Genomic DNA, 144,179 nt, shown 5'->3' on the forward strand with positions numbered 1-144,179 from the left:
TAAAATCTAATCAATGACTTTTTTACTTTATTGGAGTGAATGTTTTTGACTAAGTAGCGAGCACAGAATGCGAAGTGAAAAGGAACTTTGAAAAGAAGTCACTTCTCCATCTACTTCTTTTGTGAATTGAACTGCAGAATATAGCAGCATGACAAACTTCTTTGATTGACTTTAATAATTCATACACCTTATCTAGTTTTAACTTTTGTCGTGTTTCCTTAAATATATACCAGTAATTATGATATCCCTCATTTATTATGGAACATTGCTACACGCTGTTCATAAGCTATATTCTGATCTAAGATATTTTGAATAAAAGAGTTTGGTTGTAAATGTCATTGTGTTCTTGTTGTTGTTTTCAATCACATTCCAACTTTGTCATATTCCATCCAAACACATGTAATGACTACACAACTTTGAATCTGATGGAGATGATCGACTTCATAAAAAATTATTATAATAATGTGAACCTGTTTGTCATTTTCAATAGATTCTGGAGTCTACAGATGTGAGTACTGTGGATCGCTCTATGCCATTCCTCTCATCTTAGCAAGACATCTCAAGTGGAAACATGGACACAATGGTATTGTCCCACAGGCAGGTGCATCAAAGGAAGACATTCTACAGTTCATCAAAGGAGAAATTAAAAAACCAATCAGCAAAACAAATGGGCTTTCATTTAGTAAATCAAAAATTATGAAGACAGATGGAAACAAAGAAAATATAATACTGGAAAGCAAAGCGTGCAGTTATAATCTTACAAGACATAAAGGCATCCATAAAGGTGAGAAGCCCTATATATGTGATCAATGTGGTAAGGCATTTAATCAAGAACCTCATCTCACAAGACATAAACGCATCCATACAGGTGAGAAGCCCTATGTATGTGATCAATGTGGTAAGGCATTTAATCAAGAACCTCATCTCACAAGACATAAACGCATCCATACAGGTGAGAAGCCCTATGTATGTAATCAATGTGGTAAGGCATTTAATCAAGAACCTCATCTCACAACACATAAACAAATCCATACAGGTGAGAAGCCCTATGTATGTGATCAATGTGGTAAGGCATTTAATCGTGAAAATAATCTCACAACACATAAACGCATCCATACAGGTGAGAAGCCCTTTGTATGTAATCAATGTGGTAAGGCATTTAGTGATTCATCAGCGTTACATCAACATGAACAGAAATGTAAAGGACCATTCTCTTAGTGCAATACAAATCTTGAACAAAAATCAAAGTATAACGATAAAGCAAATCAAGAAAAAATGGTGCTCGATGTTCATCAAATGGGAAGGCTCCCGTTGAAGAATAAAAAGGACAAAAGGATTCTGATTAAAATGGTACAAAAATAAATAATGAAATTAGAAAAAGTAATTTGCAATACATTTTTTAAAAATAATTTTGGTTATGAAATGACCTGACTAAAAACAAAATGAAATGAAAAATGAAACTTATTGCATCATTTGTACTGAATAGATTAATATAACTTTATTTAAATTATATGAATAGCCCAGTTGTTTATGTGTATACTTATTGTACTAATCTTTATCTAAGGGGTTCCTTCTTTCACTTGTTATTTTGTCAATTGTCACATTTAATCACTAAAGATGTTGAAACAATGTTGCCCACTTCAGTCTGTATTGTATCAAAATGCAATATTCATTATAATGCTACTCTACATACACGGCCTACTATATGCACTATTTTTCATCAAGAAATTCCAATCTGAAATGTTTATTAAAATGTGTGTATGGACAATCTAATGAAGTACAGTGCAAATATGACTGAAAGTGGTTGGTATGTTAATATGTTGTATATTACAGCTCCACATTTTGATCATTCTAACAAGAAACCAACAAGCTTGTTGATATCTTAATTGATTTCTTTGTTATGATCCAGGATGATGTAAATAGTTAGCATTGTGACAAGGTGAATTTCATTTCTAACTTTGTCTTCATATATAAGTGCTTTTTTTGTGTGGAACGCTGATTAGGTGCATTATACTGCTAATATTGAAATGATGATCGGTACTACGTTGAAAAGAGCCATAACTAAAGCTTGTGGACTTGCACTCATCAGAGTAAAATACTGCTGATATTGTAAAATTGTGTATGTTAAATTGTGGTCAACTGTTCATTGATGGTAGCTAGGCCTACAGTGTATTGTCATTTTATTGAATAAATATATAAATGTAGCTCTGTGTAAATTCAACATTTGCCAATAGGTTCATCCCAGCAGAGCAACATCCCACGTGACCAAGATTACAAAGAAATGCCTAACAATATATAGGAAAAAAAAGGAAATTTCAAAGGGTTTACAAGACTGAAAGGCCGACCGCCTATGATCCTAACAAAACAAATAATTACATAAGTAAGATAGAAATGTTGGTCTCGTGGGCCGTCGATCTAGTAACCTTCTAAAATGCTTTAGTTTACTGTTTGATCTCTTTGAATTGAATTGTTCAAAGAAGATTATTGCAATTATCTGAAGATGAGACATGAAATTTGTAATGAAATTGATATTTATACTGTATCTACAACATTATCGAAGTTTAAAAATTGAACTAAAATGAAGCACAATTCAGGTTGTCAATGCTTTTTATGCCTCCGCCACCGAAGGTGGTGCCGGAGGCATCATGTTTTCGGGTTGTCCGTCCCGTTTGACCCTTATCACAATATCTCAAGAACCATTTAAGATTTAAACTTGAGACTCGGGAATAGTATTTATCACCATAGGAAGACGATCTGATTAGATTTTGGAGTACGTAGGTCAAAGGTCACAGGTCACAGAGGTCAACTTATGAAATTCCTTGTATTGAGTTTGTTAGCGCGATATCTCAAGAACCATTTGAGATTTAAACTTCAAACTTAAGGATAGTATGTATCACCATAGGAAGACGATCTGATTAGATTTTGGAGCACGTATGTCAAGGGTCAAGGGTCACAGAGGTCAACTTATGAAATTCCATACATTGAGATTGTTATCATGATATCTCAAGAACCACTGGAGATTTAAACTTCAAACTTAGTGATAGTGTGTATCACTATAGGAAAACAATCTGATTACATTTTGGAGCACGTAGGTCAAAGGTCAAGGGTCATAGAGGTCAACTTATGAAATTCCGTACATTGAGATTGTTATCATGATATCTCAAGAACCACTGGAGATGTAAAAACTTCAAACTTAAGGATAGTATGTATCACCATAGGAAGACGATCTGATTAGATTTTGGAGCACGTAGCTCAAAGGTCAAGGGTCACAGAGGCCAACTTATGAAATTCCATACATTGAGATTGTTATCATAATATCTCAAGAACCACTGGAGATTTAAACTTCAAACTTAATAGTGTGTATCACCATAGGAAGACAATCTGATTAGATTTTGGAGCACGTAGGTCAAAGGTCAAGGGTCACAGAGGTCAACTTATGAAATTCCATACATTGAGATCGTTATCGCGATATCTCAAGAACCACTGGAGAATTTTCACTTCAAACTTAATGATAGTATGTATCACCATATCATAATATCTCAAGAACCACTGGAGATTTAAACTTCAAACTTAATGATAGTGTGTATCACCATAGGAAGACAATCTGATTAGATTTTGGAGCACGTAGGTCAAAGGTCAAGGGTCACAGAGGTCAACTTATGAAATTCCATACATTGAGATTGTTATCATGATATCTCAAGAACCACTGGAGATTTAAACTTCAAACTTAGTGATAGTGTGTATCACTATAGGAAAACAATCTGATTACATTTTGGAGCACGTAGGTCAAAGGTCAAGGGTCATAGAGGTCAACTTATGAAATTCCATACATTGAGATTGTTATCATGATATCTCAAGAACCACTGGAGATGTAAAAACTTCAAACTTAAGGATAGTATGTATCACCATAGGAAGACGATCTGATTAGATTTTGGAGCACGTAGCTCAAAGGTCAAGGGTCACAGAGGTCAACTTATGAAATTCCATACATTGAGATTGTTATCATAATATCTCAAGAACCACTGGAGATTTAAACTTCAAACTTAATGATAGTGTGTATCACCATAGGAAGACAATCTGATTAGATTTTGGAGCACGTAGGTCAAAGGTCAAGGGTCACAGAGGTCAACTTATGAAATTCCATACATTGAGATCGTTATCGCGATATCTCAAGAACCACTGGAGAATTTTCACTTCAAACTTAATGATAGTATGTATCACCATATCATAATATCTCAAGAACCACTGGAGATTTAAACTTCAAACTTAATGATAGTGTGTATCACCATAGGAAGACAATCTGATTAGATTTTGGAGCACGTAGGTCAAAGGTCAAGGGTCACAGAGGTCAACTTATGAAATTCCATACATTGATACTGTTATCATGATATCTCAAGAACCACTGGAGATTTAAACTCCAAACTTGTTTAATTTTAACCAATCTTTATATTGTAAATAATGGTGAATTAAGAATAGCAATTATGCTTGGTTTTCTCTTGAAGCCGTTTGTCTGTTTTTCGGATATGTAGGTCCAATTATAATGATATGAAAAGAAACGTATTTCTATGTGCATTTTCATTTGCAAGCAACTATTAATCGACGTTTATTACTTTAGATAAATATAGTCTTTAAAATCCTACGAATAAAATTGCCTATATATCCATTCCTGCTATTTGGCAATGTTATGCAACTGTTTCAAACTAAAGATTTTGAGGCTACAGCTAGCCGATCTCTCTCATAGCTAGGTCATTAGGCCAAATTAAAAATAAAACATGTTTAGCGTCCTGTATTTTATAAAAAAAAATAGGAAGGAGGAGGCCCCCTTTATTTTTTCTTTCAAAATGGCCGCTCAAAATGGCCGCTCGGCACATTTTCCCTAACAGTCGGGCTATTTTTCAAAATGGCCACCGACAATGTTTTCATTTTTTTTAAAAAAATCAGAAATAGATCCATTTTGGCAGTGTAATCAAATTTTTTTTTTTAATTTAAAAAAAAAAAAAAAAAATAGGAGGCGGCCCCCAAAAAGGAAGCGGGCGGGGACGCTAAACATGTATATTTTTTTTTACATGGCCTTATAACAGATATCAAAAATCAATTCATGAAGCTCAATAGAGTATCGAGGGAGATGACATGCATGTCCAAAACGATATTATGTATTTTCTGATATTTTCGAGTTTTTCGTATTGTGGTGTATGAATAGAATTTATAATATTCAGTATTGATGAACAAATATTGAAATTAATGTTTCTCTTACTAATGGTCAAACATTTTTCTTTTCCCCGAAATAAGACGATGTCTACGTGAAATTAAATTACCTCAGTGAAAAATGTTATGATATATTTCATATTTTAATTGTTGTTCGAATGTTGGTTGTTGTTTATAGAAATGTTTATTGTATCTAAAATGTTTAACTTATGGACAGGTAGTGAAGTTTGTTATGTGCTGTTTTTTCATATTGAAGATTTCATAAGATTTTCACGAGTTGTTTATGTAGACGACTTAAATTCATTAAATTTGATTAACATAAAGTTCATTTATTTGCTTGTATATTGTCATTGGAACAAAGGCTTGAATGGTTATATACTTATATTACATTATGAATATGACGGACAAAGAAAGAGGACAAAATATACAGTTCCTCATTCTACCCTCAACAATTGCTGTGGTAGACAATTACATCCCTTCACTGCTATTATGTAAAAATGTGTAGAGCAGGTGTCACATGCATATTCACCTGTTCTACACATTTTTACATAATAGCAGTGAAGGAAAATGTTCCTTTGTCTACCACATCAATCGTTGAGGGTAGAATGAGGAACTGTATATTTTGTCTTCTTTCTTTGTCCGTTCATAGTGATAGTACGTTCCCGGAAATGAAACAAAAAGAGAAGCGACATTGCAGAACAATTAGACTAGTGACCGAGAGTAGAGACGCACATAAGTAGCAGAGTAGGAGGGGTGAAGGAGAGAGAGAATTAAGGGAGAGATCGCATATGACCATGACCACAACTGTCTTTATCTTTAAAAAGTACCAAGAGAAGAAGAGGGTACAATTAATAGGGTAAAAAAAAAAAAGAGGGTAAAAATAATTGGCTGACACTATTAAAGTAAAATGAACATTAATATCAAGAGAGACAGATGGGAGAGAGAGAGAGAGAGAGAGAAAGAGAGAGAGAGAGAGAGATGGGAAGGGAAGGAGAGAAAGCGGGATAGCCTCCCGGGATAGCCTTCGAGGAGTTTGAGAAAGTGTTGCTGATGAACTACTTGCATCTTGTCCGGCATCTTTGTACGTACAATAATGCATTTGTATGTTTTTTTTCCTGGAGAATAATAAAACAAGGGGCTTGATTTAACTTCTAAGGCCTCCTATATTAATAAAAAAAAATGAAGCGAAACATCCCAGGTAATGAAAAATATTGTATAAACGGTCTGACAATACAGCCTTCAGGGGCGGTATTCTGAACCCTGTGTTATCTCTAATATTGTTGTATCTTTGGAGATAAGATAAAGTTGGTATTCTGAACACTGTTGTAAGTGAGCCGTATCGCTCTTGGAAGTGTAAAATGGCCGCCGCGCGTGTGAGCCCACTTCAAGCGATGATCCGTCCAGGTGGTAGAGGTCAGTGGATAGAAAGCTAGATTTTTACGCAATCGAAACCGGGCTGATTAAACATATTAAAAAGCAGAGATACGAAGCTGTAAATCTTCTAGTATGTCCTAATAAATTGCGATACTGGTGAATTAATTATAATATTTAAAAATATATATTTTTAGTTTTTTTTACTGACAACTAAATTTTCTTATACAAGTGATCTGAAAATATCGCAAATATATTTAGTATGCTGGGCAGCGTTTCTCGAAACCGTCATAACTACAAGTTCACTGACATCCCATTGAAACGCGTGTTAAACTTAATACACGCGTGTCAATGAGATGTCAGTGAACTCGTACTTATGACGGTTTCGAGAAACGCTGCCCAGCTCGTATGTGCCATGTGAACGCACGCCATAAAACTCCTACAGGAACAACAACAGTGACATTGCATTGGGCGAGAGGTAGCTGCATGCTGTGTATAGGCCTAAAGCCGAGAGATCTCGAAGGATTTTCATCGGGCCGCGGCCGGGTACGTACGCAGAGCTGAGCTGGAGCTCTGCTGCATGCTATCTTGTTATTTTAGCTGCATGCAGCCTCTGCTAAAAAGTAAAATGTTCGAGAGAAGCCAGAAAAAGCACAAATTATGCACGGAAATTTCAGGTATGTTCGAATGGAGTCGGGCTAACTCGGACCAGGGGACAACTCGGCCCAGGTACAATTTATGGCGCTAGTGTAGCAAGGTATCCAAAATATAGCCTAGATCTACTAAAACAGACCTCAAATTTTAGACCCCAAATTTCGTGTTTATCATTATCTCTAGGGTTAGGGTTAGGGTTAAAGTTAGGGTTAGAGTTAGGGTAAAATGACGAAAAATGACCGTTTTTGCAGCTGGGCCGAATTTGTCCCCTGGTCCGGATCCGTTCAAATTATCACCGTTAACACCCACACATCCTATTTTACATCATTGAAAGCTGAAACCTCCCATTTTATAGTCAGTCTAACTCAGTGGCAAAATGAGCAAAAATATGGCCATCAATGGCCATGGGGTTAGCAAGGGAATACGTATAGGCCTAGTTGGCTTCCGTCTCTAAAGAGAGAGTCGACCCTACCCAAATATGAGGCTTAACAAACGAAAGAGATGGAAAATTCAGTCTAGGGGTGGGTCTGGGTGTGCCGGCCCCCTCCCAGAGTAAGAAGCATTTGCAATTTTAGAACCAAATTAGACGCATTTTCAGGCACTTCCTGGAGTAATATGACGTGAAATTGCTTTCTCCTACTCCTTCCAAGAGTAGGGATCTTATGCAATTTGAGAACCAAATTTGGCGCATAATGTCCACCAGCACGTCTTCCTGGAAAAAACGAGGCCTTCTTATTGGTTAGAAGTTAGAGAAAAGTGATCTGTCAAGTCATGAGACGTATATGCTTTGATGCCGCACAATGCACACAGACGGTGGTCCGGTACTTCATCAGTAGTACTTGCAAAAATTATCTGGAGTGTAACAACTGTGTCGTTATCAGGGGCGTCGCTAGACAGCAATAACCATCTGATTTGGGTCATTTCTTTAATAAAACTGACATTTGTTGTCATTCCCCAATACAGATGGCAACCCAGAGATCTCGTACCGTGGGGCAGGCTATGTACATATTTTCGTCCACGACATTTTCTCCCCGATTTTCTTTATTTAGATCTAATTTCCTGATTTCTAAATCAGATGTAAATTAGGTCGGTATGTCATTTGTCCTAATTACAGTTATCAAAATTTGATAACTCAATATTAAATGGATAAATTACGGACTTACTTATATGAATTATCCAATTTGTATCTCCGAACGTTCATGCACTCAGAACATAGGGCTATATGACCCGGCGGCCAAAATATTTCCGGGTCAACCTACCAAAACATAGCCAAATGGCCAATCAGAGCACTCGTTTCATGGGAGTTCGTTGGTCAAGCTGGGCTTACTCGTACGTAGCTACGGTAGCTATTGGACGTTCGAAAAGAAAAAATGAATATTCATCAACTAACACCAAGACGGATAATGTTGACGACGAGACTTTCTCGGATTAATCATTAATTTAGGATCTAAATGAGCAAGCTATCGTAAGTCAAATAAGCTATATATATGTTATTTTTAATTTGTGTTATAATTGCAGCAGTTATGAGGATGTAAAGAGTGAAAATCTTGTTGCATATCTCATTCATCGCGGTCCGGTCGAACCGAACCATTTGTTCCGTACAGTGCCTCACAGAAAGAGGTCCCCAGACTTCAGTCTCTATAATCGGAGGTGTAGTGGAGCCAGACGTAGTCTCAGTGGAACAACCAACGATTAGAGAGACTGAAGCTTTCGGTCTAGGGCGTCGCTAGATCTTTTTCAGTGGGGGAGTGGGGAGGGTGTAGAGTCCACCGATTACCGACAAATATATTAATTCCAATGTCCAAATGTCTACAAATTTAACCCTATAAACCCGGGGCCAGGAACTAAGTTGTTTTTCAGTTTCCCCCCTCCCGCTTGAAGTGCGAAAACTTTGACACTTCATTAAATTATTATTCAACCGTCCGGTATCCGACCGCCCATGGTGGATTCCGTTTTCAATTGGACGGTGTCGTTTTCCCGTTTTTTTTTTTTTTTTTTTTTTTTTTTTTTAAATTTATGCCCATCCACCTGGCACTATGCCTGGCGATGTCTCCCAGCTCAGTAATCTGTGTGTTGACTCACCACTCCAAAACTAGAACAACACTCCAATTTGTCTGTCATCTTGGTTTGAAAGTAATCTTTGTAATAGATCTCAATATGTAGTTTATAATAATAATTCATCCAAGTTTTACACAAGGCGTACCACAAGGTTCTATCCTAGATCGTCTACTGTTTTTAATTTACATTAATGATCTTACACATTTTTCTAAAAATGACATTGTTATTATTATTTGTGACAAGTTCACAAGCACAAATCGGCGCCTTCAAATGCAACTCGCAGCTAAATGAAAGTCCTTCCTGCTTTTTCACACGGACCTGGCTTGATTGAGATAATCTACATGTACTCCCCTGAAAGCAAGATATAGAATGCAAAATAATATTCTACTTCACATGTTATGAAGTCGGATCAAGAACACAAATAAATACGAAGAAAACGAAAAAAATTGTGGTAAATTTATGTACAAAAGGCATGGAGAGTTGTCCACAGATGATGTCATCAAATCGAATACCGCCCTCTAGTGACTAATCATTTAAAAAAAGCTCTAACTTCCTTATTCCTTGCCCGATTTTGTTCAAATTTTCACTGATTTTATTCAAATCTTTTAAACTTTACAATAACAGTAACTTAGTATGAAGGTTTTGGTTCCCTTTAAGGTTGTAAGATGTGTGCCGGAGTTGGCTTGTACTGGTTGTTGTAGACCTAGTTGTATTACTATTGATAATTGCTTATATATATATGTATATATATATTAAAGGTAATACAAAGTTTTGGTATCGGGTCATGAATTTGGTTCAAATGAACACATTGGAAGCATATATATGCGATCCTACAATATTCAGTGATCGTTGTCCATCGAGTCCAAAGTTATGAAATTTTAAGTATTACACTCTTTCTGTTGTACAGCTCCCTCTCGAGGTCAAGATATTAATTAAGCTATAAAACAATGTTTCTTGACTAAACTTGACCCATTAGCTATTACCGTTTGGAAATTTTATATCACAACTACATATTCTGAGATTTTCATGGTCGCAGCTACCATTGTACGGCCGTAGGCGCTATTTGAAATTTAACAAAATTTACCGGGAGCACCGGTATATTTTTACATTCAATTTGTCTCGAAAGCAGAAGTGTTTCTAAGTGATAAACTTTCTAGTTCTTATAATGCATCCATAGGGTATCCAAATATATCAAAATTGTAAAGAATTACTATCTGCCCAATTTTCAAGATTTCCCAAAACTTTGTATTACCTTAATACCTTTAAACCACTCCAGCAAAGCATAGAGTCTTCTTCTTCATTAAAAGTGCAGGCTTCATGAAATTAAGATTAACGCTATGTCAATGCTATTATTATGCTAATGCGTATTGACCTTTTTTTTTCTTCAATTTTCCATGTTTGATTGTTTTTCACCATCATGGTTGGAACTTGGATAATTGAAAAAATCAAATACTCAAAAGAACACATTTTAAATTTCAAGGCTCACCAATGTTTCTATCAAAAGATACAGCCCCCCAAAATCTAGGCAATATTTGGGCTAGTTCAGAAGTCTATCCAAAATTTGACCAGTAACACTGGCGTGGAGATACCCTACTAAAACATACCCAAAATAAAGTAAATATTCATCAAATGTCCAAATAAAGGTCATGATTTAAAAGTCGATATGTTTGTTACCTGTTTCGTGTCAATTTTCTTATCTTTTTCTGAGTATTTTTCCTAAAAACAAAGACTTATAATATACACTTTCTCATGGGATTCACGGCAAACTGAAGCAAAATACAATACAATACATACTGTCCCGACGGTCGGGTGCGGGAGCGTGCGTGTGTTAAGTTAGTGACTGTAATCTTAGTTTAGACGAAATAATATGGGAAGTTATAGGACAGACGGATTCATGACAACAACAACAACAAAATAAACTGTAAGATGAAAGTCTAAATCATTTTGAAAAGGATATATTGGGAATAAACTAAATCAATTTGTGCATATTTTTATTTCAGACAGGAGAAAGGAGAAACCCCAACCATCAGTGAGCTGCAAGTCCTACAAAGAAGAACATGTTCTTGATGGTTAGCATACAGCTCTGTAACAAATATTCTAATGAACTATGTAACCAGGGGCGTCGCTAGACCTTTTTCAGTTGGGGGGGGGGGGGGGTGTAGAGGCCACCGATTACAGACAAACCTCTACCAATTTACCGGTAACCGTATAAACCCGGGGCTGGGGGCTAATTTTTCCTACAAACTGTCTATGAACCTTACTACCTGTGCATGCGCACATGGTAATTTTGCTTGACTTCAAACATATATGGGTTAATTTTGTCAAGACTACCGTATTTGCCAGCGTAATGGCCGCAGTATTTTTGGAAGAGAAATGTCAAAAAGTCGAGGTGCTGCCTTTACGGCGAAAGAGTAAAAAAAAAAAAAAAATCAAGTCAAAACCAGCACGAATTTGCACGTACATGCATGGGACTACTAACGGTACAATAACTATACCACTATGGTAAAGGACAATTCAACTCATCTTACCGACAATATTATCTTGCATTGTTGACATGAATACGAAAATAAATTGCTAAACCTACATTTGCCGATAGATCTTGATCTAAGTTTGTGCCAATGCATTGCAAAAGTAAAGGAAGGGACCATTCAACGAAGGTGCCGCGAAGCATCCATCCGAAGTCGCCATTTGTTTTTTCATTTCATGCAGTTTCGCATTACACCGTACATTGTGGTAGGGGTATATCGGACACCAAATCTGCCCACGACCACTTTTTGAGCTAAACTTCCGGTAAATTATATGAATATTGATGAATTTGGTATCAGTTAGTAAAAAAAAATAGTGTTTTACGAGAAAATTATGATTATTTTGTTTTGTCCGTTGTTTTTTGTTTTTTTTTTCCTCTTTGAAATGTCAAAGTTGGGGTGCGGCCTATGCGGCGGTGTGGCCTTATCGCCGGTAAAACGGTAGTCAGCCTCGTAGCTATATAAAAAATGTGCTTTCATTGTGCGCAACTATTCGGTGTGGTGTATTCAGAAAGAGCAATGCGTTTGTACACAAATCTCCTGGGTTCGAAGCCTTTTTTTTATTGGTTTCTCTAATTTTTCTGCTTCTATTGTAAGTAAGTTATTATTGTAGTGGACTTGCCCTTTAAAGGGATCGTTTAACAGTGGTAAATCTGAGATACACGGCCCTACGTGTTATCAGTGTCTGTGATATGGTGAAATATTGAAGCCCTAAAAAAATTGCGCTTCAAAATGATCAGGAAGTGCCTCAAAAAAGTAAAAATCTTTGAGTGACCGGTTTTACCATACTCGTTTTCCCCAATAGACTGTAGTGTTATGAAAACCGTCAGGCGAACGGTTTTCAAAATTTGTAATTCTAATCATAAATATCTTGATAATCAGACAGGCGATTGGCTTGTAAAAGTCATGGGGTACCTGACTGACCTAAAGGTTTATAATTATTATTGCATCATGAGCTAAATCCAGAATTTTATTTCAGAATCTGAGACAAAGTTACCGGCTCCCTTTAATGATTGCTGGTGAAACTTCAAGAAAATACAAGTGTTATAGATGTACCGGTATTCTCCCTCAAAGTCGTCATAGCGGATAATAAGTCCAGTTGTTAAGGAAGAAAAAAATTTGCAGGCCAACCGACATTATACATCTACACCAACATCTACACCAACAGTCCTTTTCAGGACTACACACCCTCAAGAAAGATTACCGAGAGTCCTTTTGAGGACTCCTCAATCCTCCCTCTCTCTCACATGGTGCACCCGCAAGCCTACTGTATATTATCTGTATCTCGCCGAGTTTAAACAGTACCCAAGGATCGAGCTACAATACTGACACAGCAACATATCTATATAATCTATGCGTATCTTTCTTGCTCCCTTGACGAGATTACTTCACCCAGCAACGCCCCCCCCTCCCTTACTCTCACCCCACCTCTCTCATGCTCTTACCCCCCCCCCCCTTCTCTTTCATCCCCCCATTTCTTTTTGTCTCTTTTTCTTTTTTTCCCCTTTTTTTTTTCCTTTTCTCCTTTCCTTTCTTTTCTTTCTTTTCATTTTTTCCCTCCTTACTCTTTTTCTTTTTTCTTTTTTCTCTTTCTTCTCCTTCCTTTCTCTTCCTTTCTTTTCCTTTTCCTTTCTTTTTTCTCTTTCTTTCTTCTCTTCTCTTTCCTTTCTTTTCCTCTCATTTTTTCCCTCCCCCTTTTCTCATTTTACCTGACGGCAGCACAATTTTACCAACAAATGCCTGATGGGAGGGGGGGGGGGGGGGTGTTGCAACCCCGACACCTCCCTCTAGTGACGCCCCTGCATGTAACAGCAATCAAATAACAATCCCTTTTTGTTTTTGTTAAATTTGAATAATATTTTGCCTTTTGTGACGTTTCATGAAATCAGTAAACATAACATTTAATGTTTTTATTGTGAGAAGTTGACAATATTTATGCACAGTCAATGTGATGTAAAATATTCTAAATAAAAGAGTTCTTGTTGTTGTTTTCAACCTCATTCAAAACAAATTACTGTATATTCCATCCGATCACATGTAATGAATATTGTCTGCATAACTTTGAATCTGATGGAGATGACTTCATTAAAATGATTATAACAATGTGAACCTGTTTGTCATTCTCAATAGATTCTGGACTCTATAGATGTGGGGACTGTGGATCACTCTATGCCATTCCTCTTGTTTTAGCGAGGCATCTCAAGTACAAACATGGACACTATGGTATCGTCCCACCAGCAGGTGCATCAAAGGAAGACATTCTACAGTTCATCAAAGGAGAAATCAGAAGTACTAAAAAAAACTATGTATGTAATCACTGTGGCAAGGCATTTGATCTAATAAATAATCTCACAAAACATAAACAAATCCATACAGGTGAGAAGCCCTATGTTTGTTATCAATGTGGTAAGGCATTTAATCAAGCTGGTGATCTCACAAAACATAAACAAATCCATACAGACAAGATGTCCTATGAATGTGATCAATGTGGTAAGGCATTTAATCAAGAACATAATCTCACGAGACATGAACGCATCAATACAGGAGAGAAGTTGTATGTATGTGATCAATGTGGTAAGGCATGTAATCAAGCTGGTGATCTCAAGAAACATAAGCGCATCCATATAGGTGAGAAGCCCTATGCATGTGATCAATGTGGTAAGGATTTTAATAAAGCAAGTAATCTCAGAACACATAAACGCATCCATACAGGAGAGAAGCCCTTTGTATGTGATCAGTGTGGTAAGGCATTTAATCGTGAAGATGGTCTCACAACACATAAACGCATCCATACAGGTGAGAAGCCCTATGCATGTGATCAATGTGGTAAGGCATTTAATAGTGCAGGTAATCTCAGAACACATAAACGCATCCATACAGGAGAGAAGCCGTATGTATGTGATAAATGTGGCAAGGCATTTAATCGTGAAGATGTTCTCACAAGACATAAACGCATCCATACAGACGAGATGTCCTATGTATGTGATCAATGTGGTAAGGCATTTAATCAAGAACATAATCTCACAAGACATAAACGCATCCATACAGGTGAGAAGCCATATGTATGTGATCAATGTGGTAAGGCATTTAATCAAATGAATAGTCTCACAGCACATAAACGTATCCATACAGGTGAGAAGCCCTTTGTATGTGATCAGTGTGGTAAGGCATTTAATCGTGAAGATGCTCTCGCAACACATAAACGCATCCATACAGGTGAGAAGCCCTATGCATGTGATCAATGTGGTAAGGCATTTAATGATGCAGGTAATCTCACAAAACATAAACGCATCCATACAGGAGAGAAGCCGTATGTATGTGATCAATGTGGCAAGGCATTTAATCGTGAAGATGGTCTCACAAGACATAAACGCATCCATACAGACGAGATGTCCTATGTATGTGATCAATGTGGTAAGGCATTTAATCAAGAACATAAACTCACAAGACATAAACGTATCCATACAGGTGAGAAGCCATATGTATGTGATCAATGTGGTAAGGCATTTAATCAAGAACATAAACTCACAAGACATAAACGTATCCATACAGGTGAGAAGCCCTTTGTATGTGATCAATGTGGTAAGGCATGTAATCAAGCTAGTGATCTCAAGAAACATAAGCGCATCCATACAGGTGAAAAGCCTTATGTATGTGATCAATGTGGTAAGGCATGTAATCAAGCAGGTAATCTCAGAAAACATAAATGCATCCATACAGGAGAGAAGCCCTATGTATGTGATCAATGTGGTGAGGCATTTAGTCATCCATCATCAGCGTTACGTCAACATAAAAAGGACTGTAAAGGAACATTCTCTCGGTGCATTAATATTCTTACACAAACGTCAATGTACAATGATAATGCAAATGAAATGCAGAATCAAATATTCATCAAATGTGAAGGCTTCTGTTGAAGAAGAAAACGGACAAAAGGATACTGATTAAAATTTTTGTCACCTTTCTTGTATAAAAGAATTATTTTTGCCTCTTTCCAAGTGGCTGAAATCTGTTGTTTTTCCAATATCTGGTTGAATAGTTTCAGTAACTGTGTAATTGTCTCCTCCCCTTCTTGTTTGATAATATCACTTGTTATTACGTCATTTCCCGGTGCCTTGTTGTCCTTCATACTGCTTACAGCTTCCTCAACTTCTCTCTGTAGTATTGGCGGTATGTCTGAGTTTCTGGATGAGATATCTATATGATCCTTCTGTTGTTTTTTCGTTGAACCATATAGTTCCTGGTAGAAATCAGTGCATATTTCTAGTACGGTAGTTCCAATCTCTCAGAAGGTATATTTCCATCTTTTTGCTTCAATTTGCTCATTCTTGACTTTTTGCATTCCATCTTTTGTGTCTAATCAATATTTATGAAGAAAAATGTAATAAAAGAAAACTAACAAGGTATTAAAGAAAAGAAGAAAAAGTTGACATGTGGTCAACTGTTCTTTATTGTATCTTATATTGGTATATTGCCACATTTGCCTATATGGTCATCCCATACCAGAGCAATATCCCACGTGACCAAGAATACAAAGAATGCATAACTACATGTATATATAGAAAAAGGGATATTTCAAAAGGTTCACAAGACCGACAGCCTATGATCCCTACAAAACAAAGAATTACATAAAGGAAGATAGACATGTCATGGGGTGTGTTGGTCTCACGGGTCATTGTCTAGATGAACCTTCTGAAAAGTGTCTTTGTGTCGGTCTCGTGAGCTGATGGTCTAGTGAACTCTCAGAATAGTTGACAAAAGGATTGCGAGACCGACTATGTCAGTCTAATTGGCTGTCATTCTGTGAAGGCTGTAGCTAGCAATAATAAATAGATACATAATAGATGCATCCTTTATAACTGATTAATTAATTAAAGCCTGTTTATATTAACTTTCATCAAGCTTTAGTTTACTGTTTGATACTCTTGGAATTGAATTGTTCAGAGAAGATTATTGTAAATGTCTGAAGATGAGGCATGAAATTTGTAATGAAATTAATACCTATTCTCTATTTACAACAATATATCAAAGTTTAAAAGAAAGATGTTAAATTTTACATGTTAAATGGTAATTCATCATTGAGATATTTCCATTAATCTAAATCAGACTAAACCAAAGTGAAGCATAATAATGATGTCAGTGCCTTTTAACCAATCTTTATATCGTAAATAATGGTGATTTAAGAATAGCAGTTTTACGCTTGGTATTCTCTTGTGTGCTTTTTCAAGCATTGGCATGTAGATCCTATGTATACTAGAAATTTCTCATTTTTGTTCATGATTTCAGTTCAATGATATGAGAAGATGAATAAGTTTTATGTTCATGTAAATTTGCAAGTAACTATTAATAAACTTTTTTTCCTTTAGATAAATATAGTTTTTAAAACCCTGTGAATATATAGGACAAAGTTGCCTATATATCAATTCCTGCTATTTGGCAATATTATGCAACAGTTTCAAACTAAAAATGTTGAGGCTACACGCAATCTCTCTCATAGCGTATTGATAGAGATAGTTTTGACATTCACGTTCAAAGGTCAATAAACAAATATCCATAGCGTGTGAGGGAGATAGTTTTGACTTTCACGTTCAAAGGTCAATAAACAAATATCCATAGTGTCATTAGCGTGTGAGGGAGATAGTTTTGACTTTCACGTTCAAAGATCAATTCATGAAGCTCCATAGCGTATCGAGGAAGATATTATGTATTTTCTGATATTTTAGAATTATTCGTATTGTGGTGTATGAATAGAATTTATAATATTCAGTATTGTTGCACGAAATTGTAATTAATGTTTCTCTTACTATAATCGTTGAACATGTTTTCTAATTTCTTTTCCTCGGAAACAGACGATGTCCAAGTGAAATTGAAATTACCGCAGTGAAAAGTGTTATTGATATATTTCATATTTGAATTGTTCAAATGTTGGTTGTTTTTTTATTAAAATGTTTATTGCATCTAAAATGTTTGTTATATGTACTGTTTCTTCATATTGAAGATGTTATTGGATTTTCACGAGTTGTTTTTGTAGACGACTTTTATTAAATTTGATGAACATCAAGTTCAATTATGTGCTTGTATTGTCATTGGAACAAAGGTCAAATGGTTCTAAAGGTACTTTCCCGGAAGCGTAATTTTTTTCCCACTTGAGCTCGGGACCCCCAGTATGAACTCATTTGCATACAGCCAATCAGAGCTCATCTTGTCAATAACAAGCTTTACGCGTGCTAAAGATGCTAAATTCGAAATGGTGCAAAGCTCTGGGCTATTGGCTGTATGCAAATACTGGGGGTCCATAGGTCAAGTGGGAAAAAAAATTACGCTTCCCGGAAATGAAAAAAAAAGAGAAGCGACATATTGTAGAACAAGACAGTGACTGAGAGTAAAGAGATATGCGCACATGAGTTTGACGGGTGCAGAAGAGAGAGAGAGAGAGACGCACACAATGAGTAGGAAAGGGAGAGAGAGAGAGAAACACACACATTGATATATGAGTAGGAAGGTGAAGGAGAGAGAGAGATAGGGGGATACAATTTGTAAGACTGATCGGGCGGGAGAGAAAGAGGGAGTTTGGTTGGAGTCAGCGAGAGAGAGAGAGAGAGAGATTACTTATTTTTTATTTTTTTTTTTTTGGGGGGGGGGGGAGGCACAAGGATTATGGACACAAGCAGCTTAGAACAGCAGATATTAAGATTGTGGGAAAAGGGAGAGAGGGGGGGGGGGATATGTGAAGTTGTGAATCAAGGCTCAAAATACCTTTATAAATATATTTATTGGAATAAAAATGTTTTATAAAAAATAGGTATTTAACGTAAATGAATTAAGTGCAATATGCGACTTTTAAATCTTCCTTGCTGAAATAACACACTATATAGGTCTATATAATATACATAGGCGTCGTATCGGGGGGAGGGGGGGGGCAGGAGGGGCGGGAGCCAAAACAAATAGTGCTCACTACCCCCCCCCCCCCCCCCCCGGTGAATTATTTATTATTATTTATATTATTTAAAACAAAATATTTCCAGTCTTCTTTACTGATAATTGAATTTTCGCGTGCCGACCGTGACCCCCCCCCCCCCCCCCCCCCCCCCCCCCCCCCCCCCCCCCCCAGAACGGTCCTTGATGAACAAGCTCAAAGATCGGATCGTCGTGGGAAGTCTCAAGTTTGGACGATCAAATGATCACTGATCTCTACGGGATTTTTCCGTAGAGATCAGTGGTTGTGATAGAATAACTAGAAGGCTAGATTTCTATGCAATCGAAACCGGGCTGACAAGATTAAACATATTAAAAAGCAGAGGTACGAAGTTGTAAATCATCTAGAATGTCCTAATAAATTGCGATACTGGTGAATTATTTATATTATTTAAAACAAAATATTTCCAGTTTTCTTTACTGATAACTGAATTTTCTTATACAACTAAAGATATGGCAAATATATTTAGTATGCAGCTCGTATATGTGCCATGTGAACGCACGCCATAAAACTCCTAGGAACAGCAACATGCACAGTGATGTTGCATTGGGCGAGAGGTAGCTGCATGCTGTGTATAAAGCCAAGGGACCTCGAAGGATTTTCATCGGGCCGCGGCCGGGTACGTAGAGCTCTGCTGTATGCTATCGTGTTTTAGCTGCAGCCTCTGCTAAAATGTTCGAGAGAAGCCAGAAAAAACACAAATTACGCACGAAAATTTCAGGTATGTTCAAATTATCACCGTTAACAACCACACATCATATTTTACATCATTGAAGGCCGAAACCTCCCATTTTATAGTCGGTCTAAGCACTCCACCACACCACAATATCCTCGTTTAGATTTCTAGTTGCTGAAAAGGCTTTTGACGAGTACCAGCATAGAAGTAGACGTCCAGCAAAGCATTTGGAGAGTCAATGCTAATGCGTATTGACCTCTAGCACTGCACTACTGTTAATAGGCAGCATTTGAATACATGAATACTCAATACACTCGCAACACAGAAATGCACACAATCATGCCGATGCAGCTGACCGGGAAGTTTGACAGTAGACCCTAGTCTAGATCTTTTTTAATTATTCTTTCTAACATCGGTAAAGTTAAAATATTGTATTTTACTGTTATTTAGGTGTCATCAATTGTCACTAAAGTACTGATTTTGAGTGAAATCATTTGAGTTTTGTACAGTTGTGTGTGAAATGTTGAGAACCAATACAATTGCACAGCTTTTAATACAGCCAGGATGTGTGACTGTCACTGTGTGTGACCGATTCAAGACTTGCCGCTGACAAAATGACGAGCGACTGCATTAATTTGATCCGATTTCGCGCAGAATTTAAATGTCAAAATCAGGCTTTTTAGACTCTTTCCCAGTGCAAAGCCACACCCACTCTCTCGGGCCTGTCTAGTTCAGAGCTACCAGGCCAAGTGTCACGCATTAGGCGTGACATCACGCATTTCAAGGGTCTGAAAATACTCTTACGCATGATGCGCGCGCTAGAGTTTGAAAAAACGCTTTTTTTTATACGTGTGTTATACCCTCGCGCGCCGAATCATGAAATTGTCACGCATTGCCGATCTTTGAACTTTGCGTCTCTGCAGCCACTCTCTCTCGGGCCTGTCTAGTCATATGAACGTCATGCTTGACCATGAAATTCAACTGTTTCAAGGTTTTTCAAAGCTTATCTTACGATTGTTAGTCTAGATCTAGTATTCTAGTGTAGAATGAATCCCAAACCTTATTTTTGGTCTGGACAAGCTCTGGAGCAAAATAGCAAATCTCCTTTTTTTATGATACTTAAGTTTGGAAGATGTGTGAGTTGGCTTGTACTGGTTGTTGTAGTTGTATTACTATTACTATTGATAATTACTTATATATTAAACCACTCCAGCAAAGCATAGAGTCTTCTTCTTCTTCCTGAAAAGTGCAGGCTTCATGAAATGAAGATTAACGCACTATTATGCTAACCTCTAGCGCTGAACAGGTTTTCAATTTTCCCTTTTGGATTGTCTTTCACCGTCATGGTTGGATAATTAAAAAAAATCAACTAGACCTACTCAGAAGAACACATTTCAAATTACAAGGCTCACTGATGTTTCAAAAGATACAGCCCCCCCCCCCCAAAAAAAAAAATCTAGGCAATATTCTTCTTCTTCCTTTTTTAGTACAGACCTCTTTACAGAGTATTATCGTACTATACTGGGGGTGTGTGCAGGTGGACCACTACACCGGGGTTTCCCCCTACTCTTATACGAATAGTGCAGTGGGTTCTTAATGTGCAAAGGTAGTGAAACTTCTCTACACAGGGCCTCCATTTAACGTCCTATCCGAGGGACGGAGTGTTTTCCACTTGGCATATCCTGCATCTATGAACAAGGGAAGGGGCATGTTAACACACCACGCAGGCTTCAGTCATCAGCCTGGGTGGAAGTCGAACACGGGATCTTTGGTTCGACAGACGGACGCTTTACCGACTGAGCCAACTCGACTCCTTAAGTTCAGTTCAGAAGTCTATCCAAAATTTGACCCGAAACCTTACTATAACATACCCAAAATGAAATTAATATTCATCAAGATCATGATTTAAAAGTCGATATGTTTTTACCTGTTTCGTGTCAATTTTCTTATGTTTTTCAGAGTATTTTCCTAAAAACAAAGACTTATAATATGCACTTTCTCTTGGGATTCACGGCAAACTGAAGCAAAATACAATACATACTGTCCCGACGTTCGGGTGCGGGAGCGTGCATGTGTTAAGTTAGAGACTGTAATCTTAGTTAAGACAAAATAATATGAGAAGTTATAGGACAGACGGATTCATGCCAGGGTTGGCTGTTAACAGCAACAATTAAACTATAAGATGAAAATCTCGATCATTTTGATAAGGATAAGTTGGGAATAAACTAAATCAATTTGTGCATATTTTTATTTCAGACAGGAGAAAGGAGAAACCCCAACCAGCCACTAGACAGTCTAGATACCCGAAGAGAGCAGTGAGCCGCAAGTCCTACAACAAAGAACATGTTCCCGATGGTTAGCATACAGCTTTGTAATAAATTTGTATTCTAATGAACCATGTAACCAGGGGCGTCGCTAGAACTTTTTCAGTGGGGGGGGGGGGCTGTAGAGGCCATCAATTACCGACAGAACTAGCCACCAATTTCCAACAAATACTTGAATGCCAATGTCTACAAATTTAACCCTATAAACCCGGGGCTGGGGGCTTATTTTCCTATGAACTGTCTATACCTGCGCATGTGCACATGGTAACTTTGCTTGACCTCATAAATATTGGTTGATTTTGTCAGGACTAGTCAGCATCGTAGCTATATAAAAAATGTGCTACCATTGTGTGCAACTATTTGATGCGTCGTGAATGCAAAGAGCGATGCATTTGTACACAAATCTCCTGGGTTTGAAGCTCGATGGGGTAATTTTTGAATCCCTTTTTTCTTTGCTCAAACTTTTTTTGATTGGTTTTTCTAATTTTTCTACTTCTATTGAAAGTAAATTATTATTGTAGTGGACTTGCCCTTTAATGATTGCTGGTGAAACTTCGAGAAAATACAAGTATTAAAGTTGTACCGGTAGTCTCCCTCAAAGTCTTCACAGCAGATAAAAAGTCATAGTTCTTGAGGAGAAAAAATTTTGCAGGCCTACCGACATTATACATCTCGCAGAGTTCAAACTTCTGCATTCATTAGATATATTACACCAGGATCGAGCGAGAATACTGACACAGCTGACCCGACACAGCAACATATTTATGCGTATCTTTCTTGCTCCCTCGACAAAATTATTCCGTCCAACAACCCCCCCCCTTCCTACTCCCACCCCTCCTCTCTCATGCTCTTACCCCCCCCCCCTTCTCTCCCCTCTCTTTCATCCCCCATTTCTTTTTTCTCATTTTCTCTTTTTTCCCCTTTTTTTCCTTTTCTCCTTTCCTTTTTTCCTTTCCTTTCTTTTCTCCTTTCCTTTCTTTTCTTTCATATCATTTTTTCCCCTCCTTTCTCTTTTTCTTTTTTCTCTTTCTTCTCCTTCCTTTCTTTTCCTTTCTTTCTTTTCCTTTCTTTCTTTTCCTTCCTTTCTTTTCCTTTCCTTTTCCTTTCCTTTTTTTCTTTCTTGTTCATTCCCTCTCATTTTTTCCCTCCCCCTTTTCTCATTTTACCCGACGGCAGCGCAATTTTACCATCAAATGCCCGATGGGATGGGGAGGGGTTGGGGAGGGGGGTTTGTTGCATTCCCGACACCCCTTCTAGTGATGCCCCTGCATGTTAAATCAATCAAATACAAATACCTTTTTGTTTTTGTTAAATTTGAATAATATTTTGCTATTTGCGACGTTTCATGAAATCAGTAAACATAACATTTAATGTTTTTATTGTGAGAAGTTGACAATATTTATGCACAGTCAATGTGATGTAAAATATTCTAAATAAAAGCGTTCTTGTTGTTGTTTTCAACCTCATTCGAAACAAATTACTGCATTTTCCATCCGAACACATATAATGATTATTGTCTGCATAACTTTGAATCTGATGGAGTTGACTTCATTAAAATATTTATAACAATTTAAACCTGTTTGTCATTCTCGATAGATTCTGGAGTCTATAGATGTGAGTACTGTGGATCACTCTATGCCATTCCTCTTGTTTTAGCGAAGCATCTCAAGTACAAACATGGACACTATGGTATCATCCCACAGGCAGGTGCACCAAAGAAAGATGTTCTACAGTTCATCAAAGGAGAAATCAGAAGTACTAAAATAACCTATGTATGTGATCAATGTGGCAAAGCATTTAATCAAGCTGGTGATCTCACAAAACATGAACGCATCCATACAGGTGAGAAGCCCTATGTATGTGATCAATGTGGTAAGGCATTTAATCATGAACCTAGTCTCACAACACATAGACGCATCCATACAGGTGAGAAGCCCCATGTATGTGATCAATGTGGAAAGGCATTTAATCGTGAAGATGTTCTCACAAGACATAAACGCATCCATACAGACGAGATGTCCTATGTATGTCATCAATGTGGCAAGGCATTTAATCAAGAACATAATCTCACAAGACATAAACGCATCCATACAGGTGAGAAGCCCTATGCATGTGATCAATGTGGTAAGGCATTTAATCGTGAATATCGTCTCAAAACACATAAACGAATTCATACAGGTGAGAAGCCCTATGTATGTGATCAATGTGGCAAGGCATTTAATGAAGAAAATAATCTCACAAGACATAAACGCATCCATACAGGTGAGAAGCCCTTTGTATGTGATCAATGTGGCAAGGCATTTAATCTTGAAAATAGTCTCACAAGACATAAGCGCATCCATACAGGTGAGAAGCCCTATGTATGTGATCAATGTGGCAAGGCATTTAATCTTGCAAATAATCTCACAAGACATAAGCTCATCCATACGGGTGAGAAGCCCTATGTATGTGATCAATGTGGTAAGGCATTTAATCGTGTGGGTGATCTCACAAGACATAAACGCATCCATACAGGTATGAAGCCTTATGTAGTATGTAGGTATGTGATCAATGTCGTATAGCATTTAATCAAGCCGGAATCTAACAACACATGTACGCATCCATACAGGTGAGAAGCCCTTTGTATGTGATCAGTGTGGTAAGGCATTTAATTGTGTGATATGTGTAATGATACTCTACGTATAGGGCTTTAAAAGATAAAGACCAGTTATGGTCATGCGATTGCATTGTGAAAGAAACGTTGTGGAATCGATCAGAAAAGGTTGATCATCTTTAAAGATAAACTTGAGTTTTGGTAAAAAAAGAAAATGAATTCTCACAGAATCTAACGAAACTTACACTGAATGTTCAAGATTACAAATAAATGTCATGTGCCAAACAATTTTGGAAGAAAATGTATACTGGCTGAGTAATGAGCATAGAAAGATAAGGAAATCAGGGTAGTACTAGCCCCGACATCATGTGTGTTGTCCCATATACATCTATCTGTTTAAATGATTGTTACTTTACCAAGACTCTGCCAAATTATGATGATTTTGATGACTCTAGAACCTTGCATTACACACCATTACTTACATGCTATATGATCAACTTTTCGGATCCATTCCACACCTTTTCTTTCACAATGCAATCACATTACCAGTACTCAAGTTTATCTTTAAGTATTGGTGTGAACTGCAAGGTTCTGGAATCATCAAAATGATAAGAAATTTGGCCCAGTCTTGGTAAAGTTACGAGCACTGTCGCAGAAAGATGTATATGGGACTACGCAACACGTCCACGATAACTATCAGGTCCAAATAGATATAATAATTTACCAAATACATCAATTAGCAGGCGGTTTCTCAGCAAAATTTGTATCATCACGTATTAGTCAAAACATTCTTTCACATGATGTGATTGGTAATTAAGAGCTTCCATTTCCTTTTTTGAGAGGCGTTTCCAAAACTGGTCTTTACCTTTAATACTATGCACTCAGGAAATTCCAATCTAAAATACTAATTTAAATGTGTATGGACAATCTAATAAAATGCAATGCATAACATTGTACTAGATGACTGAAAGTGGTTGGTATGTTAATAATATATTAACAGCAACACATTCTGATCATTCTAATAAGAAACATACACTCTTGTTGATATTTCAATTAATTTCTTTGTTATGATCCAGGCTATATTAATAGTTAGCATCGTAGGAAGGTGAATTTCATTTCTTACTTTGTCTTCATAAAAATTGCTTTGTGTAGAAAGCTGATTATGTAGTACATGTACGTGTATTAATTACTGCTATTATTTGAAAATTTTGTATGTGACATTTTTTATTTGATTTGATTTGAATTTATTTCCATATTTCACAAATATATTTGAACAAGTGATTATACAATAACAAACAAACAATACATTCAAAAACGAAATACAATTAAGTGAATAAATTGAAGACTTAAGTACAATAAAATATTAAATAATCAACGATTCGTTTGTAATTAACATAACATGTAGTATGGGGAACCAAAAAGAAGCAATTGTTGTAAAAATATTTGGTTCCCAGGGGTAATTGTGTCTAATCAATATTAATCAAGAACTAGACTTGAATTCGTCACGAAGACGAATAAGGTGGTCTGTCTAAGTCTTATGATAGATTTGAGAATGGGAGAAGTTATATAGACATGTAAACAATGATGATGATGATGGTGAAATTGATGATGATGATGATAATGATGATGATAATATTGATGACGATGATGATGACGATGATGAGTATGAGCATGATCCTGACATCTGATTGAAAAAATGAGGGAGATGTAGATAGCATATAGTCTCAGCTACATTATACTCAAAAATCAACAAAAAACAAGCGGAAATAACGGCGATATTGCTCGCAAAAGACAGGAAAGTAGAATCCAGATTTAAGAAAAAGTCATCTCCCATAAGTATTACAAGCAAAAAGTAATGGATCAAGTGATAATAGGGTAATAATAAATTAAATATAGTTGTTTATTACATTATTTGCGATTCTACGTGTTTTAATATTCAAATGAGATGGTACAGTGAAAGGTCAAAAAGAAAAAAAAGTGAAGAAAAAAAATTGTTGGAGACGCCCGGACTCGAACCAGGGACCTCGAGGTCGGAAGTCAAGTGCGTTACCGATATACCAAAAAATTTCACATAGAGATTACACGTAAACGGAAAATGAAATTCTCAAATCCCACTTTGTAAGTGAAATATGAGCATGATCCCGGCATCTGATCGAAAAATAAAGGCCACACTTGTGATAGCTTATTGTCTCAGCTACAACATACTCTAAGCTCAGCGTAAACAAAGATAAAACGACGGAGATATTGCTCGCGAAAGACGAGAATGTAGAATCCAGTTTTGAGAAAAAGTCATGTCCCATAGAGAATACACGCAAAATGTGAAAAATTGACATGCCTCCTTTAATCTTAAAAATACGCCATGATGCCTTTGTCAAAATGAAATATCGTGGTTACTGCATTTGTAGAGAATATCCTCAGGTAGAACATATCAAAATTTGAAAGAAAATTGATCAACATTTACAGAGATACAATCAATTTTCAAAAAATCTGCTGACGTCATAATATGAAAATTGAAATTATGAGTTCGGAGGCCATTATGATGACGTCATGAGTTAATTGAGGGTCAAATGACACATGAAATCATATCTCCAACTCATGTTTTTTCTAACCATGATATAAAAGTTGGGGTCAATTGACTCTCTGAAGAGCTATTTTGATTTTTAAAATGGGATGTTTTTGATCAAATTTGCATTATATTGCCCATAGCAGCCCGCGCGGATTTTGAACTTTGACGCGCGCTCACGGCCTTATAAAAGGTCAAGAGTGACTGAAATTAATGTAAATTGTCATTTATGGTTAGAGGAATCCAAATCATGTAAAAAAAAATGAAGTTGACCTTTTCCGCGCGTTGTGAGCGCGCGCAACGCGCGCGTGGACACGTACGGACGGAAAATTTTGAAATGCTTAAAATGACCTAATTCGTACTCTCCTTTAATAGTAAAGTGATTTTGAGCATTTTCAAATTTTGACGCGCACGTACGCGCGCGTCATGACCTTTATGTGACCTTTGATGACATGACCTTTTGACCCTTTACCTGAAATATATGTGATATGGATATGAATGACCTTTGCTTATGCATCATGAAGATATGATGGATAACGTGATTTCACAAAATGGCGCCTGGATGACGTCACGATGACGTGATGACCTTGAAAATGTTCCTGTCACGTCTCATGACAATGACCTATGACTGTGCCAAAATTGAATGAAATTGACGAAACCGAACTTGAGTTATCCTAGGCACAAAAAAGTGTAGGAAATAAATAAAAATAAAGAATAATAATAAAGAAAGAAAATTCTGACGAAAACAATAGGTGATCTGTCGTTGACAGACCACCTAAAAATGTAATGAAAGAAAACGAAACACAGTAAGAAAGAAGAAAAAAAATTGACATTGTGGTCAACTGTTCTTTAACGATAGGGCCTATTATACAGTGTGAGTCAAAAAAAAGTTTACACCTAGAAAGTTGCTAATTATTTTTAAAATCGTCTATGAACAGTGATTTATTATACATTTATTATACATCTTATGAAAGAGGGTTTGATCCCAAGTCATTTGGTATCTTTTTTGTATGGTATGTAAACTATGTATCCACGTGGATGAACAGGAGTGCAAAAATCGACTTGCGCCAAAGTTGCTTATGTGATGTTTGGATAAAACAATTGGGATTTGGGTATTAATTTGGTCTTTGCAGATCCAAATAACATTCCTAACAAAATTTATCATGCCACACATATATCAAATATCAATGTCAACGAACATTCGTGCACGTGTGTGTGTGTGTACTTTGCTCCTACAAAAAGCATATGCAAAGCATTTCATTTGATACATTCAATTCATTCTCTCACGCCGCTAATCCCAACATAATACATACTGTAGGCATCACTTTGGCGCAAGTCGATTTTTGCACTTTCGCAAACAATGATATGATATGTTTCATACTTGAATTGTTGTTCGAATGTTGGTTGTTGTTCATGGAAATGTATAGATATGATGTTTGTTATGTGCTGTTTTGTCATATTTAAGATTTTATTGGATTTTCACGACTTTTTTTTGTAGATGACTTTTATTAAATTGGATGTATTGCTTGTATTGCCATATTAGAACAAAGGCTTGAATGGTTATGATAGTACGTTCCCGTAGACTATATAATAGTGACCGAGGGTAGAGAGAGATATATGCACATAAATTACGAGAAGGAAGAGTGAAGGAGACGGAGGAGGGAGTGAGATTGGGGGATATAATTTGTAAGAGATCGGACGGGAGAGAGGGAGTTTGGATGGAGTCGGCGAGAGAGAGTATGGGGGGGGGGGGGGGGGGGGTCGGAGGCGCGAGGATTATGAATTCAAACAGCTTAGAATATCGGAGATCAAGATTGTGGGGAAAAAGCGAGAGAGTGAACCAAGGAAGTAACTTTATTAATAAAATATGAATTAGCTAGTGCAATAATTAAGCGTCTTTTAAATCTTCCTTGCTGAAATAACGCATTTATCATTTTACATAGGCGCCAGAAGCGGGGGGGGGGGGGGGGGGGGGGGGGCAGAAGCTACAAGGGACATCCGGCCCCCACCGTAAATGAAAGGGGGGGGGGGGGACAAAACGAGTACCCCCCCCCCTTCGAAAAAAAGCAATAAGGACTAAAAATTGTTTATATTTGTTAACCAAAAAGAATATAATTATGAAACCTGAACCGAATCATATACAAATGATGAGTTAACAGGAATTCAATTTCTAATTCCGAATTCCGATTCCGCATGCCCATATAGTTCTCAAAGGAGGATTTTGTGTTGGCGATTCGGCAGTAATGTGTGGAAATAATGTGAGCCTGGCCTATATACTGAGTCAGCACATGTGCCTCCGAACTCCTCATCCCCCCCCCCCCCCCCCCCCCCAGGACCAAAATCCAATTGAAACCAGTTGAAATCTCCAACTGGTTTCAATTGGTTTCAACTGGTTTCAATTGGTTTCAATTGGAATATAAAATTTCCAGTTGAAACCAATTGCAGAACTGGAAAATATTGTTATGGGTACTCATTTCCAGTTCAAACCAATAAGAAGTGCAACTGGAACCAGTAAGGTAATTTTTCCAGTTACTCAATTGGTTCCAGTTAGAAGTCATTTCCAGCTACCCAACTGGTTCCAGTTAGAAGTTCAATTGGAAACAGTAAGATGATTTTCCTGTTACTCAATTGGTTCCAGTTAGAATTCATTTCCAGTTACCCAACTGGTTCCAGTTAGCATTCATTTCCAGTTAGAAGCCATTTCCAGTTACCCAACTGGTTCCAGTTAGAAGTCATTTCCAGTTACCCAACTGGTTCCAGTTAGCATTCATTTCCAGTTAGAATTCATTTCCAGTTACCCAACTGGTTCCAGTTAGAATTCATTTCCAGTAACCCAACTGGTTCCAGTTAAAATTCATTTCCAGTTACCCAACTGGTTCCAGTTAGCATTCATTTCCAGTTAGAAGTCATTTCCAGTTATAGAAGTCATTTCCAGTTACCCAACTGGTTCCAGTTAGAATTTATTTCCAGTTACCCAACTGGTTCCAGTTAGCATTCATTTCCAGTTAGAAGTAATTTCCAGTTACCCAACTGGTTCCAGTTAGAATCCATTTCCAGTTACCAAATTGGTTCCAGTTAGCATTCATTTCCAGGTAGAAGTAATTTCCAGTTACCCAACTGGTTCCAGTTAGAATTCATTTCCAGTTACACAATTGGTTCCAATTGGAAATATTTCCAGTTACCCAACTGGATCCAATTGAAACCAGTTAATTTGCATATTATCTGCTTGTGTGCAGATCAATGTTTTATGTAATTTATTTTGATTTACAATGTACTTATTAATTAATTTTCGTTTGCAAGTAATGCATTTGTTTTAGATAAATATAAAGATTAATTAGCAATGATAAGCATGTTCATTAGTAACATATTTTTGTAATTACACAGATTAAAAGTTGATTAGTAAAACACTAACCATGTACAAAATACATCAAATACAAACATATATAATGGCAATGCCTTCCTTGTTTAGTATATTATATGATCTGCATATTATAATGCCCTATGTATAGACACATATCACAATGCTTCTGTGTTGACATGAGCGATAATTAGTGCAAGAGCTAATTAACTTATAACTAATTAAGTTTATGCCAACTGTAAGTTTCAATTGGATCCAATTGAAACCAATTGAAACCAGTTGAAACCAATTGAAACCAGTTGAAACCAATTGAAACCAATTGAAGCCAACTGGTTTCAATAGGGAAATTGGAACAACTGGTTCCAGTTGAAACCAATTAGGCAACTGGAACCAGTTGGCAATTGGTTTCAACTGGTTTCAATTGGAACCAGTTGGCAATTGGTTTCAACTGGTTTCAATTGGAACCAGTTGTTCCAATTTGCTCCAATTGGTTTCAACTGGATTTTGGTCCGGCCCCCATCCTCTTTGAGGTGATGACCCTTTAGTGGAAGCGTTTAATTGACAGCATCTCTGTAAGGAAATTATGTCGTGCCCCACCCCCCCCCCCTATACAAAATTAAAGAAAACAATATAAAAAATAATAAAAGGAAAAACATAACCAAAACATCAAAATAAACAATATTAAAACGTTGATAAGGAAGAAAAGAAAAGAATTTGACATCGACAAAATATTCATCATTTATAAGTTGCTTAGCTAAACGGTTTGATCTGCCTTACTTATTCTTGAGATTATAGTTGGGAGGTTATAGATCTAGGCCTATTCCAAATAATCAATCGTCCTTTGTTTAAAAAAAAAAAAAAAAATGAATTCTGAGTTAAGTTGATATAGGTGGTTGATATAGAGGTGGATATATTTTGAGCAATTATTGTAGTATTGTAATACGAATGGAACAATTCAAAGTAATATAATCATCGTAAATCTTATGAAGAAGTTTATTAGACAAGACATCATAAACAAGCTCGTATCAGATTGTTGTGTGATATGTCTCAGTTCAGTTGGGCTCAAATTTGGCGTGTAAGGGATTGGCGTCGGAGCTTCATTCAAAAGCAGAGATACGAAGTTGTAAATCTTTTAGTAAGTCCTAATAAATAGCGATACTGGTGAATTAATTAGATTATTTAAACAAATATATTTTTAGTTTTCTTTACTGACAACTAAATTTTCTTATACAAGTGATGGCAACAATATTTAGTATATGCAGCTCGTATGTGCCATGTGAACGCACGCCATAAAACTCCTAGGAACAGCAACATGCACAGTGATGTTGCATTGGGCGAGAGGTAGCTGCATGCTGTGTATAAAGCCAAGGGACCTCGAAGGATTTTCATCGGGCCGTGCCCGGGTACGTAGAGCTCTGCTGTATGCTATCGTGTTTTAGCTGCAGCCTCTGCTAAAATGTTCGAGAGAAGCCAGAAAAAAACACAAATTATGCACGAAAATTTCAGGTATGTTCAAATTATCACCGTTAACAACCACACATCATATTTTACATCATTGAAAGCCGAAAACTCCCATTTTATAGTCAGTCTAAGCACTCCAGCGCCAGCAAAGCATTTGGAGAGTCAATGCTAATGCGTATTGACCTTTATAAGGCTTTAGCACTGCACTACGTGTAAATAGGCAGCATTTGAATACATGAATACATGAATAGTCAATACACTCACAACACAGAAATGCACACAATAATGCCGATGCGGCTGATCGTGAAGTTTGACAGTAGATCTAGACTCACAATTTGAATTTTTTAATTATTCTTTCTAACATCGGTAAAGTTAAAATATTGTATTTTACTGCTATTTAGGTGTCATCAATTGTCACTCGACTGATTTCGAGTGAAATCAGTTGAGTCTTGTACAATGTCAATGGTGTGTGAAATGTTGAGAATCGACAATAGCACAGCTTTTAATACACAGCCAGGATGTGTGACTGTCACTGTGTGCAACCGATTCAAGACTTGCCGCTGACAAAATGATGAGCGCTTGTTATTTGATCCGATTTCGCGCAGAATTTAAATGTCAAAATCTGGCTTTTTAGACTTTTTCCCAGTGCAAAGCCACACACTCTCGAGCTCTCGGGCCTGTCTAGTTATGAACGTCATGCAATGCATGACCATGAAATTGAACTGTTTCAAGGTTTTTCAAAGCTAATCTTACGATTGTTAGTCTAGTACTAGTGTAGAATGAATCTCCAAGTCCAACTTTATCTTTGGTCTGGAGCAAATCTCCTGTTTTTATGTTAAGGTTGGAAGATGTGTGAGTTGGCTTGTACTGGTTGTTGTAATTGTATTACTATCACTATTGATAATTGCTTGTATATTAAACCACTCCAGCAAAGCATAGAGTCTTCTTCCTGAAAAGTGCAGGCTTCATGAAATGAAGATTAACGCACTGTCGATGCTATTATTATGCTAATGCGTATTGACCTCTAGCGCTGAATGATTTTTCGATTTTCCCTTTTGGATTGTCTTTCACCATCATGGTTGGATAATTTAAAAAAATCAACGAGACCTACTCAGAAGAGCACATTTCAAATTTCAAGGCTCACCGATGTTTAAAAAGATACTCCTTTTTGAGTACAGACCTCTTTACAGAGTATTATCGTACTATACTGGGGGTGTGTGCAGGTGGACCACTACACTGGGGTTTCCCCCTTCTCTTATACGAATAGTGCAGTGGGTTCTTAATGTGCAAAGGTAGTGAATCTTCTCTACACAGGGCCTCCAATTAACGTCCTATCCGAGGGAGGGACGGAGTGTTTTCCACTTGACATAACCTGCGTCTATGAACAAGGGAAGGGGCACGTTAACACACAACGCAGGCTTCAGTCATCCGCCTGGGTGGGAGTCGAACCCGGGATCTTTGGTTCGACAGACGGACGCTTAACCGACTGAGCCAACTCGCCGCCTTAAGTTCAGTTCAGAAGTCTATCCAAAATTTGACCCGAAACTCCGGCATGGAGATACCCTACTCCAACATACCCAAAATGAAATTAATATTCATCAAGATCATGATTTAAAAGTCGATATGTTTTTACCTGTTTCGTGTCAATTTTCTTATCTTTTTCAGAGTATTTTCCTAAAAACAAAGACTTATAATATGCACTTTCTCTTGGGATTCACGGCAAACTGAAGCACAATACTGTCCCGACGGTCGGTGCGTGCACGTGCATGTGTTAAGTTAGCGACTGTAATCTTAGTTAAGACAAATTAATATGTGAAGTTATAGGACAGACGGATTCATGCCAGGGTTGGCTGTTAACAACAACAAATAAACTATAAGATGAAAATCTCGATCATTTTGATAAGGATAAGTTGGGAATAAACTAAATCAATTTGTGCATATTTTTATTTCAGACAGGAATAAGGAGAAACCCCAACCAGCCACTAGACAGTCTAGATACCCGAAGAGAGCAGTGAGCCGCAAGTCCTACAACAAAGAACATGTTCCTGATGGTTAGCATACAGCTTTGTAATAAATTTGTATTCTAATGAACCATGTAACCAGGGGCGTCGCTAGAACTTTTCAGTTGGGGGCAGGGGGGGGGGGGGGGGCTTATGCCAATGTCCACACATTTAACCCTATGGGGGCTTATTTTCCTATGAACTGTCTATACCTGCGCATACGCACATGGTAACTTTGCTTGACCTCATAAATATGGGTTTATTTCGTCAGGACTAGTCAGCATCGTAGCTATATAAAAAATTTGCTACCATTGTGTGCAACTATTTGATGCCTCATTGCATCATGAATGCAAAGAGCGATGCATTTGTACACAAATCTCCTGGGTTCGAAGCTCGATGGGGTAATTTTTGAACCCCTTTTTTCTTTTCTGACATCCCTTCTAGTGACGCCCTGCATGTTAAATCAATCAAATACAAATACCTTTTTGTTTTTGTTAAATTTGAATAATATTTTGCTATTTGCGACGTTTCATGAAATCAGTAAACATAACATTTAATGTTTTTATTGTGAGAAGTTGACAATATTTATGCACAGTCAATGTGATGTAAAATATTCTAAATAAAAGAGTTCTTGTTGTAGTTTTCAACCTCATTCAAAACAACTTTCTGTGTATTCCATCCGAACACATATAATGATTATTGTCTGCATAACTTTGAATCTGATGGAGATGACTTCATTAAAATATTTATAACAATTTGAACCTGTTTGTCATTCTCAATAGATTCTGAACTCTATAGATGTGAGTACTGTGGATCACTCTATGCCATTCCTCTTGTTTTAGCGAAGCATCTCAAGTACAAACATGGACACTATGGTATCCTCCCACCAGCAGGTGCACCAAAGGAAGACATTCTACAGTTCATCAAAGGAGAAATCAGAAGTACTAAAAAAAACTATGTATTTGATCAATGCGGCAAGGCATTTGATCAAATAAATAATCTCACAAAACATAAACGCATCCATACAGGTAAGAAACCCTATGAACCCATTCAATGTGGTATTAAGGCATTAAATCAACTTCAAGCTGGTGATCTCAGAACACGTAAACGCATCTATACAGGTGAGAAGCTTTATGCATGTGATCACTGTGGTAAGGCATTTAACGATGCAGGTAATCTTACAAGACATGTACGCATCCATACAGGTGAAAGGCCCTATGCATGTGATCAATGTGGTATGGCATTTAATCAAGCTGGTGATCTCACAAGACATGAACGCATCCATACAGGTGAGAAGCCCTATGCATGTGATCGATGTGATAAGGCATTTAACAATGCAGGTAATCTTACAAGACATGTACGCATCCATACAGGTGAGAAGCCCTTTGTATGTGATCAATGTGGTAAGGCATTTAATCAAGAACATGGTCTCACAAGACATGTACGCATCCATACAGGTGAGAAGCCCTATGTATGTGATCAATGTGGTAAGGCATTTAATCAAATGAATAGTCTCACAGCACATAAACGTATCCATACAGGTGAGAAGCCATTTATATGTGATCAATGTGGCAAGGCATTTGATCAAACGAATAATCTCACAAAACATAAACGAATCCATACAGGTGAGAAACCTTATGCATGTGATCAATGCAGTAAGGTTTTTAGTTATAAAAGTAATCTCATAACACATAAACGCATCCATACGGGTGAAAAGCCTTATGTATGTGATCAATGTGGTAAGGCATGTAATCAAGCTGGTGATCTCAAGAAACATAAACGCATCCATACAGGTGAGAGGCCCTATGTATGTGATCAATGTGGTAAGGCATGTAATCAAGCTGGTGATCTCACGAAACATAAACGCAGGCATACGGGTGAGAAGCCATTTATATGTGATCAATGTGGTAAGGCATATGGGGATTCATCAACGTTAAGAAGACACAAAAAGAAATGTAAATGAAATACAGAATCAATGAAGGAAAATGGTGCTCAATGTTCATCAAATGGGAAGGCTTCCCTTGTGGCAGTGTTACGCTGGGTTTTCTTTAGTAGCAGTTTTACACTGGGTTTTTTCGGTTTAAATTTTGTTTTCTCTTGTAGCAGTTTTAAGTTTGGTTTTCTCTTCTGGCAATTTTACGCTTGGTTTTTGCTTGTAGACATTTTACGTTTTGATTATCTCTTGTTTCCGTTTTACGGGTTTTTTTCTCTTGTAGCAGTATTACGTTAGGTTTTTTCTTGTAGCAGTTTGTCTGTTTCTCAGATATGTAGATATAATTATAATGGAAATTATCAGTTTTTCATGATTTCTGTTCAATGGTATATGAAGTAACGTGTTTCTATGTATGTGTACATTTCCAAGTAACTATTAATCAACTTTTATTACTTCAGGGGGGTGTTTCACAAAGATCCTAAGTTGAACTTAATTTTAAGTTGGACTTAAAAATTATGGACAGCCATTGGAGTCGTAAAATGAAATATATTCAAAAGCAGAAATTCAAGTATTTTAGACTTTTTATAAATTCCACATCCAGAACATGAAATCTCCTTGATGATAGAAAATATGAATGATTTGAATAAACAATTAATGCCTTCCAAAATAACGTTAACGACATATTTTCAAAGATGCTAATGGCTTTCCATAATTTTTCAGTCCAACTTCGAGATAAGTTCAACTTGGGATCTTTGTGAAACACCCCCCTGATGAATATAGTCTTAACATTTTGCAAACATATAGGACAATATTTTTCTATGTATTCCTGCTATGTGGCAATATTATGCAACTGTTTCAAAGTAAAGATTTGGAGGCTATCCAGTCAAATGAGTCAATCGTAGCGTATTGAGAGATATAGTTTTGACATTCATGCTCAAAGGTCAAACAGATATCCATAGCGTATTGAGAGATATAGTTTTGACATTCACGTTCAAAGGTCAATAAACAGATACCCATAGTGTTTGAGGGAGATAGTTTTGACATTCACGTTCAAAGGTCATTAAACAGACATCCATAGCGTTTGAGGGAGATAGTTTTGACATTCACATTCGAAGGTCAATAAACAGACATCCATAGCGTTTGAGGGAGATAGTTTTGACATTCACATTCGAAGGTCAATAAACAGACATCCATAGCGTTTGAGGGAGATAGTTTTGACATTCACGTTCAAAGGTCATTTAACAGATATCCATAGTGTTTGAGGGAGATAGTTTTGACATTCACATTCGAAGGTCAATAAACAGACATCCATAGCGTTTGAGGGAGATAGTTTTGACATTCACGTTCAAAGGTCATTAAACAGATATCCATAGTGTTTTATGGGAGATAGTTTTGACATTCACGTTCAAAGGTCATTAAACAGACATCCATAGCGTTTGAGGGAGATAGTTTTGACATTCACGTTCAAAGGTCATTAAACAGATATCCATAGTGTTTGAGGGAGATAGTTATGACATTCACGTTCAAAGGTCAATAAACAGATATCCATAGTGTTTGAGGGAGATAGTTTTGACATTCACGTTCAAAGGTCAATAAACAGATATCCATAGTGTTTGAGGGAGATAGTTTTGACATTCACGTTCAAAGGTCAATAAACAGATATCCATAGCGTTTGAGGGAGATAGTTTTGACATTCACATTCGAAGGTCAATAAACAGACATCCATAGCGTTTGAGGGAGATAGATTTGACATTCACGTTCAAAGGTCAATAAACAGATATCCATAGCGTTTGAGGGAGATAGTTTTGACATTCACGTTCAAAGGTCATTAAACAGATATCCATAGTGTTTGAGGGAGATAGTTTTGACATTCACGTTCAAAGGTGAATAAACAGATATCCATAGTGTTTGAGGGAGATAGTTTTGACATTCACGTTCAAAGGTCATTTAACAGATATCCATAGTGTTTGAGGGAGATAGTTTTGACATTCACGTTCAAAGGTCAATAAACAGATACCCATAGTGTTTGAGGGAGATAGTTTTGACATTCACGTTCAAAGGTCATTAAACAGACATCCATAGCGTTTGAGGGAGATAGTTTTGACATTCACATTTGAAGGTCAATAAACAGACATCCATAGCGTTTGAGGGAGATAGTTTTGACATTCACATTCGAAGGTCAATAAACAGACATCCATAGCGTTTGAGGGAGATAGTTTTGACATTCACGTTCAAAGGTCATTTAACAGATATCCATAGTGTTTGAGGGAGATAGTTTTGACATTCACATTCGAAGGTCAATAAACAGACATCCATAGCGTTTGAGGGAGATAGTTTTGACATTCACGTTCAAAGGTCATTAAACAGATATCCATAGTGTTTTATGGGAGATAGTTTTGACATTCACGTTCAAAGGTCATTAAACAGACATCCATAGCGTTTGAGGGAGATAGTTTTGACATTCACGTTCAAAGGTCATTAAACAGATATCCATAGTGTTTGAGGGAGATAGTTATGACATTCACGTTCAAAGGTCAATAAACAGATATCCATAGTGTTTGAGGGAGATAGTTTTGACATTCACGTTCAAAGGTCAATAAACAGATATCCATAGTGTTTGAGGGAGATAGTTTTGACATTCACGTTCAAAGGTCAATAAACAGATATCCATAGCGTTTGAGGGAGATAGTTTTGACATTCACATTCGAAGGTCAATAAACAGACATCCATAGCGTTTGAGGGAGATAGATTTGACATTCACGTTCAAAGGTCAATAAACAGATATCCATAGCGTTTGAGGGAGATAGTTTTGACATTCACGTTCAAAGGTCATTAAACAGATATCCATAGTGTTTGAGGGAGATAGTTTTGACATTCACGTTCAAAGGTGAATAAACAGATATCCATAGTGTTTGAGGGAGATAGTTTTGACATTCACGTTCAAAGGTCATTTAACAGATATCCATAGTGTTTGAGGGAGATAGTTTTGACATTCACGTTCAAAGGTCATTTAACAGATATCCATAGTGTTTGAGGGAGATAGTTTTGACATTCACGTCCAAAGGTCATTTAACAGATATCCATAGTGTTTGAGGGAGATAGTTTTGACATTCACGTTCAAAGGTCATTAAACAGATATCCATAGTGTTTGAGGGAGATAGATTTGACATTCACGTTCAAAGGTCAATAAACAGATATCCATAGTGTTTGAGGGAGATAGTTTTGACATTCACGTTCAAAGGTCATTAAACAGATATCCATAGTGTTTGAGGGAGATAGTTTTGACATTCACGTTCAAAGGTGAATAAACAGATATCCATAGTGTTTGAGGGAGATAGTTTTGACATTCACGTTCAAAGGTCATTTAACAGATATCCATAGTGTTTGAGGGAGATAGTTTTGACATTCACGTTCAAAGGTCATTTAACAGATATCCATAGTGTTTGAGGGAGATAGTTTTGACATTCACGTTCAAAGGTCATTTAACAGATATCCATAGTGTTTGAGGGAGATAGTTTTGACATTCACGTTCAAAGGTCAATAAACAGATATCCATAGTGTTTGAGGGAGATAGTTTTGACATTCACGTTCAAAGGTCATTAAACAGATATCCATAGTGTTTGAGGGAGATAGTTTTGACATTCACGTTCAAAGGTCATTTAACAGATATCCATAGTGTTTGAGGGAGATAGTTTTGACATTCACGTTCAAAGGTCAATAAACAGATATCCATAGTGTTTGAGGGAGATAGTTTTGACATTCACGTTCAAAGGTCAATAAACAGATATCCATAGTGTTTGAGGGAGATAGTTTTGACATTCACGTTCAAAGGTCAATAAACAGATATCCATAGTGTTTGAGGGAGATAGTTTTGACATTCACGTTCAAAGGTCAATAAACAGATATCCATAGTGTTTGAGGGAGATAGTTTTGACATTCACGTTCAAAGGTGAATAAACAGATATCCATAGTGTTTGAGGGAGATAGTTTTGACATTCACGTTCAAAGGTCATTTAACAGATATCCATAGTGTTTGAGGGAGATAGTTTTGACATTCACGTTCAAAGGTCATTTAACAGATATCCATAGTGTTTGAGGGAGATAGTTTTGACATTCACGTTCAAAGGTCATTTAACAGATATCCATAGTGTTTGAGGGAGATAGTTTTGACATTCACATCCAAATGTCAATAAACAGATATCCTTAGTGTTTGAGGGAGATAATAATAATAATAAACAATATTTATAAGGCGCTTAATACTGGTGTCTCTAAGCGCACCATATTCTGACTTAACAATTATTTACCAAAACGTATAATAAACACACAACTTATACATCTGTTCTTTATTCAATAAATCATGCATATATAATAATTAAAAATAAGATAAGAGTGAGATCAAACATACATACAAGAGGTCAAACATAGGATCAAACATAGGATCAAACATAGGATCGAACAAACAAAAAATAAGACGGTGTGCACCTCCTTTGACCGACTCACAACTGCAGAATATTATTTATGAATTGAAAAGGTGCGTTTTCAGCAAGGACTTGAATTGGTCGAGAGAATGAATATTATGAATGAAGATAGTTTTGACATTCACGTTCAAAGGTCAATAAAGATATCCATAGTATGTGAGAGAGTTATGACAAAGAAAATATTTAACTCGTCGCCCGGCTGGCAGAAGGACGTTAGCGCGCAAGCAATCGACTCGAAAACTACTTTTCGAATTATTCGCATTTAAAGATTTTTATTTTATTTCAACTGCTTTCCGTCCTGAAAATCTGTTTAAAACTTAAAGGGGAAGTCCACCCTGAAATTAAGTTAGTTTTAATAGGAGTAGAAAAATGAGAGAAACAAGTCAGTGAAAGTTTGAGCAAATTCCGATTAAAAATAAGGAAGTTAGGATTTTTGAAGTTGTGATCAATCAAACACAAATTGGCAACTCTATGACGTATCATGCGAGCTCAACTTCCATTTGCTCAGTACTAAAAAAATCTAAAATTTTCATTTTCCCTCAAGAAAAATTTCAACCATACATGCACCCTTAATATAATAATTGCAAATATGTTTCTATACTCCCCCTGCAAGGAACAAATATATATTCCGTCATCAATAACGAAGAAAACATGATTTTATGGAATATTATGCACAAAGCAAATGAAGGAGAGCTCGTATAATAAGTCACAGAGTTGCCAATTTGTATTTGATTGATCACAACTTCAATAATTCATAACTATCTTATTTTCATTCAGAATTTGCTCAAACTTTCACTCACCTGATTTTCTTATTATTCTGCCTCTATTGAAACAAACTTATTTTGGGGGTGGACTTTCCCTTTAAAAGACTAATAGAAAATAAGGTTATAGTAGAACACGGCCACACATTTGTGTAGGTTATTGAAATGTTTAAACTTATGGACAGATTAATATGATATTTGTTATTTGCTGTTTTTCATATTGAAGATTATTGAATCTTCAGCATTGGTTTTTGAAGACGACTTGTATTAAATTTGAGGAACATCAAGTTAACATGATTGCTTGTTTTGTCATTGGAACAAAGGCTCAATTATTATAACGTTCCCGGAAGCGTTATTTTCTTCAGCGGCATAGATTGGGGCTTTTTTTTTAAAAAAAGGTCTTGATTTAACCCTTACCCTTAACCTAACCCTAAACTTTCCCATAGGCTCAACACGCATCTAACCCCAATCTGTGCCGCCGAAAAAAATAAATCTTCCCGGAAATGAAAAAGAGAAGCGACTTTTTAGAACATGACTTGTGACCATGAGTAGAGAAGGAAGGGTGAAGGAGAGGAAGGGAGGGAGAGAGGTACATAAGGGTAGGAAGGGTGAGGAAGCAGGGGGGTGGGGTAGGGGTTTAACCCCCCCCCCCCCCTTTGACTGCCAAGTAAAAATGTGATGTGCATAGAAAAGTGCCATCATGTGTCCAAATCCAACATTAGATGCCAGGAAACCATCACTTAAGGGGCTTCAAAATAGGAACAACAAAAAAATTGCTACGCTGCTCGTGGACGATGCTCCACATCGTATTTGGGTTAAAGTTAACCCCCCCCCCCCTTTAGCAAAAAGCTAGATCCGCCCCTGGGAGGGAGTGGGAGAGAGAGAGACGCACATAATGAGTAGGAATGAGAGGGAGAGAGAGAAAAAAGGAGATATGGGCGGGAGAGAGGGAGTTTGGATGGAGTAGGAGAGAGTATTGGGGGGGGGCACTAGGATTATAAATACAAAAAGCTTAGAATAGCGGAAATTAAGATTGTGGGAAAGATAGATAGAGGAGAGGGGTATGTGAACCAAGGAAAATATCTTTATTGTATTGGAAGAAGAAAAAAGTATATAACGTGTTTGAATGAGTGCAATAAGCGACTGATAATCCTTGCTGAAATATCGCATCATTATTATATATATATATATTTTATTTCTACATAACACATAATTATATATAAACCACTACCCTGTGTATCTTAAAATTAAAATTCTGTTTTTACAAAACGTATTTTGAATAATATTCTGACGGCGGACCATTTTATATTTTTCTTTTTTCAAAGTCATCGACATCTATCAAACTAAAATTACTTTACCTCGAATCATTAAAAAAAAAGGTTGTTTTGGAATATTTTGTTATTTCTTTCAATTCAATACTTTCAATATACTGTTCTGGCATGGTGAGGGCCCCGTCGGCCGTCTTACAAAGATATGATCGCAACTTATTTGATTATTTTATCGATGATCGCAATTCGCAAATCTGTAGATAGAGACTCGGTGCAAACTTGATTGGAGGACTTGCGATTGGTTTGGATCAATCGCGATTAACACTTTGTAATCCGGGTCCATGCAGCTATAGGCCTATCAGCTATGGACGGGGCTGGGCGGGGGTCGGAGAGGGGCTCCCGCCCCCACCCCCTTTATAAAGAAAATTTCATGCATCACATTTTAAACACAGAAGAAGAAAAAAAAATCGCTCAAATCGAAAACGCATATTGGGATGGATAAAGTGATGGGGGGGGGGGGGGGGGGCTTCATAACGATGATAGATAAGAGATATATAGATCTAGGAGAAAGGGGTACGAATTAGTGATTAGAATTAGGTGCCTATTCATGCAGTGGGAGAAAGGGGATGCATATTCCATCACTTTGCCACCAAAATCATGCATTCTAAACCCCTAACAACTGGATGATGTTGTTATGAGATAAATACCGACCTCACAACAAACGATAATTAAATGGCTATTAATTATTCACATATCACAGCCCTCGATCGCACATCTTTGGTCGACCTTTGACCTGAACCCTGGGCTCTCGTCGTAAACAGCATGCCACGCGCGCGACGAGCAGACTACTCAGGTGTACGTGTACTGCTAATCTCCACACTGCACTGCCACACCGTTCATCATCACTTCAAATATCTATTATTTCTTCATTCAGGTGAGTTAACTCGAAGATCTGAATTCTGTAACTGTAAGCATGATTTAATCCTAAGATTCGTACTATGCAGACTTGCACTTGTACAACTAAATTATCTAAAAATCTGCATGACACCTAGACTAGAATAGATCTAGCGGAGCGCTGCAAACAAATGCACACACGAATAGTCAATACATAGGTCTACACAAAACACAGATGCACGCTAAAACAATGAACACGATGTGGCTGATCGGCAAGTTTGACAGAGTCTAGACTTACAATTTTAATGTTTAAATTATTCTTTTTAACATCGGTAAGTTATTTTTTTTTTGTATTTTACTGTAATTTAGGTGTCACTAAAGAGCACAGTGCCTATTTTTAGTGAAATTAGTTGAGTTTTGTACAGTTGTGTTTGAATTAGCCTAGAATAATGTTGAGAATTTTTTAATACACAGCCAGGATAGTAAGTAGTAGGCCTACTATGAAGGGGTGACCAAAGTTCGCGGACATTTTAGAACATATTACAAAATGTGATATTCGAACTACGATTTCTCATATTCTACACAAATTTATTGATTTCAATTATAACCAAAGGGACGGCGAAGTTTTTAACTACAGATTAGTTCAACTAGAAAATTTTATCGTCGAAGGATTTCGGAGATATCGCGATCTAAAAATTCGATGTCCGATCGTTCGTGCACGCTGCATCTAAAAAAGTCATAAAAACAACGAGACCTAACTTCACGCACGAAGGTTTACAGTTGATTTATCAAAAAGTGTGATCCATCAAAAATAAGGTAATATCATAATTTGCAAGGCAAGATATCATACAATCAGTTAGTACCACTCTTTACTTACAATTTTGAGGAAATCTGCTCTCAAATTGAAGATTTTCAGACCCTTATCGGTAAGTTGATCATTTTTCGGAACGGACGCAAAATATTGCAAAATTTGCCGATCTTTTGTCAATATTTTCACAATTTCGTACCCAATTCCAAAGAAAATTTCACTTCTGGGTAATTTTATGTTCCTCTTTCCATTGGTGATATCAGATTTTCGTAATCTTACTGATTTTTTGAGATAGCGAACTTAGGTCACGCGCGAACTTTGGTCACACCACCATACCTAATGCAGAGCTGCCAAGTCTCCCGGATCCTGCGGGAGACTCCCGGATTTTGACCCAATATCCCGTTTTCCCGACCCCATGCAAAAATCTCCCGGATTTCCAGATTTTAAGTTGTATTATTTTCATAAACGACTGTTTCACAAGACTAGCATGTTGAGTTCGTACGTACGTATACAAACACACGGCAATTCTGTAATATGAATTTTCCTGTTATCCAGTCGTCGAATATAAATTTACCGTGATATCGTACTTTATTTAACAGCGTAATAAATGAGAGTTACGCCGAACGACTGGCGGGCTAATCTAACAAACCATTGGGAACATGTGATAATGTGAGTGGTGTTTGTGTGATAGCAATTCGCCTGCTTGCTCTGCCGGGCGGCTTCCTCGCCGGCCCCCGTAGCGTCCCGGTACGTTGGTGCCGGTTTCCGATCGGTCGCGTCAGAGCAGCCAGAAGTTGCACTGATACAACAAGCAGACTTTGTCTGCTGCGATCGGCCCAAAAAACTGCACATTTCAACATCAGTTTTTGGATGGATTTGGGGACTTTTGCGATGTGATTTTTAAGTGGATTATCATTTGATACCAACATGGCAGTGTTACTGCAGAGTGGATTTTGAAGCCGACTTTTTTTTTCTGATCTCCTTTGCCGTTGGGAACGCATCGATATAACTTGCATCTTCCGAAGGCGTAAGTCAACTTTGTCCAAAACAAGGCTGTATTTTGCTCTCTGTTTGAGTATTAAAATATCATCCAGGACAATGTCGAAGTCGAAATATTATCAGAAATATAAAGATGACTACCACTTGGAATGGCCTTGTGTTGGGAAATCTACGAAAGGCGAATACTACGCATTTTGTACAGTTTGCGGCGCAGATATCTCCATCAAGAGTGGGGGAAGAAATGATGTATTTCGCCACATCACATCTGACAAACACAAGCAAACCGCGAAAGCAAGGGGCAATACAAAAGGAATACAGAGCTTTTTCAGGTTAGTATGAACAGTTCTTAGATTTGTAAAATCGAGAAATAGTCTACCCCTCTATACCATAGACCTGAGTTCATTTCGTCAGTAGTTGGGGACCTCATTAATCTCCCTAAAACTTAGACTTACTCATAAACACGTGTGCGGGACTTGAAGGGTGGATTTTCTCACGATTTTATGTTTTTATTTGAAATACTAATCTGCACGTTGACTGTTTTATGCCAGTATCATGAACTTTAATAGTTTGTTAGGTTACACACATTGCAAGACAATAGCATCATTTTTATGAATTACTTCCTCAAATACAGTAACAAGATCTTTGATGACATCAACCTACTCCTACAGAGAGAAGAACCCTGCATTCACATTCTTAATAAGCAGCTTAATAAAACCTTCCAAGATATGCTTGTTAGATTCGTGCAGCCAACAGTGATTGTTGAATGTTCTGATGTCAAGAAAGTGCAGTATGGTAAGAGAGATTGCCAGAAGTCAGATAAAGATCTAATGATTGGAAAAGATGCCAAGGAATACCTGGAGAGTACAACAAGCCCAGAAGATGATTCTCCCCTTCGTCTTACAGATGCTGATTTGACATACTTCTACTTGTCGGTGAGGAAGTATTATGAATCAGCATGTGACTATGCCTTGAAAACCTGGCCACTAGATGTTAAGTTCCTTAAGGAGGCTGAAGTGATTGATGTCAGTTCCAGAAGAGATGTGTCATTTTCATCTGTGCAATACTTTGTTGAAAAGTACCCTTGCATTTTGAACAGACAATCAGAGAATGGAGACCTGGACAAGCTTGAGCTGGAATTTGCACAATACCAGGTTGAAGACTTTTCAGGGGAACCAGAGATCCTGAACAAAAACTTGAGAATAGACAAGAAATGGTCTGCAATTTCAAAGATGGAGGATGGCAATGGCTCAAAGAAATACACACTTCTGAGCAAAGTGATGAAATCTTTGCTTGTGATACCACATTCCAATGCTTCATGTGAAAGAGTTTTTAGCATTGTTAGGAAGAACAAAACTGATTTCAGGGGATCAATGAATTTGAAAACACTTCAAGCACTCCTAACAGAGAAAATTGCCAACACAGATGTCCCATGCTACCAAAGGGAGTATAGCAAGGACCTCCTTAGCAAACTCAAGCAAGCAACCTACCAGTCACTTCAAGGAAAACCCTCAAGCACACCCCAGTCCTTGCCTTCCACAAGTACATCCCCCATTTCACAATAGAGGTAACAGGAGTTCATAGTCTGAAATATGATGTGAAGTTCATATGTTATCAATTGTATGCAAATAAAATGTGCCATATCAAAGCCTTCCATTTTGAGAAATCATTGAAAAAATGTGTTCTAAAAGGGTTTCAAAGAGGCTTAAAACCAAGAGCTTTTGGGGGCCTGCCCCCTGCCCCCCCCCCCCCCACCAGGGGCACTAAAAGGCCATTCTTGGTTCCCGCCAACAATGAAGTCGTTCGATGCTGCTCTCTCAGAAATCTCCCTGATTACCCAAATCAAATGTTGGCAGCTCTGCTAATGCAGCGCGCAGCTATGTGTGCACGACATACATTGGATATAGGCCTAGGTCTACTGCACACGAGGCCTACAGCAAAGCATAGAGTCATAAAGGTAACCCGACACATGCTCCGGCGACAATTGCTCCGCAACAGTTGTTCCGCCGACATCCCGCCGACAGTTGCTCCACCTACAAATAATTGCTCCGCCGACACTTGCTTTGCCGACAATTTGCTCCGCCGACAATATTTCTTTCATGGGTTATTTTTTGTTTTTGTTTTATTGTTGTTATTCAGGGACATAGCCAGCATTTTGAGGAGAGAGAATGGGAGATGCGTTTTAATTCCCCGATCAGTAGACACTGATGGAAGAAAAAGAAGTGATTAACCTTTGCGAAAGACGCAATCCTTTTTTGGGGGGGGGGGGGGAAGGGAGCAGGTGCAGAAGCTTTTAAGTAATATATAAACTTTTCACAATAATGAGTATCTAACAGAGTTTTCTTGCTGCGGGACGTGTCGGGCACATTCATAGTTAAGGCGATGTCAATTTCATTTTTAGCGAGCGGGCGGTTTTAAGCTTATTTTACATTGAATAGCATCTACCTGCCTTCGACCCTTCTTCGTCTGACTTACTGGTACAAATGAAGGTCAGAAATCTACAGAATTTACATTTTTGGATATCATTGTTGAAGCAAAAATTATTATCTAAAGATCATAATGGTGAGAGCAACCAGTGGCATGAATGACCTGCCATTGTTAAGTCCAACTTAAATTTGATCTTAGAATTAGTCTTTGTGAAACACCCCCCTGGGTCCTGTTTCACAAAGCCTTTTTTCAATGACAAATGACTAAAATCAGTGACAAATCTGATAACCAATCAGAAGCGAAGATTTCAAAAGCTTAAATAACAAAAACTGTCATTTGTCACTGATGACAAGTTTTGTGAGACACCCCCCTGGTCTAACTCAAAAGACTATTATTAGACTCCTTTTCCGCCTTTTCCTCCCCACAGGTAACGCCCTATTGCCACCATGCCTCTACCAGCAAATGATGATTATTCAGCCGTCCAGGCTTACTTCACAGCTAAGGAATGGGCAGAGACGAGCGACTATGAGAAACTTCGTCTCAAGAACATCAAAGAAAACTATGAGATGTTGCTTGAAGTTGGTATGTAGTCATCCATCGGAAACAAGATCACAAGGATCTAAAGCCTTTTCGACCAATATTCTAGTAATTCCTTTTTTGTTGTTGATTTGATTTGATTTGAATCGATATAGTTCGATTTTACTTCATAATTCTCGTTCGAGAATATATGAGAGCCCGCCCGCGCATGCGCAATCATTATCGTTCCGCATATTTTACTAGTGCGTTCACTAGTATTTTCGTAGCGCAAATCCTTCGAAATCTTCGCAATCGCAAAGTTATTCGGATTTTTTTGGACATTTATACTTCCATTCATAAATGCTCCAAGATACTTTATTTTTTATTTCTTTTATAAAATAACTATTGATTTGAACTTTACATCAAATCATCTTGATGGTGAGAGAACATTTTAAGAATATATCAAATTTAAAACTTAGATTTCTTGAATATTGAACCCTTTGCGGCTTTTTATCTAGAATAGCTAAATTGTATATGGTGATTGAAATTCATAATACTTGTTTCCATAATTATCAGTCTATATTTTTGCTCTTGCTTTGTTTTATTTTGTATTGTACTTTTTATTGTTTATCCAGTTGCCCATTTTTTCACAATGTATAAAAAAAATAGAATAAATAATAAATAAAATGTGTTTTATATGCAGGACTACAGGTCGACAGTCCCCCGGATTTCATGCGACCTCGTCGTGGAAGAAAGAAACAGATCGTAGAGGAGAGTGATAGCAAGGATGAGGAGTGGAAGCAGAAGAAGGCCAAGAAAAAGTCAATAGGTTGGTCTAAGTTTCTCTGTCTAAATTTTACATGTAACACCATAGCAAACACATTTTAAACAAGCAAGCGTAGTGAGCGAGCTTTGGGGGACATTGCTCTTAGTCACTTGAAATTAGGGGCACGTTTAATGATGAGAGGAAAAGAGGACACTTATCGAAAGGGTAAAGACACTTATTTGAAAATGAGGCATTTTTAAAAGGTGGAAACGGGAAGGGGCACTTGTCAAAGTAAAAGGGGCACTTTTGGGGTACTTGAAAAAGTGGGGGAGTCACTGTGCCCCCACCCTCCCCCCCCCCCCAGAGCGCCGCCTCTGAGGCATTGATCCACATTTCTAGTCCCTCGGAGAGGAGTTAAAGCCGTCGGTCAATGGTTGTTTACTTACAAGCATATACATGATTTCGTAGCAGTCAGGTCAAACAATCGTTGATTATCACTTTATATTGAATCTTAATAATACATAAGATTTGTAAGGCGCCAAGTCCACTTGAAAATCAAATGCTCAAGGCCTCTTGATGAATTTAGAGAACATTTCAAGAACATACCAAATTTCAAACATATCTTCAGACCTGCCAACCTCTGGAGTTCAAAAACTGTATTCTTTAGTGTTAAAAGTTGTATTTTACTGACAAAAGTTGTATTCTTGAAAATAAACACGGATTGTTACGCGGATCAATGCCTCTTACAGTTTCTACCTACAGGAAGAATTTTTTTTATTGATCATTGGTTGAATATGCATTATTTTGTCATGACTGGTGTGTTCGATGAACCAATAAACATCCCCAAATTGCCTATGTAAGATGCTTGTAGGATACTTTACAGGACAGAATGGACGTTTTGCCATTGAAAATGGCAGACGCACACACAAAATATTAATATTAAAAAAAAAAAATAATAAAAAATTGTTTTTTTTTTTTTTTTTTTTTTTTAAATCGTATTTTATTAAGGAAAATCGTACTGTCGTATTTGCTTCTAAAAATCGTACTGGTTGGCAGGTCTGTATCTTTTCAACGCAGGCATACAGGTCAGTCCCTCAGAGTTCATGCGTCCTCGTCATGGAAGAAAGAAACAGATCGTAGAGGAGAGTGATAGTGAGAATGAGGAGTGCAAGCAGAAGAAGGCCAAGAAAAGATCAAGAGGTTGGTCTAAGTTTCCCTGTCTAAATTTTAACACCGTAGCAAACACATTTTAAACAGAGTGAAATTGCTTTGTATAAAACTAATTGATTGACATAGAAATTCTTTATCAAATTATGTATAATGTACATTCAGCATTGCATTCATAAATCAGGAGAAAAATAGAGAGAAAGAGGAAAGTCACCTAAAACTATAAACAAGACCAAATAACCATTGTTTTATCTCTTTATAGGGTTAATGATATTTCCACATGTTTTGTACAAAAATCACTAAAAATTAGCAATGTTGGAGCTGACAAGACAAAAGATTACATGACTTTGTAACGGTAGGTCAGTTTTAAAAAAAAATTGATTTAAAGGATGTGCAAGACTCAAAATAAAAATAGTCACCAACTGACGGGGCATCATGCATCCTTACGCGTTCCCCAACAATCGGGAAAATGGCAGAGGTTGCCGGGTGGGCCATAATGGATCTGGACAGAGGGGGCCGGGTGGGCCATAATGGATCTGGATATAGGGGGCCGGGTAGGCCATAATGGATCTGGACAGAGGGACCGGGTGGGTCATAATGGATCTGGATAAAGGGGGCTGGGTGGGCCATAATGGATCTGGATACAGGGGGCTGGGTGGTCCATAATGGATCTGGATAGAGGGGGCTGGGTGGTCCATAATGGATCTGGATAGAGAGGGACCGGGTGGGCAATAATGGATCTGAATAGAGGGGGCCGGGTGGGCCATAATGGATCTGGATAGAGGGGGCTGGGTGGTCCATAATGGATCTGGATAAAGGGGGCTGGGTGGTCCATAAAGGATCTGGATAGAGGGGGCCGGGTGGGCCATAAAGGATCTGGATAGAGAGGGCTGGGTGGGCCATAATTGATCTGGATAGAGGGGGCCGGGTGGGCCATAATGGATCTGGATAGAGGGACCGGGTGGGCCATAATGGATCTGGATAAAGGGGGCTGGGTGGGCCATAATGGATCTGGATACAGGGGGCTGGGTGGTCCATAATGGATCTGGATAGAGGGGGCTGGGTGGTCCATAATGGATCTGGATAGAGAGGGACCGGGTGGGCAATAATGGATCTGAATAGAGGGGGCCGGGTGGGCCATAATGGATCTGGATAGAGGGGGCTGGGTGGTCCATAATGGATCTGGATAAAGGGGGCTGGGTGGTCCATAAAGGATCTGGATAGAGGGGGCCGGGTGGGCCATAAAGGATCTGGATAGAGGGGGCTGGGTGGGCCATAATGGATCTGGATAGAGGGGGCCGAGTGGGCCATAAAGGATCTGGATAGAGGGGGCCGGGTGGGCCATAATGGATCTGGATAGAGGGGGCTGGGTGGTCCATAATGGATCTGGATAGAGGGGGCCGAGTGGGCCATAAAGGATCTGGATAGAGAGGGACCGGGTGGGCCATAAAGGATCTGGATAGAGGGGGCCGGGTGGGCCATAAAGGATCTGGATAGAGGGGGCTGGGTGGACCATAATGGATCTGGATAGAGGGGGCCGAGTGGGCCATAAAGTATCTGGATAGAGGGGGCCGGGTGGTCCATAATGAATCTGGATAGAGGGGGCCGGGTGGGCCATAAATGATCTGGATAGAGGGAGCCGGGTGGGCCATAATGGATCTGGATAGAGGGGGCCGGGTGGGCCATAATGGATCTGGATAGAAGGGGCTGGGTGGGCCATAATGGATCTGGATAGAGGGGGCCGGGTTGGCCATAATGGATCTGGATAGAGGGGGCTGGGTGGGCCATAATGGATCTGGATAGAGGGGGCTGGGTGGGCCATAATGGATCTGGATAGAGGGGGCCGGGTTGGCCATAATGGATCTGGATAGAGGGGGCCGGGTGGTCCATAATGGATCTGGATAAAGGGGGCTGGGTGGGCCATAATGGATCTGGATAGAGGGGGCCGGGTTGGCCATAATGGATCTGGATAGACATTAACTGTTTCTTGTATTGTGTCTTACTAGTTACAACTTCCCCAACCAAAGCACTGACAGTATTAACTGAAATGGCATGAACAGATAAACTTAAGGGAAACAACTGAAAAAAACTTGACATATTGTGTAGTCATTGTCAGGCTATCCCACAATAACTGAAGTGTATTATTGTGTTATTTGTTTGTAATGGGATTCAAGAGGGATGACAGACAAAAAAATATGTGAAGTTATAGGACAGACGGATTCATGCCAGGGCTGGCAGTTAACAACAACAAAATAAAACTAGAAATTTAATTCGTCATGGGGACGAATTAGGTGGTCTGTCTTCACTTCTTATGATAGATTTCAGAATGGGAGAAGTTATATAGACATGTAAACAATGATGATGATCATGTTGATAATGGTCATGATGATGGTGATGATGATAATGGCGATGATGACGATGATAATGATGATTATGATGATGATGATCATCATCATGATGATGTTGATGAGGATGATTATCATCATTATGATAATGATGATGATCATAATCATGAGCGTGATTCTGACTTCTTATCGGAAAAGTGAGGGGTGATTTAGATAACATATAGTCTCAGCGACAACATAATAAAATTTGGGAGAAAAACTGTTGAATAACAACCGAGATACTGGTCAAAACACATTGTCATGCAGAATCAAGTTTTGAAAAAATTGACCTTCCATAGACATAACACGCAAATATGACAAATTATGCATTGTCGCCTTTAATCGAATATTTCACTGTGATGACGTCATCCAAATGAAAAATAAATGACATATTTCTAGTAGGAAATTATCTCAGCTACAACATAATCAAAATCCGGAAGAAAATCGATCACCGATAAGCGAGATAATCTCAATTAAACAAAGATAAAAATGACGTCATCAACAAAATACATTTTTTAAGTTTAGATGCCAATATGAAGACTTTGTTTCACTTTGTACGAGTCAGGGTGGTATTAGGAACTTTTAGATTTGCGTGGACTGATACGTGTGACGTCCATTCAAGGCAGTGTTTTAAAAGGATGTCGATCGTAGCAATCCACGTAGTCGTCGTGCAAATTTAAAAGTCCCTATTAAATCATATCTCCAACTCATGCTTTTTCCAACCATGATATAGAAATTGGGGGTCGACGGACTATCTGAAGAGCTATTTCGATTTTTAAAATGGCATGTTTTTGATCAAATGTACATTATATTGCCCATAGCAGCACGCGCGGATTTTGAACTTTGACGCGCGCTCACGGCCTTATGAAAGGTCAAGAGTGACTGAAATTCATGTAAATTGTCAATTACGGTAAGAGGAATCCAAATCATGTAAAAAAAGAATGAATTTGACCTTTTCCGCGCGCTGTAAGCGCGCACAGCGCGCGCAGGGACACGTACACACAGAAAATTTTGAAATGCTTAAAATGATCTGATTCGTACTCTTGTTTAACAGTTAAGTGATTTTGAGCAATTTTAAATTTTGACGCACGCGTTTGCGCGCATCATGACCTTTGTTTGATGAGAATCGGGACTGAGTGCGTAACAGCAGCTCTCATCCCCTCTCAAGTGCTATCTCTTTTATATTGAACCTACTGCATGTTATCCAATTATCCTGGAACTACATCTTTTATTTAACTCAAGAATTCTACAGGACCGTTTTGGGGAAAGAATTCACCCTTGTTTTAGCAACAGATATGGAACTTTGAAAATGGGATCTGCCATGTTGAGTATGTGAAAGCTGTAGCCATTTTCTACCCAGGAAGTTATTGATCACTCAAGCGGACCCTGCTAGCCAGACTGATAATGCCAGGATCAAACTTCACAATGAAGGCTTTGTGTTTTTTGTGTGTTGTTCTTTTGACAGCCACCAACCTATTCATTGGTGGGGTACATGAGAACTTGCTTCTAAGAAGCCCTGTTGTTAGGAAGCCATATGCTATCGATGTTAATACCAAATCCAAGAGCATCTTCTGTTGTAGAAGAATTGCATACTACAGCAACAGTGACTGCACATTTAGGTTAGAACTTTTGAAATCAGGCGATATTCAATCTAACCCTGGTCCTGATGCTGGAAAGGAAATATCAGCAAATTATTCTTGTGCTATAGCCCCTCGAACATCACCACACCAGTGTTCTCCTAACTCAGGACCTTATAAACGTCAAACCCTTTTGGATATTCAAAGCCATGTTAATTATCGGTTAGAAAACAAAGTTTGGGCAAATATCAAATCTATTGAAATAAATGCAAGACCGAAAATTAAACGAGGTCACAAAGGAGGCAGGAATAGACGCACAAAATGTGTAACTGTAGAACGCCCCTTCGACAAGTAGTGGTTTACAGGCCGCAGAGAACTCAGAACCATCAACAGACAGCGTCTTTATTCATTCATGAGTTTTCATCATATTTGGAGCTCCTTGTGTCTGATCCAAGTAGACTTTTAATCACTGGCGATTTCAATTTTCATGTGGATGATGAGCAGAATAGGGAGGCCTAAGCATTCATGGAGCTGATCAGTTCTTTCGACTTAGTACAACATGTCGCAGGTTCTACTCACGAACGGGGGCATACACTAGACTTGGTCTTGTCACGTGCTTCGGATGACCTTGTCAGCAATGTAGCAACCACAGAATACTTACCATCCGATCATGCTGCTGTCACCTGTTCACTGAGCACGAGAAAACCAGATCCTGTCAAGCTACGAATTACCACACGTAAAATAGATGCGATTGATGTTGACACATTTTGTAGGGACATTCTTGAGTCAGAATTGTATACTCATCCTTCTTCTGACTTAAACACTCTAGTAAATCAGCATGATCATGTTCTTAGAGATCTTTTGGATAAGCATGCTCCCCTCCTGTCGAAGGAAATAACCTGTCGACCTAATGCACCTTGGTATAATGATGAACTACGAAAAGCTAAACAAAACCTGAGACGTTTAGAACATAAAAAACGATCTTCTGGGCTTGAGGTTGATAATCAGAACTTTAAGTTTTTTAGTAGCCAGTACTGTCTGTACGAGAAGCTAAGAAAAACTTTCACGTCAGCAAGTTCAGAGATTGTGATTACCGTGATCTTTTCAAGAAAGTTCAGAAATTATGTGATGCTAATCAAACCATGGTGCTCCCTTCCACTGATTCCGATGAGTTGCTTGCTGAGCGTTTCTCCAAATTTTTCAAAGAGAAGATAAGCCGCATCATTGATAAATTGCATACAGCTTCATCAGCCTCTGCAGACTCACCTTCAGATGACCAACATGCTGACCAACGATCTAGTGTTGCATTTGTGAAGTTCACTCCAATTTCAGTGCAGCAGGCAATTAAACTCGTTGCTGATTCTCCGTCATCTACTTGTGTACTTGATCCAATCTCCACTCATCTTCTAAAACGGTGCAAGAGTGTGATCGGTCCAATTATTGCACAGATCATCAATCTATCGTTTGATCAGGGACTGTTTCCTGATTCCTTGAAACATTCCCAAGTCAAGCCACTTTTGAAGAATAGTAAATTGGATGCTGATGACCTGAATTGTTATAGACCGATTGCTAATTTGAAATTCATCTCTAAAGCTCTTGAACGTGCAGCAGCCTCACAGATACAGTGTTATCTGGCAGCGAAAAACTTGAATTCTATCATGCAGTCCGCATATTGGAAAAATCACAGTTGTGAGACAGTTTTGCTGAAGGTTTGCAATGATCTCCTCCTTGCCTTGGACTGTGGTCAAGAAGCAGTTCCGCTGATGTTAGACTATTCAGCAGCCTTTGACACGTTGTCCCATAGCATCTTACTCCTTCGGCTGCGGAACAGATTTGGATTCAGTAGTGCTGCTTTTGATTGGATTGAATCATATATTAAGGGTCGTTCTCATTTTTTCGTCATTAGAGGGAAGATGTTGGCTAATCAAGAACTGCTACGTGGAGTGCCACAGGGCTCGGTGTTGGGCCCTATTCTTTTTACTTTGTACTCCTCTCCCCTTGAAGATATCATTAAGGCACATGGATTTGGTCACGCTATCTATGCTGATGACACCCAGGTGTATGCTATAGTGAATCGTGATGACTGGCCTAACGTGATTCCCAGATTAGAGGCGTGCCTGCAGGAGATATTATCATGTTCATCGGAAAATGGCCTGTCAATTAATGAGGGGAAAACAGAATTAATACACTTGGCTTCTCGACATCGAACAAGAAGTTTGCTCCCTCCTCTCATTTTCAGCCAGCAAGGTGTGCTCGGAACCTTGGGGTTGTGATAGATAATCAATTAGCAATGTCAATTCACATTAGCAAAATATGCCGTAATGCTGCTTATGGACTATATAAGATAGGAAAAATAAGGCCTTACCTTGATCAGGATACAACAGAAAGACTTGTCCATGATTTTGTAATTAGCCATATTGATAGCTGTAATGGTTTATTGTACGGTCTTCCTGATACACTGATTTGTAGACTGCAGCGAATACAAAATTCTGCTGCCAGGCTCATTACTAGAACACATTCACGAGAATCAGTTTCCCTCATACTTCGTAATTTACATTGGCTTCCAGTTAAATATAGATTAATATTTAAACTTCTTGTAATAGCATTCAAATGTCAGCATAAATTGGCTCCTCTCTACTTACAACAGCTTCTCAATGAGTATCATCCAATTAGGCAGTTTTGTTCTAGTTCAAGACGGTTGTTTGTCCCCCTTACCGTATACAATATCATATGGGCATAGAGCATTTCAATATGCAGTCCTTCAACTATGGAACAAACTTCCTATTAATATCAAAGAATGTTCTTTTGATATATTCAAGCCTCTGTTAAAGTCTTACCTTTTTCAAATGTAATTTTGTACCATTCTTTATACAATATAATGTATTATACATGTACATGTAGTTTCAGTTTGGATATTCATCATGCTATTATGTTCTTATCATTTCATTTCTTCTGTACTCACTTCTTGAATTGTTTCTATTTTCACAGCGCTTAGAGAGTTCATTGTAATTTGCGCTATATAAAAACTGAGTAGTATTATTGTTATTATTATTTGTTTAACCTTTGATGACACGACCTGTTGACCCTTGACCTGAAGTATATGTGATATAAATATGAATGAACTTTGAGTACGCATCATGAAGATATGATGGATAATGTGATTTCACAAAATGGCGCCTGAATGACGTCACAATAATTTGATGACCTTGAAAATGTTCCTGTCACGTCTCGTGACAATGACCTATGATTGTGCTAAAATTGAAAGAAAGTAACACAACCGATCGTTATCCTCGGAACAAGAAAAGGGGAGAAATAAAAATAAAGAATAACTAGAAATTTAATTCGTCAGGGGGACGAATTAGGTGGTCTGTCTTCACTTTTTATGATAGATTTGAGAATGGGAGAAATTATATAGACATATAAGAGACATATAAGCAATGATGATGATGATGATCATGATAGTAATGGTGATGATGATGATGATGATAGTGTTAATGATGTTGATTATAATCTTATCGTTAAAATGAGGGATAATTTAGATAACATATAGGGTGCGTTTATCAAGGCTTGCCACTAGATATGTACATATCGTACCCCACTATCATACCCCACTATACGATCGTGATTTGCGGGATGTCGCGTTTATCGTCCCTTCATGATTCAAAATAAAGGCCTTGTGTCTGCCCAACTGTTTTGACCAGGGTAGCAGACAGTTTCTCGGAGGTCAACTTCACACACATGCTTGTACACAACACCTGGGTGGTCCTATTTGTATGTGAGGTTCAAAACAACTTTACGTTTATCGATGTCTCAGAAACGTGATTTTTTTTTGCGTCTTTAGATATGCCCATATCTAAAGCCCTTTAAAAAAAAGGCTTTGCGTTTATCAACTTCTAAATTTGCCTGAAAGACGTTTGAGAAACTGATTCTAGCCAAAAATTAGTCTCAGCTACAACATACTAACATTTGGGAGAAAACTGTTGAATAACAACCAAGATACTGGTCAAAACACATTGTCATGCAGATTCATGTTTTGAAAAAACTGACCTTCCATAGACATAACACGCAAATATGACAAATTATGCATTGCCGCCTTCAATTGAATATTTCACTATGATGACGTCATCCAAATGAATAATAAATTATTTCTTGTAGAGAATTATATCAGCTACAACATATCAAAATCTTGGAGAAAATTGATCACCATTAAGCGAGATAATCTCAATTAAACAAAGACAAAAATGACTTCATCAACAAAATACTTTTTTTTTAGTTTAGATGCCAATATGATGACTTTGTTTCACTTTGTACGAGTCAAGGTGGTATGAAATCATATCTCCAACTCATGCTTTTTCCAACCATGATATAAAAATTGGGGGTCGACAGACTATCTGAAGAGCTATTACGATTTTTAAAATGGCATGTTTTTGATCAAATGTGCATTATATTGCCCATAGCAGCACGCGCGGATTTTGAACTTTGACCCGCGCTCATGGCCTTATAAAAGGTCAAGAATGAATGAAATTAATAAATTACGGTAAGAGGAATTTGAGCGCGCAGGACGCGCGAGGGGACACATACGGACGGAAAATTTTGAAATGCTTAAAATGATCTGATTCATACTCTCGTTTAATAGTTAAGTGATTTTGAGCATTTTTAAATTTTGACGCGCGCATTCACGCGTGTCATGACCTTTATTTGATCTTTGATGACATGACCTGTTGACCCTTGACCTTCAGTATATGTGATATAAATATGAATGACCTTTGATGACGCGTCATGAAGATATGATGGATAATATGATTTCACAAAATGGCGCCTGGTTGACGTCATGAAGATTTGATGACCTTGAAAATGTTCCTGTCACGTCTCATGACAATGACCTATGACTGCCAAAATTGAAAGAAATTAACACAACCGATCGTGAGTTATCCTCGGAACAAAAAAGGGGGAGAAATAAAAATAAAGAATAAATAAATAAATAAATAAATAAATAAAGAGGAAGAAAGAAAATTCTGACGAAATCATTCCGCTTCTTTTAGCAAGGCATCTCAAGTACAAGCATGGACACTATGGTATTGTCCCAAAGGCAGATGCATCAAAGGAAGACATTCTACAGTTCATCAAAGGAGAAATCAGATGTAGTAAATCAAGAATTATGCAAAACGGGAAAAAAACCTATGTTTGTGATCAATGTGGTATAGCATTTAATCAAGCCGGTAATCTCACAACACATAAACGCATCCATACAGGTGAGAAGCCCTATGTTTGTGATCAATGTGGTATAGCATTTAATCAAGCCGGTAATCTCACAAACCATGAACGCATCCATACAGGTGAGAAGCCCTTTGTATTTGATCAATGTGGTAAGGCATTTAATCTAGAACCTAATCTCACAAAACATAGACGCATCCATACGGGTGAGAAGCCCTATGTACATGTATGTGATCAATGTGGTAAGGCATTTAATCAAGCTAGTGGTCTCACAAAACATAAATGCATCCATACAGGTGAGAAGCCCTATGTATGTGATCAATGTGGTAAGGCATTTAATCATGCTTGTACTCTCACAACACATAGACGCATTCATACAGGTGAGAAGCCCTATGTATGTGATCAATGTGGTATGGCATTTAATCGAGCCAGTAATCTCACAACGCATAAACGCATCCATACAGGTGAGAAGCCCTATCTTTGTGATCAATGTGGTAAGACATTTAATCGAGCTAGTGATCTTACAACACATAGACGCATCCATACAGGTGAGAAGCCCTATGTATGTGATCAATGTGGTAAGGCATTTGATCAAAAAAGTAACCTCACAAAACATAAACGAATCCATACAGGTGAGAAGCCCCATGTATGTGATCAATGTGGTAAGGCATTTAATCAAGCTAGTGATCTCACAAAACATAAACGCATCCATACAGGTGAGAAGCCCCATGTATGTGTTCAATGTGGTAAGGCCTTTAATCAAGCTCGCTATCTCACAAAACATAAACACATCCATACAGGTGAGAAGCCCTATGTATGTGATCAATGTGGTAAGGCATTTAATCAAGCTGGCTATCTCACAAAACATAAACGCATCCATACAGGTGAGAAGCCCCATGTATGTGATCAATGTGGTATGGCATTTAATCGAACCGGTAATCTCACAACGCATAATAAACGCATCCATACAGGTGAGAAGCCCTATCTTTGTGATCAATGTGGCAAGGCATTTGATCAAAAAAGTAACCTCACAAAACATAAACGAATCCATACAGGCGAGAAGCCCTATGTATGTGATCGATGTGGTATGGCATTTAATCAAATAAATAGTCTCACATCACATAAACGTATCCATACAGGTGAGAAGCCCTTTGTATGTGATCAGTGTGGTAAGGCATTTAATCATGCTTGTACTCTCACAACACATAGACGCATCCATACAGGTGAGAAGCCTTATGCATGTGATCAATGTGGCAAGGCATTTAATAAAGCTGGCTATCTCACAACACATAAACGCATCCATACAGGTGAGAAACCCTATGTATGTGATCAATGTGGTAAGGCATTTAATCAAGCTGGTGATCTCACGAAACATAAACGCATCCATAAAGGTGAGAAGCCCTATCTTTGTGATCATTGTGGAAAGACATTTAATCAAGCTAGTGATCTCACAAAACATAAACGCATCCATACAGGTGAAAAGCCCTATGTATGTGATCAATGTGGTAAGGCATGTAATCAAGGTAGTGATCTCACAAAACATATACGCATCCATACAGGTGAGAAGCCCTATGTATGTGATCAGTGTGGTAAGGCATTTAATCAAGCTAGTGATCTCACAAAACATAAACACATCCATACAGGTGAGAAGCCCCATGTATGTGTTCAATGTGGTAAGGCATTTAATCAAAAAATTCATCTCACAAGACATAAACGCATCCATACGGGTGATAAACCCTATGTATGTAATAAATGTGGCAAGGCATTTGATCAAAAAATTAACCTCGCAAAGCATAAACGCAACCATAAAGGTGAGAAGCCCTATGTATGTGATCAATGTGGTAAGGCATTTAATCAAAAACATGTTCTCACGAAACATAAATGCATCCATACAGGTGAGAAGCCCTATGTATGTGATCAATGTGGTAAGGCATTTAATCAAATAGGTCATCTCACAAGACATAAACGCATCCATACGGGTGAGAAACCCTATGTATGTGATCAATGTGGTAAGGCATTTAATGAAGCTGGTGATCTCACAAGACATGAACGCATCCATACAGGTGAGAAGCCCTATGTATGTGATCAATGTGGTAAGGCATTTAATCAAGAACATGTCCTCACAACACATAAACGAATCCATACAAGTGAGAAGCCATATGTATGTGATCAATGTGGTAAGGCATTTAATAAAAAAAATAGTCTCACAGCACATAAACGTATCCATTCAGGTGAGAAGCCATATGTTTGTGATCAATGTAGTAAGGCATTTAATCATATAAATAGTCTCACATCACATAAACGTATCCATACAGGTGAGAAGCCCTTTGTATGTGATCAGTGTGGTAGGGCATTTAATCGTGAAGATGGTTTCATAAGACATAAACGCATCCATACAGGTGAGAAGCCCTTTGTTCGTGATCAGTGTGGTAACGCATTTAATCAAGCTAATGATCTCAAGAAACATAAGCGCATCCATACAGGAGAGAAGCCTCATGTTTGTGATCAATGTGGTAAGGCATTTAATCAAGAACATGTCCTCACAACACATAAACGAATCCATACAAGTGAGAAGCCATATGTATGTGATCAATGTGGTAAGGCATTTAATAAAAAAAATAGTCTCACAGCACATAAACGTATCCATACAGGTGAGAAGCTCTTTTTATGTGATCAGTGTGGTAAGGCATCTAGTGATTTGTCAACTTTACGTCAACATAAAAAGAAATTTAAAGGACAGTGTTCTCAGTGCAATAAAAATCTTGAACCAAAATCAAAATGCAACGATAAATTAAATGAAATACAGAATGAATCAAGAAAATGTTCATCGAATGGGAAGGCATCTGTTGAAGAATAAAAACGATGAAAAAATACTGATTAAAATGGTACAAAATAAAGTGTAAATAATGATTTTTGAAGCTGTAATTTGCAAAACATTTAAAAACAATTTTGGTTATGTAATGTACAAAGAAATATGACCTGACTAAAGTCTAAATGATATGAAAAATGACATTTATTGCACCATTTATACTGAATAGATTTATACAACTTTATTTAACTGATATGAATAGCCCAGTTAATTGTCTACCTTTGTGTATATCTATATGGCTGCCTTTATCTAAGAAGTTCCTTCTTTCAATTGTGATTGTGTTGATTGTCACGTCACTACAGATGTTGAAAGTTTCAAACAATGTCGCCCAATTCAGTCTGTATTGTATCAAAATGCCATATTCATTATGATGCTACTCTATGAACAGGGCTTTAAAGATAAAGACCAGTTCTGGTCATGCGATTGCATTGTGAAAGAAACGTTGTGGAATCGATCAGAAAAGGTTGATCATCTATAAGTATTGGTGTGTACTGCAAGGTTCTGGAATCATCAAAATGATAAGAAATTTGGCCCAGTCTTGGTAAAGTTAAGAGCACTGTGCACAGAAAGATGTATATGGGACTACGCAACACGTGCAAGATATCTATCAGGTCCAAATAGATATAATAATTTACCAAATATATCAACTAGAAGGCGGTTTCTCTGCAAAATTACACATGATTGGTAATTAAGAGCTTCCATTTCCTTTTTTGAGAGGGGGCGTTTCCAAAACTGGTCTTTACCTTTTATACTATGCACTCAGGAAATTCCAATCTGAAATGCTAATTCAAATATGTGTATGGACAATCTAATAAAATACAATGCATAACATTGTACTGGATGTCTGAAAGTGGTTGGTTGTTAATAATGTTGTACATTAACAGCAACACATTCTGATCATTCTAATAAGAAACCAACAAGCTTGTTGATATCTTAATTAATTTCTTTGTTATGATCCAGGCTATATTAATAGTTAGCATCGTAGGAAGGTGAATTTCATTTCTTACTTTGTCTTCATAAAAAGTGCTTTGTGTAGAAAGCTGATTATGTAGTACATGTACGTGTATTAATTACTGCTATTATTTGAAAATTTTGTATGTGACAGTTTTTATTTGACTTGATTTGAATTTATTTCCATATTTCACAAATATATTTGAACAAGTGATTATACAATAACAAACAAACAATACATTCAAAAACGAAATACAATTAAGTGAATAAATTGAAGACTAAAGTACAATAAAATATTAAGTAATCAACAATTCGTTTGTAATTAACATAACATGTAGTATGGGGAACCAAAAAGAAGCAATTCGTAAAAATATTTGGTTCCCAGGGGTAATTGTGTCTAATCAATATTAATCAAGAAAAATGTAATGAAAGAAAACGAAACACAGTAAGAAAGAAAAAAAAAATTGACATTGTGGTCAACTGTTCTTTAACGATAGGGCCTATTATACAGTGTGAGTAAAAAAAAGTTTACACCTAGAAAGTTGCTAATTATTTTTAAAATCGTCTATGAACAGTGATTTATTATACATCTTATGAAAGAGGGTTTGATCCCAAGTCATTTGGTATCTTTTTTGTATGGTATGTAAACTATGTATCCACGTGGATGAACAGGAGTGCAAAAATCGACTTGCGCCAAAGTTGCTTATGTGATGTTTGGATAAAACAATTGGGATTTGAGTATTAATTTGGTCTTTGCAGATCCAAATAACATTCCTAACAAAATTTATCATGCCACACATATCAAATATCGAATATCAAATATCAACGAACCATTCGTGCGCGTGTGTGTGTGATTTGCTCCTACAAAAAGCATATGCACAGCATTTCATTTGATACATTCAATTCATTCTCTCACGCCGCTAATCCCAACATAATACATACTGTACGTAGGCATCACTTTGGCGCAAGTCGATTTTTGCACTTTCGCAAACAATGATATGATATGTTTCATACTTGAATTGTTGTTCGAATGTTGGTTGTTGTTCATGGAAATGTATAGATATGATGTTTGTTATGTGCTGTTTTGTCATATTGAAGATTTTATTGGATTTTCACGACTTGTTTTTGTAGATGACTTTTATTAAATTGGATGTATTGCTTGTATTGCCATATTAGAACATAGGCTTGAATGGTTATGATAGTACGTTCCCGGAGACTATATAATAGTGACCGAGAGTAGAGAGAGATATATGCACATAAATTACGAGAAGGAAGAGTGAAGGAGGGGGAGCTAGGAAGAGAGAAAGGGAGGGAGTGTGATTGGGGGATATAATTTGTAAGAGATCGGACGGGAGAGAGGGAGTTTGGATGGAGTCGGCGAGAGAGAGAGTATGGGGGGGGGGGGTCGGAGGCGCGAGGATTATGAATTCAAACAGCTTAGAATATCGGAGATCAAGATTGTGGGGAAAAAGCGAGAGAGTGAACCAAGGAAATAACTTTATTAATAAAATATGAATTAGCTAGTGCAATAATAGCGACTTTCAAATCTTCCTTGCTGAAATAACGCATTTATATATATAAGTCTATATCATTTTACATAGGCGCCAGAAGCGGGGGGCAGAAGCTACAAGGGACATCTGGCCCCTACCGTAAATGAAAGGGGGGGGGGGACAAAACGAGTACCCCCCCCCCCCCCCCCCCCCCCCCCCCGAAAAAAAGCAATAAGGACTAAAAATGTTTATATTTGTTAACCAAAAAGAATATAATTATGAAACCTGAACTGAATCACAAACAAATGATGTGGTAAGGCATTTACTCAAGCTGGTGATCTCAAGAAACATAAACGTATCCATACAGGTGAGAGGCCCTACTACTGAGTCAGCACATGTGCCTCCGAACTCCTTTGTTTTTATCATTGCAATAATTTGTTTTTTTTGCACTGTAAATGTGTTATGATCCAATGTTATGCTCTGTATGTCATTTGAAAGAAAGACGAATAAAATCTTATCTTATCTTATCTTATCTAATTCACCAGTATCGCTATTTATTAGGACTGTAGGGTCCCCTCTCAGCCGTATAAAACATGATGAATAGATATTTGTGACTACCTAAGAATTAATTATATTATTTTAAAAAAATGGCGTATTGACCTTTAGCACTGTACTACATATACCGTGTCAGTATTTGAATACATGAATAGTCAAAACACTCACAACACAGAAATGCACACAATAATGCCGATGCGGCTGATCGGGAAGTTTGACAGTAGATCTAGACTCACAATTTGAATTTTTTAATTATTCTTTCTAACTTCGGTAAAGTTGAAATATTGTATTTTACTGCTATTTAGGTGTCATCAATTGTCACTCAACTGATTTCGAGTGAAATCAGTTGAGTCTTGTACAATATCAATGGTGTGTGAAATGTTGAGAATCGACAATAGCACAGCTTTTAGTACACAGCCAGGATGTGTGACTGTCACTGTGTGCAACCGATTCAAGACTTGCCGCTGACGAAATGATGAGCGCCTGTTATTTGATCCGATTTCGCACAGAATTTAAATGTCAAAATCAGGCTTTTTAGACTTTTTCCCAGTGCAAAGCCACACACTCTCGAGCTCTCAGGCCTGTCTAGTTATGAACGTCATGCAATGCATGACCATGAAATTGAACTGTTTCAAGGTTTTTCAAAGCTTATCTTACGATTGTTAGTCTAGTACTAGCTAGTGTAGAATGAATCTCCAACTTTATCTTTGGTCTGGAGCAAATCTCCTGTTTTATGTTAAGGTTGGAAGATGTGTGAGTTGGCTTGTACTGGTTGTTGTACATGTATTACTATTACTATTGATAATTGCTTATATATTAAACCACTCCAGTAAAGCATAGGGACTTCTTCTTCCTGAAAAGTGCAGGCTTCATGAAATGAAGATTAACGCACTGTCGATGCTATTATTATGCTAATGCGTATTGACCTCTAGCGCTGAATGATTTTTCGATTTTCCCTTTTGGATTGTCTTTCACCATTATGGTTGGATAATTTAAAAAAATCAACTAGACCTACTCAGAAGAGCACATTTCAAATTTCAAGGCTCACCGATGTTTCAAAAGATACTCCTTTTTGAGTACAGACCTCTTTACAGAGTATTATCGTACTATACTGGGGGTGTGTGCAGGTGGACCACTACACCAGGGTTTCCCCCTACTCTTATACGAATAGTGCAGTGGGTTCTTAATGTGCAAAGGTAGTGAATCTTCTACACAGGGCCTCCATTTAACGTCCTATCCGAGGGAGGGACGGAGTGTTTTCCACTTGACATAACCTGCGTCTATGAACAAGGGAAGGGGCACGTTAACACATAACGCAGGCTTCAGTCATCCGCCTGGGTGGGAGTCGAACCCGGGATCTTTGGTTCGACAGACGGACGCTTAACCGACTGAGCCAACTCGCCTCCTTAAGTTCACTTCAGAAGTCTATCCAAAATTTGACCCGAAACTCCGGCATGGAGATACCCTACTCCAACATACCCAAAATGAAATTAATATTCATCAAGATCATGATTTAAAAGTCGATATGTTTTTACCTGTTTCGTGTCAATTTTCTTATCTTTTTCAGAGTATTTTCCTAAAAACAAAGACTTATAATATGCACTTTCTCTTGGGATTCACGGCAAACTGAAGCACAATACTGTCCCGACGGTCGGTGTGTGCACGTGCATGTGTTAAGTTAGCGACTGTAATCTTAGTTATAAGACAAATTAATATGTGAAGTTATAGGACAGACATATTCATTCCAGGGTTGGCTGTTAACAACAACAATTAAACTATAAGATGAAAATCTCAATCATTTTGATAAGGATAAGTTGGGAATAAACTAAATCAATTTGTGCATATTTTTATTTCAGACAGGAGAAAGGAGAAACCCCAACCAGCCACTAGACAGTCTAGATACCCGAAGAGAGCAGTGAGCCGCAAGTCTTACAACAAAGAACATGTTCCTGATGGTTAGCATACAGCTCTGTAATAAATTTGTATTCTAATGAACCATGTAACCAGGGGCGTCGCTAGAAATTTTTCAGTGGGGGGGGGGGGGGGCTGTAGAGGCCATCACAGGCCTACCGACATTATACATCTTGCTAAGTTTAAACTTCTGCATTCATTGGATATAGTACATGAGGATCGAGCGAGAATAGTGACACAGCTGACCCGACACAGCAACATATCTATGCGTATCTTTCTTGCTCCCTTGACGAGATTACTCCACCCAACAACCCCCTCTCTCTCTTAACCCCCCCCCTCTCTCTCTCTTACCCCCCCCCCCCCCCCCTCTTTCCTCTCTTTCATCCCCCCATTTCTTTTTGTCTCATTTTCTCTTTCTTTCCTTTTTTTTCCTTTTCTCCTTTTCTTTTGTTTCTTTCTTTTCTTTCTTTTCTGTCTTTTAATTCTTCTCTTTCTTTTCCTTTTTTTTTTGGCCTCTTTTTTCTCTTTCTTTTTCCTCTTCTCTTTTTCCTTTTTTTTCCTATCTTTTCCTTTCTTTCCCTTTCCTTTTTTTCTTTTCTTTTCTTGTTCTTTCTCTCTCATTTTTTCCCCTCCCCCTTTTCTCATTTTACCAGACGGCAGCACAATTTTACCAACAAATGCCTGATGGGGGGGGGGGGGGGGGGGGGGGGGGGTGTTCCAACCCCGACACCCCCTCTAGCGACGCCCCTGCATGTAACATCAATCAAATAACAATCCCTTTTTGTTTTTGTTAAATTTGAATAATATTTTGCCTTTTGTGACGTTTCATGAAATCAGTAAACATAATATTTAATGATATTGTGAGAAGTTGACAATATTTATGCACAGTCAATGTGATGTAAAATATTCTAAATAAAAGAGTTCTTGTTGTTATTTTCAACCTCATTCAAAACAAATTACTGTGTATTCCATCAGATCACATGTAATGAATATTGTCTGCATAACTTTGAATCTGATGGAGATGAATTCATTAAAATGATTATAACAATGTGAACCTGTTTGTCATTCTCAATAGATTCTGGAGTCTATAGATGTGAGTACTGTGGATCACTCTATGCCATTCCTCTTGTTTTAGCGAAGCATCTCAAGTACAAACATGGACACTATGGTATCGTCCCGCCAGCAGGTGCACCAAAGAAAGACATTCTACAGTTCATCAAAGGAGAAATCAGAAGTACTAAAAAAAATATGTATGTAATCACTGTGGCAAGGCATTTGATCAAGCTGGTGATCTCACAAAACATAAACGTATCCATACTGGTGAGAAACCCTATAAGCGCGATCAATGTGGTATTAAGGCATTAAATCAACTTGAAGCTGGTGATCTCAGAACAGGTAAATGCATCCATACAGGTGAGAACCCCTATGTATGTGATCAATGTGGTAAGGCATTTAATCAAGCTAGTGATCTCACAAGACATGTACGCATCCATACAGGTGAGAAGCCCTATGCATGTGATCAATGTGGTAAGGCATTTAACAATGCAGGTAATCTTACAAGACATGTACGCAACCATACAGGTGAGAAGCCCTTTGTATGTGATCAATGTGGTAAGGCATTTAATCAAGAACATGGTCTCACAAGACATGTACGCATCCATACAGGTGAGAAGCCCTATGCATGTGATCAGTGTGGTAAGGCATTTAGTCAAGTTCATGTTCTGACAACACATAAACGTATCCATACAGGTGAGAAGCCATTTATATGTGATCAATGTGGCAAGGCATTTGATCAAACGAATAATCTCACAAAACATAAACGAATCCATACAGGTGAGAAACCTTATGCATGTGATCAATGCAGTAAGGTTTTTGGTTATAAAAGTAATCTCATAACACATAAACGTATCCATACAGGTGAGAAGCCATTTATATGTGATCAATGTGGTAAGGCATTTACTCAAGCTGGTGATCTCAAGAAACATAAACGTATCCATACAGGTGAGAGGCCCTATGTACATGTATGTGATCAATGTGGTAAGGCATGTTATCAAGCTAGTGATCTCAAGAAACATATGCGCATGCATACGGGTGAGAAGCCATTTATATGTGATCAATGTGGTAAGGCATATGGTGAGTCATCAACATTAAGTAAACACAAAAAGAAATGTAAATGAAATACAGAATCAATGAAGGAAAATGGTGCTCAATGTTCATCAAATAGGAAGGCTTCCCTTGTAGCAGTCTTACACTTGGTTTTCTCTTGTAGCCGTTATACTTTTTTTTTCTCTTTTGGCAATTTAAACGCTTGGTTTTTGCTTGTAGACATTTTACGCTTTGATCATCTCTTGTAACCCTTAAACTCTTGTTTTTTCTCTTGTAGCATTTTTACGTTTGGTGTTCTCTTGTAGCAGTTTTACGCTGGGTTTTCTTTTGTAGCAGTTTTACGCTGGTTTTTTTTCTTGTAGCAGTTTTAAGTTTGGTTTTCTATTCTGGCAATTTTACGCTTGGTTTTTGCTTGTAGACATTTTACGCTTTGATTATCTCTTTTTTTTTTCTCTTGTAGCAGTATTACGTTTGGTTTTCTCTTGTAGCAGTTTGTCTGTTTTTCAGATATGTAGATATAATTATAATGGAAATTATCAGTTTTTCATGATTTCTGTTCAATGGTATATGAAGCAGGCGCGTACACAAAGGGGGGGGTGTTTGGGGGGTTAAACCCCCCCCCCCTTTGGTATTTTTTTTGTAAGTAAACCCCCCCCCCCCCCTTTTGGATTTCTTTTTATTAAAAAAAAAAAAAAAAAAAAAAAAAATTCCCATGGCTGACCTAAATAACCTGACCTTACCCCCCCCCCCCCCAACAGAGCAAAATGTCAAATTTTCAAATTTCGAGACCCCCCCCCCCCCCCCCCCAAAAAAAGTGTCCTCTTACCCCATTGACATTCACGTTCAAAGGTCAATAAACAGATACCCATAGTGTTTGAGGGAGATAGTTTTGACATTTACGTTCAAAGGTAAAACAACAGATATCCATAGCGCTTGAGGGAGATAGTTTTGACATTCACGTTCAAAGGTAAAACAACAGATATCCATAGCGCTTGAGGGAGATAGTTTTGACATTTACGTTCAAAGGTAAAACAACAGATATCCATAGCGCTTGAGGGAGATAGTTTTGACATTCACGTTCAAAGGTAAAACAACAGATATCCATAGTATGTGAGAGAGTTATGACAAATAAAACGTTTAACTCGTCGCACAGCTGGCAGAAGAAATAGCGCGCAAGAAATCGACTCGAAAACTACTTTTCGATTTATTCGCATTTAAAGATTTGTATTTTATTTCAACTGCTTTCCGTCCCGAAAATCGGTTTAAAACTTAAAAGACTAATAGAAATTAATGTGATAGTAGACCACGGCCACACATTTGGGTAGGTTATTGAAATGTTTAACTTATGGACAGATTAATATGATGTTTGTTATGTGCTGTTTTTCATATTGAAGAGTATTGAATCTTCACCAGTGGTTTGGGAAGACGACTTTTATTAAATTTGATGAACATCAAGTTAATATGATTGCTTGTTTTGTCATTGGAACAAAGGCTCAATTATTATACGTTCCCAGAAATGAAAAAAAGCGATCGACATTGTAGAACATGACTTGTGACCATGAGTAAAGAAGGAAGGGTGAAGGAGAGGGAGGGAGGGAGGGAGGGAGAGAGAGAGAGAGAGAGAGAGGCACACAAGAGTCGGAAGCGTGAGGGAGCCGGGGGGGGGGGAGGGTTTAATGCCTCCCCCTTGGACTGCCAAGTGAAAATGTGATGTGCATATAAAAATACCATCATGTGTCTAGACCCAACAGTATTAGATGCCAGGAAAACATCACTTACGGGGCTTCAAAATTGCTATGCGGCTCGTGGACGATGCTCCACATCGTATTTGGGTTAACCCCCCACCCTCCTCCCCCCCCCCCCCCCCCCCCCCCCTTAGCAAAAAGCTAGATCCGCCTCTGGGAGGGCGAGGGAGAGAGAGAGACGCACATAATGAGTAGGGAGGAGAGAGAGAGACAGAAGATATGGGCGGGAGAGAGGGAGTTTGGATGGAGTCAGAGAGAGTATTGGGGGGGGGGGGGCTAGGATTATACATAAAAAAAAGCTAAGAATAGCGGAGATTAAGATTGTGGGAAAGATAGAGGAGAGGGGCATGGGCGTAAATCCTTACGTAATACCTATCGTTCAGGGGGATGATCTATTCATCCCCCCCCCCCCTGAACAATAGGTATTACGTAAGGATTTACGCCCATGGAGAGGGGTATATGTGAACCAAGGAAAATATCTTTATTGTATTGGGGGGGGGGGGGGGGGGAGTAGATAACGTGTTTGGATTAGTGCAATGTGCGACTGATAAATCATCCTATATAAACCACGACCCTATGTATCTTAAAATTAAAATTCTGTTTTTACAAAACATATCTTGAATAATAAACTGACGGCGGACCATTTTATACTTTTCTTTTTTTCAAAGTCACATCGACATATATCAAACTAAAATTACTTTACCTCGAATCATTAAAAAAAGGTTGTTTTGGAATTGATATTTTATTTCTTTCAATTCAATAATATAAATATACTGTTCTGGCATGGCCTAGGGTCCCGTCAGTATTTTATTGATGTTGAGATTCAGAAATGACAACAGCTAGGGAGTCCAACGTAAACTTTAGTCTTGCATTTATTCACCAAAGAAAACACAGCCCCTGTACAAGAACAAAATTTGAACGAAATATAATTAGCATATAGCCTCTGGAGCAAAATGTAATAACAAACAATTCATGGTTTCATTTGCTTTCTTCCATTAAACAGAACAAATTAAAGTGTAAACATTGCAATAGTTTCCAACTCAACACGAGTCATCAATTAATACATTATTCAATTTTCAATAATAATTCTTATTATGTGCAATATCATGAAAGGTAGCTTAACTGTTTTAATTGTCTGTAGCAGTATAGTTGCCATAATTAATTAGAACATATATAGGACAGAAGAATATTGTACATTTTACATCATTTCGTGCAATAATCGGTTTACAATTGCATGTATATTAGGTCATATATATATCTATACACAATAGAGCCAAACTCCACTCACCGGCCAATACTATAACGACGAAGCAACACTAACGCTATATGCTGTCGTCCGACCCCTGATCATAAACAAAGCTTCCACCTTATTGTAGAAAGTGTAGTTCATCAAATAAGGAGATTTCACCACATGCAGCCCTAAAGGTAACAACAATAAAATAACAATTCTTACTTCACAATAATGACTTTGTGAAAACTGCATGACACAATGTAATTACATTCAAATATATATATATATATAAATCCTCTTTGGTAGTCATTCTTTTAATTGACTTTGTTTAACAGAAACATGTTTCAATCTATATAAAGACAAACTTAAAATTAATTTAATTTGTCAGAGTAATTATCATTTCATCATTATCAGAAATTCAAGCATAATAATCTACTTTATAAAGCATGATACATGTAATGCAAATGAAATAAGTTAATCACATTTATCATAAAGTGTCATTATATCAGTGTACATACAACATGGTTCAACAATCCTCAACTTTCACTATCTTATCTTCAGCAATTCATAAAATGTGACATCCATTAATAATATGAAATATATATAATAATCATCAGTTCCAACAGTATAAATCAACTTACATGAATTGTGATCTGCCAGAAGTAAATAACAATCTCCATTAGCAGGCACAAATTAGTGCTTCTCTCCTCTCTCTCAAATCTACAATGTCTCTCTGTCCCTGCTATAGCAGCTCTGGGTGCACAGACCCCGAACAAAAGAAAATCACTCATCCACTAAAACTTACAATAGGATCCCCAATCATGCCTATAGGGTATCAGTACATTGGGCAATACAGGTACCCCCAAAAAGGCGGGAAAGTAAGGCTATTGTCTGATGAGGAAGGGGGGGTAGCTTACATTGTAGACTGCTCCACCTACAATTCCTTATACACTAATGCACCAATACACTATAATACATTATGGCATAATTACCTCAACATTCCATATTACAACATATTCCCCGCAATTAATGTCATAATGTTTGATAAAAATGATACATTATTACGAGCGAAATTCCAAATCGTCACCTTTCCCCGCAATTAATGTCATACTGTTTGACCGAGATTTTAGCGATACATGAAAATATAAGCAATGAAAATCTTTCTATAATACACTTCCCCGCAATTAATGTCATAATGTTTGACCAAAATGTTTTTCAGTAGTATATGAAAATACAAAACAATGTTCTTTAAAACATTATGCATAGCATTAATAACACATCACATCTTAATCTGACAAGTAAATATTTAATTCTTGTCTTCAAATTCAAAACTCTCTTCTTTTTTTTTTTTTTTTTACTCTTGTAACGCCGATATTGGAAGCCGCAGTGGATTTCTATGCTGGCCTTTAGTTACTCGATTAGACCTCCTACGCGGTACCTCGGGACTGGGGTTCTCAAGTTGAGAGTTGTCTATCTCATCAGGTACTATATCTCCGCTCAGATTGAGAACGTCATCCGTACCATTTTCTTCATTCTCAACATTTGCTCCGTCGTGGTCATTTCCCTCATCTGGAATATATTCATCGTCACGAATGTCTACTCGCAGGTTGTTCTGATCCCCTGGAATATTCATCGGTCGATCCCACAAGAAAGTGAAAGAGGGGGTGTTCTCTTCTATAGAACGAGTCGAGGGGTGTTGTGACGTGGTATGGTCACTTCTGCTTTCCTGAACAATATGAACTGGCATCTCTTCACGTGGGTCTGGAATCAGCAACCTTCTGTTCACTACTTTGGTTGGTCCTCCTAACATTGGTCGAATTTTGTAAACGTCACCCGTGTCATTTACCGCCGTGATTATGAAGGGATCTCTCAACACTTTGTCGTCAAGCTTGTGTCGACCCTCAAACGCGCACTTCTTGATCAGTACCCGGGTGCCAATGCTTAGTGTGGAACTCATTGGTAGAGCATCATGTCTGATCTTTTCACTTCTCAAGATCGCTTCCATGTTTTGCTTAGCAACCGTATGAGCATGTTGTAGCGACTTCGAATGCTCTGTAAGAAAGTCCTCATTCCAGTCTGCTTCGCTATTCCCAATTAGCTGGTCGATTGGTGTGTGCGGCTCTCTCCCATACAGGAGACGGTATGGCGATAGCCCTGTTGTTCCATGAGGGGTGCAGTTGTATAGGAAAACCAGCTGGTGGATCAGCCCAGGCCACTTTCTCCGACGATCTGGCTCAAGGGAACGAATCATGCTGCATAACGTTCGGTTGAACCTTTCCGTTTGTCCATTGCCTTGTGGATAGTACGGTGTGGTGTGTGTCTTCTCAATTCCGTACAGTTTGCATAATTCTCGGACAAGAGAGCTCTCGAAATTTCGTCCTTGATCGGAGTGGATACGAAGTGGAGCACCGTAGTGGACTATCCAACCATCGATTAAGGCACGTGCAACAACTGCTGCAGTCTGGTTCTTGCAGGGGATTGCTCGTGCAAACTTGGTGAATGCATCAGTGATTACCAAGACATCCTCGTATCCACCTTGACCCTTATCCAATTTCAGAAAATCGATTGCGATCAGTTCTAGGGGCTTGAATGCCAGCAAGTGTCGTCTTGGAGTTCGTATTGTCGGTGTTGGCGTCTTAGCTGCAATGCAGGCAAAGCACTTCTTGATGTGTGCTCTCACATCATATTACACATTCCTGGCCAGAAACATCTTTCTCGCAGGATTGCTATGGTTCTGTTTATCCCTTGATGGCCCCATTGGTCATGAGCCATCTGTAGCATCTTCTCTTGGAGGCCTTTGGGAACTAACAACTGCCTTCTCTGTGGATGTTTGGAATCTGGTGGTCGTCTGTACAATACCCCTCCACAGTCTTTGAGGTACATGCGTTCTTTCATCCAGGACTTTGTCTCTCTGTTCTCGCTTTTCATTTCATCCTCTGGCTTCCATCCATCTCTTATGTATTGTCTGCAAGCTGACAGTGCATCATCTTGCTGCTGCAGAATCTCAAGTTTCTCTGTGGAATATTATGATGGGTATACTTCAGGAGCTGGCCGAGGTGCTTCTTCTGGCCCCTGATCACTGTTTACTGTAACTTCCACTGGTAAGACAGTAGTTACTGTCAGAGCACCGATCATCTCTCTCACCTCTTGTTCATCATTGCCAGGACAGCGGCTGAGAGCATCAGCACATTTATTGAGCTTGCCAGGGCGAAATCTGATGTCTAGCTGAAAGGGTGCTAGCTGGGCTACCCATCGTTGTTCAGTTGCCCCCAGTTGGGCGGTTTGAAGATGGGCCAACGGGTTGTTGTCTGTGTAGACGGTACACTTTGAACCTATCAGATATCCTTTGAACTTCTCTACCACCGCCCATTTCAGTGCTAACAGTTCAATCTTGAAGCTGGAGAAGTCCGGGTAGTTATTTTCAGCTCCACGCAGACTGCGGCTTGCGAATGAGATCGGGTGAAGGTGACCGTTTTCATCTGCCTGTGATAGACAGGCACCTAGTCCTTTGAGAGAAGCATCGACCTCGAGAACAAACTCTTTTCCAAACTTCGGATAGGTTAGCACTGGAGTTGAGGACAGTCTTTCTTTCAGTTTTTGAAAGGATTCTTCTGCTTTGTCTGTCCACACAAACTTTGGATCCAGCATAGTCTTCTCAGGCTTCCTCTTTCTCTTCTTTTGCGACTTCTGTCCGATTAGTGCATGAAGAGGAGCTGTCAGTCTTGTGAAGTCAGGGACAAACCTCCGATAGTACGACGCAAGGCCAAGGAAAGACCTCAACTCTGATCCATTCTGGGGTGTTGGCCAACTCTTGATTCTCTCCACCTTGCTTGGATCGACCATCACGCCCTTCTTGCTGACGATGTGTCCTAAGTGGGCAACTTCTCCCCTGAACAAGTGACATTTCTCTCCTTTCAACTTTAGACCATGCTTCGTCAACCGGGCAAAAACTTCTCCAAGTCTTTCCAAATGTTCCTCAAAAGTTCTAGAAAATACCAACACATCATCGAGGTACAGAATTAGTTTTGTGAAGTTCATATCACTGAAGATCACCTCCATCACCCTCTGGAAGGTGCTTGGACTGTTGCAAAGACCTTGCGGCATTCTCTCAAATTCGAAGAGTCCCCATGGAACACGAAAAGCGGTCAAGGGCACAGAGTCAGGATGCATGGTGATTTGAAAGTACCCATGAGACAGATCCAGAGAAGAGAAGTATCTAGCCCCATCCATGACTTCCAGGGATTCATCAATTCTGGGTAACGGGAAAGAGTCTTTCACTGTAATCTTGTTCAATTGTCGGTAGTCGATACATAGGCGTAGGGCTCCTGATCGTTTTCTAACTAAAACGACTGGGCTTGCATATGGGCTAGCAGACCCCCTGATGATCTTTCGTTCAAGCATGTCTTGCAGAAGTTCACGAACTTCTGATGTCTCGTTGGGGTTAATTCTTCGATATGGCAGGCGTATTGTCTTGTCAGAGGTCACCTTTATCTCATGAGGGATAAGATCACACTGTCCCAAATCAAACTCATCTCTGGAAAAAGCTGCTTCATGATCTGCTAGAAGTTTAGCAATCCTAGATGCCTCATGATAGTCCATCCCACATAAGCTGAGGCCATGAGGAAGCAATACTTCTGTTCCATCAGTGAAGGTAAACGTTTCCTGTGTAGTGATATCATTTGTTGGTTGGGTTTCTCCTCTGTGTTCGAACTGGCCAACATTGTCGTTGTCATCTTGAACCGATTCTGTTGTGGCAATCATTACATTACAAACATCCACCTCAAGTTGGTCCTCTCTGTTTTGAAGATGAACTTCACTTCGTTCTTCTACTTGCACAGCAGATGCCACAATTGAGTGAGGTGGTAGGATGAACTCATTTTCTCCAGCATTAATAAGGAGTAAACGTAACTCTCTATTCCCGGTAGCACAACCTTCAATCACATGAACTTGAGAACTCTCCAGCTTAGTCAGATCCTGGATGAACCAGACACTTGACTCATTGGCAGCTTCACCACCTTGAGAGGACTTCATCGCACATTCTACATGTTGTATGGTCCTGGCTGGCAACACTACCTCCAAGGCACCCGTGACAACCTCTCGTATTTGTGCATTGTCCACTCCTTTAAATTTCAAGCAGTCCTTGTAAATAACAATCTCCATTAGCAGGCACAAATTAGTGCTTCTCTCCTCTCTCTCAAATCTACAATGTCTCTCTGTCCCTGCTATAGCAGCTCTGGGTGCACAGACCCCGAACAAAAGAAAATCACTCATCCACTAAAACTTACAATAGGATCCCCAATCATGCCTATAGGGTATCAGTACATTGGGCAATACAGGTACCCCCAAAAAGGCGGGAAAGTAAGGCTATTGTCTGATGAGGAAGGGGGGGTAGCTTACATTGTAGACTGCTCCACCTACAATTCCTTATACACTAATGCACCAATACACTATAATACATTATGGCATAATTACCTCAACATTCCATATTACAACATTGATATACATTGCAAATCTGTCGATATATAGAGACTCGGTGCCAGGCGCGCCGGAAGCAGTTTTAGATTGGGGGAGGGGGGGGGGGGGAGCATACATTCCAGGGGGCTCACCTTCCAGGGGCAGTGACGTAACAAGCAAAAACGTACGTTTGGAAGGGGTGGGGGGGGGGGCTGAAGAAAAATCTGAATCACCACCACTCTCACACGTTACATGCAGGCCCCGCGATTTTCAAAGTAGATTATTAACGATCAGGTAGAGCGTAAATTGGCGTGGGGTCCAGGGGCTGAGCCCCCAGAACCTCAGGGGTTTTAGGCATTGAAATTATGGTCAGAAAAGCATATTTAGATACCTAATTATTTGTGACACTGGCAGGCCACTAATTGGCGGAGAGTCCAGGGTCGAGCAGAGCCCCTGGAAGCTCGGGGTTTTGGGCATTTAATTACGGTCAGATGAGCATCCAGGCCAAGCGCGTAGCCAGGATTTCATTTTAGGGGGGGGGGCGGTAGTGAGCACGCGAAGCGTGCCGAAACACTTACAGAGCTTCCCCCAAAGACGTTTAAAGCTTTGAGGTTTCATCAAATTATAAGAGAATGAAGACGATTCGTTGGACCATTCTCGACTCTTAATCCTTATCTAAATTCAGTTTCTGTTGACGTTTCATTAGAAAGAAGACGATTCGCTGTACCTTCACGGTCCTCGACTCTTAATCTTTGTTTGAATCAAGTTCCCCTGCCTCCGCGCATAGCGCGGAAGCTCTGAAGTTTTATTAGATTATTAAAGAAAGAAGAAGATTCGTTGTACCATTCTCGATCGACTCTTAATCCTTGTCTGAATTCAGTCCCCCCCCCCCTCCCCTCCCGCGGAAGCTTTGACGTTTCATAAATTATTAGAGAAAGAAGACGATTTGTTGTACCGTTCTCGACTCTTAATCCTTATCTGAATTCAGTTCCCCCCCTCCCCTCCCGCGCGAAGCGCAGAAACTTAGACGTTTCATTAAATTATTAGAGAACGAAGACGATTCGTTGTACCGTTCTCGACTCTTAATCCTTTTTCTTCCTACGTCCTCTTCCTTTCTTCTTTTTTTCTCTCTTTTTTTTTGGGGGGGGGGGGCGACTGCCCCCACCGCCCCCCCTGGCTACGCGCCTGATCCAGGGCCCCAACTTAGGGCCCTTGGTGGGGTCTAGGGGGCAGAGCCCCCGGAAGCTCGGGGGTTTGAGGTATTTAATAACGATCAGATGAGCATACAGGGGACCGCCTTAGGGCCCTTGGTGGGGTCCGGGCGCATAGCCCCCGCAAGCTCTGGGGTTTTAGGCATTTAATTACTGTCAGATGAGCATATTTTGATACCTCATTTGTGACATTAGCAGGTCACATATTTTTTCTCTCTCTCTTTCTTTTGTTTTCTGTAACAAACTTTTTCAAAAAGTGAGGGGGGCTCGAGCCCCCGAGCCCGGCCGTTCCACAGACCCTGACATACAAGCATATTTTTCGCCCGACTGTAAATTTTGGAATTTCTAATTTTTCAACAAAATCATGATGACTTACAAAAAAATTGAGAATACCGGAAAATCATGTCATTTCAGCAACATTTGTAAATCACTGGTATCCAATAAAAAATAACCACCCTCCCCCCCCCCCCCCCCCCCATCAGTACGCCAGCGCGTTCAGGGGCTCATATGAGCTGCATCCCTATAACAAAAAACAGACCCGCTTTCCTATTCTCTCACAATATGTCAACGATGTGGGCGTATCGCTTTTTATAAAAATCTCCATTGATAAAATTAGGTAGCATGCGCAATTTTTAGGAAATTTAATTCCTGTTAACTTCTTTGAATGGAATTTTATACGTCATTTAATTTAGGTTTTTATTATTGTTATGTTCTTTTGGGTTAAAAATACAAACCATCTTCACTCCTTTACTCCTTATTTACCTTATTTTTTTGAGGGGGGGGGGGAACTCCCCCCCCCCCCCCCCCCCACTTCCGGCGCCTATATGCTCGCGGTGCAAACTTGCGATTGATTGGAGGACAGTTGCGATTGGTTTGGATCAATCGCAATTAACACTTTGTACTTCGGCTCCATGTAGCTATAGGCCTATCATGCAGCTAGATGGGGCTGCATGGGCGGGGATCGGAGAGGGGCTCCCGCCCCCCCCCCCCCGGCCCTTTAAGAAAATTTCATGCATCACTAAACACAGAAGAAGGAAAAAAAATCGCTCAAATCGAAAATGCATATTGGGATGGATAAAGTGATGGGGGGTGGGATGATTCATGGTTAATCACAATAACGATGATAAGATAAGTAAACTTCCCCTAACAACTGGATGATGTTGTTATGAGATAAATACCAACCTCGACAAACGATAATTAAATGGCTATTAATTATTCACAAATCACAGCCCTCGATCGCACATCCTTGGTCGACCTTTGACCTGAACCCTGGGCTCTCGAAGTAAACATCATGCCACGCGCGCGACGAGGATCGGAGACTACTGCTAATCTCCACACGGCCACACCGTTTATCATCATCACTTCAAATAGCTATTATTTCTTCATTCAGGTGAGTTATCTCGAAGATCTGAATTCTGTAACTGTAAGCATGATTTAATCCTAAGATAGTACCATGCAGACTTGTACAACTAAATTATCTACAAATCTGCAAGACATCTAGCTAGACTCTAGCGCTGCAAACGTGCTAATATTAATAATGGGCAGCATGCAGCAATTGCACACACGAATAGTCAATAGGTCTACACAAAACACAGATGCACGCAAAAACAATGAACACGATGTGGCTGATCGCGATCGGCAAGTTTGACAGAGTCTAGACTTCCAATTTTAATGTTTAAATTATTCCTTTTAACATGGGTAAGTTAAAAAAAAATTGTATTTTACTGTTTTTTAGGTGTCACTAATGCAGTGCCTATTTTTAGTGAAATTAGTCTAGTTGAGTTGTGTACAGTGGAAATGAGTGGTGTTTGAATTTATGTTGAGAATCGACAATAGCACATCTTGTAATACACAGCCAGGATAGTAATGCAGCTATGTGTGCACGACATATATAGGTCTACTGCACACTAGGCCTACAGCAAAGGTAACCCGACACATGCTCTGGCGATAAATGCTCCGCAAAAAACGACAATTGTTCCGCGACAGTTGCTCCGCCGACAATTGCTCAGCCGATATTTGCTCCGCCGACATTTTGCTCCGCCGACAATATTTCTTTCATGGGTTATTTTTTTGTTTTTGTTTTGTTGTTGTTATTCAGGGACGTAGCCAGCATTTTGAGAAGGGAGATGCATTTTAATTCCCCGATCAGAAGACACTGATGGAAGAAAAAGAAGTGATAAACCTTTGCGAAAGACGCAATCCTTTTTTTTGGGGGGGGGGGGGGTGGAGCAGGTGCAGAAGTTTTTAAGTAATAGATCTAGATAAACTTTTCACAATAATGAGTATCTAACAGAGTTTTCTTGCTGCGGGGACGGGTCAGGCACGTTACGGCGATGTCAATTTAATATTTAGCGAGCGGGCGGTTTTAAGCTTATTTTATATTGAATAGCATCTACCTGCCTTCGACCCTTCTTCGTCTGACTTACCGGTACAAATGAAGGTCACAAATCTACAGAATTTACATTTTTGGATAGATCTATCATTATTGAAGGAAAAATTATTATCTAAAGATCATAATGGTGAGAGCAACCAGTGGCATGAATGACCTGCCATATAGTTAAGTCTTTGTGAAACACTCCCCTGGGTCCTGTTTCACAAAGCCTTTTTTAAATGACAAATGACTAAAATCAGTGACAAATCTGCTGATAACCAATCAGAAGTAGGTAGGCCAATGCCCAAATCTAACTTTTTAATTACTAATTTGTTTATAATAAAACAAAGATTAAAAGAAAGCATTTTATTTCACTAAGACAACTCGCCCATCTGCCGACTTAATAAGTTCCATAAAATAGGAGATATCCAGCTCCTTTGAAGGCATTTCCTTCTACGCCTATCCGTACGTAAGAGCCTTGAAACAATTATATTTCATGTCACAAAATTACGTTCATAATTAGACAGGCCCGAGGGAATGGGCGTGTCATTGTCCAGACAAAGTTCATGATGAAGTTTAAAACTTCGCGTGAAAGTGCAATCACTCAACAGCGGCTAGCCTTGAATCAGTCGCACACGTACACACCGACATAAGGTACTGTGTGTGAGACAACGAGAGATTTGTCTGGCGCGCGATATGACTGGAGCTCATACATATTCATATTATGATGTCGCAAGACCTACATATTTGGCTAGAACAATAAGACCACTGTTCACAGTTTTTCTTCTCATTTTGAGATGGCTGTAGCTATAGGGCTCAAACCAACGCAAGATTGACATAAACATCGTACTCTATCTACCTTCGAATGTTCAGTTTGTAAAAATCTGTATTTAAAAAGATATAATCTTTTTTCTTTATATTTTCTAGTGGTTAGGAGTGACAATTGTGAACATCTGAAATGTTGATCTCTATCAAAAGTTCTTTACTCAAAACGGATCCCATATTTTTAGGGTCTACCTTCTGCCAATGAGAAGGTTTTTAGTGAGCAAACCTGTACGCCCTCTAGGATTTTCTTAGTCGGTGGTGTGTGAGCGCCAAGTAGCTTCTGCTACGACAATTATTGGATTAAAATACATCAAAATCTGCAAGATCGTCAACAAATGGTGAAAGACCGTTACAGATCCGTGATTATAGGTATGTTGTGAAATGTATCATTGTATTTTCTTTTCTTATTTTCATCAATTTTTATTTTTACATCATTTTTTTCGCTCTGCTAATTTTTTGAAGTGGACGACGAGCGCACAAATCGTAGGCGTAGAAACCTTATGCCCGGGCATTGGCCTCCCTATCAGAAGCGAGGATTTCAGTAGCTATATTATAACAAAAACTGTCATTTGTCACCGATGACAAGTTCTGTGAAACACCCCCCTGGTCTAACTCAAAAGACTGTTATTAGACTTCTTTTCCACCTTTTCCTTCTTTTCCACCTTTTCCTTCCCACAGGTAACGCCCTATTGCCACCATGCCTCTACCAGCAAATGATGATTATTCAGCCGTCCAGGCTTACTTTACAGCCAAGGAATGGGCAGAGACCAGTGACTATGAGAAACTTCGTCTCAAGAACATCAAAGAAAATTATGAGATGATGATTGAAGTTGGTATGTAGACTACATGTAGTCGTCTATCGGGCACAAGATCACAGGGACCTAAAGTTTCTTTGGCCAATATTCTTGTAATTCTTTTTTTGTTGTTGATTTGATTTGATTTGAATCGATATAGTTCGATTAAACTATGATCTCGGGTCTAACATTACGTTTACACCTAACAAAGTTAGACGGGATATAGCACTGGACCTAAAATGTATCTAGAGTTTGAATCTATATACAGTCAAACCTGCTTTAGTGACCACCTGTCTACAAAGACCACCTGTCTACTAAGGCCACGTTTGTGTTGTTTCCCTTAAAAATAGTTTCTCATTGAATCATGTACTAAAGGAACCTGTCTACAAAGACCATCTGTCTACAAAGGCCACTTTTTGTGTTTCCCTTGGGCGGTCGCTATAGACAGGTTTGACTGTATTTAAAATGTAAACCTCAATTTCAAATTTGTATTTCTAGGTCTGGTTACTTTCTTTTTACAACTAAGTGTAATCGACAACTATGCAATTTGAACTTAACAAGTTTATCATTAATAATTAATCAATATTAATTTGAAAGCTCATTCAAATATACTTCCATTCATAAATGCTCCAAGATACTTTATTTTATATTTCTTTTATAAAATTACTATTGATTTAAACTTTACATCAAATCATCTTGATGATGAGAGAACATTTAAAGATATATCAAAGTTCAAAACTTAGATTTCTTAGAATATTGAACCCTTTGCGGCTTTTTATCTAGAATAGCTATATTGTAAATGGTGATTGAAAGTCATAATACTTGTTTCCATAATTATCAGTCTATATTTTTGCTCTTGCTTTGTTTTATTGTGTATTGTACTTTTTACTATTTATCCAGTTGCCCATTGTTTCACAATGTAATTTAATTGTATTGTGTAATACAGGGCTCTCTTGCTAAGCAATTTTATGTACTGAAGAGGCTACCATGTATAAAAAAACAGAATAAATAATAAATAAGATGTCTTTTATATGCAGGACTACAGATCGACAGTCCCCCGGATTTCATGCGACCTCGTCGTGGAAGAAAGAAACAGATCGTAGAGGAGAGTGATAGCAAGGATGAGGAGTGCAAGCAGAAGAAGGCAAAGAAAAAATCAAGAGGTTGGTCTAAGTTTCCCTGTCTAAATTTTAACACCGTAGCAAACACATTTTAAACAGAGTGAAATTGCTTTGTATAAAACTAATTGATTGACATAGAAATTCTTTTTCAAATTATAATGTATAATGTACATTCAGCATTGCATTTATAAATCAGGAGAAGAATAGAGAGAAAGAGAAAAAGTCAGCTGATTCTCAATATTAATATGTAAATGTTCATAGCACCATAGGCGCCGAAAGTGGGGGGCAAAACGCATATTTGCCCCCCAAAAACGCCCCCCTCAAAAAAAAAAAAAGAGTCCTGGTAAAGAGGGTTTGTATTTTTAACCCAAAAGAACATAACAATAATAAAAACCTGAATTAAATGACGTATACAATTCTATTCAAAGAAAAGGAAAGTTAACAGGAATTAAATTTCCTAAACATTGCGTATGCTACCTATATTTATCAATGGAGGTTTTTATAATATCGATACGCACATATCGTGGACATATTGTGAGAGAATGGGAAAGCGTGTCTGTTTTTTGTTATAGGGGTGAGAAGACAGCCCCTGAACGCTGGCGTACTGATGAGGGGGTGGGGGGGGGGTATTTATTATTCGATACCAGTGATTTACAAATGTTGCTGAAATGACATGATTTTTCGGTATTTTTCTAAAAAAAAATGTAAGTCGCACCTTTTTATGCGTTTGTTGGAAAATTAGAATTTCCCAAGTTTACAGTCAGGCGAAAAATATGCTTATTTAGAAGCCTTTATGTCAGGGTCTGCAGAACGGCCGGGCTTGGGGGCTTGAGACCCCCTCACTTTTTGAAAAAGTTTGTTACAGAGACAAAGAAAGAAAGAGAGAGAAAAAAAAATAAGTGACATGCCAATGTCACAAATGAAGTATCAAAATATGCTTATCTGACCGTAATTAAATGCCTAAAACCCAAGAGCCTACGGGGGCTCTGCCCCGGACCCCACCAAGGGCCCTAAGGCGGTTCCCTTGTGTGCTCATCTGACCGTAATTAAATATCTAAAACCCCGAGCTTTCGGAGGCTCTGCCCCCTGGAGCCCACCAAGGGCCCTAAGGCGGTCCCCTTGTATGCTCATCTGACCGTAATTAAATGCCTAAAACCCCAGAGCTTCCCGGGGCTCTGCTCCCTGGACTCTCCGCCAATTAGTGGCCTGCCAGTGTTACAAATAAGGTATCTAAATATGCTTATCTGACCGTAATTTAATGCCTAAAAACCCTGAGCTACCGGGGGTTCAGCCCCTTGACCCCTACCAGGGCTCAGGCCCAGGACCCCATGCCAATTTACGCTCTACCTGATCGTTTATATTTTACTTTGAAAAACGATCCGTAGGGCCTGCATGTAACGTGTAAGAGTGGTGGTGATGCAGATTTTTCTTCTGTCCCCCCCCCCTTCCAAATGTTTTGCTTGTTACGTCACTGCCCCTGGAAGGTGAGCTTCCTGGAATGTTTGCCCCCCCCCCCCCAATCCCAAACTCCTTCCGGCGCGCCTGCATAGCGCATTATATATGTATAAACATAGTGGTAAAGAACCTAGTGGTAAATTAGCCTTATGCTAAGCATTTTTTCCAATAAAGTATACTACTAATACTGACACCACCACCACCATTCAAGAATATACCAAATTTCAAACATATCGTTTCAACGCAGGCTTACAGGTCAGTCCCTCAGAGTTCATGCGACCTCGTCGTGGAAGAAAGAAACAGTTCGTAGAGGAGAGTGATAGCGAGGATGAAGAGTGGAAGCAGAAGAAGGCCAAGAAAAAGTCAAGAGGTTGGTCTAGGTTTATCTGTCTAAATATTAACACTGTAGCAAACACATTTTAAACAGAGTGAAATTGCTTTGTATAAAACTAATTGATTGACATAAAAAGTCTTTATCAAATTAAATATAATGTACATTCAGCATTGCATTTATAAATCAGGAGAAAAATAGAGAGAAAGTGAAAAGTCAACTATAAACAAGACCAAATAACCATTGGTTTATCTCTTTATAGGGTTAATGATATTTCTACATGTTTTGTACAAAAATCACGAAAATTAGCAATGTTGGAGCTGACAAGACAAAAGATTACATGACTTTGTAACGGTAGGTCAGTTTTTCAAAAAAATTGATTTAAAGGATGCGCAAGACTCAAAATAAAAATAGTGACAAACTGGCGGGGCATCATACATCATTACGTGTTCCCCAACAATCAGAAAAATGGCAAAGGGGGCCGGGTGAGCCATAATGGATCTAGATAGAGGGGGCCGGGTGGGCCATAAAGGACCTGGATAGAGGGGGCCGGGTGGGCCATAAAGGATCTGGATAGAGGGGGCCGGGTGGGCCATAATGGATCTGGATAGAGGGGACCGGATGGGTCATAATGGATCTAGATAGAGGGGGCCGGGTGGGCCATAAAGGATCTGGATAGAGAGGGCTGGGTGGGCCATAATGGATCTGGATAGAGGGGGCCGGGTGGGCCATAATGGATCTGGATAGAGGGGGCAGGGTGGGCCATAATGGATCTGGATAGAGGGGGCTAGGTGGGCCATAATGGATCTGGATAGAGGGGGCCGGGTGGGCCATAAAGGATCTGGATAGAGGGGGCCGGGTGGGCCATAATGGATCTGAATAGAGGGGCCGGGTGGGCCATAATGGATCTGGATAGAGGGGGCCGGGTGGGCCATAATGGATCTGGATAGAGGGGGCCGGGTGGGCCATAATGGATCTGGATAGAGGGGACCGGATGGGTCATAATGGATCTAGATAGAGGGGGCCGGGTGGGCCATAAAGGATCTGGATAGAGAGGGCTGGGTGGGCCATAATGGATCTGGATAGAGGGGGCCGGGTGGGCCATAATGGATCTGGATAGAGGGGGCCGGGTGGGCCATAATGGATCTGGATAGAGAGGGCTGGGTGGGCCATAATGGATCTGGATAGAGGGGGCAGGGTGGGCCATAATGGATCTGGATAGAGGGGGCTGGGTGGGCCATAATGGATCTGGATAGAGGGACCGGGTGGGTCATAATGGATCTGGATAGAGGGGGCTGGGTGGGCCATAATGGATCTGGATATAGGGGGCCGGGTGGGCCATAAAGGATCTGGATAGAGAGGGCTGGGTGGGCCATAATGGATCTGGATAGAGGGGGCCGGGTGGGCCATAATGGATCTGGATAGAGGGGGCCGGGTGGGCCATAATGGATCTGGATAGAGAGGGCTGGGTGGGCCATAATGGATCTGGATAGAGGGGGCAGGGTGGGCCATAATGGATCTGGATAGAGGGGGCTGGGTGGGCCATAATGGATCTGGATAGAGGGGGCTGGGTGGGCCATAATGGATCTGGATAGAGGGACCGGGTGGGTCATAATGGATCTGGATATAGGGGGCTGGGTGGGCCATAATGGATCTGGATATAGGGGGCCGGGTGGGCCATAAAGGATCTGGATAGAGAGGGCTGGGTGGGCCATAATGGATCTGGATAGAGGGGGCCGGGTGGGCCATAAAGGACCTGGATAGAGGGGGCCGGGTGGGCCATAATGGATCTGGATAGAGGGGGCCGTGTGGGCCATAATGGATCTGGATAGAGGGGGCCGGGTGGGCCATAATGGATCTGGATAGAGGGGGCCGGGTGGGCCATAATGGATCTGGATAGAGGGGGCTGGGTGGGCCATAATGGATCTGGATAGAGGGGGCCGGGTGGGCCATAATGGATCTGGATAGAGGGGGCCGGATGGGCCATAATGGATCTGGATCGGGATGACAGACAAAATAATATGTGAAGTTATAGGACAGACGGATTCATGCCAGGGCTGGCAATTAGCAACAACAAAATAAAATAAATAATAGATATATTGGGAATAAACTAAATCAATTTGTGCATATTTTTATTTCAGACAGGAGAAAGGAGAAACCCAAACCATCCCCAAGACAATCTAGATACCCGAAGAGAGCAGTGAGCCGCAAGTCTTACAAAGAAGAACATGTTCCTGATGGTTAGCTTACAGCTCTGTAACAAATTTGTATTCTAATGAACCATGTAACATCAATCATATATAGGGACACTGATTTTCCACGATCACGGAAAACGGAGGGAATTCACCATTTTAAACGGAACATGCAATTTCGAACGGAATGTCGCAGAAAACCCCTTTTACCTCAAAAATCGTACAACTTGCACTATTTTTGTGATTCATTATGCAGTGAAAAAATATCGGGCCTAAAATCATGGTTAATAATTTCGAATATTTAGCAATATTCATCAGATTCTAGGAGACAGGGCGCTGCCATTTTGTTTCGCTGGACCAATAGAGATCGTTCGGGGCACTGGCGTGTGCGCCTAGTACTTGAAATTCGATGCTAGTATTACGTAGACATAATACTAGGCACACACACGCCAGCAGCGGGCGCTAAGTGCGGCGATATTGTACGCACACGCTGTTGTACAGTTCGAAAAAGGGGCTGGCATGTGCGCCTAAAATAGATCGATCGCGGATCGGTGACACGACAGCCAAGACTGAAATGTTTTCGTCGACGTCGATAATACTGTATCGTTCCGTCAGGAATATGTCGTGTTCTGACACATTCCTCTAACTTTAGTCTGCTTGTCTAAGTTTGAAGTTGGTGAATCTAGACATTTGACAATTTTTCGTAGGTCTAGCCTAGACCCTAGGGGTAGGGTGTCTGATCGTGCACTCAGTTTTGTGTGCTAAAATCCTTCCCATAGAGATTGCACACATCCCTATGCAGTCCATGTGCATTGCGCGCTCATGCTAAATTGGTCGATGTTTTTATTACCAAAATGAGGTTCAAACCAATACCGCTCGTGATCCTGAAGGTGATACTCAATAAGTGAGGTGTCATATGAAAGAGCAGGTTTTTCACCATATTCCCCATAGGGGGCCACCCCTATAATTCCAAAAATATCTCGCTCAAAACAGCGGTTTAAAGCTAAAGACCAGTTATGGTCATCATGCAATTGCATAGTGAAAGAAACGTTGTGAAATCGATCAGAAAAGGTTGATCATCTAGCATAGATGTACTGCAAGGTTCTGGAATCATCAAAATTATAAGAAATTTGGCCAAGTCTTCATGAAGTTAGAAGCACTGTACACAGAAAGATTTATATTGGACTACACACACGTCCGCGACACATGCATGTGTATCTCTCAACAGGCAAGAGATATACTAATTTACCAAATATATCAATTAGTAGGCGGCCGTTTCCCGTCAAAATTGTTATCGTCATGTAATATTCAAAACATATTCTTTCACATGATTGGTACGTAATAAAAGCTTCCATTTCATTTTTTGAAATTGGGGCGTTTCCAATACTGGTCTTTACGTTTAAACATTGTTTCCATGGTTCATGTTCATGTTTTGGGGCTGGGCAACCCAATCGAAACAGATTAGCAACTCATGTCGATCGTAACGGAAAAGAGGTCCCGCTCCAGAGACGCAACTCGGTTTTTATCCCCCCGAACTGACACGCCTCGTCCTTCCAAAAATTGAGGCGTGTCACACAGACGCTTTGCGTAATATCAATCCACTTATAATTAGTTTCCGTATTAAAAGGTCCTATATTTCTTGGCGAATTTACCCCCTCGGATATAAGGCGCTCCGGATGATCCGCATCTCTATTCCTCACATACTTCTTTCACGCACCCACCTGTGTCTCTTACATTCTAATCTCTCAAACAAGAGATGCAAATCACCCGGAGACCCAACAACCCTGGAATATAACAAGGGATAAATGTTGCTATGTCCGTCCACACTAGCGAGCCCACATGCTTCTGGCTATTACACACCTGTAATCCTCACTTCCCCTCTCATACTATTTCGATAGTGTGAACAGACCCGGCAACAAGGAAAAACCCTTCCAATTGTAATACAAATCTATTTCCTAAATTTGCCTAATTAAATTTAAGTCAACTGTGGCGACACGCCCAGCGACACCTAATCCAATCGGCCAAGCCGAAAAAGTAGAGCCAAAATTAAGAGCGCAACGTCTCGGAACAGGTGTTAAAAATAGCATACAAGGAATTCACCATGTATGTTTGTAAACATAGTTCTAGCGAAATCTACCAGGAATTTGCCTTGTACATGTACGTCAATGAACCTTTGAGGAAAACGTAAACACGAGAATATCCATATCATTACAGTAACTCGGATATTTCACGAAGTGCTCCCCCGAGGGATAAGTTGGGCCAGCTGTAAAGTATATATCCATGCACTTATTTTTTTTTCTCTAGTCCCAAGGGATCACTAGCCCCAACAGTTTGAAAATACCCTACTCCACGCTTTGCATATCGTGCTGTGCAGAATTTGAGCAGAAATTATAACTCTGCATGAACCACTTTTTTTTGTCCATTCTGACCAAAATGCTATAAATATTGCACAGTTTTTTGAGGGGCTGTATCTTTTGATAAAAAAATCGGTGAGTCTTGAAATTTGAAAGGTATTATTCTGATTACGGTACATTTTTTATTCCAATATCCAACAAAAATGGTGAAAAATGATCCCAAATTGAAAATTGAAAAATCGTTCAGACACCCTAGACTACTAGGGGTCTATATTTTCACTAGTATTTGCATCAAGTTTATCCAGTCCCGTACGTATGTTTTTGAGTGGTTATCAGTGGCTTGTCAAAGGTGGCGGCTTTAATAGAACATTTGTACCCTACAAGTTCATGTTATAGTTCAAATTTAGTTTTTTCATGTGTACAAAGTCTTTGGCAAAACTGAATTTCCGTTTTTCAGCCCATCTGAAACGGAAATCCAGATTTTCTGAAATGGAAAAGGCAACTTTTTTAAACGGAAAATCAGTGTCCCTAATATCATATACCAATCCCCTTTTGGTTTTGTTGAATTCAAATAATGTTTTGCCTTTTGATATGTTTCATGTAATCAATTATGATACCGTTGAGACGTTGACAATATTCAAGCACAGTCATTGATTATAGAACATTGATACACGATGGTCATAAGCTACAGTGTATGTTATATTGTGATCTAAGATATTATAAATAGAATAGTTTGGTTATAAATGGCATTGTGTTGGTCATAATGTTATATTGTGATCTAAGATATTTTGAATGAAAGAGTTTATAAAAAGACGTTATCGTTTTCTTGTTGTTGTTTCCAGCCTCATTCAAAATAAATTATATATAATCCCAACACATGTAAGAACTACATAACTCTGAATCTGATGAAGATGATTTCATTAAAATAATTATAACAATGTGAACCTGTTTGTCATTCTCAATAGATTCTGAACTCTATAGATGTGGGGACTGTGGAACACTCTATGCCTTTCCGCTTCTTTTAGCAAGGCATCTCAAGTACAAGCATGGACACTATGGTATTGTCCCAAAGGCAGATGCATCAAAGGAAGACATTCTACAGTTTATTAAAGGAGAAATCAGATGTAGTAAATCAAGAATTATGCAAAACAGGGAAAAACCCCATGTTTGTGATCAATGTAGTAAGGCATTTAATCACGCTAGTGATCTCACAACACATAAACGCATCCATACAGGTGAGAAGCCCTATGTATGTGATCAATGTGGTAAGGCATTTAATCAAATAAGTAATCTCGCATCACATAAACGCCTCCATACAGGTGAGAAGCCCTATGTATGTGATCAATGTGGTAAGGCATTTAATCAAATAAGTAATCTCGCATCACATAAACGCATCCATACAGGTGAGAAGCCCTATGTATGTGATCAATGTGGTAAGGCATTTAATCAAGAACCTCATCTCACAACACATAAACGCATCCATACGGGTGAGAAGCCCTATGTTTGTGGTCAATGTGGTAAGGCATGTAATCAAGCTAGTGATCTCAAGAAACATAAGCGCATTCATACAGGTGAGAAGCCCTATGTATGTGATCAATGTGGCAAGGCATTTAATCGAGCTGGCTATCTCACAAAACATAAACGCATCCATATAGGTGAGAAGCCCTATGTATGTGATCAATGTGGTAAGGCATTTAATCAAAAAAATGTTCTCACATTACATGAACGAATCCATACAGGTGAGAAGCCCTGTGTATGTGATCAATGTGGTGAGGCATTTAATCAAGCCAGTAATCTCACAAGACATAAACGCATCCATACAGGTGAGAAGCCCTATGTATGTGATCAATGTGGTAAGGCATTTAATCACAAACATGTTCTCACAGCACATGAACGAATCCATACAGGTGAGAAGCCCTGTGTATGTGATCAATGTGGTGAGGCATTTAATCAAGCCAGTAATCTCACAAGACATAAACGCATCCATACAGGTGAGAAGCCCCATGTATGTGATCAATGTGGCAAGGCATTTAATCAAGCCGGTTATCTCACAATACATAAACGCATCCATATAGGTGAGAAGCCCTATGTATGTGATTAATGTGGTAAGGCATTTAATCACAAACATGTTCTCACAGCACATGAACGAATCCATATAGGTGAGAAGCCCTGTGTATGTGATCAATGTGGTGAGGCATTTAATCAAGCCAGTAATCTCACAAGACATAAACGCATCCATACAGGTGAGAAGCCCTATGTATGTGATCAATGTGGTCAGGCATTTAATCAAGCTGGCTATCTCACAACACATAAACGCATCCATACAGGTGAGAAGCCCTATGTATGTGATCAATGTGGTAATTAGGCATTTAATCATGAACCTAATCTCATAAAACATAAACGCATCCATACAGGTGAGAAGCCCTTTGTATGTGATCAATGTGGTAAGGCATTTAATCAAATAGGTAATCTCACAACACATAAACGCATCCATACAGGTGAGAAGCCCTATGTATGTGATCAATGTGGTAAGGCATTTAACGATGCAGGTAATCTCACAAAACATAAACGCATCCATACCGGTTAGAAGCCCCAAGTATGGGATCAATGAGGTAAGGCATTTAATCAAATAAGTAATCTCACAACACATACATTAATGCATCCATACAGGTGAGAAGCCCTTTGTATGTGATAAATGTGGCAAGGCATTTAATCAAAAACATGTTTTCACAACACATAAATGCATCCATACAGGTGAGAAGCCCTTTGAATGTGATCAATGTGATAAGGCATTTAATCAAGCTAGTGATCTCAAAAAACATAAACGATGCATACGGGTGAGAAGCCATTTATATGTGATCAATGTGGTAAGGCATATGGTGATTCATCAAAGTTAAGTAAACACAAAAAGAAATGTTAAGGAAAATTCTCCCAGAGCAATAAGGATCTTGAATAAACTTGAGTAAAGTACAACCATAAAGCAAATGAAATGCAGAATCAATCGAGAAAAAATGGGAAGGCTTCCAATGAAGAAGAAAAAGGATGAAACGTTACTGATTAAAATTGTTAAAAAAATCAAATGTAAATGAATAACTTAGAAGCAGTAATTTGCTTTACGAGTTTGAAATAAATTCTGGTTATGAAATTTACAAAGAAAAATGACCTCTGACTATAAACAAAATGAATATCGTTATTGCATATTTCAAATGAAACTCGTAGGGTTATTTATACTGAATAGATTGATATAACTTTATTCAGATTATATGAATAACCCAGTTGTTTACGGTATGTATGTATGTGCTCAATTGTACGGACTTGAGATTCGTGTAACCAAATCAGGTTTAAATGTATCTCAATAGTCAAAATTCTAATTGCATACATTAGTTGTTGCTAGGTAGGATTGGGATAACAAATTATAGCTGGCCCTACCTGACAACACGTAATATATGCAATTTGAATGCTGACCTCTGAATTACAATTATTTGTAACGGGTGAATGAAATAATTCATATTAAGGCACTTAAAGGTAATTATACAAAGTTTTGGGATGGGGTCATGAATTTGGTTCAAATGGACATATTGGAAGCATATGCGATCCTACAATATTCAGGGATCGTTGTTGCGGTTAAAATCGAGTCGAAAGTTATGAAATCTTTATGTTATATAGCTCCCTCTCAAGGTCAAGATATTAATTAAGCCTGAAACAATTTTCTCATGACTAAAATCGACCAATTAGCTATTCCCGTTTGGAAATTATATATCACAACTACATATTCTGAGATTTTCATGGTCACAGCTACCATTATACGGCCGTAGGCGCTATTTGAAATTCATCAAAACTTACCGGGAGCACCGGTAAATTTTTATATTCAATTTTTCTCGAAAGGAGAAGTGTTTTAGGGGCTAATTTTTCTTGTGCTTATAATACATCTACATGGGCATCCAAATATATCAAAATTGTAAACTTTCCACCCAATTTTCAAATTTCCCAAAACTTTGTATTACCTTTAAAGATAAAGGTGAGTTCTGCAACAACAAAAAGAAAATGGAGAATTGAACGAAACTTACACTGAATGTTCAAGACTACAAATAAATGTCATTTTATAAACAATTTTGGTAGAAAATGTATACTGGCTGAGTAATGAGCATGCATAGAAAGATTAGGAAATCAAGGTTAGCTAGTAGCCCCGACACCATTTGAGTAGTCCCATATACATCTTTATGTGAACAGTGCTTGTTACTTTACCAAGACCGGGCCAAATTTATTATGATTTTGATGACGTACTCCAGAACTTTACAGCTATTCACACCAATACTTACATGCTACATGATCAACTTTTTCTGATCCATGCCACACCTTTTCTTTCACAATGCAATCGGATGACCAGAACTCACCCTTATCTTTAATTATTAACTTGGTTACATTAAAGTGACTCGCGGTAATTGTTGAGGGTTGATTAAAAAACTGTGTACATTTTGTATGAAATGTTACTCCTTATACTTTACTTACCCAGTAACAGGCAAAAAATCCGGAGAAAATTCTCAAACCACAAAGATATTTATGGTTTTCTTTGAAGGCGTCATTGTGCAACACTATCTAACAGTGATTAACAATAAATTCTCCCAACCATTCTTTGAATTTTCCCATCCATTGTTCCATGAAATTTAGACATGATCGAGACAGGCTTTTAAAAACTTTCAACACTTACATGTCTGGAATGGTATATAGAGCCAATTCATTGCTTTGTGACGATTTACATTCACTTAAAATGTAATTAAATTGTAACAATAGAGTCGGGAGAATTAAGGAATCGATCAGATTAGTTTTTTCCTAATTTTATCATTAATAATGTTCGGTTTTCACTCACACTTTTAGATTATCTTTAATTGTACATCTAGCATTGAAGTCACTACCTTCTCTCAACTGAACAATGTTACAAAGTCCCTTCAAGAAATTGTTCTATTCAATAAAGTACAGTACAAATAATGTATGCTTACATATTTACTATTTGACTGAAAGAAGTTGGTATGTTGATAATGTTGCATATTAACAGCTGCACATTCTTAAAATTCTAACAAGAAACCAACAAGCTTGTTAGTGTTTCAATTTATTTCTCTTATAGCAGAATTTACGCTTGGTTTACTCTTGTAGACGTTTTACCCTTGGTTTTCTCTTGTAGCAGTTTTACTCTTGGTTTTTATCTCGTAGCAGTTTACGCTTGGTTTTCTCTTGTAGCAGTTTTACTCTTGGTTTTTATCTCGTAGCAGTTTACGCTTGGTTTTCTCTTGTAGCAGTTTTACTCTGGGTTTTTATCTCGTAGCAGTTTACGCTTGGTTTTCTCTTGTAGCAGTTTTACTCTTGGTTTTTATCTCGTAGCAGTTTACGCTTGGTTTTCTCTTGTAGCAGTACGCTTGGTTTTCTCTTGTAGCAGTACGCTTGGGTTTTCTCTTGTAGCAGTATTACGTTTTCTTTTTCTTGTCAATAAATAGATATCCATAGTGTTTGAGGGAGATAGGTTTGATTTTTTTCACTATCAATGGTCGATAAAGATATCCATAGTACTATGTGAGAGAGTTATGACAAATAAAATGTTAAACGCGTCGCCCAGGTTGCAGAACGGCGTTAGTGTGCAAGCGACTTTTCGAAACTACTTTTCGAATTATTCGCATTTAAAGATTTGTTTTTTATTTGAACTGCTTTCCGTCCCGAAAATTTGTTTAAAACTTCGATCTAATAGAAATGTTATAGTAGAACGCGGCCACAAATTTGTGTTGGTTATTGAAATGTTTAACTTATGTTTGTTATGTGCTGTTTTTCATATTGAAGATTCATTGAATCTTCACCAGTTGTTTTTGAAGACAACTTTTATTAAATTTGATGAACATCAAGTTAATATGTTTGCTTGTTTTGTCACTGGAACAAAGGCTCAATTATTATAATAATGCGTTCCTGGAAATGAAAAAAGAAGCGACATTGTAGAACATAACTTGTGACCATGAGTAAAGAAGGAAGGGTGAAGAAGAGGGAGGGAGAGAGAGAGAGAGAGACTGAGAGGCACACAAGAGTCGGAAGCGTGAGGGAGCCGGGTGGATCGATCTACGGGGGGAGGGGGCGGAGGTAGGGGCTTACCCCCTCCCCCCTGGGGAAAAAACTTGTAAAAACACATTAATTTAACCTTTTTTTGGAGATGGGTTCTCCCCCCTGGCGCTCAAGGGGGGGTTATGTAAAAATAATATATATATATATATATATAAATATATTATTTTTACATAACACATATATATATATATATAAACCACGTCCCATGTATCTTAAAATTAAAATTCTGTTTTTACAAAACATATCTTGAATAATAAAGTGACGGCGGACCATTTTATATTTTTCTGTTTTCAAAGTCGATACGATCGACATCTATCAAACTAAAATTACTTTATCTCGAATCAATAAATTTTGTTATGGAATATTTTGTTATTTCTTTCATTTCAGTAATATCAATGTTCTGGCATGACCTAGGGTCCCGTCTTACAAAGCGTTGATATCAATCGCAACTTATTTGATTATTTTATTGATATCAATGATTATCGCAAATCTGTAGATATATGAGACTCAGTATATATATGAGACTCGGTAGATATATGAGACTCGGTAGATATATGAGACTCGGTGCAAACTTGCGATTGATTGGAGGACTTCGATTGGTTTGGATCAATCGCAATTAACTCTTTGTAATCCGGGTCCATGCAGCTAGGCCCATCAGCTATAGATGGGGCTGGGCGGGGTCGGAGCCTATAGGGGCTCCCCCCCCCCCTTTAAAGAAAATTAATTCATGCATCACTTTTTAAACACAGAAGAAGAAGAAAAAAAATGCTCAAATCGAAATGCATATTCGGATGGATCATGGTTAATCACAACAACGATGATAAGAAAAGATAAGAGGAAAGAGATGGGGTATACGCATTAGAAGTGATTCAGTGGGATCTCTGCCACCAAAATCATGCATTCCCAACTATAAACATCCAGTCGTATTAAGAGCGCTATATAGATTCTCTTCCTTAACAACTGGATGATGTTAAGAAATAAATACCGACCTGCTGGCCGATCACACAACAAATCGCTCAAATCGAAAATGCATATTGGGATGGATAAAGTGATGGGGTTCATGGTTAATCACAATAACGATGAAAAGATAAGGAAAGAGATATAGGAGCTTAAGGGGTACGAATTAGAAGAGGTGCGCCGATTCATGCAGTACGTGGGAGAAAGGGGATGCATATAATGCCATCATTTTGCCACCAAAATCATGCATTCTAAACTTCCTCTAACAACTGGATGATCGATGTTGTTAAGAGATAAATACCGACCTCGACAAACGATAATTAAATGGCTATTAATTATTCACAAATCACAGCCCTCGCACCTCTTTGGTCGACCTTTGACCTGAACCCTGCCTGGGCTCTCGAAGTAAACATGCATAGCGCATGCCACGCGCGCGACGATCGAGGAGACTACTGCTAATCTCCACACGGCCACACCGTTCATCATCACTTCAAATAGCTATTATTTCTTCATTCAGGTGAGTTAACTCGAACATCTGAATTCTGTAACTGTAAGCATAATTTGATCCTATAATTACCATGCAGACTTGTACAACTAATCTATAAATCTGCACGACATCTAGACTCTAGACTAGGCAGCGCTGCAAACAATTGCACACACGAATAGTCAATACATAGGTCTACACGGCTTACATCGAAAGGGTGCGGTGCGGCGCGGTGTGGTGAGTTCAACGCACCCATTCGATAAAGGCCCCCCGCTTTTCTCGAAAGGGTGCGTTGAGAACGGAGGACCGTGTTAGCACACCCTTTCGAGAAAAGAGGGGGGTCTTTTCTCGAAAGGGTGCGTCGACTAGTCTTTCACATCAGTCGTTTAAAATGTTTAAGGAATAGAAATGTGGTTTTATAAATTGAAATAATCAAAATTGAAACTACTTTGTGTGTAGTCTTGCAGATCAGGCATTTATAAGAATTAAATCAGTAAATAAAAAGAAACACAATGAAATAATTAACTTAGATATTTAAAAAATGTCAAATATAGGTGTTTTGCTAGTCTTGCATATCGGTCATTTATTTATTGAAATAAAAAACAATATCCATTTCTTTTTTTGTATGGAATTCAGTTTTTAAATGTTAACTGGTCTTGCATAACTGTCGTTAAATTACAAATAGAAATTATAATTGCCATTTTACTTAATCATGCAGACACACGTTTATGTATTCGTTAAGTCTTGCTGAAAAAATGTAGGGGTGCACATGCTTTTTAATGTGTTTTTTTAAAACATTTTGCCAACACAAATTGAAATTATCTTTTATTGTCTATACCATCTGAAAAATATATTCACCGGCATATATGCCATCTATAATGGTTGTTTTCACATCCAAACAAATTTAAATTTAAGGAAAGTAACATTCTTTCACATAATATGCCCTTCTTTAGTTCAAATTAATGTGTCACCTTCATATTTCATAATCAGTTATTATCCAATTAAGACAGCAACAAGACATACCCAATCAACATTCACTCACACAACTTTCACCCGGTTCAACTTTTCTAAAACTTCGTTATTGATGCTTATTAAAAAGACAAAACATAATTAAAAAAGTTTGATATATAAAAGTCAACACATTTATTACTTTTCAATGCTATAGCAAACAATAATAGTAGTAACAATAAAGGTATTATGGTGAATTCAACAGAGATGGTTCCTTGCATGGGTATGTGACACTCAGTGTGCTGATCCTATAAAAGCTCCACCCCCCCCCCCCCCCCCCCTCTGTCTCTCAGGCGCGGATCCAGGGGTCGAGCGGGCCTTGCCTCCCTCCCCCCCCCCCCCCCCCCCGCAAAAAAGAGAGAAGGAAAAGAAGTGAAAGGGGAAAAGGAGAGAAAGGAAAAGAAGAAGAAAAGAAAAGGGAAGAAGGAGACAGGGGGCGAAAGGGCCTTGCGTCGAATGCTGTTGCCTCCCCGCCCCCCCCCCCCCCCATACAAAAATAAGAAAGAAGGAAGGAAAGGAAAAGAAAAAAGTAAAGAGCAGATAAAGGGAAGGAAAAAAGAGGAAGAAGAAAGAAAAGAAGGGGATATCAGTTGCAATTTTCCCGCCAACAACATCGGGATCGGGAGGGGGGCAAATGGCCCTTGCCTCCCTCCCCCCCCCCCCCCCCCCCCGCCCCCGCTAAAAAAAAGCGAGAAGGAAGGGAAAAGGAAAGAGAGAGCGAAAAAGGAACAAAAAAGAGAAAGAAGAAAAGAAAGGGTAAACAGAAGGGGAGATCAGTTGCGGTTAATACCGCCAACAACATGTGGATCGGGGTGGGGCCGAAAGGCCCTTGCCTCCCCTACCCCCAGCAAATCTAAAAGAGAGAGAGAAGGAAGGGAAGGGAAAAAGTAGAGAAAGGGAAAGAAAAAAAAAGAGAAAGAAGAAAGGTAGGGGAGATCATTTGCAATTTTTTCCCGCAAACAAAGTGTAGATCGGGGGGGGGGGGGGGGGGGGGGGGGGGGGGGGCGGCACTGGCGTACTGATAGGGAGGGGGGACTTGGGGAAAATAACATTCAAACGTGGTTTATGTTTAATTCCATGACGGTGATTTACAAATAATGCTGAAATGACATAATTTCCGAGATTTTTCCTCACTTTTTAATAAATTATACTTTTTCATGCGTTTTTTGGAAAATTTGCAGTCAGGCAAGAAATATGCTTTTTTGAGTTGCCTACATGTCAGGGCTCGCAAAACGGCGGAGATCGGAAGCCTCGAGCCCCCCCCCCCCCCCCCCCCAACTTTGAAAAGAGAAATAGGAAGAAAGAGAGCAAGTAAGTAAGAATAGTTAACTGCCAGTGTCACAAAATAATGAGGTATCAAAATATGCTCATCTGACCGTGATTAAATGCCTAAAACCCCTCAGCTTCCGGGCTCTGCCCCCTGGACCCCGCCTAGGGCACTAAGGCGGACCCCTGGATGCTAATCTGACGGTAATTTAATGCCTAAAACCCCTAAGCTTCTGGGGCTCCGCCCGCTGGACCTCACGCCAATTACTGTCCTGCCATTGTCACAAAATAAATAAAGTATAAAAGTATGTTCATCTGACCGTAATCAAATGCCTAAAACCCCTCGGTGGGGGCGGTTCCCCCAGAACCCCGGCCAAAACACAAAAAAGAGAGGAGAAAAAAGGAAGAGGACGTGGGAAAAAAAGGAGCAGATAAAGAACATTTTTGAAATTCAGACAAGTATTACGAATCGTCTTCTTTCTCTATAATAATTTAATGAAACCTCAAAGCTTCCGCACTTCGCGCGGGAGGGAGGGAGGGGGGGGGGCAACTGAATTCAGACTAGGATTAAGAGCCTAGAACGGTACCTCGAATTATCTTCTTTCTCTAATAATTCTATGAAACGTCATAGCTTTCGCGCGGGAGGGGGGCGGGGGAGAGAAATGAATTTAATCAAGGATTAAGTGTCGAGAACGGTACAACCGTGCAGGAGGGGGGAACTGAGTTCCGACAAGAATTAAGAGTCGAGAACGGTACAATGATCGTCTTCTTTCTCCGATCCCCGCCATGTCGCGGGCCCTGACATGTAGGGAACTCAAAAAAGCATATTTCTTGCCTGACTGCAAATTTATGAATTTGCCATTTTCCAACAAACGCATAAAAAAGTATAATTTACTAAAAAGTGAGGAAAAATCTCAGAAATTAGGTCAATTCAGCATTATTTGTAAATCACCGTTATGGAAATAAAAAGAACAACGTTTGAATGTTATTTATACCATGTCCCCCCTCCCCTCCCCTATCAGTACGCCAGTGCCACCCCCCCCCCCCCCCCCCCCCCCCCCCCCCCCCCGGCCTCGATCTACACTTTGTTTGCGGGAAAATCGCAACTGATCACCTCTACCTTTCTTCTTTCTCTTTTTTTTTCTTTCCCTTTGTCTCCTCTTTCCCTTCCCTTCCTTCTCTCTCTTTTAGGTTTGCTGGGGGTAGGGGAGGCAAGGGCCTTTCGGCCCTCACCCCGATCCACACGTTGTTTGCGGGATTAACCGTTACTGATCTCCCCTTCTTTTCTTCTTCCATCTTTTTTGTTCCCTTTTCGCTCTCCTCTTTCCTTTTTCCTTCATTCTCTCTTTTTTTAGCGGGGGCGGCGGGGGAGGCAAGTGCCATTCCCCCCCCCCCCCCGACCCACAACTTGTTGGCGGGAAAATTGCAACTGATATCCCCCTTCTTTTCTTCTTCCTCTATTTTCTTTCGCTTTATCTGCTCTTTTCCTTTTTCTTTCCCTTTCCTTCCTTCTCTCTTATTTTTTTTATGGGGGGGGGGGGGGAGGCAACAGCCTGCGACGCAAGACCCTTTCGACCCTGGTCTCCTTCTTCCACCTTATCTTTTCTTCTTTCTTTCCCTTTCTCTCCTTTTTCCCTTTCCCTTCTTTTCCTTATCTCTCTCTTTTTTTTGCTGGGGGGGGGGGGGGGGGGGGGGGGGGGGACAAGGCCTTCTCGACACCCCCCCCCCCTTGGATCCGCGCCTGAGAGACAGAGAGGGGGGGGGGTGAAGCATATATGCCGGTGAAAATATTTTTCAGATGGTATAGACAATAAAAGATAATTTCAATTTGTGTTGGCAAAATGTTTTAAAAAAACACGTTAAAAAGCATGTGCACCCCTACATTTTTTCAGCAAGACTTAACGAATACATAAACGTGTGCCTGATTAAGTAAAATGGCAATTAATTTCTATTTGTAGTTTAACGACAGTTATGCAAGACCAGTTAACATTTAAAAACTGAATTCCATACAAAAAAAGAAATGGATATTGTTTTTTATTTCAATAAATAAATGACCGATATGCAAGACTAGCAAAACACCTATATTTGACATTTTTTAAATATCTAAGTTAATTATTTCATTGTGTTTCTTTTTATTTACTGATTTAATTCTTATAAATGCCTGATCTGCAAGACTACACACAAAGTAGTTTCAATTTTGATTATTTCAATTTATAAAACCACATTTCTATTCCCTAAACATTTTAAACGACTGATGTGAAAGACTACAGTCGACGCACCCTTTCGAGAAAAGACCCCCCTCTTTTCTCGAAAGGGTGTGCTAACACGGTCCTCCGTTCTCAACGCACCCTTTCGAGAAAAGCGGGGGGCCTTTTATCGAATGGGTGCGTTGAACTCACCACACCGCGCCGCACCGCACCGCACCGCACCCTTTCGATGAAAGCCGGTCTACACAAAACACAGATGCACGCAAAAACTATGAACACGATGTGGCCGATCGGCAAGTTTGACAGAGTCTATATCGGCAAGTTTGACAGAGTCTAGACTTACAATGACAATGTTAATGTTTAAATTATTCTTTTTAACATCGGTAAGTTCAAAAAATTGTATTTTACTGTTATTTAGGTGTCACTAAAGAGCACAGTGCCTATTTTTAGTGAAATTAGTTGAGTTTTGTACAGTGGTGTTTGAAATTAATGTTGAGAATCTTTTAATACACAGCCAGGATAGTAATGCAGCTATGTTTGCACGACATATATAGGTCTACTGCACACTAGGCCTACAGCAAAGCATAGAGTCATAACAGTAACCCGACACATGCTCCGGCGACGATTACTCCGGTGACAATTTAAATGCTCCGCAAAAATTGCTCCGCGACAGTTGCTCCGCCGACAGTTACTCCGCCTACAATTAATTGCTCCGCCGACAATTGCTCCGCCGACATTTGCTCCGCCGACAATTTGCTCCGCCGACAACTTGCTCCGCCGACAATTTGCTCCACCGACAATATTTCTTTCATGGGTTATTTTTTGTTTTTGTTTTATTGTTGTTATTCAGGGACGTAGCCAGCATTTTGAGAAGGGAGATGCGTTTTAATTCCCCGATCAGTAGACACTGATGGAAGAAAAAGAAGTGATAAAAACCTTTGCGAAAGATGCAATCCTTTTTTTGGGGGGGGGGGGGGGGGGGGAGCAGGTGCAGAAGCTTTTAAGTAATAGATAAACTTTTCACAATAATATGTATCTAACAGAGTTTTCTTGCTGCAGGACGTGTCGGTCACATTCATAGTTAAGGTGATGTCAATTTCATTTTTAGGGAGCGGGCGGTTTTAAGCTTATTTTATATTGAATAGCATCTACCTGCCTTCGACCCTTCTTCGTCTGACTTACCGGTATAAATGAAGGTCACAAATATACAGAATTTACATTTTTGAATATCTTTATTAAAGGAAAAATTATTATCTAAAGATCATAATGGTGAGAGCAACCAGTGGCATGAATGACCTGCCATAGTTAAGTCCAACTTAAAGTCGATCTTAGTCTTTGTGAAACACTCCCCTGGGTCCTGTTTCACAAAGCCTTTTTTCAATGACAAATGACTAAAATCAGTGACAAATCTGCTGATAACCAATCAGAAGCGAGGATTTCAGTAGCTTACAACAAAAATTGTCATTTGTCACCGATGACAAGTTCTGTGAAACACCCCCCTGGTCTAACTCAAAAGACTGTTATTAGACTTCTTTTCCGCCTTTTCCTTCCCACAGGTACATTGTAACACCCTATTGTCATCATGCCTCTCCCAGCAACTGATGATTATTCAGCCGGCCAGGCTTACTTCACAGCCAAGGAATGGGCAGAGACCAGTGACTATGAGAAACTTCGTCTCAAGAACATCAAAGAAAATTATGAGATGATGCTTGAAGTTGGTATGTAGTCATCCATCGGAAACAAGATCACAAGGATCTAAAGTCTCATCGGCCAATATTCTAGTAATTCCTTTTTGTTGTTGATTTGATTTGATTTGAATCGATATGGTTTGATTAAACCCTGATCCCGGGTCTAAGATTACATTTAAATTAGGAAAACAAAGGCATCAAACTAACCTCTATTGTTAAACCCGATTTGAAACGAAAGCTTAAACCCAGCCTTGGGTTTGAATTGTAGAAGAATACATTACATCAGGCCTTTGAGTTTTGCATGCAGTGGGATTTGTTTTGAGTGAATACAGATGGGCCCCATGTACTACCATGTAGACTCTTCGTCTAAGAAATCTAGACTACAGCTGACTCCCTTGTTATGAGCTCTGCAGTAATTCTAGATCTACATCTAACAAAGTTGGACTGGATCTAGCACTGGACCTAAGAGTCCTGTAGAAGTTTTTCAGACCCGGAAAAGCTGTTCAGTACAAGTTTTTTTTGTTGATTTGTGTTCTAGACGGGTATTGAAGTAAATTCAGCTTGGTTGCCAGCTTGGCAACCTTGGGCAACTTTTTTAATAGCCATATTGGCATCATCTAATTAGCATATGTGCAATATGTAATAATGTTGCTAATCTCAATCCAAGAAGCCTGAAAACATGGATAATACGACTTTTCAAATGTTCTCTATGACAAGGAATTCATCTATGACACCAATTTTTATTTTTAAGTAATACAATAGTCTTAAATATCATAATTAGCATAATATGTACAATATATGGACTCCATTGTCATTGTTTATCTATAAAGCTTAAAAATGGTGCAATGCAACATGGTAAATCACTTTTGAAAGATTAATCATTAATTCATGAGAAGACATGTATATGTAGTTGCATTGCTCCATTTTTAGGCTTTATAGATAAACAATGACAATGAAGTCCATATATATATTATGCTAATTATGCTATTTAAGACAATTGTATTACTTAAAAATAAAAATTGGTGTCATAAATGAATTCCTTGTCTTATGAAACCCTTGAAAAGTCGTATTATCCATGTTTTCAGGCTTCCTGGATTGAGATTAGCAACATTATTACATATTGCACATATGCTAATTAGATGATTATGCTAATATTGCTATTAAAAAAGTTGCCCAAGGTTGCGAAGTTGGCAACCAAGCTGAATTTACTTCAATACCCATCTAGAACACAAATCAACAGAAAAACCTTGTACTTTTCAACTTTTCCAGGCCATGTACATGGTATATGGTACCGTCTACTGGACTATAAAATGTATCTAGAGTTTGAATCTATATATTTAAAATCTAAACCTCAATTTCAATTTTTTATTTCTAGGTGTGGTAACTTTCTTTTAATCGACAACTATGCAATTTGAACTTGACAAGTTTATCATTAATAATTAATCAATATTAATTTAAAAGCTCATTCAAATATACTTCCATTCATAAATGCTCCAAGATACTTTGTTTTTTATTTCTTTTATAAAATAACTATTGATTTGAACTTTACATCAAATCATCTTGATGATGAGAGAACATTTTAAGAATATATCAAAGTTCAAAACTTAGATTTCTTAGAATATTGAACCCTTTGCGGCTTTTTATCTAGAATTGCTATATTGTAAACAGGCGCGCCGGAAGCAGTTTGGGATTGGGGGGGGCAAACATTCCAGGGGGCTCACCTTCCAGGGGCAGTGACGTAACGAGCAAAAACGTTTGGAAGGGGGGGGGGGCAGAAGAAAAATCTGCATCACCATCACTCTTACACGTTACATGCAGGGCAGGCCCCGCGGAACGTTTTTCAAAGTGGATTATTAACAATTAGGTAGAGCGTAAAATGGCGTGGGGTCCAGGGCCTGGGCCCGGCCCCTGTAGGGGGTCAAGGGGCTGAGCCCCCAGAAGTTTAGTGGTTTTAGGCATTAAAATTATGGTCAGATAAGCATATTTAGATACCTTATTTGTGACACTGGCAGGCCACTAATTGACGGAGAGTCCAGGGAGCAGAGCCCCCGGAAGCTCGAGGGTTTTAGGTATTCAATAACGGTCAGATGAGCATACAGGGCCCGCCTTAGGGCCCTTGGTGGGGTCCAGGGGGCAGAGCCCCCGAAAGCTCAGGGGTTTTAGGTCTTTAATAACGGTCAGATGAGCATACAGGGGACCGCCTTAGGGCCCTTGGTGGGGTCTGGGGGCGGAGCCCCTGTAAGCTCTGGGGTTTTAGACATTTAATTACGGTCAGATGAGCATCCAGGGCCCCGCCTTAGGGCCCTTGGTGGGGTCCAGGGGGCAGAGCCCCTGTAAGCTCAGGGGTTTTAGGTATTTAATAACAGTCAAATGAGCATACAAGGGACCGCCTTAGGGCCCTTGGTGGGTCCGGGGGCAGAGCCCCCGTAAGCTCTGGGGTTTTAGGCATTTAATTACGGTCAGATTAGCATCCAGGGCCCCGCCTTAGGGTCCTTGGTGGGATTCCAGGGGGCAGAGCCCCCGGAAGCTCGGGGGTTTTAGGTATTTAATTACGGTCAGATGAGCATACAGGGGACCGTCTTAGGGCCCTTGGTGGGGTCTGGGGGCGGAGCCCCTGTAAGCTCTGGGGTTTTAGACATTTAATTACGGTCAGATGAGCATCCAGGGCCCCGCCTTAGGGCCCTTGGTGGGGTCCAGGGGGCAGAGCCCCTGTAAGCTCAGGGGTTTTAGGTATTTAATAACAGTCAAATGAGCATACAAGGGACCGCCTTAGGGCCCTTGGTGGGTCCGGGGGCAGAGCCCCCGTAAGCTCTGGGGTTTTAGGCATTTAATTACGGTCAGATTAGCATCCAGGGCCCCGCCTTAGGGTCCTTGGTGGGATTCCAGGGGGCAGAGCCCCCGGAAGCTCGGGGGTTTTAGGTATTTAATTACGGTCAGATGAGCATACAGGGGACCGTCTTAGGGCCCTTGGTGGGGTTTTAGGCATTTAATTACGGTCAAATGAGCATATTTTGGCGTGGGGTCCAGGGCCTGGGCCCCGGTAGGGGGTCAAGGGGCTGAGCCCCCAGAGGTTTAGGGGTTTTAGGCATTAAAATTATGGTCAGATAAGCATATTTAGATACCTCATTTGTGACATTGGCAGGTCACTTATTTTTTCTCTCTCTCTTTCTTTCTTTTCCTCTGTAACAAACTTTTTCAACAATTGAGGGTGGCACGAGTCCCCGAGCCCGGCCGTTCTGCAGACCCTAACATAAATGCTTTTAAGTAAGCATATTTTTCGCCCGACTGTAAATTTGGGAATTTCTCATTTTCCAACAAACGCATAAAAAGGTATGACTTACAAGAAAAATGAGAAAACATACCGGAAAATCATGTCATTTCAGCAACATTTGTACATCACTGGTATCGAATAAAAAAAATCCCCCCCCCCCCATCAGTACGCCATCGTTCAGGGGCTCATAAGCTTCTCACCCCTATAACAAAAAACAGAAACGCTTCCCATTCTCTCGCAATATGTCCACGATATGCGCGTATCGCTATTATAAAAACCTACATTGATAAATATAGGTAGCATGCGCAATGTTTAGGAAATTTAATTCCTGTTAACTTTCCTTTTCTTTGAATGGAATTTCATACGTCATTTAATTCAGGTTTTTATTATTGTTATGTTCTTTTGGGTTAAAAATACGAACCATCTTTACTCCTTTACTGCTTTTTTTTTTTTGAGGGGGGGGGGCATTTTGGGGGGGCAAAAATGCGTTTTGCCCCCCCACTTTTGTGATTGGGGGGGCAGCTGCACCCCCACTTCCGGCGCCTATGATTGTAAATGGTGATTGAAAGTCATAATACTTGTTTCCATAATTATCAGTCTAAATTATCACTCTAAATTGTTTTATTGTTTTATTGTGTATTGTACTTTTTACTATTCATCCAGTTGCCCATTGTTTCACAATGTAATTTAATTGTATTACCGGTATGTAATACAGGGCTCTCTTGCAAAGCAATGTTATGTACTTAAGAGGCTACCATGTATACAAAAATAGAATAAAATAATAAATAAGATGTCTTTTATATGCAGGACTACAGGTCGACAGTCCCCCGGATTTCATGCGACCTCGTCGTGGAAGAAAGAAACGGATCGTAGAGGAGAGTGATAGCGAGGATGAGGAGTGCAAGCAGAAGAAGGCCAAGAAAAAGTCAAGAGGTTGGTCTAAGTTTCTCTGTCTAAATATTAACACTGTAGCAAACACATTTTAAAGAGAGTGAAATTAATTTTGTTAAAATCGCCTTTATTATTATTTATTATTTATTATTGAATTTTCTTATTTCGACCCACTTTTTTATGCCTCTGTTACGAAGTAGCCGGAGGCATTATGTTTCCGGGTTGTACGTACATCCCGTTCTCGTGATCGCGTTATCTCAAGAACCGATGAATGGATTCCTGCCAAACTTAAACCATGTACATGTATGTATCTGCATGGCAGAGCTAAAATACTGATTAGATTTTGGGGTCACAGGGCTCATTATTTATGCAAAAATAGCTCGTGATCACGTTTTCTCAAGAACCGATTGATGTATTCCTGCCAAACTTAGGTCACGTATATATATATAGCAGAGCTAATGAACTAATTAGATTTTGGGTTCACGAGTTCAAAGGTCACAGGGCTCATTATGTATGCAAAAATAGCTCGTGATCACGTTATCTCACGAACCGATTGATGAATTCCTGCCAAACTTAGATCATGTATATATATAGCAGAGCTAATGAACTGATTAGATTTTGGGGTCACGAGTTCAAAGGTCAAAGCTCACAGGGCTCATTAGGCCCGTCTTCACTATCTCGAGATGCCAACTATCCAGCTATTTGCGTCTTCATTAGACCGAAGTATAGCTGGATAGTTGGTCGGGATAATATCCCAAGATATCTCGGTCTAGTTTGCAAAATATCCCACTATTTCCCAACTAGCGAGATAGTTTGCGACTGTCTTCATTAGACCGAAGTACGGAGTCAAATATCCCGATCCCACATTGCACAACGATTTCCTGTTTTCCGTGTTTACTAGTTTTACTAGCATGCGCACATGCGATCTATACCGCTCAGCTAGCTCAGCTTACCTACCGTACTTTTGGGATTCGACTCGTCATAATTTTCTACATTTACTCGTCTAGTTTGTTTTTGTCTTTGTTTTTGTGCTGTTTGCTGTTAGAATTCGCCATTATACTTTCTGTTCGCAATGTCTCATTGGACCGAGGAGCATGTTTCGTTGCTGATTTGTTTGTGGAGGGAGGGCGAAATTGTACTTGTTAACGTTTTACAGCGCGGGTAAAATCTTAAATCGGCACGCTGGTCGTACAGTCGGTCGCTGAAGTGCGCATGCGTCAATCTCGAGATTATTTTTCGAGGTAGTTGGTGATGAACGTATCGGTCTAGTGAAGACGCAAATTAGCTGGATAGTTTGCGATCGGGATAGTTCAAATAGCTGGATATTTGGCAATCTCGAGATAGTGATCGAAGACACGCCTATTATGTATTCAAAATAGCTTGTGATCGCGTTATCTCAAGAACCGATGGATGGATTCCTGCCAAACTTTAATCATGGATGTATCTTGCAGAGCCAATGATCTGATTAGATTTTGGGGTCAAAGGTCACAGGGCTCATTATGTATGCAAAAATAGCTTATGATCACAATCATTAGAACCGATGGACAGATTACCATCAAACTCAAAACATGTATGTATCTTGCAGAGCCAATGAACTGAGTAGATTTTGGGGTCATGAGGCCAAAGGTCAAAGGTCATGGGGCTCATGTATGCAAAAACAGCTTCTGAACGCCTTCTTATTAGAACTGACGAATGGATTACTATCAAACTCTGGACATGTATGTATCTTGCAGAGCCATCGAACTGATTAGATTTTAGGGTCATACATGTATACAAAAAATAGCTTGTAAAAATGATATTCTGTGAACTTGTTAATGGATTACAATCAAAATTGAATTTGAAAAATTGCTCTATGGCGGAGGCATCATTTTCGACTGCGCGCAGTCAAACATCCATCTAGTTTAATTATCCAACCATAATGGTGAAACACGATCCGAAAGAGAAAATTGAAAAATCGTTCAGACACCTTGTTCTATCAGAAGGACCCATGTAGCTAGGCGCCAATTTAGGAAAATGAGGCTGAGACGAGATGAACGTAATGCGCATGCGTTAGATGTTAGCTTAAGTTAATGTATGTGTGTTAGAGGCCGGGTGTCGCACAGCGACACCTTCAAAGAAAACCATAAATATGTTTGTGGTTTGAGAATTTTTTCAGGATTTTTTGCATGTTTGATGCTAAGTACAGTAGAAGGAATATAAAAGGTAAAACTTACGCAATTTTTTCATCAACCTTTAACAATGTTACTGAGACACTTTAAAGATTAAGGTGAGTTCTGGTAATGCGATTACATTGTTAGAGAAAAGGTGTGGATCGAATGGATCAGAAACAGTTGATCATGTAGCATGTAAGTATTGGTGCGCACTGCAAGGTTGAGTCATCAAAATCATAATAAATTTGGCCCAGTCTTGGTAAAGTAACAAGCACTGTACACAGAAAGATGCATATGGGACTACACAAATGGTATCTTTCTATGCTCATTACTCAGCCAGTACGCATTTTCTTCCAAAATTGTTTTGCACATGTAATTTATTTGTAATTTTGAACATTCAGTGTAAATTTTGTTTGATTCTGTGAGAATTAATTTTCTTTTTTTTTACCAGAACTCAAGTTTATCTTCAAGTTATACCTTCATTCTCTCACCTTACACATCAAAGCATGAAGAAGAAAAAAATAAGTAAGATTTATTCAAAACAATTCAGTCCACTAGCTCAGAATCAAGAATGTTTATTAGCTCCAACCTCTATTAACAAATCTATGCATAAAACATGAATATTCAAAAACACAATATGCATATTCATAAATAATGCAAGCATCTACTTCACTCTGTATTAAAATAGAAATGATAAGTCTGTAGTGATCAAGAGTTTTAATGATTTTTATTTTTTACATGTACAGGAAACATCTGCATCAAGGAGGAAGGAGAAGTTGAGAAGGAGACGTGTCTTTCCATTCCCGGTTCAGATGGATTGAGATATGAGGGTCAGCTTGTAACTCAAGACGGTATGCTATAGGTTCTTAAAGGAACATCAAACATTGATAGATGAGGGTCAGCTTGTAACTCATGATGGTATGCTATAGGGTTCTTAAAGGAACATCAAACATTGATAGATGAGGGTCAGCTTGTAACTCAAGATGGTATGCTATAGGGTTCTTGAAGGAATATCAAACATTGATAGCAAATTGCCCTGAGAGAAAGCAAACAAATTGGATAAGGGGATTGGTGTAAGTCAAGCCTGTGCATATAAAGCGTGTATTTGGGTAGTCGTGTACACGTCCGGACATACATGTATAAATCATGCACATACTCTCATGCTATCTCTCTCTTACTAATGGGGGCATTGCAATTAATCGCAAGACTTACGCTTAATTTGGGGGATTTGCAATTGATTGCAACTTTCTTGCAATGCCCCATAAGATTCATATCCCTTTCACTCATACACAAGTCACTGCGTGTACACGGATACAAGAAATAATAAATGTGTAGTTGTAGAACGCATGCTAAGTGAAAGTTAGAACAAAATCATTCAAAAAAAATTAAAGTTATGAGAGTTTAAAATATGATATCACTAAGTCTATGCAAATCTCAAAATTAGCGATGAGGTCAGTGGATTGTGACAAACAATGTAGTCCCAGATAACTCCCCCGTTGTTTCGTGTACAAAAATACCATAAATTTTTGTTTTGCTCTTGCGCTCCCTCTTTTTGGGGGCACTGCTCTTGAAAAATAAAAGTCATAGTTTTTGAAAAATTGATGTTTTTAGTCATTTTGTGCGTTGGAACAAATGGGAAAGTTTTCCAGCAGTTTGTAATAGTGACTTTACAGATTCAGCCAATTTGGAGTGCCTATATGTTAAGTATTTACGACTTTGGAAAATTCATAACTTTCTTATTTTTTGTCCGATTTTGTTAGAATTTTCACCCTTATGCTTCTCTGTTTTTATCTGCTTTCTTTGAGGGTAGTTTGCTATCAGGGTTGAATGGTCCCTAAAAGGAAAATGAAACGATTAATTGTTTTAGCCAACCAGAAAATATTAATGTTTGTTGTGAATAGGGAGGATGCATCCTTGGGGCACACTCCTGGTGGCAAAGTCCATTCAAAAACTGAAAATAAATCTATTCTATACATGTCCTTCAATATTCTTTTCCCTCTGTTTCCTAATTGCTACATTGACATTCAATTCTTGTGAGTTATAGGCATATCATATTTTATTTGGTTATAAACTCATTTTTCTCTTTGACGCCAATAATAGGTAACCAGATCAAATTTTACTTCTCAGATAATATGAAAATATCTTTACTTTGTTCCTAACAGGTCTGGTCTTCACCATCAAACAAGAAGTTGACACAGACATGTTTGAATCCCTCTCAAGTACAGAAGGACAAGACCCATCAACTGATCAAGGTATCATGAAGTTATGAAGAGAATTCTATTGTACAATGGCGCTCAGGGTGGTCAACAAAACAAAACAAAAAATGTAAAATTGGAACATGAAAGTAGCATGTACACTGATGCATGCATTGCATGAAGTCCAATATGGCTGGGCTCTAGGGTTTATAGATGCACTCTGGTGCAATGTGATCCTTATTTTGAAGCATTTCAAACACATTTTATACCTCATATTATTGAATGATTTTATGGGAAATTTGTTAAAACCCCTTGTGTACCCGACAAAGAAGAGAATTAGTTAAGAATTGAAGGGACTTGTTAACATTGTTCAGATGAGAGAAAATGGTGCTAATTAAGGTAAGGACTTCAATGCAAGATGTACAATGAAAGATTATCTGAAAGTTTGAGTGAAAACAGACCATTATTAATGATAACAATTGGGGAATACTGATCTGATCGATTCCTTAAATTCTTCCAACTATATGATTACAATTAAATTACATATTAGGTGAATGTATATCGTCACAAAGCAATGAATTGGCTCTATATACCATTCAAGACATTTAATTGTTGTAAGATTTCTAAAAGCCTTTCTTATGTCTTATTTACATGGAAAAATTGTTGGGAAAATTCAAAAATGGTTGGGAGAATTTACTGTTAGAGGGTGTCGCACAGTGACACCTTCAAAGAAAACCATAAAGATCTTTGTGGTTTGAGAATTTTTCAGGATTTTTTGCATGTTAGAGGGTAAGCACAGTAGAATGAATATAATAAGTAACATTTCATATAAAAATTACGCAGTTTTTCAATACAGTGTAGGTATTAACTATCAGGGTATCGTTCCACGAAACCGTCAACAGTAAAAGTTCACTGACCAGGGGTGATAGTGAGCACTAAAAAAAAAATGGGTTTTTTGTTTTTCCCCTCAACCACGCCCCCCTTGAGTAAAAAAAAAGAAGAGGATTCGCGGGGAAAAAATGGCATCTAACAACATTCCCCCCTTTCAAGTAAGAAAATTTGGGGAAAAAATAGAGAAAATAATGGGGGAATCGGGAAAATCAGGATAAAATAGGGAAGGGGAAAAAAATCTGGATTTTTTTTTTTTTTTTTTTTTTTTTTAAATCGGGAAGAAGAAAAAAATCGGGAAAAAATCGGGAAAAAATAAATAAATCGGGAAAGCGATTTAAATCGGGTTTTTATCAGGCTTGCTGACATCCCATTGAAATACTTGTTAATGTTAAATGCAATACCGTATTTGCCGGCGATAAGGCCGCACCGCCGCATAGGCCGCATCCCAACTTTGACATTACAAAGAGGGGAAAAAAAGGATAAAAAAAAGAAAAAAAAACCAACGGACAAAACAAAATAATCGTAATTTTCTCGTAAAACACGATTTTTTTTTTACAAACTGATACCAAATTCATCAATATTCTTATAATTTACCGGAAGTTTAGCTCAAAAAGTGATCGCGGGCAGATTTGGTGTCCGATATATACCCCTACCACAATGTACGTTGTAATGCGAAACTGCATGAAAATGGAGAACAAAATGGCGACTTTGGATGGATGCTTTGCGGCAGCTCTGTTAAATGGTCCCTTCCTTTACTTTTGCAATGCATTGGCACAACTTAGATCAAGATCTATCGGCAAATGTTGGTTTAGCAATTTATTTTCGTATTCATGTCAACAATGCAAGATAAAATTGTTGGTAAGATGTGTTGAAAACCATACCCATAGGAAAGAAATGAGCCTGCCGCATACTCCTGCGGCAGACTTGCCGCAGATCTGCAGCAGACCTGCCGCATACTCTTTCAGTATGATGAAGAGTCTGCGGCAGGTCTGCCGCATACTCTTTCAGTATGATGAAGAGTCTGCGGCAGGTCTGCCGCAGACTTGCTGCAGACCTGCCGCATACTCTTTCAGTATGATGAAGAGTCTGCGGCAGGTCTGCCGCAGACTTGCTGCAGACTTGCCGCATACTCTTTCAGTATGATGAAGAGTCTGCGGCAGGTCTGCCGCAGACTTGCTGCAGACCTGCCGCATACTCTTTCAGTATGATGAAGAGTCTGCTGCAGACCTGCCGCAGACTCTTCATCATGAATATTCATATCTCATATAGACCTGCTGCAGACCTGCCGCATACTCTTTCAGTATGATGAAGAGTCTGCGGCAGGTCTGCCGCAGACTTGCCGCATACTCTTTCAGTATGATGAAGAGTCTGCGGCAGGTCTGCCGCATACTCTTTCAGTATGATGAAGAGTCTGCTGCAGATATTCATATCTCATATAGACCTGCTGCAGACCTGCCGCATACTCTTAACGATTGCAGGGCCGTCCTCCATCAATTTGGCCTGCGCATCTGATTGTTCAAGAAGTCTACCCATGGCCAAAATGTCACTTAGGCTCTTGTCTTGTTCACGGAGCGCCCGTCTGCGAAAACGTAAAGAAGAACAGTGCTGTATGAGCTGGCTGAGAATTTCACTGTTGGAATCATGAAATTTACACGTTTGGGCAAGTGCTCTCAGCTCGGTGACGTAAGCCTCTAAGCTCTGTCCAGGCTTTTGTTTACAAGAGCGAAAAACATACATCTCCATCTGAATATTGCGTTTGGGGGCAAAGTATGTTGTCAAAACACGTACAGTTCCCACATAGGAACAGTCTGGGCCGACTGTAGACGTGGTAGATGAGGTGGAGGAGGTGTCAGCAGGCCTAGCTTGACTTGAAGACTCAGCACAAAAAATGTCATGTACCTGCTCCCCAGCATAGTGCAGGAGAAGGGCTCTTTTACGCTTGTCGTCCGTGATATTTAGAGCAACGAATAAGTTCTCAAGGCGGGCCAGCCACTTCGTCCAACGTGTAGCAACATCAGGACGATCTAATTCAGCGTCAAATGATGGGAACATTGGTAGGCTACCACTTTCCATGATGACGAGAAACCAGTGCACTGGCGAATGATCAACGGGCTAGCTGAGGCGTCGCACAACTACGACACAGCAGGCACAGGAGCAGGCATACAGTCACATCAGGCACAGCTAGCTAGGCAGCTACATGTAGCACAAAATCACTGATCGAAAAGTTAACAGTTAGCAAGTTATGTTTCTCAATCAATAAATAACAATACCTGTTCATCCTCGTCGCCAAAATGTCGTATCTTATATGTCCATAAATACGAAGGAATACAGCTAGAAGTATTCGCCATTAAAAAGCATTATGCTCGTTGCCAAGCTTACTTTATTCTGCCGGAGAGGGCAGTATTTCACTGTTCATTCATACAGACAAGTTTCTGATGGATATACATAGCAAATATCACATTACTACAGAGCCCAAAAGTAATAGTCTTGATTTTCAGACAATTGTACCGAATGGTCATACGTTTTATGCTGCGCAAAGATTCAATCAGTTTAATCTTGGCCATCACAAGAAGTGGGTTATTGATGTAGACAAATGCTCATGTACCATTTACAACTCTTTTCATGTATGTTATTACCAAAGAAGAAAAAAGGCCAGTCAGTCACTCAATAGTGTCTGACGGTGAAGTCTAGCAAGTAAACGGGTTTCCTTGCATAATTTGAATATGAGGACACTGCTAACGTTTAAATTTCACAGATAGGACATACATGACATATTCATAATTCCTGCAAATTTCTACAGAATATGAGGTTGGCTGCAAAAGGGACATAGTACCTTTAATGGATTACAATAAAACTGAATTTGAAAAATTACTTTTGTTTTGGTTTATTGTCAAATCGCTCTATGGTGGAGGCATCATTTTCAACTGCGCGCAGTTGAAGTTACATCTAGTTTGTTAACAAAATAACTTGAAAATGGCTCAATCAAACGCCTTGAAATCCGGCACACATCTATATAGGCATATGACTTTATGACCTTGACTGATGACGTCATCTAGGCGCCATTTTGTGAAAATCAACTCATGATCATATCTTCATAACCGAAAGTCATTTCTCATTCATATTTATCATGAAGAAGTTCAATATCCGTCGGGTCAACTTCAGGTCAATAAACGTACGCGTATGTCCGCGGGCGACTTTTTTAAAATGCTGTTAATCGTCTCAAAGTTATTTTGCATACATTTAAGGCCATTTAAAAAACCGCGCACACGCGCTTGCACGTGCGTTTTTGCACGTAACACCATTACACAACATAGAATCGCATTTTTTTTTCTTTCATGATATTTCCCATATTTTTTTCAAACAATTGATACCATATTTATCTCTTAGTCTTAACCCTTACTGTACTGGGCTATTTTGAGCACCTCTAGACTGGGGGTGGGGGGGGGGGGGTCTGGGAGGCTCCTCCCCCCCCCCCCCCCCCATGATCTCGGCCGTCAAAAGTCTGATGAACACGAAAATTTGCATGTTTGTAGATATTTACGTAAGGAACAAGATGGTATTTTTAGTTTTTTCCTAATATGCAAATTTTTGTCGTTATAGCCTAATTAATTATGCAAAATGCTGATTTTATGCATTTTACAGAAAACTCTACATATTTGTCTGTAGACTTGTGAAGATTGTTGAAAATGTATTGAATACATGTTTCCTTCATCTCAAATTCATGAGGTTAGATTATTTTTATGATATTTGAAAATGCATAGGCTAATTTGCATAAATTATGAATACGCATTCATGAATATCAAATCTGGAAATATACAGGGAACTAGAATCATTACAAAAATTGTCAGACTCCACTTTTTGAATGTTAATTGAAACTCATTACCGGTATTCATATGAAACTTCTTTTCTAACACAAAATAGTTTTATTTCAAGATAAATGCACGTGCGCGAGCTCTTGCAACACATAGCATATATGGGCAAAAACATGCCTATACAATATCCATTATAGCTCTTAGGGATGCACCTGGACCCCAATTATGAGTATAAGTCGGAAATATGATTTCATGTCTCATTTGGCCATTAAGTGTATCGTGACATCATAATGGCCTTCAAACTCAAAATACGATTTGCATATTATGACGTCAGCATATTTTTGGAAAATTGATTGTATCTCTGTAAATATTGATCGATTTTCTTCCAAATTTTGATATGTTGTAGCTAAGACAATTCTCTACAAGCTCTCTTGCCACCATTTTTTCATTTTGATGACGTCATCATAGTGACAATTTCGATTAAAGGCCACATGTCAGAAATTTCTTATTTTGCATGTCATGCCTATGGAAGATGAATTTCGATCACATCATGAATCTATTTAACTTTTTTTTTTAACAGTATCTGGCTTATATTTGCTACATTTTCTCTCAAATAAGTTGGAACAGCCCACCTATACTTGTTCCAAACAAGTATTACATGTCTAGTTTGTTTTTCTTTGTTTTTTTACTTGTATTTTGTTATTGTTTTATTTCATTTTTAACTATAATTCAACTATTTTGGCCCCCAAAACAGACACCTAAACTATAAACAAGACCAAATAACCATTGTTTTATCTCTTTAAAGATGAAGTTGAGTTCTGGTCATGCGATTGCATTGTGAAAGAAACGGTGTGGAATCGACCAGAAAAGGTTGATCATCTAGCATATAAGAATTTGTGTGTATTGCAAGGTTCTGGAATCATCAAAATGATAAGAAATGTGGACAATTCTTGGTAAAGTTACAAACACTGTTCACAGAAAGATGTATATGGGACTACACGAACACGTGGCGTAAAAAGCAGGCCCCCCGATTTTTACGATGTTACATGCATATTTAGAATATGAAGGCATTTGAAGAGCCATGCTTTTCAGGGAACATGTCTTATCTGAAGTTCTTCCACACTTGCATAATAAGAATGAGTAACGCTCACAAATTATTTTTCACCTCTTCCCAGAACTCAACCTTCTCTTTAATGGGTGAATGATATTTCCACATGGTTTGTACAAAAATCACGAAAATAGTTATGTTGGAGCTGACAAGACAAAAGATTACCGGTACATGACTTTGTAACGGTAGGTCAGATTAACAAAAATTTGATTTAAAAGATGCGCAAGACTCAAAATGAAATAGTCACCAACTGACAGGGCATTGTGAATCCTTACGTGTTCCCCAACAATCAGGTAAATGGCAGAGGGGGCCGGGTGGGCCATAATGGATCTGGATAGAGGGGGCCGGGTGGGCCATAATGGATCTGGATATAGGGGGCCGGGTAGGCCATAATGGATCTGGACAGAGGGGCCGGGTGGGTCATAATGGATCTGGATAGAGGGGGCCGGGTGGGCCATAATGGATCTGGATAGAGGGGGCCGGTGGGCCATAATGGATCTGGATAGAGGGGGCCGGGTGGGCCATAATGGATCTAGATAGAGGGGGCTGGGTGGGCCATAATGGATCTGGACAGAGGGGGCTGGGTGGGCCATAATGGATCTGGATAGAGGGGGCCGGGTGGGCCATGATGGATCTGGATAGAGGGGGCCGTGTGGGCCATAATGGATCTGGATAGAGGGGGCCGGGTGGGCCATAATGGATCTGGATAGAGGGGGCTGGGTGGGCCATAATTGATCTGGATAGAGTGGGACGGGTGGGCCATAATGGATCTGGATATAGGGGGCTGGGTGGGCCATAATGGATCTGGATAGAGGGGGCCGGGTGGGCCATAATGGATCAGGATAGAGGGGGCCGGGTGGGCCATAATGGATCTGGATATAGGGGGCCGGGTGGGCCATAATGGATCTGGATAGAGGGGGCTGGGTGGGCCATAATGGATCTGGATAGAGGGGGCCGGTTGGGCCATAATGGATCTGGAAAGACAATAACTGTTTCTTGTAACATGTATTACTAGTAACAACTTCCCCAACCAAAGCACTGACAGTATTAACTGAAATAGCATTAACAGATAAACTAAAGGGAACAACTGAAAAAAAACTTGACATATAGTCTAGTCGTTGTCAGGCTATCACACAATAACTGAAGTGTATAATATTTGTTTGTATTGGGAGTCAAGAGGGATGACAGACAAAATGATATGTGAAGTTATAGGACAGACGGATTCATGTTAACAACAACAAAATAAACTATAAGATGAAAGTCTAAATCATTTTTTTGAAAAGGATATATTGGGAATAAACTAAATCAATTTGTGCATATTTTTATTTCAGACAGGAGAAAGGAGAAACCCCCACCCTCCCCAAGACAATCTAGATACCAGAAGAGAGCAGTGAGCCGCAAGTCTTGCAAAGAAGAACATGTTCCTGATGGTTAGCATACAGCTCTGTAACAAATTTGTATTCTAATGAACCATGTAACATCAAATCATATACCAATCCCTTTTTGGTTTTGTTGAATTCAAAGAATGTTTTGCCTTTTGATATGTTTCATGTAATCAGTTAACATAATATAATTATGATACCTTTGAGACGTTGACAATATTCAAGCACAGTCATTGATTATAGAACATTGATACACGCTGGTCATAAGCTATGTTATATCGTGATCTTAGATATTTTAAATGAAAGAGTTTATAAAAATACGTTATCGTTTTCTTGTTGTTGTTTTCAACCTCATTCAAAACAAATTATATTCAATCCAAACACATGTAACAACTACATAACTTTGAATCTGATGAAGATGACTTCATTAAAATAATTATAACAATGTGAACCTGTTTTTCATTCTCAATAGATTCTGAACTCTATAGATGTGGGGACTGTGGATCACTCTATACCACTCCTCTTATTTTAGCAAGGCATCTCAAGTACAAGCATGGACACTATGGTGTCCTCCCACAGGCAGATGCATCAAAGAAAGACATTCTACAGTTTTTTAAAGGAGAAATCAGATGTAGTAAATCAAGAATTATGCAAAACGGGAAAAAATGTGGCAAGGCATTTAATCAAATAAGTAATCTCACAAACCATAAACACATCCATACAGGTGAGAAGCCCTATGTATGTGATCAGTGTGGTAAGGCATGTAATCAAGCTGATGATCTCAAGAAACATAAGCGCATTCATACAGGTGAGAAGCCCTTTGTATGTGATCAGTGTGGTAGGGCATTTAATCGTGAAGATGCTCTCACAACACATAAACGCATCCATACAGGTGAGAGGCCCTATGCATGTGATCAATGTGGTAAGGCATTTAATGATGCAGGTAATCTCAGAACACATAAACGCATCCATACAGGAGAGAAGCCTTATGTATGTGATCAATGTGGTAAGGCATTTAATCAAATAAGTAATCTCACAACACATGAACGCATCCACACAGGTGAGAAGCCCTATGTATGTGATCAATGTGGTAAGGCATTTAATCATGAACCTAATCTCATAAAACATAAACGCATCCATACAGGAGAGAAGCCTTATGTATGTGATCAATGTGGTAAGGCATTTAATCAAATAAGTAATCTCACAACACATGAACGCATCCACACAGGTGAGAAGCCCTATGTATGTGATCAATGTGGTAAGGCATTTAATCATGAACCTAATCTCATAAAACATAAACGCATCCATACAGGTGAGAAGCCCTTTGTATGTGATCAATGTGGTAAGGCATTTAATCGAGAACCTAATCTCACAAGACATAAACGTTTCCATACAGGTGAGAAGCCCTTTGTATGTGATCAATGTGGTAAGACATTTAATCAAGCTAGTGATCTCACAAAACATAAACGCATCCATACAGGTGAGAAGCCCTATGTATGTGATCAATGTAGTAAGGCATTTGATCAAAAAAGTAACCTCACAAAACATAAACGAATCCATACAGGTGAGAAGCCCCATGTATGTGATCAATGTGGCAAGGCATTTAATCAAGCTGGTGATCTCACAAAACATAAATGCATCCATACAGGTGAGAAGCCCTATGTATGTGATCAATGTGGTATGGCATTTAATCAAGCTCGCTATCTCACAAAACATAAACGCATCCATACAGGTGAGAAGCCCTATGTATGTGATCAATGTGGTATGGCATTTAATCGAGCCGGTAATCTCACAACGCATAAACGCATCCATACAGGTGAGAAGCCCTATCTTTGTGATCAATGTGGCAAGGCATTTGATCAAGCTGGTGATCTCACAAAACATGAACACATCCATACAGGTGAGAAGCCCTATGTATGTGATCAATGTGGTAAGGCATTTAATGAAGCTAGTAATCTCACAAACATAAACGCATCCATACAGGTGAGAAGCCCTATGTATGTGATCAATGTGGTAAGGCATTTAATCAAGCTAGTGATCTCACAAAACATAAACGCATTCATACACGTGAGAAGCCCCATGTATGTGTTCAATGTGGTAAGGCATTTAATCAAAAAATTCATCTCACAAGACATAAACGCATCCATACAGGTGAGAAACCCTATGTATGTTATAAATGTGGCAAGGCATTTGATCAAAAAATTAACCTCACAAAACATAAACGCAACCATACAGGTGAGAAGCCCTATGTATGTGATCAATGTGGTAAGGCATTTAATCAAAAATATGTTCTCACAACACATAAACGAATTCATACAGGTGAGAAGCCCTATGTATGTGATCAATGTGGCAAGGCATTTGATCAAAAAAGTAACCTCACAAAACATAACCAAATCCATACAGGTGAGAAGCCCCATGTATGTGATCAATGTGGCAAGGCATTTAATCGAGCTGGCTATCTCACAAAACATAAACGCATCCACACAGTTGAGAAGCCCTATGTATGTGATCAATGTGGTAAGGCATTTAATCAAGCCTGTAATCTCACAAGACATAAAAGCATCCATACAGGTGAGAACCCCTATGTATGTGATCAATGTGGTATGGCATTTAATCAAGCTCGCTATCTCACAAAACATAAACGCATCCATACAGGTGAGAAGCCCTATGTATGTGATCAATGTGGTATGGCATTTAATCGAGCCGGTAATCTCACAACGCATAAACGCATCCATACAGGTGAGAAGCCCTATCTTTGTGATCAATGTGGCAAGGCATTTGATCAAAAAAGTAACCTCACAAAACATAAACGAATCCATACACGTGAGAAGCCCTATGTATGTGATCAATGTGGTAAGGCATTTAATGAAGCTGGTGATCTCACAAAACATAAACGCATCCATACAGGTGAGAGGCCCTATGTATGTGATCAATGTGGTAAGGCATTTAATCAAGCTAGTGATCTCACAACACATAAACGCATCCATACAGGTGAGAAGCCCTATGTATGTCATCAATGTGGTAAGGCATTTAATCAAGCTAGTGATCTCACAAAACATAAACGCATCCATACAGGTGAGAAGCCCTTTGTATGTAATCAATGTGGCAAGGCATTCGATCAAGCTGGTGATCTCACAAAACATGAACGCATCCATACAGGTGAGAAGCCCTATGTATGTGATCAATGTGGCAAGGCATTTAATCAAACCGGTAATCTCACAACACATAAACGCATCCATACAGGTGAGAAGCCCTATGTATGTGATCAATGTGGTAAGGCATTTAATCAAGCTTGTGATCTCACAAAACATGAACGCATCCATACAGGTGAGAAGCCCTATGTATGTGATCAATGTGGTAATGCATTTAATCGAGCTAGTAATCTCACAAAACATAAGCGCATCCATACAGGTGAGAAGCCCTATGTATGTGATCAATGTGGTAAGGCATTTAATCAAATGGGTCATCTCACAAAACATAAACGCATCCACACAGGTGAGAAGCCCTATGTATGTCATCAATGTGGTAAGGCATTTAATCAAGCTAGTGATCTCACAAAACATGAACGCATCCATACAGGTGAGAAGCCCCATGTATGTGATCAATGTGGTAATGCATTTAATCAAGCCGGTAATCTCACAAAACATAAACGCATCCATACGGGTGAGAAACCCTATGTATGTGATCAATGTGGTAAGGCATTTAATCAAGCTGGCTATCTCACAAAACATAAACGCATCCATACAGGTGAGAAGCCCTATGTATGTGGTAAGGCATGTAATCAAGCTGGTAATCACACAACACATAAACGCATCAATACAGGTGAGAAGCCCCATGTATGTGATCAATGTGGTAAGGCATTTAATCAAGCTGGTGATCTCACAAGACATAAACGCATCCATACAGGTGAGAAGCCCTATGTATGTGATCAATGTGGTAAGGCATTTAATCAAGCTGGCTATCTCACAAAACATAAACGCATCCATACAGGTGAGAAACCCTATGTATGTGATCAGTGTGGTAAGGCATGTAATCAAGCTAGTGATCTCAAGAAACATAAGTGCATTCATACAGGTGAGAAACCCTATGTATGTGGTAAGGCATGTAATCAAGCTAGTGATCTCAAGAAGCATTAACGAATCCATACAGATGAGAAGCCACTTAGTTTTCTCTTGTATCAGTTTTACCCTTGTTTTTTTCTTGTAGACGTTTTAACCTGGGTTTTCATTTGTAGCAGTTTTACGTTTGGTTTTCTCTTGCAGCAGTTTTACGCTGGGTTTTCTCTTGTAGCATTTTTATGTTTGGGTTTTTATCTTGTAGCAGTTTCATGTTTTTTTTTTTTTCTTGTCAATAAACGGATATCCATAGTGTTTGAGGGAGATAGTTTTGACGCTTGTTTTTTTCTTGTAGCAGTTTTACGTTTGATTTTTCTTGTCAATAAACAGATATCCATAGTGTTTGAGGGAGATAGTTTTGACATTCACGTTCAAAGGTCAATAAACAGATATCCATAGCGTGTGAGGGAGATAGTTTTGACTTTCACGTTCAAAGGTCAATACAGATATCCATAGTGTTTGAGGGAGATAGTTTTGACTTTCACGTTCAAAGGTCAATAAACAGATATCCATAGCGTTTGAGGGAGATAGTTTTGACATTCACGTTCAAAGGTCAATAAACAGATATCCATAGTGTTTGAGGGAGATAGTTTTGACTTTCACGTTCAAAGGTCAATAAACAGATATCCATAGCGTGTGAGGGAGATAGTTTTGACTTTCACGTTCAAAGGTCAATACAGATCGTTTGAGGGAGATAGTTTTGACATTCACGTTCAAAGGTCAATACAGATATCCATAGTGTTTGAGGGAGATAGTTTTGACTTTCACGTTCAAAGGTCAATAAACAGATATCCATAGCGTTTGAGGGAGATAGTTTTGACATTCACGTTCAAAGGTCAATAAACAGATATCCATAGTGTTTGAGGGAGATAGTTTTGACTTTCACGTTAAAAGGTCAATAAACAGATATCCATAGTGTTTGAGGGAGATAGTTTTGACTTTCACGTTCAAGGTCAATAAAGATATCCATAGTGTTTGAGAGAGTTTTATGACAAATAAAATGTTTAACTCGTCGCCCAGCTGGCAGAACGAAACTACTTTTTGAATTATTCGCATTTAAAGATTTGTTTTTTATTTGAACTGCTTTCCGTCCCCAAAATTAGTTTAAAACTTAAATCTTATAGAAATGTTATAGTAGAACGCGGCCACGAATTTGTGTTGGTTATTGAAATGTTAAAAATTTGTGTTGGTTATTGAAATGTTTAACTGATGTTTTTTATGTGCTGTTTTTCATATTGAAGATTCATTGAATGTTCACTAGTTGTTTTTGAAGACGACTTTCATTAAATTTGATGAACATCAAGTTAATGTGTTTGCTAGAGTTATGACAAATAAAATGTTTAACTCGTCGCCCAGCTGGCAGAACGAAACTACTTTTTGAATTATTCGCATTTAAAGATTTGTTTTTTATTTGAACTGCTTTCCGTCCCCAAAATTAGTTTAAAACTTAAATCTAATAGAAATGTTATAGTAGAACGCGGCCACGAATTTGTGTTGGTTATTGAAATGTTAAAAATTTGTGTTGGTTATTGAAATGTTTAACTTATGTTTTTTATGTGCTGTTTTTCATATTGAAGATTCATTGAATGTTCACCAGTTGTTTTTGAAGACGACTTTTATTAAATTTGATTAACATCAAGTTAATGTGTTTGCTTGTTTTGTCACTGGAACAAAGGCTCAATTATTATAATAAAACGTTCCTGGAAATGAAAAAAAGAAGTGACATTGTAGAACATGACTTGTGGCCATGAGTAAAGAAGGAAGGGTGAAGGAGAGGGAGGGAGAGAGAGAGAGATAGGCACACAAGAGTCGGAAGCGTGAGGGAGCCGGGGTGAATTGATCTACGGGGGTAGGGAGGGGGGGGGTTAAGGGCTTACCCCCTCCCCCTCGGCCCTGGGGAAAAAACGTGTAAAAACACGTTAATTTAACCTTTTTTTGGAGATGGGTTCCCCCCCCCCCCCCTCGCGCTCATGGGGGGGGGGGGGGGGGGTGCGATTTTTCAAACAATTCCTCCTGTTCATCCAAGCGTGAACACATACCACACAAAAATGATACCAAATGATTTGGGATGAAACACTCTTTTATAAGATGTATAATAATTTACTGTCCATAGATGATTAAGGTGTAAACTTTTTTGTTGACTCGCACTGTATATAGACTGCAAACAACTCTTTTTAATTCGGGTCCCAGCTAGGTCTATCAGCTATAGGTGGAGCATTGGGACTGGGCGGGATGGAGAGGCCCCCCCCCCCCCCTTAAAGAAAATCTCATAGAGACCAATAGAGACCATTAGAAAAATTATATTGGTTTCTGTTGGACCCATATAATTGAATCCAATAGAGACCATTCAAACCATCATAATCCAATAGAAACCAATAGCACCCAATAGAAATAGAAACCAATATGACCAATAGAAACCAATAGGACCAATAGAAAACAATAAGACCAATAGAAACCAATAGGACCGATAGGATCAATATAAACCAATATAGCCATAGAAACCAATACGACCAATAGAAACCAATGGACCGAAAGGATCAATAGGACCAATAGAAACCAATATGACCAATAGAATTAAGAAACATAGAAACCATAGAAACCAACAGCTGCGCAGTTCCACAGATAAATTATTGTTTCAGATTCCCCATGGCAAAACTAAAGTAACTCTCGGGTATACCGTGCCTTGATGATATTGCTGCCCCCAAACTATGGAATAGCTTGCCAATAGAAATACGAAGCACTCCATCTCTCAATGTTTTCAAATTCAATTAAAAAACTTATTTGTTCAATTGAGAGATCTTATTTTGTAGAATTTAGTAAAAAGGAGCTCTTAACCAGCGCAGCTGAATATATTTTGTATAAAAGCTGCGCTATATCAATTTATTATTATTATTATTATTATTATTAACAGTTAAATCTATCTCATGCATTTTCATGATTACTTTACACGTTTTCACAGAAAATGCATTTATCATAATAATATTTGTTAAGTAACGTATGACAATGCACATAATATGTGTATGGCTCAGATCAAGGGTACACTTAGATTGAACACTTGGAAATTGTTCAATTATCCAAAACCATGAGACCCAGACACAAATTAGCATTTTTATATTAGAAAGTACCATTGGTGGAAGCTCCAAACAAGTTTTCAGCTTCATTGAGTTCAAAATAAAGACTTTAGAGCAATTTTATGATGAAAAAGGACTATTGTCAGCACTTTTAATGTTGCATTCAAAACATGCACTAATTGGTTACCATATTTTTTACTAATGGGATGCAAAACTTGTGATTTGTTTAAATCTTGATGTAGAATCTATGTAATAATTAACATTTCTGTTGAGTTAATTCCTATTAATATATTTTTACTTTCTTATTCCATTTACACGTGATACAATTTGTGTGATATGGGGGGGGGGTTTTGGGGGTTAAACCCCCCCCCTTTGGAAATTTTTTGTGTGTAAACCCCCCTAAAAAAAAACCTAAAACCCCCCCCCCCCCCCCCCTTTTGGATTTTTTTTTTTTTTTTTTTTTTTTTTTTTTTTATTAAATTAAAAAAAAAAAAAAAAAAAATTATTCCCATGGCCGACCTAAAAAAGGTGACCTTACCCCCCCCCCAACAGAGCAAAATGTCAAATTTCCAAATTTCGAGACCAAAAAAAAAAAAAAAAGTGTCCTCTTACCCGCCCCCCCCCCCCCCCCCCCCCCCCCCCCCCCCCCCCCGCTTATTCAGCGGTCGGCTGAGTCGTTGCGATTTTTTTGGACCAAAAAAAAAAAAAAATGTGTCCTCTACCCCCCCCCCCCCCCCCCCCCCCCCCCCACATTTGCTTTGGTCATATTCTAATAACTAAATTGTAAAAAGTTGATATGGCAATGGTTTTAAGTTTTGTTTAAGGTATGTTTTAACATCTAATGTACTTTGTCAGAAAAAATATTAAATCATAAGAGAAATATCAGCATGAAGTGGACACCGAGTTATGTACGTAACATTTTTGATGATGTGATATTTGGCTACTGATTGCCGTCTAACGGCAATTTGTTAAGGTCTGATTTTTTAGCTATGTGTTGCATAATGCTTGCAGATTACAAAAATAATGTTGCCACAGTCTATAATTGACTTTTAAAATTCACCTCATAATTGTAACACTTTTGTGCCCTTGATCAGAGCTTGATTTTTATTTTCTTTCGGCAATTAATGATCAATAGATTATTTGTCTGTTCATGTTACAATAATACGTTTGAGATAGATATATTGATTATAATGATTACTATAACCAAGAAACATCATGTATGTTTATTATATAGAGTAGTACAATCCTTTAGTTAAATCAGGGATGTGTCACTTATACCTCCCTGGTTAAATAAAGGATATTCTTAAACTCACTTCAAGTGATCTTTCGGTGAGTTAATGCAGTTGAGATTAGAATAACCCTTTTTAGGTGGATTGGTGGACAGTTGCTAAAATCGATTGATTTGCCAATTTGCCAATTGATTTACCAATAGAAACCAATGGACTATTGAACCATTAAAACCCGATAGGCCTATTGGTTTCAATAGGGAATTCAGAATATGCGACTATTAGAAACCCATAGAAAGATCTCTAATGGACCAACAGGAACACCCGGCTATAAAAAATATCTAATTGACCAACAGAAACCCATATGTTGGTCCATGCAATAGAAGTTTTATTCTGTTAATGGTCCATCAGCATTTTTGTCTGTGGGTTGGTGTTGGTCCAATAGATATTTTCTATTGGTTTCTGTGGGTCCAATATTTCACTTTCCCTATTGAAACCAATAGACACCAATTATAGCTCTAATGGTTTCTGATGGTCCAATAGGCCATCGGATCCTATTGGAATTTCGACCAGGGCAGTAAAAAAAATATTTAAAAATCGCTCAAATCGAAAATGCATATTCGGATGCATAATGTGACGGAATAGGGGGGGGGGGGGGAGGGTGGTTCATGGTTAATAACAACAACGATGGTAAGAAAATATAAGAGGAATTAAATAGATATATAGGAGAAAGGGGCCGTAAGAATATGCATGCACGTGCATGAGAGAAAGGGGGGTGCATTCATCACTTTAATTGCCACCAAAATCATGCATTCTCAACACAGTACATAGTCTTTAATTATTAAGAGCGCTAGATTCTCTTCCTCTAACAACTGGATGGTGTTGTTAAGAGATAAAGACCTGCTGGATCACACAACAAACGATAATTAAATGGCTGACCTATGACCTGAACCCTGGGCTCTCGAAGTAAACATCATGCATGCCACGCGCGCGACGGGCAGACTACTGCTAATCTCAACACGGCCACACCGTTCATCATCATCGCTTCAAATAGCCCATTATTTCTTCATTCAGGTGAGTTAACTCGAAGATCTGAATTCTGTAACTGTAAGCATGATTTAATCCTAAGATTCGTACCATGCAGACTTGTACAACTAAATTATCTAAAAATCTGCACGACATCTAGACTCTAGCGCTGCAAACGTGCTAATAATTGGCACACACGAATAGTCAATACATAGATCTAGGTCTACACAAAACACAGATGCACGCAAAAACAATGAACACGATGTGGCTGATCGGCAAGTTTGACAGAGTCTAGACTTACAATGACAATGTTTAAATTATTCTTTTTAACATCGGTAAGTTAAAAAGTTGTATTTTACTGTTATTTAGGTGTCACTAAAGAGCATAGTGCCTATTTTTAGTGAAATTAGTTGAGTTTTGTACAGTGGTGTTTGAAATTAATGTTGAGAATCTTTTAATACACAGCCAGGATAGTAATGCAGCTTTGTGTGCACGACATATGTCTACTGCACACTAGGCCTACAGCAAAGCATAGAGTCATATTAAAGGGAAAGTCCGCCCCCAAAATAAGTTTGTGTCGATAGAGGCAGAATAATAAGAAAATCAGGTGAGTGAAAGTTTGAGCAAATTCTGAATGAAAATAAGAAAGTTATGAATTATTGAAGTTGTGATCAATCAAATACAAATTGGCAACTCTGTGACTTTGGGCGCGTTCATGCTTGATTTTGACGGCCAGAATCAGGCATCTGTTACGCGTTTAGTTTAAAACACGGTTGCGTCTTAGCTCACTTTTGTAGAATCACCGAAAAACGGCGATCACGATCGCCGATCGTAAACTCACAAAAAGATGCGTTTACAATTTGTAAACGCGTTTAAATGGGGTCAACGCACTGACCTCTAGTGGGTCTACGTAGCATGCACAGTGAAGGTTTGCGAATCCAGCTGGAAGACCAATTAAGGCCACACACGGAGAATTGCCTGGGGAGCCAGAGAAGTAAGCATGAACACTACATCGTGGAACTGCGATCACGATGAGCGTTTACGATGAGCGTTTCAGATCGCTCATTCTGCCTTCAAAATTTAAGCATGAACGCAGCCTTATTATACGAGCTCTCCTTCATTTGCTTTGTTCATAATATTCCATAAAATCATGTTTTCTTCGTTATTGATGACGGAATATATATTTGTTCCTTGCAGGGGGAGTATAGAAACATATTTGCAATTATTATATTTAGGGTGCATGTATGGTTGAAATTTTTCTTGAGGGAAATGAAAATTTTAGATTTTTTTAGTACTGGGGAAATGGAAGTTGAGCTCGCATGATACGTCATAGAGTTGCCAATTTGTGTTTGATTGATCACAACTTCAAAAATCCTAACTTCCTTATTTTTGATCGGAATTTGCTCAAACTTTCACTGACTTGTTTCTCTCATTTTTCTACTCCTATTAAAACTAACTTAATTTCAGGGTGGACTTTCCCTTTAACGGTAACCCGACACATGCTCCGGCGACGATTACTCTGGTTAGGGTGTCTGAACGATTTTTCAATTTTCAATTTGGGATCGTTTTTCACCATTTTTGTTTGATATTTGAATAAAAAATGTTATCAGAATAATACATTTCAAATTTCAAGTCTCACCGATGTTTCTATCAAAAGTTACAGCCCCTCCAACACGCTGGTATATTCATATCATTTTGGTCAAAATCGACGAAAAAGACGTCCACGCAGAGTGATGTTGTTTTGCTAAATTTAGCCAAACAGCTGTATCGCGCGATATGCAAGCGTATGCATATCGTACGCATGCTGCTAAGCCAATCCGCGACTTGCAGCTTGAGCTACGCTGTCTCCGCGACATGTGCGATTGACTAGTATGGTTGGCGTTCGTCGCACAATAAACCCGGAAGTGAATGCACGTTATAGTCAATGGCAATATCGCGGAGACAACGCACGTTGTCTCCGCGATATTGCCATTGACTATAACGTGTATTCACTTCCGGGTTTATCGAGGGAATTGCCAACCATAATTTCAGTCACTATAATTTGGGGTTTCGTTCGTGCGCGGAGATGTTACGCGATGTAACCATGGTTTGGACTGAGCGGAGCGCACGCCTCCTAATTAGCTGATCCACCAAATAGCGAGAAGGGTATTTTTAAACTGTTATCAGTTGTGATCCCTGGGGGCTAGCGAAAATATAATCACATAGAATTGTTCCTTAGGACTGGGACTACTTATCGATCGGGGCGTCATATCTCAAAAGTGACAAACCTCAGAGTTAGCCAGGACACAATGTTTAAATTGCTGTTTTGACCAAGATATTTTTAGAATTTCGGGGGCTACGCCCCTTTGGAAATATTGGAATTCACCTGCTCTTTCATATGACACCTCATTCATTGATTATCACCTTCAGGATCACAACTGATAAAGGTTTGAATCTCGATTTGAAAAAAAAAAATTGACTTTTTTTGCATGGTCGCGCAATGCACGTAGGCTGCATAGGGATGCGTGTAATCTCTATGGGAAGAATTTTAGCACACAACATCGGGTGCGCGATCAGACACCCTACTCTGGTGACAAATGCTCCGCAAAAAGCGACAATTGCTCCGCGACAGGTGCTCCGCCGACATCCCGCCGACAGTTGCTCAGCTCCGCCTACAATTACTTGCTCCGCCGACAATTTGCTCCGCCGACAATATTTCTTTCATGGGTTATTTTTTGTTTTTGTTTTATTGTTGTTATTCAGGGACGTAGCCAGCATTTTGAGAAGGGAGATGCATTTTCCCCGATCAGTAGACACTGATGGAAGAAAAAGAAGTGATAAACCTTTGCGAAAGACGCAATCCTTTTTTTGGGGGGGGGGGGGGGGGGGGGACCAGGTGCAGAAGCTTTTAAGTAATAGATAAACTTTTCACAATAATGAGTATCTATCGGAGTTTTCTTGCTGCGGGACGTGTCGGGCACATTCATAGTTAAGGCGATGTCAATTTCATTTTTAGCGAGCGGGCGGTTTTAAGCTTATTTTATATTGAATAGCATCTACTTGCCTTCGACTAAGGCTGCGACGGGCAGGCGCGGATCCAGGATTTCTTAGGGGAGGGGGCCCAACTTCCTTCATTTTTGTTTGCTCCCGAAAATCGCGCCGCCCGAAAATCGCTCAGTGGGGGGGGGGGGGGGGGGGGGGGGGGGGGGGTAGTGAGCACAATTTTTTTTTTTTTTTTTTTTTGCTCCCGAAAATTTGAAAATCGCGCCGACCGAAAAGTCGCTCAGTGGGGGGGGGGGGGGGGGGGGGGGGGGGGGGGGGGAGTAGTGAGCACATTTTTTTTTTTTTTGGTCCTCGAAAATTTTTCAATTTGCACCCCCCCCCCCCTTGAGCGCCAGGGGGGGGGGGGGCCCAACCCAAAAAAAAGGTAAAAATCACGTGATTTTACATGATTTTTTTCTCAAGGGGGGGGGGGCACGGGCCCCCCCCCCCCCCCTGGATCCGCCACTGGCGACGGGTAGTCGAATGCTCAAGTACCCGCACGGTTGACAACTACTCGGGTACGATTTCTGGTACCCGAATATTCGGCCGCATAAAAAATAAAATGTCCAGGCCCACGCTTACCCGTGCCAGGGAGAGCAGCGGCCGCTGGCATGGTACCGTCGGTAAAAATGTTTCCCAACTCGAGCACCGTCAAACTCACCTTTCAGAAACTGGGACCAAATGTCCGGATTTCTGTTTGGACTCTGAGGACAATGGATTATTCTGCCATCTTTGGTTTTTGAAACAGCATTGTTTACTCTTATTATTCTTATTAAATCGGCGCCTTCAACTGCAACTCAAAGTAAAATTGCATGCGTTTTCGGCGAGGGACCTGGGAAACTGCCGAGTGGTATGGTAGTGGCAAAAAAATAAAAAAAATAAAAAAATAAAAAAATTAAAAAATTCAAAAAAATTCAAAAAAATTCAAAAAAATTATAAAAAAAACATGGCGTCCGAATATTCGAGTATTCGCTTGTGAGCCTGGGAGTGTACTCGGGTACCTCATTACACTGTTGTGCTCAGCCCTTCTTCGTCTGACTTACCGGTACAAATGAAGGTCAGAAATCTACAGAATTTACATTTTTGGATATCATTATTGAAGGAAAAATTGTTATCTAAAGATCATAATGGTGAGAGCAACCAGTGGCATGAATGACCTGCCATATAGTTAGTCTTTGTGAAACACTCCCCTTGGGTCCTGTTTCACAAAGCCTTTTTTCAATGACAAATGACTAAAATCAGTGACAAATCTGCTGATAACCAATCAGAAGCGAGGATTTCAGTAGCTTATAACAAAAATTGTCATTTGTCACCGATGACAAGTTCTGTGAAACACCCCCTGGTCTAACTCAAAAGACTGTTATTAGACTTCTTTTCTGCCTTTTCCTTCCCACAGGTAACACCCTATTGTCATCATGCCTCTCCCAGCAACTGATGATTATTCAGCCGTCCAGGCTTACTTAACAGCCAAGGAATGGGCAGAGACGAGTGACTATGAGAAACTTCGTCTCAAGAACATCAAAGAAAATTATGAGATGATGCTTGAAGTTGGTATGTAGTCATCCATCGGAAACAAGATCACAGGGATCTGAAGTCTCATCGGCCAATATTCTAGTAATTCCTTTTTTGTTGTTGATTTGATTTGATTTGAATCGATATGGTTTGATTAAACCCTGATCCCGGGTCTAAGATTACATTTAAATTAGGAAAACAAAGGCATCAGACTAACCTCTATTGTTAAACCCGATTTGAAACAAAAGCTTAAACCTAGCCTTGGGTTTAAATTTTAGAAGAATACATTACATCAGGCCTTTGAGTTTTGCATGCAGTGGGATTTGTTTTTAGTGAATATAGATGGGCCCCATGTACTACCATGTAGACTCTTCGTCTGAGAATACTTTATCTAGACTACAGCTGACTCAAATTGTTATGAGCTCTGCAGTAATTCTAGATATACACCTAACAAAGTTGAACTTAACAAGTTTATCATTAATAATTAATCAATATTAATTTGAAAGCTCATTCAAATATACTTCAATTCATGAATGCTCCAAGATACTTTATTTTATATTTCTTTTATAAAATAAATATTGATTTAAACTTTACATCAAATCATCTTGATGATGAGAGAACATTTAAAGATATATCAAAGTTCAAACTTAGATTTCTTAGAATATTGAACCCTTTGCGGCTTTTTTTCTAGAATAGCTAAATTGTAAATGGTGATTGAAAGTCATAATACTTGTTTCCATAATTATCAGTCTATATTTTTGCTCTTGCTTTGTTTTATTGTGTATTGTACTTTTTACTATTTATCCAGTTGCCCATTGTTTCACAATGTAATTTAATTGTATTATGTAATACAGGGCTCTCTTGCAAAGCAATTTTATGTACTAATGAGGCTAACGTGTATAAAAAAAGAAAAGAATACATAATAAATAGGATGTCTTTTATATGCAGGACTACAGGTCGACAGTCCCCCGGATTTCATGCGACCTCGTCGTGGAAGAAAGAAACAGATCGTTGAGGAGAGTGATAGCGAGGATGAGGAGTGCAAGCAGAAGAAGGCCAAGAAAAAGTCAATAGGTTGGTCTAGGTTTATCTGTCTAAATATTAACACTGTAGCAAACACATTTTAAATAGAGTGAAATTGCTTTGCAATAAAACTAATTGATTGACATAGAAATTCTTTATCAAATTATGTATAATGTACATTCAGCAGCACATATAAATCAAAAGTAAAAGGGGGGAAATCCGCTGATTCTCAATACTCAATATCAATATGTAAATTTTCATAGCACATTATATGTATAGGCTAGTGGTAAAGAACCTAGTGGTAAATTAGCCTTATGCTTAGCATTTTATCCAATAAAGTATACTACTACTACTACTAGATACTCTAGGTGCTGTTTTCTTTTTAAACCAAAGCCCAAATAGACCATTATGCAATATTATGTTAACAGGTTTATCATTGATAATAAACTAATATATCAATTCATAAATGATCTAGGGTACTTACATTTTTATTTGTATTATAAAAACTATTTATGGTATTTGTAATGATAAACGATGATGTGCAGCAGTGGTCTCGTAACGTGGAGGTCCCAGGTTCGAAACTAAGTCAATAGGCTCATGCCCTTTGGTACTTAAAGATAATATGTCACTTTTGCAGCCAACATCAAATTCTGTAGGATTTTACAGGAATTATATGAATATGTCATGTACGTGTATATCCTATCTGTGAAATTTAAACGTTATCAGTGTCTTAGCATTCAAATTATGCAAGAAAACCTGTTTACTTTCTAGACTCCACTTTCAGACACTATTGAGTGACTGACCGACATGTTTTTTCTTTGGAATAACATGTCATGAAATGAGCTGTATGCCTGTAACACTAAGAGGTACATGAGCATTTGTCTACATCAATAACCAACTACTTGTATTGCCAAAATTAAACTGATTGAATCTCTGTCAGACACTATTGAGTGACTGACTGACATGTTTTTTTCTTTGGTAATAACATGTACATAAAATGAGCTGTAACACTAACAGGTACATGAGCATTTGTCTACATCAATAGCCCACTACTTGTATTGCCAAAATTAAACTGATTGAATCTTTGTGCAACACAAAACGTACGACCATTCTGTACGAGGGTTTGAAAATCAGACTATTACGTACATGTAGGTAATTGCAATCACTTACCTGTATGTAGATATGACAACTAATGGTCGTTATTTTCTCACAAAAAGACATTATCTAGCCCTTTCGTTTTGAGGGAAGTTCGCAAAAAGTATTGTCTTTCAAATGCCGTTGGAATTTAAAAATTTTGATTTGTTTGGCCTGCAAATGGGACATAGTACCTTTAACTCTTAAGCTGCCACCCATACAATGCACCCAGTGCCACAGTGCTAATCTCCTGTGTGCCAAGTTAATTTTAAGGTTGGTTCAAGTGCGTGTTATTTAAATCTTTACAAAAAACAAATCGCTGAATTACTCGAGATAATCCAATCTGACTGTTGTATACAAAGACGCGTAATCCAAAGCCGATAATCTGATGCACGCGATGGTACTTTCAATAGCGCTGCAAAAGCACTCAGCACGGTGCAATGGGCATGAACTATAACTGTTATTACATATGCGCGCTAGCGTGAACGAAGCAGCGTAGCGGTGGCTCGCTCGCATGCACACGGCACTATAACAATAGCGCGCTAGCAGTCTCATGGCAGGATAAGAGTTAAAGGTGAAATTCAAAGAAAATCCCAAATATGTCAACTAATGTATCACTAGAAACTGGTAAGCTAACAGATGGCCATTGTACACGTTTTAGGTCTACTACATATCGGGTGATTTATAAAAATACAAATACAACCACCTCCATAGCAGCTGGGATATACGAGAGATTTCGCCGGAAAAATAACGATGTTTTAATGACGTCACTATATGGACCAATACTGCCCAAGCAGACGACATCCCATAAAGAATGAACAAAATTGCAAAGCTATTATTTGTCAAATTATAATGAGTTTAGTGTATATAAATGTAAAGGCATGTCAAACCATTCAAAAGGGGATATGACCCGATTCTGATAACTAAAATCTTTTGCTTGTAAATACACAGGATAGGGGTTATACAATCAAAGAAACCAGACTTTCAAATTGAAAACCCCCCGAAATGATATTAAGGACGGCATTTGTTCCCTCTTGAAACGCTGAGCATACCGCGGTGTGTGCAGCTGAATATACAATGGCGTAAGAGAAAGAACTCGAGATAAGATGAAAACACAGGCACTGAAAATGTGTGAGATGTCATGGGACATCGTCTGCTTGTGCAGATCATGTCCATACTGTGATCTCACACATCTCAGCTCTTCAGGTGCTATGCCGGGGCTGTATTTAAGCGTTTTGTAAATTATAATAATCATTACTTTGAATGTATCCAAGCATTGAATTTTGATAACCTTGTCGAATCAAAGTTTCAACTTTGCAATAACGAAATAAAGTTAGTTTTTAAAATCAATGAATATCTACTTTAAAGGGATCGTTTAACAATGTTAAATCTGAGATACACGGTCCTACATGTTGATATGGTGTAATATTGAAGCCCTAACAAAATCGCGCTTCAAAATGATCAAGAAGTGCCTCAAAAAAGTAAAAATCTTTGAGTGACTGGTTTGACCAATAACTTGTTTCCCCCAATATAATGTAGTGTTATGAAAACCGTTCGGCGAACGGTTTTCAAAATTTGTAATTCCAAAAGTTGTAAAAGTCATGGAGTTCCTGACTGACCTAAAGGTTTATAATTATCATTGCAGCATGAGCTAAATCACGGATTATTTCTAAAGGATCTAAGACAAAGTTACCGGATCCCTTTAAGGCATTGCAGAGGCGACGAAGCGACTTCCAAAGTGGGGTGGGGCACCAACAAAATGGCACTTTCTGGAAAAAAAGGGGCACCTTCAAAGGGAAATCTCAAAGCGAAAATATACAATTTTTAGACATTGGTATATACCCCTATATTGTGATTACATTATCAGGGATAATTTCAATATTTGTTTCTCTTTAAACATCATACAAGATATTGCTTAAGCATCATACATTGCAGTTGGGTGTTATGGTCTGAAAATTCATTTGCGAGCGAGCAAAGCGAGCAATGAAATTCTTTAAGATATGTGAGGTCGCAGTGAGAAAAATTAAATCTTATAAACAGGAAAAACCCAATCCTGATTGGGTTATAAATTATAAGCACATTCTCATAACGAAAGAATGAAAAGACCTTTGATAAGTTACATGATTATAACATCTGTAAATATGAGCGAGCGAGCTTTAGGGAAATTGCTCTTAGTCACTTGAAGTTAGGGGCACGTTTAATGATGAGAGGAAAAGGGGACACTTATCGAAAGGGTTAAGACACTTATCAAAGGTGGAAACAGGAAGGGGCATTTTTAAAAATTAATAGGGGCACTTGTCAAAGTAAAAAGGGCACTTTTGAGGTACTTGAAAAAGTAGGGGAGGCACTGTGCCCCCCTGCGCCCCCATGGGTGGGCCATAATGGATCTGGATAGAGTGGCCGGGTGGGCCATAATGGATCTGGACAGAGGGGGCCGGGTGGGCCATAATGGATCTGGACAGAGGAGGCCGGGTGGGCCATAATGGATTTGGATAGAGGGGGCCGGGTGGGCCATAATGGATCTGGATAGAGGGAGCCGCGTGGGCCATAATGGATCTGGACAGAGGGGGCTGCTTGGGCCATAATGGATCTGGATAGAGGGGGCCGGGTGGGCCATAATGGTTCTGGATAGAGGGAGCCGTGTGGGCCATAATAGATCTGGATAGAGGGGGCCTGGTGGGCCATAATGGATCTGGATAGAGGGGGCCGGGTGGGCCATAATGGATCTGGATAGAGGGGGCCGGGTGGGCCATAATGAATCTGGATAGAGGGGGCTGGGTGGGCTATAATGGATCTGGATAGAGGAGGCCGGGTGGGCCATAATGGATCTGGATAGAGGGGGCCGGGTGGGCCATAATGGATCTGGATAGAGGGGGCCGGGTGGGCCATAATGGATCTGGATAGAGGGGGATTGGTGGGCCATAATGGATCTGGATAGAGGGGGCCTGGTGGGCCATAATGGATCTAGATAGAGGGGGCCGGGTGGGCAATAATGGATCTGGATAGAGGGGGCCGGGTGGGCCATAATGGATCTAGATAGAGGGGGCCAGGTGGGCCTTAAAGGATATGCTAGAGAGGGATTGGTGGGCCGTAATGGATCTGGATAGAGGGGGCCTGGTGGGCCATAATGGATCTAGATAGAGGGGGCCGGGTGGGCAATAATGGATCTGGATAGAGGGGGCCGGGTGGGCCATAATGGATCTAGATAGAGGGGGCCGGGTGGGCCTTAAAGGATCTGGACAGAGAGGGATTGGTGGGGGCCGGGCGGGCCTTAAAGGATCTGGATAGAGAGGGATTGGTGGGCCATAATGGATCTGGATAGAGGGGGCCGGGTGAGCCATAATGGATCTGGATAGACAATAACTGTTTCTTGCAACATGTATTACTAGTTACAACTTCCCCAACCAAAGCACTGAAGGTATTAACTGAAATAGCATTAACAGATAAACTAAAGGGAACAACTGAAAAAAAATTGACATATAGTAGTCTGGTCGTTGTCAGCCTATCCCACAATAATTGAAGTGTATAATATTTGTTTGTATTGGGAGTCAAGAGGGATGACAGACAAAATGATATGTGAAGTTATAGGACAGATGGATTCATGTTAACAACAACAAAATAAACTATAAGATGAAAGTCTAAATTATTTTGAAAAGGATATATTGGGAATAAACTAAATCAATTTGTGCATATTTTTGTTTCAGACAGGAGAAAGGAGAAACCCCCACCATCCCCAAGACAATCTAGATACCCGAAGAGAGCAGTGAGCCGCAAGTCTTACAAAGAAGAACATGTTCCTGATGGTTAGCTTACAGCTCTGTAACAAATTTGTATTCTAATGAACCATGTAACATCAAATCATATACCAATCCCTTTTTGGTTTTGTTGAATTCAAAGAATGTTTTGCCTTTTGATATGTTTCATGTAATCAGTTAACATAATATAATTATGATACCTTTGAGACGTTGACAATATTCAAGCACAGTCATTGATTATAGAACATTGATACACGCTGGTCATAAGCTATGTTATATCGTGATCTAAGATATTTTAAATGAAAGAGTTTATAAAAATACGTTATCGTTTTCTTGTTGCTGTTTCCAGCCTCATTCAAAACAAATTATATATAATCCCAACACATGTAAGAACTACATAACTTTGAATCTGAAGAAGATGACTTCATTAAAATAATTATAACAATGTGAACCTGTTTGTCATTCTCAATAGATTCTGAACTCTATAGATGTGGGGACTGTGGAACACTCTATGCCATTCCGCTTCTTTTAGCGAAGCATCTCAAGTACAAACATGGACACTATGGTATTGTCCCAAAGGCAAATGCATCAAAGGAAGACATTCTACAGTTCATCAAAGGAGAAATCAGATGTAGTAAAACAAGAATTATGCAAAACGGGAAAAAAACATATGTCTGTGATCAATGTGGTATGGCATTTAATCAAGCCGGTAATCTCACAACACATAAACGCATCCATACAGGTGAGAAGCCCTATGTATGTGATCAATGTGGTAAGGCATTTAATCAAATAAGTAATCTCACATCACATAAACTCATCCATACAGGTGAGAAACCCTATGTATGTGATCAATGTGGTAAGGGTTTTAATCAAGAAGCACATCTCACAAGACATGAACGCATCCATACAGGTGAGAAGCCCTATGTATGTGATCAATGTGGTAAGGCATTTAATCAAGCTGGTGGTCTCACAACACATAAACGCATCCATACAGGTGAGAAACCCTATGTATGTGATCAATGCGGTAAGGCATTTAATCATGAATCTAGTCTCACAACACATAGACGCATCCATACAGGTGAGAAGCCCCATGTATGTGATCAATGTGGTAAGGCATTTAATCAAGCTGGTGATCTCACAAAACATAAACGCATCCATACAGATGAGAGGCCCTATGCATGTGATCAATGTGGTAAGGCATTTAATCAAGCTGGCTATCTCACAACACATAAACGGATCCATACAGGTGAGAAGCCCTTTGCATGTGATCAATGTGATAAGGCATTTAGTCAAGAACCTCATCTCACAATACATGAACGCATCCATACAGGTGAGAAGCCCTATGTATGTTATCAATGTGGCAAGGCATTTAATCAAATAAGTAATCTCACAAAACATAAACACATCCATACAGGTGAGAAGCCCTATGAATGTGATCAGTGTGGTAAGGCATGTAATCGAGCTAGTGCTCTCAAGAAACATAAGCGCATTCATACAGGTGAGAAGCCCTATGTATGTGATCAATGTGGTAAGGCATTTAATCAAAAACATGTTCTCACAACACATAAATTAATCCATACAGGTGAGAAGCCCCATGTATGTAATCAATGTGACAAGGCATTTGGTCAAAAAAGTAACCTCACAAAGCATAAACGCAACCATACAGGTGAGAAGCCCTATGTATGTGATCAATGTGGTAAGGGTTTTAAACAAGAAGCACATCTCACAAGACATAAACACATCCATACAGGTGAGAAGCCCTATGTATGTGATCAATGTGGTAAGGCATTTGATCAAAAAAGTAACCTCACAAAACATAAACGAATCCATACAGGTGAGAAGCCTTATGTATGTGATCAATGTGGCAAGGCATTTAATCGAGCTGGCTATCTAACAAAACATAAACACATCCACACAGGTGAGAAGCCCTATGTATGTGATCAATGTGGTAAGGCATTTAATCAAGCCGGTAATCTCACAACACATAAACGCATCCATACAGGTGAGAAGCCCCATGTATGTGATCAATGTGGTAAGTCATTTAATCAAGCTGGTGATCTCACAAAACATAAACGCATCCATACAGATGAGAGGCCCTATGCATGTGATCAATGTGGTAAGGCATTTATTCAAGCTGGCTATCTCACAACACATAAACGGATCCATACAGGTGAGAAGCCCTTTGCTTGTGATCAATGTGATAAGGCATTTAGTCAAGAACCTCATCTCACAACACATAAACGCATCCATACAGGTGAGAAGCCCTATGTATGTTATCAATGTGGCAAGGCATTTAATCAAATAAGTAATCTCACAAAACATAAACACATACATACAGGTGAGAAGTCCTATAAATGTGATCAGTGTGGTAAGGCATGTAATCGTGCTAGTGCTCTCAAGAAACATAAGCACATTCATACAGGTGAGAAGCCAAATGTATGGGATCAATGTGGTAAGGCATTTAATCAAAAACATGTTCTCACAACACATAAACGAATCCATACAGGTGAGAAGCCCCATGTATGTAATCAATGTGACAAGGCATTTGATCAAAAAATTAACCTCACAAAGCATAAACGCAACTATACAGGTGAGAAGCCCTATGTATGTGATCAATGCGGTAAAGCATTTAATCAAAAACATGTTCTCACAACACATAAACGAATCCATACAGGTGAGAAGCCCTATGTGTGTGATCAATGTGGTAAGGGTTTTAATCAAGAAGCACATCTCACAAGACATAAACACATCCATACAGGTGAGAAGCCCTATGTATGTGATCAATGTGGTAAGGCATTTGATCAAAAAAGTAACCTCACAAAACATAAACACGTCCACACAGTTGAGAAGCCCTATGTATGTGATCAATGTGGTAAGGCATTTAATCAAGCCGGTAATCTCACAACACATAAACGCATCCATACAGGTGAGAACCCCTATGTATGTGATCAATGTGGTAAGGCATTTAATCAAAAACATGTTCTCACAAGACATAAACGCATCCATACAGGTGAGAAGCCCTATGTATGTGATCAATGTGGAAAGGCATTTGCTCAAAAAAGTAATCTCACAACACATAAACGCATCCATACAGGTGAGAACCCCTATGTATGTGATCAATGTGGTAAGGCATTTAATCAAACTGGTGATCTCACAAAACATGAACGCATCCATACAGGTGAGAAGCCCTATGTATGTGATCAATGTGGTAGGGCATTTAATCAAGCTGGCTATCTCACAAAACATAAACGCATCCATACAGGTGAGAAGCCCCATGTTTGTTATCAATGTGGTAAGGCATTCAATCAAATAAATAATCTCACAAGACATAAACGCATCCATACAGGTTAGAAACCCTATGTTTGTGATCAGTGTGGTAAGGCATTTAATCAAGCTAGCGATCTCAAGAAACATAAGTGCATTCATACAGGTGAGAAGCCCTATGTATGTGGTAGGGCATGTAATCAAGCTAGTGATCTCAAGAAGTATTAACGAATCCATGCAGGTGAGAAGCCACTTAGTTTTCTCTTGTATCAGTTTTATGCTTGTTTTCCTCTTATAGCAGTTTTATGCTTGTTTTTCTCTTGTAGCAGTTGTATGTTTTTTTTGCTCTTGTAGACGTTTGACGCTTGATCTCCTCTTGTAGCGTTTTTACGTTTGGGTTTTTATCGTTGAGCAGTTTTAAGTTTGTTTTTTTTTTGTAGTAGTTTAACGATTTTATATTTTCTTGTAGCAGTTTTACGTTTGGTTTTCTCTAGTAGCAGTTTTTCTGTTTTTTAGGTATGTAGATCCAGCTATAATGGAAATTGATCAGTTTTTCATGATTGCTGTTCAATCAAATGAGAATTAAGAAGAATAATTTCTATGTACATGTACATCTGCAAGTAACTATTAATCGACCTTTATTACTTGAGATGAATATAGTCTTTAAACCCTCCGAATATATAGGACAGTATTGCTTACGTTTTAATTCTTGCTATTTGGCAATACTATGCTACTGATTCAAACTAAATATTTTGAGGCTACAGTCAATCAGTCTCATAGCGTATTGATGGAGATAGTTTTGACATGCTAGTTCAAAGGTCAATTCACGGAGCTACAAATAGTTACCTCCCACATACAATTTCCATGGTCAGGAACTATTACATTGCGCTGGGATTTGAATGATTGCTATGATTTCCGGTGAGGTAACTATGTTTACTCTCCAGCTATGACCTGCCCAAAACAGTGCAAACTATACAAAAAGGATCATTATTATTTAGAATAATTTGAGGTAGTCCCTTCAACAAACAGGACCAAGTGTTAACAAGGATAACTGAAAGCCCCATTGTCCTACTTGTAGCTACTTGCTCCCTCTATATAGAAAACTTCCCCAATCGGTGCCTGTTGGTGCTCCATGATCCTCTTTTTCTTATTTCTTATGTTAGTTAAGAGCCGTGTTAATGAGATAGCCACCTATCAGTGACCTGGCTGGGTGGTGTGCCTGCCCGGACTACGACGACAAACAAACGAAAGCTCGCACGTGTTCTCATACTGGGTAAACAATAGTCAAAACAGCTTTATTGAATCTAGTCTCTTCATCATGGTCAAAGCTGACTCTTTGGCTTGCTGATTCACTTTGTTCCTTAGATTCCCGTAAAAACACTGTGCCACTTGTTACCAAAGTCTCAGGCAGGCATAAATAATATGCTGATTAACGATGCAATTCCTTTTCCATCGCCATAACGTGCCCCAGTTTTGGGCCAAAAATTACAATCTTCGCAGACGATAAAATTATGGAATGCCAAATAGACAATTACAACCGCACGGTGTATGAAATGCCTTTAGACTCCCACCAAAATTGCCTTCACTGGTAACATAATCACATGCATGAGTACACTTACATATATATGAAAATGCATTTACTAGTATTACATAAGTGGTGCATGTGAAATAATGTGACCATAATATGGAAATTTTTAAGCAAGCACT

The 144,179-nt window shown here is 39.0% G+C and overlaps 7 protein-coding genes and 1 pseudogene across 11 annotated transcripts; 7 read left to right on the forward strand and 1 right to left on the reverse strand.

Annotated features, from left to right (window-relative positions):
• The first annotated feature begins 7,204 nt into the window (after positions 1 to 7,204).
• On the forward strand, positions 7,205 to 17,877 carry LOC753938 (zinc finger protein 708). The gene is made up of 3 exons (XM_030993460.1): positions 7,205 to 7,253; positions 11,289 to 11,357; positions 13,944 to 17,877. Exons 1-3 carry the CDS (start codon positions 7,205 to 7,207, stop codon positions 15,725 to 15,727), a joined length of 1,902 nt encoding a protein of 633 aa, XP_030849320.1. The 3' UTR covers positions 15,728 to 17,877.
• Positions 17,878 to 19,225: 1,348 nt separating this feature from the next.
• LOC115927483 (zinc finger protein 431-like) lies at positions 19,226 to 24,568 on the forward strand. The gene is made up of 3 exons (XM_030993461.1): positions 19,226 to 19,507; positions 21,719 to 21,817; positions 23,383 to 24,568. The coding sequence occupies exons 1-3, from the start codon at positions 19,459 to 19,461 to the stop codon at positions 24,345 to 24,347; spliced, it is 1,113 nt and encodes a 370-aa protein (XP_030849321.1). The 5' UTR covers positions 19,226 to 19,458; the 3' UTR covers positions 24,348 to 24,568.
• A 7,054-nt stretch (positions 24,569 to 31,622) lies between these two features.
• Positions 31,623 to 36,248, forward strand: LOC115927746 (zinc finger protein OZF-like). Its single transcript, XM_030993995.1, has 4 exons — positions 31,623 to 31,703; positions 31,746 to 31,806; positions 33,714 to 33,812; positions 34,544 to 36,248. Exons 1-4 carry the CDS (start codon positions 31,623 to 31,625, stop codon positions 35,722 to 35,724), a joined length of 1,422 nt encoding a protein of 473 aa, XP_030849855.1. The 3' UTR covers positions 35,725 to 36,248.
• Positions 36,249 to 43,065: 6,817 nt separating this feature from the next.
• Positions 43,066 to 68,200, forward strand: LOC100892554 (probable histone-lysine N-methyltransferase PRDM7). 5 transcript variants are annotated; one of them, XM_030993462.1, is made up of 6 exons: positions 43,066 to 43,135; positions 47,754 to 47,908; positions 48,546 to 48,671; positions 49,665 to 49,808; positions 66,672 to 66,770; positions 67,802 to 68,200. In XM_030993462.1, the coding sequence occupies exons 2-6, from the start codon at positions 47,773 to 47,775 to the stop codon at positions 68,089 to 68,091; spliced, it is 795 nt and encodes a 264-aa protein (XP_030849322.1). In that variant the 5' UTR covers positions 43,066 to 43,135; positions 47,754 to 47,772; the 3' UTR covers positions 68,092 to 68,200. The 5 variants fall into 5 exon arrangements, with proteins under 5 accessions (XP_030849322.1, XP_030849324.1, XP_030849326.1 ...); XM_030993464.1 differs by having other exon boundaries at positions 49,686 to 49,808; XM_030993466.1 differs by having other exon boundaries at positions 66,676 to 66,770; positions 67,802 to 67,914.
• Positions 68,201 to 71,431: 3,231 nt separating this feature from the next.
• Positions 71,432 to 74,489, reverse strand: LOC115927484. The gene is made up of 2 exons (XM_030993467.1): positions 71,866 to 74,489; positions 71,432 to 71,474 (listed from the first exon to the last, which is right to left on the reverse strand). Exon 1 carries the CDS (start codon positions 74,057 to 74,059, stop codon positions 73,163 to 73,165), a length of 897 nt encoding a protein of 298 aa, XP_030849327.1. The 5' UTR covers positions 74,060 to 74,489; the 3' UTR covers positions 71,432 to 71,474; positions 71,866 to 73,162.
• Positions 74,490 to 79,764: 5,275 nt separating this feature from the next.
• On the forward strand, positions 79,765 to 92,342 carry LOC100890631 (zinc finger protein 708). The gene is made up of 6 exons (XM_030993470.1): positions 79,765 to 79,863; positions 82,348 to 82,502; positions 83,501 to 83,626; positions 85,287 to 85,409; positions 87,512 to 87,610; positions 90,882 to 92,342. The coding sequence occupies exons 2-6, from the start codon at positions 82,367 to 82,369 to the stop codon at positions 92,015 to 92,017; spliced, it is 1,620 nt and encodes a 539-aa protein (XP_030849330.1). The 5' UTR covers positions 79,765 to 79,863; positions 82,348 to 82,366; the 3' UTR covers positions 92,018 to 92,342.
• A 4,762-nt stretch (positions 92,343 to 97,104) lies between these two features.
• Positions 97,105 to 125,079, forward strand: LOC100892793 (zinc finger protein 107). The gene is given in 9 exon segments (XM_030993468.1): positions 97,105 to 97,489; positions 103,494 to 103,655; positions 107,704 to 107,829; positions 110,684 to 110,788; positions 112,100 to 112,189; positions 119,275 to 119,373; positions 119,798 to 121,282; positions 121,285 to 123,072; positions 123,316 to 125,079. Coding segments are annotated over 8 exon segments (3,975 nt in total). The 5' UTR covers positions 97,105 to 97,489; positions 103,494 to 103,519; the 3' UTR covers positions 123,462 to 125,079.
• A 3,618-nt stretch (positions 125,080 to 128,697) lies between these two features.
• On the forward strand, positions 128,698 to 141,591 carry LOC105443486 (annotated as a pseudogene).
• The last annotated feature ends 2,588 nt before the right edge of the window (positions 141,592 to 144,179 follow it).

This window comes from Strongylocentrotus purpuratus, unplaced genomic scaffold (genome assembly GCF_000002235.5).
Source record: "Strongylocentrotus purpuratus isolate Spur 01 unplaced genomic scaffold, Spur_5.0 spur5_scaffold_20, whole genome shotgun sequence".
Classification (NCBI taxonomy): domain Eukaryota; kingdom Metazoa; phylum Echinodermata; class Echinoidea; order Camarodonta; family Strongylocentrotidae; genus Strongylocentrotus; species Strongylocentrotus purpuratus.

Bases quoted from the DNA above. Each gene is read 5' to 3' on its own strand.
- LOC753938 (XM_030993460.1), top strand. From the start codon at position 7,205: ATGTTCGAGAGAAGCCAGAAAAAGCACAAATTATGCACGGAAATTTCA. The intron at 7,254-11,288 runs GTATGTTCGAAT...TTTTTATTTCAG, and splicing joins ATTATGCACGGAAATTTCAG to ACAGGAGAAAGGAGAAACCC. The intron at 11,358-13,943 runs GTTAGCATACAG...CATTCTCAATAG, and splicing joins AGAAGAACATGTTCTTGATG to ATTCTGGACTCTATAGATGT.
- LOC115927483 (XM_030993461.1), top strand. From the start codon at position 19,459: ATGTTCGAGAGAAGCCAGAAAAAACACAAATTACGCACGAAAATTTCA. The intron at 19,508-21,718 runs GTATGTTCAAAT...TTTTTATTTCAG, and splicing joins ATTACGCACGAAAATTTCAG to ACAGGAGAAAGGAGAAACCC. The intron at 21,818-23,382 runs GTTAGCATACAG...CATTCTCGATAG, and splicing joins CAAAGAACATGTTCCCGATG to ATTCTGGAGTCTATAGATGT.
- LOC115927746 (XM_030993995.1), top strand. From the start codon at position 31,623: ATGTTGCATTGGGCGAGAGGTAGCTGCATGCTGTGTATAAAGCCAAGG. The intron at 31,807-33,713 runs GTATGTTCAAAT...TTTTTATTTCAG, and splicing joins ATTATGCACGAAAATTTCAG to ACAGGAATAAGGAGAAACCC. The intron at 33,813-34,543 runs GTTAGCATACAG...CATTCTCAATAG, and splicing joins CAAAGAACATGTTCCTGATG to ATTCTGAACTCTATAGATGT.
- LOC100892554 (XM_030993462.1), top strand. From the start codon at position 47,773: ATGCCTCTACCAGCAAATGATGATTATTCAGCCGTCCAGGCTTACTTC. The intron at 47,909-48,545 runs GTATGTAGTCAT...TTTTATATGCAG, and splicing joins TGAGATGTTGCTTGAAGTTG to GACTACAGGTCGACAGTCCC. The intron at 66,771-67,801 runs GTTAGCATACAG...CATTCTCAATAG, and splicing joins CAAAGAACATGTTCCTGATG to ATTCTGGAGTCTATAGATGT.
- LOC115927484 (XM_030993467.1), bottom strand. From the start codon at position 74,059: ATGATTCGTTCCCTTGAGCCAGATCGTCGGAGAAAGTGGCCTGGGCTG.
- LOC100890631 (XM_030993470.1), top strand. From the start codon at position 82,367: ATGCCTCTACCAGCAAATGATGATTATTCAGCCGTCCAGGCTTACTTT. The intron at 83,627-85,286 runs GTTGGTCTAAGT...GTTTCAACGCAG, and splicing joins GGCAAAGAAAAAATCAAGAG to GCTTACAGGTCAGTCCCTCA. The intron at 85,410-87,511 runs GTTGGTCTAGGT...TTTTTATTTCAG, and splicing joins GGCCAAGAAAAAGTCAAGAG to ACAGGAGAAAGGAGAAACCC.